At 43.2% G+C, this 107,040-nt stretch overlaps 3 protein-coding genes across 4 annotated transcripts; all 3 read right to left on the bottom strand.

Moving 5' to 3' along the window:
• Window positions 1-5,611: 5,611 nt before the first annotated feature.
• Window positions 5,612-15,577, bottom strand: MRAP2 (melanocortin 2 receptor accessory protein 2). The gene is made up of 3 exons (XM_074150915.1): window positions 15,451-15,577; window positions 9,534-9,633; window positions 5,612-6,005 (listed from the first exon to the last, which is right to left on the bottom strand). The coding sequence occupies exons 1-3, from the start codon at window positions 15,575-15,577 to the stop codon at window positions 5,612-5,614; spliced, it is 621 nt and encodes a 206-aa protein (XP_074007016.1).
• Window positions 15,578-53,182: 37,605 nt separating this feature from the next.
• CYB5R4 (cytochrome b5 reductase 4) lies at window positions 53,183-86,501 on the bottom strand. Of its 2 annotated transcripts, none has more exons than XM_074150375.1 (16): window positions 86,346-86,501; window positions 84,509-84,662; window positions 80,724-80,824; window positions 78,566-78,650; window positions 73,774-73,815; window positions 69,097-69,151; window positions 68,021-68,078; window positions 67,823-67,916; window positions 67,222-67,254; window positions 66,419-66,541; window positions 62,444-62,584; window positions 61,085-61,237; window positions 59,755-59,905; window positions 56,507-56,593; window positions 54,351-54,515; window positions 53,183-53,753 (listed from the first exon to the last, which is right to left on the bottom strand). In XM_074150375.1, the coding sequence occupies exons 1-16, from the start codon at window positions 86,418-86,420 to the stop codon at window positions 53,699-53,701; spliced, it is 1,572 nt and encodes a 523-aa protein (XP_074006476.1). In that variant the 5' UTR covers window positions 86,421-86,501; the 3' UTR covers window positions 53,183-53,698. The 2 variants fall into 2 exon arrangements, with proteins under 2 accessions (XP_074006476.1, XP_074006477.1); XM_074150376.1 differs by having other exon boundaries at window positions 73,774-73,813; window positions 78,579-78,650; window positions 86,346-86,451.
• Window positions 86,502-88,298: 1,797 nt separating this feature from the next.
• Window positions 88,299-91,348, bottom strand: RIPPLY2 (ripply transcriptional repressor 2). The gene is given in 5 exon segments (XM_074150973.1): window positions 88,299-88,464; window positions 90,811-90,857; window positions 90,982-91,260; window positions 91,263-91,307; window positions 91,310-91,348. Coding segments are annotated over 5 exon segments (576 nt in total).
• Between the last annotated feature and the right edge of the window lie 15,692 nt (window positions 91,349-107,040).

The raw sequence follows: 107,040 nt of genomic DNA, 5'->3' as shown, positions 1-107,040 counted from the left end.
CTCCATCAGCTACGCTTATTTAGGGCGAAACAAAGCTAAAACGTACTCCTCGGGTCCTGTGTTGTTGTGATTCTGTACGATCCGCGCTGTATTTGGTGGTGGTGCTGGTTGAAGCCAGTATTTAAGTCAAACGTGAAATATTTCAGCTCCGTGTATACGTAGTTACAGATTGTGCTTCTCTGGGGAGCCATGCGCTAAATATGCATTTTGGCTTATACTGCGCACCCGTAAAGAACAAAACAGGGTAACAAATCATACCGTATAAACACAGACTGTCAGCAACAGTGCGAGGAGTTTATTTTTTTTGGGGGGGGGGCATACACACACACAAAGCAAGAGAAATACAACATACATATAGATATTAGTAAAAAAAAAAAAAAAAGATGGTTAGTTGGCAAATAATACAGTAATCTTGGTTGTTTCACATTCAGGTATTTTCAGTATTTTTAGTACAGGTTGTTTTGTCCCCAGTAATGAAGTATTAGTCTGTATTTATAAAAAGTGTAAATTCAATAATGCATTGTATATAAAATATCAGGTCTGTGTAAATATGCTGTGTTTTCTTGATTTTAGGTGGTTTTGCAAATGAAAAGGATAAAATTGAATTATTTCAACTTACCATTTACTTCCTGTACATTTTGCTATACGTGTAACACTGTAGTAAAGTGTGTGACCCAAAGTGAGGGGTTTTTTTTTTTTTACATTGCAGCAACCCTTGTGTCCCCAGAGAGGCCGGGTCTCGGCTGCAGGGACAGGAGGGCACTGCCTGGGACAGGAGGGCCCAGGGGAAGCATTGCAGTTGCTGGAACCTCTCCCTCTCAAACATATAATCCTTAGGCCATCAAGAGGGGGCTGCCTCAGTGTTCAAACACCTTTTAAAATTCTTACATGATGGTTTCTCCCACTGTTTGAATGAAATTCAGCTTGAATTCTGTCTCTGAGCCTGTTTTACCGGGCAGGGACAGTACCGCTTACCCTTACTGTACGCCGTAAGGCGGTTTTATACCGTGTCCTCACATGTATTTTATGTAGTCGGGCATTCGCTGAGGCACGGGCTTTAGTTTTTAGGCATTTACCATGAAGCGGACACTCTGCACAGACTGGCTCCGGTGTAATGGTGGTGCTCTTGGAGAAGCGAGGGCCAAGGTTTAACTCCCCGGCTAAAGTTATTAGTTCTTGACTCTTCTCTCTTCCTCTTAATAGTAGAAGGGGAAACACCCTGGAAGAGAGCAAAGGCTGACAACACCCGTCATCGGCTTTTACTGGTTTCCACTGCGGGTTTCAGGGGGATCTTTCAGAGAGGAACAGAATTATCTACTCCTTGTGTATGTTTTTCCTTTTCTACCATATTATTTCATCGCGCATTTCGAGGAGACGTTATGGTGAACAGATTAAAAGAATCTTAAACATCATTTTTTTGAATCATTGCCTTATGTTTAGCTGGAATTAATTTGTTTACAGCAAACCAGCTGAGTATAATAATTTGAATTGTCACATTTGAAGCTTTTAGGAACTTAAGTGAGCAGCTGGCTGGTGACTCAGTGACCTGGATTAGAGAGAAGACATTTGCTGTGAGAGAGGAAAACAGGGACAGCAGATCTCATCTTTGAATCATGATGTTTAGCCTTCCATATGGGTCACGACACACCTCATGGCCAAAAATAAGAAAGCGCGGCCTCTCCCACTCTTGCTTTTGTTGGAGAAGGTGGGAAAAGGCTCCGGGGCTGTCCTTGCTACTTGTCACTGCCTGAGGCTACTGGGTAAGTTCAGTCCAGGTGATTTATTTAACATTGTCATCTTTCACTGCCAGGAGGACAGGAGAGAGGAGAAAGGGAAAAGCACACTTGAACTCCTCCTGTGTCAGTGGCTTATGAAGGGTTTGGTGGGGTTCTTTTAATGAGTGGCAAAAAAACATTATTAAAAGTATTCAAGAGCTACAGCTCGGGCGCATAAACACTAAATTGCATGACAAATACACATCACTTCACCTTTTAAGCCTCGGAGACTATAAATCACTGGATTTTAGTAGACAAGTCCATGGTTTTACATCTCCCTTTTCTCTCTGAGCAGGCATTTTCTGATTTTACCTGGTCGGGTCGTTCGTTGGTACACAGCTAAAACTCATTTACACAGAAGAACATTTCCCAGACATTCACCTTTGAGAACTGGAACACGTAACTTGAGCTCATGAGTTCTTACAGAATATAATACATGTTTACGCAAAGAAACAAACGTAATTATCTTAGGCCACCTCTCCGTGAAGTTAAACCTACCACAGGGGATGCGGTTTGAGAAAAGGCTCCGAAACAGCCCAAGCAGTACAAAAATTTGCAATAATTTCTTTTAGAAAAAAAAAAACAACACGCCAAATATTCGTTTTGAAGGATTACGCTGGTCAAAACTCTTTCTATTCCCTTCATAGTGAACCAACTCACGTTGCTTTTCTGGGAAAAAGATGTATTTTTTTTTTAAAACGTGTTACACAAAGCTGGTTATTTACATCAATCCCCTTTTCCCTGAGGCAAAAAATTGTGCCTATTAGTTCTTAAAGCAGTTCTTTCTTTCTCTTTTTTTTAATATGACTGCTTTTGAAGACTGCAGAAAAGTTTCTTTATTTGCCTTTGACTCCGCTCTAATGAAGAAAAATCGGAATGGGACTGTCGCTGCCACAGTGTTTCTGTGCGGCGGGGACGGGCAGGTTATTTTTCTGTAAAAAGCAGCGTGAAAGACTTTAAAGACAGAAGGGAGATAAGATGGAAAAATCAGAGCCATCAGGGAAGAGCAGAAGGAGGAACCAACCGCTTAAACACCTTCACAGGATTAAGACGTGCTTCAGAAGGACATTAAGAATCCAATTCAAATGTGTTGTAAGTTAAGTTGGTTTTATCCCTTGATCATTTTAGTAAATACCTTTCATGCAGACCTTACGTGTCACCAGCATCCGCACACACGAATACTTCTCCTTTCTCCCCAAAGCAGCAGTCGTGCACCTGAACAAAAGCCACAAAGCTCTAAGGTGGGAGAAGAAAAGCTTAGGTTAGTCCACTGGGAATAACAAGCTTTTCTTTTTCTGCGTTATTTTGAAACCTAGTTTTAAATGCTTTAAAAACAAGCTTCATCTCTCGATTGCAGAGGGGGTGGGTTCTACACAGATTTTCCTCTCATTTAAGAAGCATTTCTGTTTTCAAGCATGGCAAAGGGGGAAAAAAAAAAAATGAAAAAAAATAGATCAAACATCACTGAAGGCAGCTCACTTCTCCAGAAATAGGCTACAAAAGCCACATTTAGTAGAAATCCCAGAGCTTGTTAGCGAGAACAATATCGAGCTTCAGTTCAGCCAAAGCTTAACCATTAATTAGAGAGCTAAGAGCTGTTTGAGGTGCCTCAGCAGGAAGCAGTTGCCATGTTCAGAAGGCAGATTTCCCAAATTTCTTCATTTGGGAAGAGAAAAGGCAAGTCCAGAGCTACAGCTTTCATATACTCACTCATGGTCAAGTACTTCCTGTAAAAGGAGGCCTTTTCCGCGCCTGGAACACACACTGGAGACCTGCCCTGCAACCTGGGAAGCCACGCTCATTCCCAACTGGGTTCTCGGGAACTATTTTCAACAATAATCTGCCAGTTTTAACCGGTCTCTCCTTTGCTTTAGCTATAATCACTAGGAAATAGCACAAGAATTACATTTGAAAACAGGAAATTTAGGTACGAGTGGTTTATCGTAAGGGCACAGGAGATGGAAACAAAAAGAGGTCTCCCCTACTCCTTGTATTCTTTAAAGGCACAACCCATTCGCTGTTTTTAATATTTTTCTGGTGAAGGAAGAATTAATTCATCGTCATTTAAGCATCTGAGGAATGTATCAGTAGCCCGTTGCTACATTTTCACTCTGACACAAGCCTGTTGTATACAAAGCAGGCCAGTTTCAAGAAAAGCCGGTCAGACACAGTATCTTAGGGACTCTTGATCAGGGAGTGGAGCCATAGGACAAGGGGTGACGGTTTTAAACTGAAAGAGGGGAGATTTAGATGAGATCTCAGGAAGAAATTCTTTCCTGTGAGGGTGGTGAGACACTGGAACAGGTTGCCCAGAGAAGCTGTGGCTGCCCCATCCCTGGAGGGGTTCAAGGCCAGGCTGGATGGGGCTTTGAGCAACCTGGTCTGGTGGGAGGTGTCCCTGCCCAGGGCAGGGGGCTGGAACTCGATGATCTCTAAGGTCCCTTCCAACCCGAATCATTCTATGATTCTATGATCTTAAATCCACTGGTTTCATTTCAGTTAAGAACATCCCACAGCACATTCCTACTACCAGTCCAGCACAGGATTTGATCTTGGTTCCTCTGCATCCTCTGTGCTTGCCCTAAACCCATTTGGCCATTAGTTACCCATCTCTTGAGGAAGCTGAAACGTAATTTATGTACTGGCTGAGCCTCAGAACCTTATTCCTTCTCTAAATAAGCTTCACAGTTGAAATTACACCTATTCAACCCCTTAACAAACCTTCCCTGGGAGAACAGCTGTGGTTGCAACACCATCCCAATCGAATACAAAAAGACGACGGAGCAAGTGCAGCTCAGCTCTGCCTTTGGAGCTGGTCCCCTCAGCAAGTCAAAGCCCACTAGCCCTTCACTGGCCCACTAGTCAGGAAAGCGCTGCTCTAGAGCCAAAAAGCATAGGAGGGTTCAGCCTCGAAGCAAAGCATGAAACCAGCTTGACCTACCACCACCACCACGTGCGTGTAGTAACTCTACTGGCAAAAAGAGCAGATTTTATCTGAGTTTCCTGTGATTTAGCTACCAAATCCTGCACTTACCAAACTGGTATTTCGCTTCAGCCATTTAAAAAAAACCCACAAAACAAAACACCAAAGCAAAAGGAGATCAAATTACTGTTTGCGTAGAATACTAATTGCAGATCATCACTGGGCAGCTGTCAGAATATCACTCTGAAGTGCTATAATTACAGGCACCAATTTGCTTTTCCTCAGCAGCAGGTGGTGGTAGCATTTTGTAAACACCGCAACCCAACAATTTAATGGGAAAGGTATTCCCTCTATACGCTTTGTGAGTCGAGTTTAACCCGCACCGAAAAGCAGGTTGAAAAAGCAGGAATCAAAAGCTGAAGTTAATGCTAAGCAGATGTCCCTTGTGCTGCTCGGCTTCAGATGTCCTTTTGGGGAGCGGCAGAAGATGCAGAACCTCCCCAGGGGCTGCCCCGTTTTAAGTCTTTGCTTCAGTCTTAATTTGAGGTTGACAACTTTTCTTGGCCGAGGAGTTTTCATGCACCTCCCAACGCTAGGCTCCAGCCTTCACAGTCCCTGCAAGTTATTACGGTATCCTTCAGAAGCTGGATATAAGCAGTCATTTTAAAAAAAAAAAAAAAAAAATTAAATCAGAAAGCAAAAATAATGCCGGGCAAAAGGTTCAGACCACAGAGGGCATCAGAATAATGCACTCAAGTGTTTTACTTCCGTCTAAGCCGAATTCTGTCAGCACGGCCAGTCTTACGGACAATAAAAAGCAGAGGTCTGAAATAGCTTCCATCAAAATACCAGAAGGCCAAGAAAGGCTTTAAACCAGACAACAATGGGAGCGTTTCCCTTCAAGCCAAAGACTTCAGTCAAGGATGCGGTGGGAAGACTGTGCTACCGATTTGCTTTCTAAAATGATGGGTGGCTCGGAGATGAGGAGATCGTCCTCACCCAGTGAAGAGTTCTGTTCCGTGTTCACAAAGTTAGGGATGTTAAATTTGGTAAGACAACTGAGGTCCTCCTCAAACATTCCACTGCTCCTGGGAACTTCCTGAAAGAGGATATTACTCTCCAGACCTGAACCTTTCTGATTTTGTTTTTCTTTGTCCAAATGTTCCACTTCATTAATGCAGAAATGGAAAAGTGAGCGGGATTCTTCAGCTATTTGACGAGAAAAGACCCTCTCCGACTCCAGAGGTCTTCCAAAATCTGCCACAAAGCTATTCATGCGAAATCTTTTTTCGGAGGGCTCTGCGTTGCTGAGGAGGAAAAAGAAAAACACAGTAAGCACGAAAGTAGAACTATTTAGGATAAGACGAAATGGCCTCAAGTTGCACCAGGGGAGGTTCAGATTGGATGGCAGGAAAAATTTTGACACTGAAAGGGTTATTAAGCATTGGAATGGGCTGTTCCAGTGTCTCACCACCCTCACAGGAAAGAATTTCTTCCTAGTATCTAAATCTCCCCTCTTCCAGTTTAAAACCATTACCCCTCGTCCTATCAATCCACTCCCTGATAAAGAGTCCCTCCCCATCTCTCCTGTAGCCCCCTTTAGGTACTGGAATGAGGTACTGGATTTGCCAATGAACTCACCCAAGCTCCCTTTTCTGGCCATCTCCCAGTCTGCGATGCTGGGTTCTGGTCTGTCAGATTTACAATTAAACTCTGGGTTGGACGGGGTTTTGAGCAACCTGGTCTGGTGGGAGGTGTCCCTGCCCGTGGCAGGGGGTTGGAACTCGATGATCTTTAAGGTCCCTTCCAACCCAAACCATTCTGTGATTCTATGACTGCCCACTGGACTTGAGTGCACTGTCAGGGTACAGACCATTTTGCCCAGTATACCCTTCTAACAGGGACTTACTGGTTTGGTTTTGACACTTGAGATTCCTCTATAGCTTAAACACCCCTCTCTCAACACTCCCTGAAACGACCTGGAGTATCTGGCAAATCAGGAAAAGGAATAAGTAGCCAATCCTCCAAAACAGCAGGATTTCGCATCCCAAAGGGAACCTGGAGCATCTAAACAGATCCTTGGTACCAAGCCAGAAGTGCTACCACGAACCTGAGAAACCTCCCTGGATGAGTTTTCGGAAAACACACACATATACCTGTAGAAGGAGGTTTTGTTTCAGTGGATCTGCCTGTCTCTGAGTGGATTTCACCCCAGAATCCTTAACTGAAACCAACCGATTTCTTAAATAAAAGTCTCAGTCATTGTACGTTTACCGCAACTAATCGTACAACCTGCCTCAATAGCTGCACGAAGCTTTGAGATTACATCAGCCAATATTTTGTGTGCAGGTAAGTCACATGAACGTATGAATTTGCTGCACAAATGCATTTTTAAGGACATTTTTACAAGCCGGAACAAACACAGTGTACTGCTTTCTCCTGAGTGATGAATGAGACTTACTTTGCAGGCCAAAATTCCGGAAGATTGTCAACACAATTTTTTGTCGCACAAGCTGATGTTCTACACATACTAATGTGGAAGCAAACAAAAGGAGAGCGCAACAGGCACCATTTCCACAACTAAATAAACTTCTACCTCTCCCCATCCATATCTTGACCCTTTTCTTTTCTGGTCCAAGAATGTACCCAATCTGAAGAGCTCGTACAATTTTCAAAAGTATGTGCTATCATACCCCTTTATATCAAGCCAAGAAAAGCACACTGCTAGAAAAATCAGAGTATTCTACTTTGGATCCATCCATCTGAACCCAGCTACACTTACCTCTCAAGCTAATGGCACTTTAAAGAACAGCCAAATTGACTTACCGAAGTCGGAGACATGTCCATCAATCAGCCTGGCTTTCTCCCAAGACCTAGGAACCCCATTAACATCTATTTCTAAAGGAGAGCTGCAAGACAGCCCGCTAATGAAACCATGAGTCACGAAGAATCCAGTCAGGTATAAAGAGAGAAGACACAGGCAAACTAAAACCATGATCTGCACTGGTTTTACAGGTAGCTACTTGCGTTCTCCAGTTTTTATATGCGTGTGTCAAAAATAAAGAGGAAATAACAGTATTCACTACCCATACTGTATTCCAGTATCATACACGTTGGGTTCCCAAATCTCGAAAAAACAGCGCTCAAATTTGTTCAGGGTGCCAAGTCAGTGTACATAATAATTGGGCAAGCTCCCAAAGCTGTAAAGGAAGCTTAAAATAAATACAGGAAGGAATAACTGGGCTCTGTGAGAAACTGGACCGGGATCTAACAGGCTGTCTCCAGCAGCTGAAGAAAAGTCCTATTAAGATTTAGATCGGAAGGGACTTCTGGAGGTCTCTAAGCCTAACGCCCTCATCACGGCAAGGCCAACCCTTAATTCAGATCAGGTTATCTGGGTGGGAAAGTTGACCAAAAAATGGAGGTTTCACAAACTCCCTCAGCAACCTGTTCCAAGAAAATTGATGAAGGAAGCAGAACCACAGCAGGAGGTTCCAAGAAGCCCTCTGCTACCTGAAAGTACATTTTTACAAGTATACAAGCTTTTGACAAATATCCATATTAAATTCTCTTTGTTGTACATTTGGCTTCATCACTTCTTCCTCTCTCTTATTATTCACATGGGGTACAGACTTAGATGCTCAGCTGAGAAACAAGATCTCCAGGGAAAAGGGGCAACACACCATTGCTTACAAGGACTTTAAATAGATTTGGAAGCAGGCTCTGGCTACTTTATGAAGTCTGTAAGGGAGGCAAAAATACCAGCCATTAAATTCAACAAGTCAGTTCTGGGAAGCTGAATTCTTCTGCCTTTCTATTTCCTTCTCACAGAAGCAAAAGCTTAGCAGAAGAGGTTCACGATAGACGTGCGTCCTCCCTGACACGACCCAGCCTCTGGAGATGTGCTATTACATGAAGTTTCAGACCCAGTCTACATCTGACTAAATAGCAAAGGGCCCTCGGTAGACAGAAACAGGCTGCTTTGGGAAGTGATAAGCACCAATTGCTTATCACAATCAGCTTCTCATCATTGCTACCTGCCCGCATGTGATCTCACTCTCCAGAGAGGCTCTTTATTTCTGCTTTATGGCATGCAAGCCTGAGAGGAGACGCGGGTTCAGACTTTCTCAGAGGAAGGGACACCGACAGCCCGCGTGCTGCACAGATGCAGATAAACGGCTGAGGCAGGGCAGGGTCTGCACATAATTATCAGCTGGAAAGAGCTGGGGACTCTGGTGTTAAATATGGGCTGATCTGTATTTCAGCATCGACTGCAACTTCTCCGCAGAAACTAAGACACTCTGGGGAGCCACAAGTTTAAGGGAAGATTTTGTATATACTACCAATATCTACCTTTTGGGCTTGGACACACAAACACGTGGAAATCATCCAACTTCTTTAATTTAACATCTGCACTGCATTTTATTTGTATATACTCTGTCAATATTCGCTCTGTTCCACTTCATCATAACATAAGCCTACCTAAAATGACCCGATTTATTCGCAGAACAGTAATCTAAAGCCACCTGTTTGGCAGCCTGTCTTCCTTTTCCCATGAAAATGCACATTCCCTTTTTCCTGCATGCCTACCGACTATTTGCTAAATAGGGACCACATTAATAACAACTCTATGGAACTGGTCTCCTAGAAATGCTTGGAATCAAGATTATTTGAAACAAAGACAGATGACACCCTTTCATGAGAACGGAGTAGGACGAGGTGGTTCTGGGCCAGTGCAATGTCAGCGCTGTCGCTGCTTGTTTGGGGGCTGCGAAAGAACAGACACCCCACTTCGCAAGCCGGATTTGTTTCCAAATTCCAATTTTTAGACTCACTCTTGATGTGGTGCTCCTGTCTTCGTCAGCAGGGTCAGGACAAAAAACATGAAGATGACAAAAACCGCAAGACCAACCCAAAATCCAATCACAATAGAATCTGGTGGGAAAAAAAAAAAAAAGAGAGAAAACAAGATGATCAGTATTTCACACCTGCACTTGCAGAAAGCTCCCTTCCACATATAGCACAGCTGCAAATCCCAAAAGATTTTGCATCTTATTCCTGGATTGCAAAGAGGAAGAACAATCAGATTTATCTTTATACAGAAAGCTGCCATTGAAGCTCTCATTTCTAGCCCCAGTTTCACAGATGCCTGGACAAACCAGAAACAAAATAAAATAGGGAAGGCACTGAATTCTCTTGGTTAGTAAAATAAAGAGCAGCTCCCTTTGTGACGCCCAGCCCACGTCCAAGCATTGTTTTGGAAGCAACTTCAAGTGCTAGAACTCAGAAGAGAGAATTACTTGATTTTGAGCAATAACCTCTGTCCCTGTAGAACTGAACTGCTATTTTAAACGATTTCAGGCTGAGACCATTAGGTTTCTAGGTTTTGATGGATTTCTTTGACACCACAGGTTTAAGAAGATCTGGCTTTCTTTCAGTGGTAAGATACAGAGTTCTGAAATAAGTGGAACAGCAAATAGTTTTATCCGAGATCTCAACAAATACCAATAAGCAACATATACAATACATTTTGTCATACTTTTTGATTTGGGTTTCCAACTCACCTACACAAAACTGCAATACAATGTCAGGGGAACCAAATGCATTTGGAAAAAAAGAAGTCAAACCACCACTTAATTAAAAGGAAAACTTAAAAGGAAAACACCAATGTAATAGCCAAATATAGAAGCAATCGGCAAGACTGTGGGGTTTTGCCTGTGTGCATAAAATGTACCTACTGTTCTCGTTTATAGCAAATAGACCCATAGATAAATCGCCAGTCTACTTAAAACTACGTCCACTTATGCTTTCAAAGTTGATCCCCAGTTGCTCCTGAAGGAAGCTCAACAGTCAATTGATAAGCACGGCCCAAAGTTACAAAGCACCAACCCAAAATATGACCTGGTCCAGGACCCACAGCACACAGGTGCTTTTTACCTGTCATTTCAGTTAGTTATTTTTTGTTTATGCAAATATTCAAATCTTCCACTGTAAAAGTTCAAGAAAAAAATTAACATACTAACATGGAAGAGGGAAGTCTTGGTCAGAACAGGTATCCCATCTACTCTTAACCTCTCATTGCACGTCTACTACTGATCCTCAAAGATCCTCGCCAGCTGTAGAGCTACATCTCACCCAGTGCAGCAGGCACAGCACAGAGCTTTAGCCACTGTGCTGAATCTCCCACAGGACTAACTAAAGACACCAGAAAACAAGGAATCAGCTATCCTGCCTGGTGCTTGACCCCAACAGTTAATCATACTCCCGCTGTGAAATATCTTCCACCTTAAAAGGCAGATCTGGAAACTGGAAATCAATTCAAACCATTTGCTCTTTCTCTGTGAAGTCAAAGTGCCTGCTGCAACTTGAGATTTTCTCCCTGTGAAAATACTTTATCACAATCAAGTCACTCTTTAATCCCTTTTTCTGGTAAGCTAAGGAGGTTGTTTCAAGTCTCTCACTGCAATGTTTATTCCATCTCTCCTCTCCCACATCTCCCCCTCTCAACACCCTTTGAAAAATAACCAGAGGGTGGTATGAGTATAGGTTTCCGTGGCAGGGGGAGGGAGTCTGTAATACTCCTTTATGCTTAAAGCATATTGGTATGAGTTTATTTCCGTAATTCCTTGCATTATGAGCCCTTAATTATTTTCAGAATCATTCATTCTACTAGTATAGACTGTATTCAGTGGTTCAAGATATGTCTTGTGTTTGGCTAATACACAACAGCTCGTGATTGTCTACCATCCTACCAGATTTGTACTACCTGAATATTTAATCTAAAAAGAAATACTTCCATTAAAAAATTTACTGCTTAACCATTTATAGCTACTATTACCTACCAGTTATTCAAACGTGCTTCAATGATATGCAACTGAATTGATAAGCAGAATGTAAAGTCTGATCAAGTAAGATGTCTTAAGAAATATGCACCTACATTTTATTGATCAAGCTGCAAAACATCACTCATCAACTAAGGAAAAAAAATAAGAAAAATAAAAATAATAATAATAAAACAAAAAAATCAGGATTCTGATATACTCCTCCTCACAAAAATCACACCTCTGATTGGTGTTCCCCCCACCTCCAACAGAATTCCTAGGTGTACTGAGCCTAAAGCTGCATCTTCCTTGCTTCACTGTGGCCCCCGACACACTTCCAAACCTCTGCTGCCTCAATTACATCAAATCTTGGGATTTGTTTAAAATTAAATGGTGGTCCGAGTTCTTTTCAGTATTTAATTTAGGTCTCACTCACTTAAGTGCAAATTATTGAAACCTACTAACTTCTAAACATTTATTCAAAATAAGCAGTACGTAACATTTATTCAAAAAATATGGGATGTAGGACTGCATTTACAATACTGTCCCGAGTTACAAATATATTGGGAAAGTATCCCGCAACCTTCCCAAGTTGCAATATCATCCTTCCTTTCCTTCCTAAGACAGACTTTTTTGTTTATAAGAAATGCATTTTTGTGTATTAGACTGTTTTTTCGATATTTTTTTTCAAAGGTAACTTTGATAAATTTTACTTTGCTTTCAGAAAACAGGCTTCTGAGTATATACATTGAATTATTAGGAACTTCCACTTGCCTACAATTAATTAAATCAACATTGACCTGAAAGTGGCCTCCAACTTTCTCTTGTGGAATTCATCTTACCTTATGGTTCAAAACAGTGCCCTCATGTTGGGTGAAATATTTTGTGTACCATAAATAAATAAATAAAATAAAAATAAAAATCACACACCTCTAATTTTAAGAAGGGCCAGTGATGTTTTACAGCTGGCCAACTGTCACTCCCAGCCTGCATCACCCAAACTGGAGCCCGCTCTCCCTCCAACCTAAGTTACAGGCACTCATTAACACCCCTTTTTCTGTTTTGTCCTTTTCCTTTCTTTTAGTCTCTTTTTCTGGACACACCTCCCCACCAACCGGTCAGGCCATTTATCCCTTTGGCTTCATTACAGCTCCCAGTGCAAGTGTACAATATACAGCTGAGCCAACAGCACTATTTTAACCCCACACTGTCAGCCACCTCACCGAAGCAGCCTCTCTCATTGCTTTCACCTCAGTTTACGTTACTGGTTTGAATTCCACCCATACTACCAAAGTTGTAACAACACAGGAAGGAAACGGAGTATTTCCAAGTGGTAACATGTCTACAAAGCCCTAACCTCACCATTTGTGACACCTGCCTCTACAAAATTTATGTTTCTTAGCAGAGGCTAAGAAAATAAAATATAAAATATATAATAATAATAAATAATAATATAAAAATATAAAATATTTAAATATTAAATAATTATTATAAATTATATTGATAATTATTTATATATTACATATTATGATATATTTATATATTTTATATAAATTTATTATATAAATTATTATATTTATTTAAATAATAAAAATATAAAAATAAATAATAATAAAATATAAAATAATAAAATAAGCCCACTTGCAACTGTGCCAAAGGCCATAAGATTTAAGATTTCTTACATGGAAAAAACCCACCCAAACCAATAAATCAAAAAAAAAAAAAAAGAAGATTTGTCAGTATTCAAAGTCTTCCTCCTAATACAACCCCAGTATTGTATATAATATTATATATTATATATTGATATATAATCTCTTCTCCTTCCTCCCCAGGTTAGGATTTTAGTGAAGTTAAATGTCTGTCCACATTCCTTGACAGTCTCAACTCCACTGGAAATAGCGAGAACAAGAAACATATCTAGAACATACCATGTCAAGAAATATCACGACACCCACAACACAGGCATAGACTGTTCCTTTACTGGATTAAACTCAGCCCTCCGAGAATGCAAAAAATCCCAAAAATCTGAAAAAAGCCCATGCACTTAAGCATTCCCCAATCCAAAGGTAACTATCGTTTATATTTTCTTTCCTTCTCACGCTCTTTGACACACCGAGCTAAAAAGAAGGCACGTACATAACACCGCAGCTAATCTTTGTAATCAGTGATCTTTGTAATCAGGTTTGGCCTCTGATTAAGTGGGAGAATGGAATATAAATTAGAAACATAATAAAAGCTAACCTACATTTTTCAAGTACCTAACATTTGTAAAAATACAGACAGTAATCATCAGACTTTGGGGGAAAAAAAAAAAATAAGGTAAAGTACAATTCAGGCTAAAAAGCAACTTCTGCTCTAGTTCTTAAAAGAACTTCAACAAGTTTCTTCTGACCCTTACAGTCTCCCCCAAACCTCCTGACTGTGCAGAGCCAAGAGAGATCAGCCTTTCTGGATTACTGACTGCCCCTGCAAACATTCCTCTTTCCCGTTCAGAATCCTCATCATGATGAATGAGGCAGAAAGTAGGTATCCCACCCTGGACCAGTACTCCAGCACTGGATGGAGACCCTTCCCCAAGACTTTGAAGACCGGTGCTCAAACCCTCTTACAGCGTATCCAGCTCAGAAACAAAAAACCGGAATGCTTTCCTTCTCTTTGGCAAAGTGCTTGCAAAACACATCCAGTAAATCTGAGCTAGTCTCCGTTCATTTATTTATTTATTAATTTTACCCACCCCATATCCTCCCCGGCTCCCGCAAAAAAAGAAATTTCTTAAGAGTTCTGGGCTCCCCAGTTCAAGAAGGACAGGGAACTGCTGGAGAGGGTACAGCAGGGGACTACAAAGATGATGAGGGGCCTGGAGCATCTCTCTTGTGAGGAAAGGCTGAGGGACTTGGGTCTGTTTAGTCTGGAGAAGAGAAGACTGAGGGGGGATCTGATCAACGCCTATAAATACTTCAAGGGTGGGTGTCAGGAGGATGGGGCCAGTCTTTTTTCAGTGGTGCCCAGGGACAGGACAAGAGGGAACGGGCACAAATTTGAACATAGGAAGTTCCATCTAAACATGATGAGGAACTTCTTGACTTTGAGGGTGGCAGAGCCGTGTAACAGGCTGCCCAGAGAGGTGGTGGAGTCTCTGTCTCTGAAGACATTCCAAACCCACCTGGACACATTCCTGTGCAACCTGCTCTGGGTGACCCTGCTGTGGCAGGGGGGTTGGACTAGATGATCTCCTGAGGTCCTTTCCAACCCCGTATCATTCTGTGAAGAGTCAAAACCATTGCCTAGGCTTTAGATAAGTGTTGGTCCAGCTGTACTAGCCTGTCCCACCTAAATTTTCTCTCAGTTCCTACCCATAGTTTTCATCTCTCTGGTCCCTGTTCTCCACTTGTTACTTCTACTGTAAGTCAGCTCCAGCAGAATGCTCAATTTAGCGCACTCCTCCTGTGAAGTCCTAACAATAGAAGTTTCTTCAGAAAGAGAAATTTCTTGGTTTAAATCTTTTCTAGCCTTAAACTTATTTTCTATGAAGAAAAACAAAAGCAGTAAGGCTGCTCACCACTGCCCTTTTAGCACTAACGGGAAGAAGAACATAGCAAAACACATCATACCAAGCAGTTACCAGAAGTAGCAGTACCTGTATTAGCTGTTATAAATTGTTCCTCATCCTCTGATGCTCCTCAGTATTGACAAAATTTCTACCACAGACAAGAAATCCACAGTTCTCTCATGCACAAGAAAAGTAGTCAACAAAAAGACACAGAATCATAAACTATTATTATAATCTAATAAACAGAGTAGTAACTCCAACTGCTCAGAATCCAAAAAATTAGAAGATATATTTTTGTACAATAATCAGTTACAAATGAAGAGTAGGAACATGAAGATGGACAAGCTGAGCTGCGATAGAGTGTATCTCTACTGAACTTACATTTATGAGCCTTCAGGCCTTCAAACGACACTGGTCCATACTCATAGTACTCATACTCCCAGGTGTAATCGGAGTTAGACAAGGCCTGCTGGGAGGTTCTGTTCGAAATCAGCCTCAGGGCAGACATCTTGCACCTAAATAAATATACACCTGTGGATACGAAATGCGTTAATAGAGACTACACACTTCTAGCGCATCTTTTGATTTTATACAGAATCCTTTCTTATTCATGGGACCTGTTCCTCGCCACTGTTCCCAAGAAGAGCCACTCACGCTTACAAAGGCTCTCTCTCACCTGTGCCTTTAAAATCCAGTATCCCTGCCCCATCAGACATGGCTATTGCATTTCCTCCCATTCCTTCCCCAGTCTTTGCTGGCCAACTACTAGTCAACACCGAGCTTCTCTTCAATGGAAAGAAGAGAATCTACGTTCACTTCCACACACATGCCTGTAAGTGTACAAAGGTACAAACGCAGGCTCCTCAGACTGTATATAGCTTTTATAGCTCAAAAAATAGTAAATACCACAAACCACCAGCCTCAGAAGCTTAGGGTGAACGCTGCCATAAAAATTGGGATGGAGAAATGGCTGGACACCACCAGGCTCAAAGGGTTCTATGCGTTTCTTCTTCTCTACTCACCACCGGTAAGACTGTATCTGGGGTGCTCTATCTGGTTTAGGTATCCCCAATAACAGCCCCAATGCTGGGGCAAGTCCAGAGGAAGGCCACCAAGATGGTTAGGGTGCTGAAGCAGCAGATGCACAAGAGCCTAAGGGAACTGCGTTTGTTTAGCCTGGAGAAAAGAAGGCTCCCAGGAGACCTTAGTGTTGTCTACAGTTATAATTACAGTCAGAGAGTGCAGAAATGATGGAGCCAGACTCTCCTCAGAGATGCACAGTAAGAGGACAAGAAGCAATGGACACAATTTGCAAAATGGAAAATTTAAATTAGATACAAGGAAAAAATGTACCTGATCCGAGTTGAACATGCTTTGAGCAGGAGGTTGGACCAGATGACCACCAGAGGTCCTTTCCAACCTAAATTTCTGCGCTAATAAACAGCTTCAATGTGGAAGAAAAATAAAGCGGGAGTGATTTTTCCCTACAGATTAACCAAACTGCAATGCAACATTAAGCACCATTAAATCGTCTTGATTGATATTTCTGTCATTACCACAATACTGCACTAGGGATTTGCATTTTGCAGAGTAATTTTTTCCAGAATATTGAGACAGTTTTATGCACACCAACAGAGAGCACACCTCTGCGCAAAACATCTGCTGCAGCAGCTAGAGTCAGTATATCCAACTTGAAATGTATTACAAAATACTTTCTGTAAAAGCAAATTGAGCTGTGGGTAATTTTGCATTCAATAAAAACCCAGCAGGGTGAAGACTTCATGCAGTTCCTAAAACTATTGCAATTAGTTGTTCCGTGGATAATGAAACTTCTCAGATCACAAAGTCAAATCTAGATGAAATTTCTTGAAAAGAAGGGCCTTAAATACCCATGTCCCTCAAAATAACTGAACCTTCAGTCCTTCCTAAGAATAATTAGATTGATTAAAGGCTGTGCAAGTAAAGAGAAGGGCCATACATAAAAAACAGGAATCAGGCACAAAATGATGAATACAAATTCACCCAGGCAATATAAACAGCTTTTCAGATTTGTAAAGAAGTTCTTTCTGTAACTATTTTACCATGAGTAAATACTGGCAGGAATGTCTCAAAACAATTTTAAATAAACAATGAATATATGCCTGAAAAAGTAAGCTTCATACACAGTTACAACGTTCAAAACCTTGAGCATGTATCAAAACTTGACTAGCAAGTGATAAATCCTTTAAAACAAGAAATGGATCTATTTCTCAACTCAAACCCGTGTAGTTTTCACAATGATCAATCTGCCAACAGGAAGGGGGCAAGGGGGAGCAGAGAGAGAAGCAACCACCCCATTCATTTGCTTGGGTCAGGATAAGGAGCTTCACATTACCCTCGCTCTCTTTTAGCTACTCAGAAAGCTCCCACAAAGAATAAATAGTCTGAACATAGAGAAGGAAGAAAAAGAGATGGCTGTAATGGATAATCCAGTTCACGGCTGTGGATGTTTCCCATCTTCTACTTCCAACCCTTAAAAAACACAACCGAAAGTGGTAAGTGTAACTTCAAGTGACTGCGTTAACAGTAAAGTCCCTCTTTTGCTTTCCCAGTGGCTAGAAAACCTTCTTATATCCTGGAATCAAAGAAAGAATGTCTAATTAAGCTTTAGGCAGGCTTTTTCCTCTTGCTTTTAATAAACTAAGGTAACCGTTGCCTTCAGGGAGAAGCAAACAGCACAGAGAATAACCTAAGATTCTTGCCCCAGTTTGCTGCCACCTCAGCTCTGTCTGTTGTCTCTTTCAAGACCTTGCTTTTCATTTGAGCAACCCCTGCCCCCCCAGGGCAGGAGGCTGGAACTCGATGATTTTTAAGGTTCCTTCCAACTCTAACCATTCTATGACTCTATGATTCTATTTTGCAACTGAGCCCTAAGAGACTACCTGGTGCTGCACAGGGTTCCCACCATCTTTTTCCCCTCCTCAGTGTTTTGTCGATGATAGGGCTCTTGCCAAACTTTATTAGCACATTCCTGTTTAAGGACTGCTTTTATCTTTCATAGCCTTCTAGAGAAGTCTTTCATTTAAATATTTCTCTTATGGCATCATCAACGTTCACTCTCACCCCCTTGCTTTTACTGTTATAAAAAGAGCCGAACTGGAGCCTGCAAGCAGAAAACTTCAGAACAGCGTACACAAACAGCCCGAAAAATGTTTCTCCTTCCACCTTGGGACACATGCAGATCTCTCTCCCGATTTAGTCACTAGTGTCCATTTATGATTTATGGGAGAACAGGCACTTCCAGGACACAAAGAATCTGTCCTGTTTTAGTTATAGGTTAGGACCAGAAGCTCCAGTGTTTCACCACTGACTACAAGTGTTTCTAGACAAGAAATGTTGTAGACAAGCCACTATCGGAGGGAGAGGTGCTAACTGAAACCTGGGTCACCAGCTCCCAGGCTAAAGCTTTGCCTCAGGATTTGTGGGAAATATAAAAATATGCCTCTAAATGATCCAAGTTTAAACATTGTCCCAAACTAGCTCACAGCTCACTTGTAAGCTTTGTCTGTCCAAATGCCTCCAAAACCTCAGCCTGAAATATGTTAAAGCAAACCTTTTCTACTTAAAAAGCCAGCCTTGTGTGGTGGAACAAGGACCAGCACAACTAAAGTAGCGAACACCAAGACTTTGCTTCTCCCGAAGAAGAGCAAAGCAGGGTGAGCTGGCATGTTAGGGGCCTGTCACACGCATCTGTCGGGCTGCTGCAGCAGGTCAGGGAGGGAATGCGGGTGCCAGGTAAGGGCTTCTGGGAAGGAATTCCCCCAGGAGATGCACTCAAGAGCTCTTTCTGCCAGGAGTGGACAGCAGTGATTCATCCCACAGCTCCAAGGCATGACAGGGAGCTCATCTAATTGAACTTGCTGAGGGGTTTTTGAGGGGGCCCAGGAGTTGTTTAAGGCAAACATGAAAGCCCCTCTGTTGACTTTGATGTGTATGGATGCAGACAGCCTTTCCTCACCCTGGTTCATTTCTTCCAGGAGCAAGTAAGTGAGCAACAAAAAGCTTTGCCTTGATCACTCAAGAAACCCCAAAGCAGGGTTGTGGCCAGTGCTGCCAGCCAGTAGATTCAGGCAGGTCTGTCTCCTAGAAACTTAAAAGGGCAAGTGCTCATGGCCTTCTTCTGGAGCACTGGGTTGGTCTCTGCAGATAAAGGATGTTGACAGGTGCCCAGACACTCCCCATGGAGACACAACCACAGCTCCTGGAGTTGAATTATACCTTCATGAGAACTCATTTGTAACGTGTGTGAAAGTTTGTAAGGTCACAGCTTGCTTGCCAGTGGTACCTGAGCAAGTCAGTTTGACCAGCGGGCTAAATTTGCACAAAATCCACAGCTTTGAAGTGCAGCAGTGGGGCATCAAACACTACTGCAGTTAGACTATTTGCTTCAAGCTGGACATCATCAGCACACTGTGCAACGCTTACAGGCACTTACCTTCCAAACCGAATCACTGCAAATGCAAAACTGGACACACACTGTATCTGAAGTGCAACTTCATGGCTCACACCACCACTGGGGCCACAAAGGCAAATCTGCTTCTGTGTAGGTGTAGAACCAGCTTTGCATGTAACCAGCACCAACCACCTCCAAACCTGACCTGCACACACAAGAATAAATCCGTGTGGACTGGTCAACATAACTGTTCATTTCTGGAGCAAGAGAAAGTGCCAATAAGGTAGACTCAGGCAACTTAGTAAATTTTAAATCAAAAACGACATTTGCTTTCCACATATTTCCATAGAGTCTAAGCACTTTACAGTCTTCATAGACTGAACAAACAAACTGTTGGCCCCTTGCAAACTGTGAAGATCCCAAAAGCCAGACAGGAAATAAAAGGTTCAAAGTGTAAGAAGTCCTAGCCTGAGAAAGATTAGCATTATGCCCCACTTCATCAACTAGGCAGTACAATTCACCCAGAACCTGTTAGCTGTGAGAAGTTAACAACTCGGGCTGTTCCCATACCCCCTAAGTCCCCAAACCAGCAACAATATTCTGCATGGGGGAAGAATGGAATCACCCACCACCACCATGTTCCTTTTTACTCCATCCCAAGGAGTAAGAGGTGAGGCCAGAGGGAAAGAAGTCAACGAGGAAAGCAAACACAAACTTATTTACTCTGCACTGCATGAGCTGAAAGGTAATACAGACCCCATCTTTCTACAACCCTACTACACGGCTGTTGCTTCGAACAAGTTGTTCCACTCCCAACCGCTGATGAGAAAGGAATCTGCAGGAAATACTTAACCAATTGCGTCTTGCTAATTCTCAAGATTGTAGATACGCAGGATTTGAGATCAAACTTGTGGTCTTTTCAAGGGAATATCCAGTCTTCCTGCCTGCAATAAAAGAGAGGAAAGCAAGCTATACTAAACAAGTGAAATTTAGCAAGAAAAATAGAAAGATAACTGAAAACTGACTGTACAACTGAAAAAAATAAAAAAAACCCAATCATCCATGCTAACCATGAGTCCATAACACCTGGGTCCTTTCTTGGAGAGAAAAGAAAGTACCACTGTTAACATTGGTTATGTTTGTGATTGATGCTTACCAACAGCACCATATGCATAAGCCATTGCACTAAAATAGCAGGAATGATGCTGAATTCATTGCAAAAGGTCTTTATAACAATGGTGAGAAAAAATGCTGGTTTAGCCCCTGCTTATTCTGGGAAGTAAGGATGACAAATAACAAATTTAGACATCTGTGCCTCGTACCAGTCTATTACATGTCATGTAACATACGTTTTATTATCCTTGTAACTGTGCAATGTAAACTAGACTCCAACAATAAACTGCTTAATTACCAGGCATATAAATTCTCATGAAAAAAATCTTATTTTCCATGTACTAATGCTTAATGTCTTGCACTGCGTGTGCTGCAGTGTAAAAGGCGGTCTCCCCACAGTTATATACAATTTGCATGCTAACAGTACAGCTACTGTTTGTACTTAATTTAAAAGCAATGATTTTATAGTAAAATTTAACAAATAAAAGATCAAAACAGTTTGTCAAGTATTCTCCTAAGAGGTAATAATGATATAGGCAAGCACTAATGCCCGCCTAGTGGTACAACTCAGCAGGGGCCACCTGGAAGTTAAGCAGGGTATGAAATCCTACAGTACTATGAGTTCAGAGGCATGGATTTGAAAATAGACAGAGCAAACACTATATAAGCTCACTCATAAGCCTTGTCTGAATTATACCTAACGTGGCATCACAGAAGCTACGTATTGCTTTTGCTCTTAAAGTTTCAGTCCTGTACTAATAGTAACGGGACACGCAACAGGTAGGGACTTCCTCCCAAGACACACCGAAGCAAATAGCTCAGTTTAACTCCAGTACCAAAAGCCTTAAAAATTACAGCCAGAATACACAGTCTTAAGAGACAGTATTATCTACAAATAATAAAGAGGTGTTAGCCATAATTCCGTTTGTTTCCTGCAGCTAGGGCAGAATTACACAATCAATCCATCATCCGACTTCAGTGTAAGAATTTGAGCTTCAGTTGAGCTCAGAAAACATTTCATTTTGACATTCAAGATGGCAACAAATGTTGTTACAAGAATTCACCCTTCCACCCAAGTAATACATCTCTACACAAAAAAACAAACAACAGTTATTATAGTCACAGTAGAAAACAGGACTAAACCTTCCTTTTAAGCAAAGTTAAGTTTATCTTTCTAAAGAGAAAACAAATAGACAAAACCACAGCTGAATAACAGGTTTAAATTTCTGAGCAAGTTTTAAAGAAGAAAGATCATCCTTTCAACAGCTTTTCCAGACGTGCTCCAGCTGAACCTCCACTGAAGCCACTTCTGGAGGGCATAAGGCTAACAGACACGGCTGCAGACACAGCGAGGCTCTGCTCAGAGAGAGCTCTGGGTATTGCTGAGCCCATCTTCCTCTCCTCACTCAAAGTCGACCTCCTCTCAGATCTGCACGTACGGCAGTTTCAAAACACACCAGACTAGCAGAAGCCCTATCAGTAAGCACTAAGGTACTGAGACTGTTTAGTCCTGTAACATTATGAATGGTACATATAAGTATATTCCACACTTTCCAAAAGAAAGGCTCTCTTTCCCTCAGCTGTTTCTAATACTGCCAACTTCAACCTTTCACACTACAAATTCTTCAACCTTTAACCTTTCAGAGGTCCAAGTGTGATCTGTTATAGAAAACCCTCAAGTAAAACAGCTCCAGCATATCCACTAATGAAGTAAATCGTACAGCAAGTTTGCAACTGACCTACCCTGAATGCCTCTGCTTTTGGACTGCACTATCTTCCTGAATTTTCCCGGCTTGGCAACGCAGTCTTATTTTTTTATTAGATATCTCTTTTTATTACCTTTATTCCCACAGAAGGCTTAGCACTGAGACAGGGATGTTTTGGTTTCCTTACTAATCTTGAAGTCTGTCAATCCAATGCCTTATTCTAAGTAGAGAGAAAAGAAAGCTTTCCCCCCCCCTCTCCACACCGTTACCGATCAGCCCACTGCAGGTCAACTGGAATGGCTCCATCAGAAGATTAGTGAGCTATAAGAGTTGTTTTTAAAATACCTATTTGTGTTATCACTTAAGAATCTATTAATAACAATTAAAAAAAAGCAGCCTCAGTAGTAGGGATAGAAAAACCACTATTTTTTTTTGTAAATAAAAGATGATATAAATTTGAAAACAAAAAAAAAAAATAATCTCGCTGTGAATGTATATTAACGCATGTAACCCTATGCATAGGGTTTTGGGTAAGTGCATTCAGGCATCATTTCATAGCTCCATTTTGGCTTTACATCTGTGGAAAAACCACCAAAGTGCCAGGGCCGCCGAGCAGAGTGGAAGCTGAGTACATTTCTCCTCTCCCATTACAAAATAAGATTCTAATCTTCATGTAATGTCCATCTGCTCTGAAGTACAGCCACAGCACGCTTCTCAGAGCACCACTTCTCAGTGGCTCTCTGCACATAAATAGTTTTGTTGTTTTGTTATGCTGAAGCCAGTGGAAGACAAACTGACAGAGATGAAAAAAAACTCCAAAACCCTAAGTAAAATAGACCATTTGTTCAGAGCTGCTCCCACACTTGGGTATCTCACACCACGGTTTGACTGTGCCATGGTGGATAAATCTTTGGTTTATGCTCTCCCTCACACAGAGGTAATCTCTCAGACACAAAGTAACGCTTGAGCTTTTCAATTTGAAAAGTCGCTTATGTATTACGTTTCCTCAAGAACTAACAAAATAAAATAAGAAAATACAGCTTTTCTTGAAAACTTCCACACTTGAATGACACGCACTTTCTGAACTTTTGTAGTTAGCCTACAATACGATGTAAATTTTGCCTTAATCAGTTCAGAGAGAATTTCAGTTACTGAAACAGAGCTGCCTATTACAAGTCAAAGTGGTTTGGGACTTTTCCAAACCAGGACTGTTTTTTCCTGTCTTTAGATCTAATCCTTCCTTCCAGTGCTGAAGAAGCAAACGATTTATTGTAGTGCCTCAAAGACAAATTTCTTTTCAGGTAAATCAGACAGCAGCACAGGACTGACAAGCACACGTCTGAATTCTCCCATTTTTAATCCCTGCCACGTCTCTGTGCTACACCAGGTTATAAATAAGGCACTAGAGACCAAGGAAACATCATTAAAACAGTACAACCAAGGCCCACTGAGGCAAGTATGCAGAATAAAGCCTTAATTTATTTGTAGTAAAATTTGTACTAAAGTTTTGCCAGCATTATTTTTGTAAATATTGTACATTTGTACATTGCCTGGGCATGTTTAGTTTGGAGAAGAGGAGGCTGAGGGAGGACCTCGTTGCCCTCTACAACTACCTGAAAGGAGGGTGTAGAGAGGTGGGTGTTGGCCTCTTCTCCCAAGGGAATAATGGCAGGACCAGAGGAAATGGTCTGAAGTTGGGGCAGGGGAAGTTTAGATTAAATATGAGGAAGAATGACTTTACTGAGAGAGTGGTCAGGCACTGGAACAGCCTGCCCAGGGAGGTGGTGGAGTCGCCATCCCTGGAGGTATTTCAGAAACGTGTAGACATGGCACTTCAGGGCATGCTCTAGTGCCCGAGATTGTTGGGTTGTGTCTGTTTGTGGGTGGGTGTGGGGTGTGGTTGTGGGCGTTGTTTTGGTTTGGTTTTGGTGTTCTGGGATTTTTTTATTTTTTTGTTGGTTGGACTCGATGATCTCAAAGGTCCCATCCAACCAAAAATATTTTGCGATTCTGTGATTATTTGCTCGTATTATTGGTTTCAAAGACTGGAAATTTGATTTAACTGTTGAACAAGCTGCAGGAGTATCATCTGGGCTTCTCTTTAAAACCTCTTCCACCACAAAGTGTACATGGACAACCAGCAAAAGAATAGTCAGTAAATTACTTCGTCCAGTTCTTAATATTCTGTATATTTTTTCCCCCTCAAAAAAAAAAAAAGTATTCTCTTGCAATAGCTTGGTTTATTTATAAATTTTTGCTTGGGATTGATATACCCAGAATGTCTCATTATTTTTGGCAAGAACGGAGCCAGACTGTCCTCAGTCAATGGAGAGTTGTCATTCCCCTGGCATCTCTCCAGGTATTTACTCCCGTGGTAAAAAATTATCTTGACTCTCTGATTAGGAACATGAATAGGAAACCATAAATGGACAAGAAAAAACAAGCAGTATTTGAGACCATTACCTGATTATCTCCAAGCAGAAACCAAAACATCTATTTATTTCCACAGCGATTACGTAAATCTGTATCCCTGCATACACAGCCTTTGGGGAACTCAAATGAGAGTAATAGACAGGAGCCCGAGCCGCCGCTCCAAAACAGAGCGGTAGGCTGGGAAATACACCTGGAACAGAAGTGCCTCAATGTTCTCATAAACCAACCCCAACCAGCCTTGCTAAGGCAGTTTAAGACAGCATTGCCACCACTGTCCCATCCCTCTACCAGCTACACCTCTCACAGAAGTGGCAAACTGATGGTGTGCCTACGCTTCCAGTTACCATCCAGCGTTAAGTGCGGGACAAGGTTGATAGGCAAAGAGGAGCAAGGCAAACATCAGGGAACAGAGGCTGTTTGGAGGGAAGTTTGGCCGGTTTGTAATTGAGGTATTTTATTTCAACATCTCTGGCAAAAAGAAGGGCAGACAGCTAAGGAGAGGGACATGAACTGCCTACCATACCTGTCACTGTCAGCAGAGGCTGCTCACCAGAGGAAGACACTGTGAAGACGACACTGTTAAGGGAGAAGGGAGGGAGGGGAACAAAAAAAAAAGACTATGAGAATCAGCAGAAGACTAGGGAAGAGAACATGGGGGAAACGGAAGAGGGCAAGACTGAGAACGGGAAAAGTAATCTAAGGCTGCACGGAGGAGAGACATTCATCCCTTCGGTCTGAAAGCACAAAGGGAGATGTCATCTGGGAAAAAAAAAAAAAAGGAAAAAAAACCCACCACAACAAACACACCACAAACTTATCTGACTTTCCTTGCCTTTTTTTTCCCTTTAAATATTTTAGGTTAAATTTTTAAGGTCATCCAAACGCTCAGCAATCAGAGTAAAACCCAATATACAATTCGGGGGGACTGAAAATAATTTCCACGTATTACGAGCAAGCTACGTGCTTTCTAGCTGTTTTGCTTTTGAACACACAGACTTCAAGACATCAGAAGGAATCGCTCCCCTACAAATTCAGAAACATAACACACAAGCTTTCTACAGGTGGCATTTTCCACATCACCCAAACAAACAGTACCACCGCAAGCTTTTTTTAAATTATTTTAAACAAAATTGAAGCAGAGGAGCACTCCAGACCTTCAGGCTTGCCGAAAACCGACGGGTCTGGGTTTCGAAATCACCTTTTAAAGCCTAAACGACAGGCACCTGGGGCAGCGCTATCTCAGGCTGGGGCTTTCCACGCCGCCCAGCCGGGATCACCCACCCACCCACCCACCCACGACTGGGGGCCTTACCGTGGAGCGGGCGAGGCAGGGCCGGGCCGCCCCGTCCCTCCCGCTCTCGCCTCACTCACTCCCCTCTCCACAGCGCCGTCCCCTCACCGCTCTTACCCGCACCGGGCACGTCCGTGCGCGCCGCCAGCCCCCGAAGCACCGCTCCGTCGCGGGCAAAAAGCGCAGCCTCCCCCCCCCCATCCCCCAGGAATACCCTTCGCCGCCCCGGGACGAGGGGGAGCCGGGCGGGATGAAGCCGGTGGGGAGGGGGTGACGTCCGCTCACTCGCTCGCCCCCGCCATCCTACCTGACTAGGCGGCGGCAACGGCCGCACCGCGCGCTAGCCGAGCCCAGCCGAGAGAAGCCGAGCGCAGCCGGACCGAACCGCGCCCCACTACAGCCAATGAATCAGCAGCAGCCGCGGCGCCCCGGGCGGCATGGCAGGGCCATGTGACCCCTCCAGGGCCAATGGGCAGCGCCGGCGGGAGCGGCCCGCGTTCCCCGTCCTGAGGCGGGACGGACGGACCGACCTGAGGGTAGGTCCGAGGGTGAGGAGAGCCGAGAAGGATGGCTGGTCCCCGCCGGTTTACACACGGGTTGGTCCGAGGTCCCCCATGGGGAGCCATGGGAATGGGGCCCTGCTGGTACCAGGCCTGCCCCCAGTGTGGGGGAGCGAGGGGTGTGCGAGGTGCGGAGTCAGCTGCCAGGAGATGAAGGGCAATGCCTTAGAACTAGAGGGGTTGTATGGCTTCTCGCACCATTTCCATCCCTACGAACCGCAGCTTGGAAGAGACCTTGAAGAGTATGTGAAACCAGTACCGCATTCTGCTGCTTGCAGTTATCAAAGCACAGGAAATGATGGAATCATTGAGGTTTGGTAGGACCTCTGGACATCATCTAGGCCTGCTGAAGCAGGGTCAGCTAGAGCGTGTTGCTCAGGCCGTGGGTTGGGTCTTCATTATCTCCACAGGTGGAGTCCACAACCTCTCTGGGGAACCTGACCTGGTACTTCATCACCCTCACTGGAAAAAACCCAAACATTTTTCTCATGATTAATGTTAGTTCCTGTTACTTCAGTTTGTGCCCATTGCCTCTTGTCCTTGTTGTTGGACACCCCTGAGAAGAATCTCCCTCTACCTTCGTTACTCCCATCATCAGTTATTTATATGCATTGGTAAGAGCACCCTGAGCCTTCTCTAGGCTAAGCAATCAAAGCTCCCTTAGTCTCTTCTCATACGTCATGTGCTCCAATCCCTTCACCATCTTTATGGCATTTATGCCATCTTTGTGGCAATCAAGTGCTGTCATGAAAGACATGACTCAATTTTTCAAGCCAGTACCAGGAAACAAGTCTCACACACCTATCCAAAGTCATCAGCCTGCAATGCCCACCCTCATATGTTACAGTGGGTCCTTGCTAGTGCTCTGGCACTTAGTATTTAGCGTTACTCTCTCTGCGTGGTTCATATCCATTTGTCTTCTTGCACTGGAATGCAGGTCATGTGCAAGTAAGGGCATCTGTGAAACCACTGGTTTTCATCTATTGCTTTCCAGGCAGGACTGTGATCTTGGACAGTGCTGTCTCTCTCCAGCAATGGTCATAAAAGCTATCAATACTGTGATCTTCATCTCAAAAATATATAACTGATGCTTATGCATTGCCCTGATTATGATCAGAAAAGCAAATAACCACAATGGCAAGTCAGGAACGTCCTACCTCCTGCTCATTCTACTGTTGTTGAAAAGGCAGAATGACTCAGACTTTTGTTTGTTTTTCTTAACCTTAAAAAAAAAAAAAAAGCATTCAAATTCCCTCTAAAGGAAAGAATCCTCATGTAACCAGTACCCTACTTCCACCACATCTCCTGTGCTTTGTCCTTCAAGGGAAGATGTTAAAGCTTTTATACCAAATGCAGAAGAGGCTAAACAAACACAAACCTCAGCTGGACTAATGAAACAGAACTGTAGCATTCTCTCAAGTTTCTTAATTTCGTTTCTAACGCTTATTATTAGTGAAAATGCAGAATTCATGACTATTCAGTAATAGCAATGTGTCTGAGATTGCAGCAGAAGAAATGCAGTGTTCTTTCCTGATGAGATGTGGAACTGCATGTGCACAAACTCCAAGTGTAAATAAAGGTGCTGCACAATCTTTTTTCCATTCCTCCTGTCATTTCACTTTCTGTCTTCTCTTCACGCACATCATTAGTGTCTCTTCCACCTAATAAAGCCAGCAGTGGGAATTTTTAAAAGGCAAAGGAATTCAGCCGAGGGAAGAGGAGAGACAGCGCAGGCACTCACATTGTGGCTGACCAGAATGAGGATAGAGTTTGATCTGCAGCAGCTGCCTTCTTATGGCTCAGCAGCTGCGGCGTCCACCCAAGGTTTAATGACACACAGCTAGAGACTGCATTTACAATTAAAGCACAGATTCTGCAGTAATTCATTCCCCCAGTCCTCCTCACTTGCCGAATTTTTAGATTCACGTATAGTTAGTAGCTGCCTGGGGTTTAGTAGCCGTCTAGAAAGCAATAGCAAAGAAAAAAAAAACCCTCCTCACTGTAGCTTAGTTAGAATTGACACAGAGAAAAAGCAGTCTTGAAAAGGAACATTATTACAGAGTTAAGAGCCTTGATGTTCTTCCAGATCTGTGGTGGTTTAAATGGATGGCAGCAGAGGGACTTTTTCCTGCACCACTTATGACAAGTAGGACTATGTTACAAGAATAAAGTTGTTCTGTTGCATCTGTATGTTAATAAAGATAGTATAAAGAAACAAACTCTAACATATTTAGCATTTTTATGTACTACATTCTCAAAAAAAAACTTCGCGAGGTTGCAGATCTATGAACTGGCTAGTTGGCTTCCCAGTGCTGTTGATAGACAAATGGACTTAAAAATTCAGGGTTCAGGGTTGCCAAAAATTGATTTTGATTTTCTCTCAAACTATGTTGAGTTATGCTGTTTGTCATGTTTGGAAAGAAATAATTTTATAGAGGAAAATATGCTTTATGTACCTTACAACATGAAACTAAATTAAACTCTAGAACTGAAACATCCATGAATGGGGAGTGAAGTTTTAACAGAAGCCGCCTGTGCAGGTTAGATGCAAACCTACAGATATATGTAACAGTAATAAAAAGTGGGTGAGTAATGAACTACGTTCATATCTTGTAGCCGTATCACTTTCACAAGTGATAATTTTTAAGATGGAATTAATATTAAGTTGAGGTCGCAGAAAAACTATGGGGAAATTCCATGTTGTGCAAGTAGAATAGCTTCTGGAAAACTGTTCTTGCCCACAGTAGCAGTAGGAGAATCCACCTTCCTCCACTGGAGCATCTCTCAGTGCTCGTACGCTCAACTACTGAAAATGCCCTCTCCTTTCCAGTTGGAGTTCGAAACTCTTAGTACCATTTCTGTGTCAAAAAGCAAGTCGTTTCCTGGTATATTCTTATGGAAATTGTGTAATTATCATTAGAATTCTTTGGATAAGGTTCATAGTCTTGAACACTCCATCCCTAAAGTGATTTATTTTTTCCTTTTGGTAATCCATTTCAATTTTTCAACAAAGATAAAGGAGAACTTAGGCATTATCCCAGCATCAGCCACATGAGAGGGAAATATCACCTCTCTACTGATCCTGAGTATTCCCCTTTTTGAGTAAGGCGTAGAGCTACCGCGACTCCTTCGTAAGAGCACTTATGTCCTTTACTGACAGTTTTAGCCTTTAAAACTTCTTCAGAATTGCAAATTTCTAGCATATACCTTTCTTTCTTTATGTGTGACCTTCAGTCGGTGTTCCTCTCTCTACAGACTGAATGTTCTGAAGTATCTTTTGATAATAAAAAAAAATAAATACAAGTAAGCTCATTCCTATGCCACTGTTAGCTCTTTAAAACCCGAACCAGCAGTGACCCCATCTGATACGTCCTTATTGACATTTTAATGTGATTCATTTTCTTATCCGAATACAGTGCAGATATTTTTATATAACTTGCAGTTACTTTTATGAGCCAAACTTGTAATCTAATTTTAAAACTGTTAACTGATTGATTAACTAACTGATTGTTAGATATGCCCTAATTCCCTTAAAAATACTAAGTAATACTTAGGCTTCGAGAAAACCCGTGCTGCTTTTTACTGTCAGTGGTTAAAATAAACAGCTTGCTCTGACAGCCAGCAAATACCAGTAATCAGATTCTTGGACAATTGTCTCACACACACACACCCCCAACGCTTGCAGTTACCTCTCAGTCAATTGTAACTTCTGAAAAGAAAGAATAATTTGCCCACAAAACCTGTAGGCTGTGCTTCAATTTATTAGATTAATCCTGTGCCAGTCTTTATGCTCTTTTGCCCACCTGTGGCAAGGTATCTAGGGTTGCCTATACAGATCCTCTCGTCTAGTCCTTTTGTTAGCGCGTTAGCACGGCATCCCTTTTTCTTGGTATTTTGATCACAGAATAAAATCTTTTCAGCTATCCTTACAGTGTTTCACCCTAATTTATGTAGCGTGTTCTCTTGTTCCTGGAACCACCCCTGTTTCTGGGAGGAGCAGAGGGGAAAAGAAACCCTCAAAGGTTTCCAATTCGTTCTTGTATGCAAGGCAAGGAGAGAGGGAAAGGCAGACTTAATTTCAATAAATTCCAGGTATTGTTTTCTAAATATTATGTTGGATACGAAGCAGCTTTATTCCAGCAAAACTACTCATGAGTCACAGGCATTACGTCCTAGTTTATTTTGCAGATTACGATTCTGTCATACTTCAGCAAAATAATCTGCAGTGGCTGCCGAGCCCAGCGTCGGTAACTAACACCACAGAAATGTGCTCCGTGTCACTGGAATTTGATAAGCCACAGCATGTAGTTCAAAGACTTATCAGAATGCCGTGCTCGCCCTCCGTGTTTGATAAGCACGGCAACTGGTGGAAATCGCGAGTATGCCTGATTTAAGGCAATAGCTCTTCCATGTTACGTATACTTTACTTTACAGACTGAGAAACAGGTGAACCTAATTTGCTTTTACTGCAGGGTTTCTGCTGTGCTGTGCAGAGGAGCAGTTTCTGGGCATGTTTAGTTTGGAGAAGAGGAGGCTGAGGGGAGACCTCATTGCCCTCTACAACCACCTGAAAGGAAACTGTAGAGAGGTGGGTGTTGGCCTCTTCTCCCAAGGGAATAACGACGGGACCAGAGGAAATGGTATGAAGCTGCGGCAAGGGAGGTTTAGATTAGATATTAGGAAGAATGACTTTACTGAGAGAGTGGTCAGGCACTGGAACAGCCTGCCCAGGGAGGTGGTGGAGTCGCCATCCCTGGAGGCATTTAAGAAAAATGTAGACATGGCTCTTCAGGGCATGCTCTAGTGCCCGGGATTGTTGGTTTGTGGTGAGGTGTTGTGTGTGGGGTTGTGGGGTTTAGTTGGTGGGTGCTTTTTTTTTGTTTGTTTGTTTGCTTGTTTGTTTGTTTTTGTGTGTTGTGGGGTTTTTGTTTGTTTGTTTGTTTGTTTGTTTTTTAATGTGGTTGGACTCGATGATCTCAAAGGTTCCTTCCAACCACTAAGATTCTGTGATTCTGTGATTCTGCAGCGGAAGCTGAGGCAGTTGTGTCTTTCCACGGACTCTTTGGAAGTCCGGCACTTCAGGCTGTGCTCACAGACCCTTACACTGAAATTCAAGTATCCCTGAAGTTGTCTGTAAGGAACTGGCTGCTCTGAAGCTGGAGGAAAGGAAATCTTTCCACTGGAAGTACTGGAAGTGCCCTAGCAAGGGCAGCTCTCTCCCTGCGGCCCTTCTGTTCTCTTTTCATGGATCAATATCCTTCACTTCGATGGGAAAACTTGCCCAGCATATTAATATTGGCACGCCTGGCAGGTATTGATACAGAAGTTTAGATTGTCACAGGCTTTACTTCACCCACTGCCCTGCTCAGGCCATGTTCTCCCTCTTGTAGCTCTAGTCATAGCTCAGGTGGGCCTGAGAATGGTGTGTTCTCTCCTGGGTAGATACATGGGCATGTGCTCAGACAGGTGGAGACTGCGAAGGCAGAACATAGAGGAGTAGACATGGTGCTTAGGGACATGGTTTAGTGGTGGTTTTGGCAGTGTTAAGTTGATGGACTCGATGATCTTAAAGGTCCCTTCCAACCCAGACGACTCTATGGTTCTATGACATGAAAGTAATTCCTCGTTCCCTTAGACATAAGAGAGATGACGTTCAGATATTCATTCACTGATCCCACACAAAGGCTGTCATCTTATGCTCAACCCTTAGAGCAGGTTGTAAAGTTTCAGTTTTGCCTAGAATTTTTAGTATTTTCCTTCCTGCTGGCTCCTCCTTAGTAGAAGAAAGCACATAACCTGCAGCAGGTATCACTCCCTGCCAGAAATGTGTTTGCTCTTAGAAGATAAACAATCACTTGTTCGCTGCTGTAGAGAGGATATTGATCAACCAGCGCTGCATCTCTTGAGAAACGGTGTCATTGAACCACCACGCAACTCACCATAAAAAATTATTACAATACTTACTGTGAGGCATCATTTGCTGCAAGAGACAATTTCTTTTCTTAGCTAAACCAATGTGATCAGACAGGCAAACTACCCTCCACACAGCCCTTCTTCTGGTCTGAAGGAGAAGCTACGTCCTCAAAGCTAAGTAGAATTTGAATGATATTTTAATTTGATTTATGTTAATCTATTAAGTGGTTTGAAAGAAAAGGTGGCTGATACCTGCAAAGCAGAGATGGATACCAGAAAGACACAAGGCTGTAAGGTTGATAGCTCTAAAATAAGAGAGGGAAGTAGTTTATTCCTTACAGAGTAGAACTGTAAGGGGTAAACTAAAGGTGGGAAGTAGACAGAAGAACTATAAACCATAAAACCAGTTTTCTTTTCAGTCCGTGGTCTCCAGTATGCAGGACCGGTAATACTTGCCAGACTCTTCTAGTTAAGATAAATACCTTGACGGTCATGAGGGAGATGAAAGGAACACTTCTCTGAAAATGCTGACATTATGACCATAAGGAGTTTTTTATTCTGTGCTGATTGCACAGTGGCAATTTGGTTTCTTCAAAATTCATAGACCAATGTACCCGCTTCTACAAAACCAGCACCTGCCCAAAATAACCATTACAGATACTGAACAGTCAATGAATGACAACATTCATTTGAGAAGGATGTTCCTCTAGAGCAACACATCACATTTTTGGGAAGCCCCTTAAATACAGCTAACTATATCACAAAACCAAACCCTGTTATGATACATGTGCAGTTGTCACGTAGCACCAATACTGGTGGCTGTGTGGAAGAAATAATGCAGTCAAAAGTGAATCACCATCTATAGTGCGATAAAAGATCCTTGGTGGGAAGGAATTGCCTCCTTGCCTCAAGGTGATCAATAGAAACTCCTAAAATTTTAACAGTTTCCATCTCTGTTAGGCACTTAAAATACCAAACATGCCTTTAGAGCTCATGTCTGATTTAACCTCCAATGAGAATTTTGCTCTTTAACAGGTTTGCTGTCTTAAAAAATTCATTTTCGATCCTTAGTTGGTATAAAACCACAGCTCACTGAAGTCTGCAGGTAACATACTTGCTTTTAGCCACCTCCAGCTTTGGAAAGTTTCCTTTGATAAAACTGGATAGACTTCCACTACAATCTGTTTTTTTAGCCTCTAATCTTTGTGAGTCATGTTTCTTCAAAGAAATAATCTTTCTGCTTGGACTACGATAGGGCTCAGAAATAGCTATTAATATTTAAGTGAGTGCTATTTGAATAGCAAAGTACCTTTCATCTGGAGGCCTCAGACTTTTGGCCAGCTTCAAATCTGACTCTTGAGTTCAACAGAGTACGTTTAAGCTGCCTACTGTCTCAGAGGGAAGACCGCACGCTGTTTTATCTTCTGTGTGATGGGAACTAAAGTGCTCCGGAGACCAAACAATCTCAGCAGACGGAGAGCGCAGAGAACAAGGATGATCGATACAGGAATCCTGATGGCCAGCACCAGGACGGGAGGTCAGAACTTTTTACCGGTGAGGAGTATTCATTCCCGCTCCACTGAATGAGGCTGCTCCCATCGCAGAGGGCTTGCTAGTAAATGGAAAAGGCTGAACTTGCTCCTGCAGGTCTTTCTTCACTGAGGGCCTGGCTCTTGGATCATCCAACAGTTCAAAGATTATTTCACAGTATAGAAAAGTTTTGCTCTGCAGCATTGAAAACCTCAATAGGTAGCATTCAGCCTTCAGAGAAAGTCTCTTGGGTCAGAGGCTATGCAAGTATGGAATTTCTAAGTCTGTACTCAATAAAGAGGTTTTAGTCTTTCTTTTGTGGGGAAAAGGTGGGAAAAGTAAGGAATATCAGCTACATTTAAACTGTCAAATATTAAAAGGCCCTCCAATGACAATAGGCCCGATACACTGGTTCTCGTCCTAGGCTGGTCTTTGAGAAGGGAGCGAAGTTCAAACAGCTCAATAATATAAATAATCGGCAGCATTATGGAATCATACTGTGCGCCTTGTAACAAAACTAACAGACCTTATCTGCATTCATCAAAAGAAAATGAGATTTTAGTATTTAAAAGAACATAACGGTCATAAATTGGCATCAGCTTGACAGAGACATAGCTGTGAAACAATTCACAGTGCTGGTTTTATGATTAGTGTGGGTGGAAGCGATACGCCTGAAGTCTCCTCATGAGAGACATAATTAATGCCGAGGTGCTTCTTTCCAGCAAGAGCTGATTATTAACTTCTTGCCAGTTTTACATATCTTCAAGAAGAATAGTTTTTGGATTACATGTGAGGGAATGAAAACAAAACTGAGAACATCCCCACATCTTTCTTAGAACTCAAGTTCCTGGTAAGCAACTTATCATTTTTTAATAAGTCTATTATGATGATGAAGAAAGACTGATGTCCTCTGAGCTTGTAGAGTACAACATCCAGAAAAAAGGGCTTGACATAACAGAAAAGAGAGCTAAGGGACTCCAAATGAAGTTGAAGAACTTAAGTTCTTCATTTCCTTCTTTGTTTTTTTAACACAGGCCTTGGCAGTAGCTTCAGATATTGACGTTTCATTGTAGGAAACACGGTACAAGCCCATATAATGGAGCGGGCCCTCTCCTGAAGCATGTAGAGGTTAAATGGCAGAGGGGTGATGTTATACCAAGGTTGCCAAAGAGAGAATTGAGAAGCCCAAAGTAGAAAAATACAGTCACACTTTGTGTCCGGGGAAAGACACCCTGGATGTCAATCCCAAGGGGGCAGCATAAAAATGCACTAGAAAGTCTGTTCCCAAATCTTACCTTGTGAGTATGATTAAATCCTCCATCGTTAGCAGTGACAAAGCAAACTCTGGTGAGTTGCTGATGGATATATCCTGTCCCTGTGCTACACTGATTGGTTTCAGCTGGTATCAAATATTCCCGTGACTTTCCAGGAGAAAAATCAAACATAGGAATACAATATATTTAAACTTCATTTTCTTACCATAGAGTCATAGGATCATTCAGGTTGGAAAAGACCCTTGGGATCATCGAGTCCAACCATCTACCCTACTCTATGAAGTTCTTCCCTACGCCATATCCCCCAACACCACATCTAAATGACAAGGGCACAAAAGCAAGGTATGTTGGGAGAACATAAGCCTGACTGCCTCAAACCTGAGATCACCGGCATTTACCGAGCCTGAAGCATAGCCTCAAGCTTACTTTGGAGTCTCTTTGGACTATGAAAGCTTTGGTCAGCCTGTCAAATGCTCACTTGAAATTTCACTGCCAACATGTGGATTAGCCTTGGCAGACATCTAAGCACCACCCCACCACTTGCTCACTTCCCCGCAGTGGGATGGGGGAGACAACTGGAAGGGTAAATTTGAGAAAACTCCTGGGCTGAGATAAAGACAGTTTCATAGGGAAAGCAAAAGCTGCATGTGCGAGGTGAGGAAGATAAGGAATTAATTCACTACTTCCCATCAGCAGGCCGACGTTTAGCCTTTTCCTGGAAAGCGGGTCTCCATCGCATGCAACAGCTACTTGGGAAGACAGACACCATAACTCTGAATGTTTTCACCTTCGTCCTTCTTTCCTCAGCTTTTTGTTGTTGAGCATGACATCATATGAGATGGAACATTCCCTCTGGTCAGTTGGGGTCAGCTGGAACTATGTAGATATGGCTTAAGTAAGTAGATCCCATGTAGTCTGCAGGATAACGTGTCTATCAGCAAGAAGATACAGATGAAGCTCCATGTGTTGGTTTGCAAGAGCAGAGACTTTTCGCGGTTCTCAAGATGCCTCCAGACATCCTCTGTATTCAACAAGGGTTCAGCCGGTTACAGAATCCACCGAAATGCTCTTGCAGTGAGACCTGATTTGAACTTACTCCCGTTTTCCTTACTTGCGTCTTATATATACATATATATATTTGGAAACAGTCTTTTCAAACCTTGCATTTGGTGTCAGAAAAGAAACAAATGTGGTGGCTGAACTAGCCGGGACAGCACTAGCTAGTGCTGAAAACTTGGGGGGGTGGTGGTGGTGGTGGCACAAACTCTGTTTCTTGGCTGAGAAGCTGACTCGAAGGTTTCCAACGCTGATGGGTGACACCAGGAAGAATTTATGTCCTGAAAACTATTCATAAGCAAAAGGCTGGACAACAGCCAAGAAAGATGGAGGAAAGAATGCTAAAACTGGGAAGCAGGATGTGTACTAAGCATTAACTAGTAGGAGAGTGAAGAGAGTGAGTCAGACAGTAAACAAGCGATAGGTGGAGCCCTAAATAAATTTAATCAGACGGTAAAAATCATGACAAATTTTGAAGAAGAGAAGAGTGAAAGGAAAACACCGAGAGGCTGGAAATGAAATAAAGGCACAGAGGGAGCGCGATGGATTACAATTGCCTTAATTTAAAAATGAAACCGTAGGGGGGAAATTTATCTTTGGACTGGGGAAAAGAGATAAAGATCTCTCTGCCCTCCTTCATTCAGCACGCGATTTGGGCAAATCAGATTCAAAGCATAGGAGAAAACTATTTGCAGCCGCGATGAGTACGGATATTTGAGCCTGATGCTAAGCTTTTGTGTGGCACCCTCCCACTGCCACAGGGCTGGAGCAGATGGGGTGAAGCTGAGGCACAGATTTGAAGCGTCTTGCCCAAGCGCTCCGTGGCTAAGCCGGGACCCGAACCCAGGCAGTACCTGAGACCTCCTGCATGACTCTGGCCTACGTACTGGAATGACTAGACCAGTCACCCCAAAGCAGTTAGGACTAGCAGAAGACCAGGGATTTGTAAATCAATGTTTTCAGCTGCAGACAGGAGCCGGCCTCACATACGTGAGCCTAGGTGCTCATGCCCGGTTTTTTTTCAGAAGCTCTGTGATTTTCACCAAAGTCAGCTGCTTAATGTTTGCACTGGGAGGATCCATCCTACAAGAGTTGATTGGCTTCCTTGGCTTTGAAGATCTGCTGTATACATGCTAAGGATTACCATGCCATCCAGTGCTGTGAAGAACATCGTTAGGTGTGGAATGAGTTGCCTCTGGGAGATGAAAACATTGCAGCCATGCTGGTGTGGCTCTGTGTTAGCAGTAATGAGCCTTAGTAAGCGACGTGGCTAACGAGTTGGCTTCGGTGCCATGCAGACACAGCTTTGGGGATATAAACTAATGCTCTGTGTACTTCCCAGCTCAGCTGGTGCCAGCTGAAATATGCTCATTATGGGCAGCAGAGGCGTGGTGATGGAGGGCTTCTAACATTGTTAGCTGCTTTTTTCTTTCTACTTGTTTCAATTCTTGTAAAGGCGTGTACAACCAGGGCTTCAGAAACCCACCCAGCTTGAGTCGAAGGGCAAGCTGCCATTTCAATGCAGCAACGTTGTGTTGTGGGTTAAGCCTGGTAGGCAGCTAAGAACCACACGACTGCTCCACTTGCTTCCACCTCCACCCCCAGTGGGGCAGGGGAAGAGGAGAGGAGGAGTAAAAGCAAGAAAAGTTATGGGTCAAGATAAAAATTGTTTAATAAGCAAAGGAGAGGTGGAAGAAGAGAGAAAGAAAACAAAACAAAACGTGATGCAAAAGCAATCACTCGCCACCTCCCCCGGGTAGACCGATGCCCAGCCAGGAGCAAGAAAAAGATGCCTCATCTCCCTAAATGCCCTCCTGTCCATGTTATTGCTAAGCATGATGTTATATAGCATGGAATATCTCTTTGCTTAGTTCAGGTCATCTGCATGGTTGTGTCCCCTCCACATCCCCAATCTGGTGGGGGAGCAGAGGGAGAAACTGGGAAAGCCTTGATGCTGTGCAAACGCTGTTCAGCACTAGCTAAGACATCAGTGTGTCATCAACACTGTTTTGCCCAAAAGGCATGTTATGAGCTGTTCTGTAGAAAACTAAGTCCATTCCAGCCAGCCAGAGTACACCATGTGAGATGAATGTTACTTTGAGACGGCTGTGTCGGAAAGATGCTGTTTAACATAAGTCTTCCAGAAGAGCTTCCATGCCAGGTCTGTTCTGCTCACCGTGCTCCATACTCTGTCTCTGACCTCCTCTAAGAAGGCTAACAGCATCCTGGCCTGTATCAAGAACAGTGTGGCAAGTAGGGACCGAGAGGTGATCGTCCCCCTGTACTCGGCACTGGTGAGACCCCACCTCGAGTACTGTGTCCAGTTTTGGGCCCCCTACCACAAGAGGGACATTGAGGTACTGGAGCGGGTCCAGAGAAGGGCAACGAAGCTGGTGAGGGGTCTGGAGCACAAGTCTTACGAAGAGAGGCTGAGGGAGCTGGGGGTGTTCAGTCTGGGGAAGAGGAGACTGAGGGGAGACCTTATTGTTCTGTACAAGTACCTGAAAGGAGGCTGTAGAGAGACGGGGGTCGGTCTCTTCTCCCAAGTCACAGATGATAGGACAAGGGGTAATGGCTTCAAGTTACGCCAGGGGAAGTTCAGGTTGGATATTAGGAAACATTTCTTTACTGAAAGGGTTATCAGGCATTGGAATGGGCTGCCCAGGGAGGTGGTGGAGTCACCATCCCTGGAGGTATTTAAGAAACGTGTAGACATGGTTCTTCAGGGCATGCTCTAGTGTCCAAGATTGCTGGTTTGCGGTGGGGTGCTGTGTGGGTGGGTGATGGTTTTTGGTTTGGTTGTTGTTGTTGTGTGTTCAGGTGGTGGGTGGTGGTTTTGTTTGTGGTGGTTTTTTTTTTTTTTTTTTTTTTTTTTTTTTTTTTTTTACTGTTGGTTGGACTCGATGATCTCTGAGGTCCCTTCCAACCACTACGATTCTGATTCTGATTCTGATTCTGATTCTGTTCCCCATCGGGGAAGAATAGAAGACGACAACAAAATTCTGAAGTAAACGTAAATGTAAAACTTAGTTTTTGAAGCACAGAGTTATCTATGTTTCTGAAGCAGCAAGCACTAATAGTTCTGTATTCTGAAAGGGGTTTCATCTCAATCCTACACTTAAGCAAGTAGTTGAGCAGTTGACCTCGGTTTGCCCTAGAGGGAAAGAGGTGGGAAAGATGGGATTTACTGCCAGGTGGAAATGGGTCTGCCTGCAATTAGGTGAAACATGCTCTGTAGGCACCCTTTCCCATCCTTCTCCAGACTTGGCTTCTGGATAGTTAAGGAAGATGAATCATCCCTCTCACCTTTCTGTCACCCCCAGCTACAGAGAAAGATAGAACACCCCTCTGTTCGTTGATGGTGTTGTTTGGAAACAGTGCAACAATGGCAATTACTGACAGGACAGACGTGGAGGGTGGGAGAAATTGCATTTCCTACAACACGCTTAATGAGGAGGATTGTCCCGGTTTTGGGGCCCTCGTAATCAGAAGGTGAATGAAGAACTGAGGCTCCCACACCGTGTGATAGGGAGCAGATTACATTGCTATGCAACTGATGAAGTGTTTCGGTTCAAATCAAATCTCCCTGAAGGAGAGAGCAATATTAGATTTACTTCTAGGTGAGCCTTTTTTCTTCTTTTTCCTTTTTTCTTTTTTTTTTTTCCCTGCTGTTAGGGATGTCGTAACACTTAAAAAGGAAGGGGATAGGTTGTACAGCTTACAATTTTCCCATCCCAAAGGGAGGGAAAATTTTGCTTAAGTTGTGATGTAAAGACTAAGGAGCTGCGGTTCTGTTTAATTTTTGCTTTACTACAGCAAAAGCATCTTTTTTGCCTATCCATCAATGCCAAACTTAACTCACAAATATTTAAATCTGACAGTTTGGGATTTTCAGCTAGATTCGTACACAAAGATTTTCTATCCGATTTAACAGCAAATAGCATTTGTCCACTCGTCTGCTTGACGAATATGATCATTTATCAGCCAGGTTAACGGACAGCGTCTGGGCACTGCCTAATGTATAGCGATGGCAGACTCCCAGGTGTTAGCTGTTAGAAATAAACTACAGGATACAACTGATAATAAATAGGAAACGTGTGATGGAAAAAGCTTGTGTGTGTCCTGGCACTCAGTACGTTTTCACTACTTCAGCCTTTTCTTGCCCGCATCCCATCTCCTTGTCCAGGCTTGTCTGTTCTGTACTTACCCTTTTCACCCTGATAGAGGTTGTTAAGATTTCAGAAAGAGTGGTCGGGCATTGGAACAGGCTGCCCAGGGAGGTGGTTGAGTCACCATCCCTGGGTGTTTAAGAGATGTTTAGATGTGGTGTTGGGGGATATGGTATAGGGGAGAACTTTGTAGAGTAGGGTAGATGGTTGGACTCGATGATCCCAAGGGTCTCTTCCAACCTGGATGATTCTATGATTCTATGATTACAGCTGGGACGGGAACGTGGAAATCAGAAGGGACAGCAGTGAGCTCCAGGAAAACTCTGAGGATTGAGATCTACCCCAAACTAAGGTTCACGTTGTCCCTGAAGGCTCACTGGGAAACAGACCTCCAGAATATTTAGCTCCAGGTCAGCAAGACGCAATAAAGACATTTTCAGTAGCCCACGCTACAGGGCGATGATCACTTTGGAAAAAATATCTTGTCTTGAAAGAGGACAGAAAAAAAAAAAATTAGCTGAAATGAAACTTCCTGTAGAAGTCACTCTTCAGCAGCAACCAGCAGAGTCTGGTTTACAAGAGTATCACGCTGCATAGCAGATAAAATAACAGTTTAAATATAAATATCAAGCTGGTGTTTCTTGACCAGAGCTAACGGCGATACCAGCCAAGTAGTTTTAGTTACCGGATGATGCAGGAAGTGACTTGCAAGAACAGCGAGGACAGATGTACGGTGTCAGTGGTAATCCTTCAATGGCATGTTGTAGAAGCAAAGAGGGGCATAAACACAGCCTTGACACGTTTGTCCTTTCTGAGAGTGAGATGTAGGGTAGTTGGAATACTACTAAGGAGAGCCGGAGAGGGACTCTTTGTCAGGAGATGTAGTGACGGGACAAGGGGTAACGGTTTTAAATTGAAAGAGGGGAAATTTAGATTAGATCTTAGGAGGAAATTCCTTACTGTGAAGGTGGTGAAGCACTGGAACAGGTTGGCCAGGGAAGTTATGGATGCCCCATCCCTGGAAGTGTTTAAGGCCAGGCTGGATGGGGCTTTGAGCAACCTGCTCTAGTGGGAGGTGTCCCTGCCCAGGGCAGGGGGGTTGGAACTCGATGATGTTTAAGGTCCCTTCCAACTCTAACCATTCTATGATTCTATGATTCTAAATATAAGGCAGTTTTCTAGCAGGGGGAGCCACACAGCAGAATAAAGATGTTTTGGACCTTGCAGAAACACAGAGGCCAACGTCCAACGTTAGGCAGGTGGGACAGACAAGATGCTCACCTCAGATTTCCAGGCCCTTTGAACAGATTGGAGTTTCTTGACAACAGCAGCAGCAAAACAAAATACCCAAGAACAGGTTTGAAGGGAAGATGGAAGATATCGCAGAAACAAATCTTCCACCTCTCAGCCCAAACACGCCTTACCAGCTGCTGCGGCCCCAGACCGCCTGCTGCCACGGCTCCAGCAGAACCTGGTTTACTGTCATCTTGGAGCACCAGCAGAGAGACTCTGCTTTAGAAGATAACGTACACAGAGCCCGCTTTCCGCAAACACCATATATATATATATATATATTGAGATCCCTGCGCTTACTTGCAACAAAGGCTGGAACAAAGGCCCCGCACCCACCTCTCCCAGGGGTTCACACAAACTCCCTGCAACGCTCCTTGGGATGGGAGAAGTCACTCCCCACCAAAGAACTCAATTTGCTTTAAGAAACCTGCACTTCCTAAATAACGGCAACGCTTGTAATCGTTAGTTCCTTTTCTTCCACGAGATAAAGGACTTAAATTATCCCATCCCAGCAGTGTCTGCGGTAATTATACCTCTGCAATACACAGGAGGGTATTTTCACAGATGAGATTGTTTTTATTAAAAACCAGTTCTAAGGATGGTTTTCAACGGCGACCTAGACTTGAAAAAAACCCACCATTCTTACAAAAGAAGCAGGGGAGATCGGAAACAAATGAGCAATTTGATTAAATTCTGTCACGCCAAATATATTTTTGACCTCAGACTCGTTGAAACTGAAGGAAAAACGAAGGTAGGGTTTTACACCTCGGCATCCCTCCTTGATTTCTGCAGGCATTACAGAACTTCCTGCTGGCTTCATGTTCTTTTTCAAAAACTTCTCGCAGCATCACATTCCCATCTCTAAACACCCTTGTGAAGACCTCAGCAAAATAACACCCCACCGCTCAAAACATTTACATTTAGCTCAGCTTTTTTCTCTGGTTATTTAGTTTGACATTTTTTTCAAGCGGTGCTCTGAGGCACTCTCAAATTGAGGGTTGTGTCAAGTTCAGGTTTTTCTCAACACCTGTATCTCTCTATTACAGAATCACAGAATCTTCTTGGTTGGATGGGACCTTTGAGATCATCGAGTCCAATCAAAAAAAAAAGAAAACCAACCAAAAAAAAAACCAACCAAACACCAAAACCAAAACAAAACCCACACAAAACAAATGCCCACAACCGCACCCCACACCCACCCACAAACAGACACAACCCAACAATCTCGGGCACTAGAGCATGCCCTGAAGTGCCATGTCTACACGTTTCTGAAATACCTCCAGGGATGGCGACTCCACCACCTCCCTGGGCAGGCTGTTCCAGTGCCTGACCACTCTCTCAGTAAAGTCATTCTGCCTCATATCTAATCTAAACCTCCCCTGCCCCAACTTCAGACCATTTCCTCTGGTCCTGTCATTATTCCCCTGGGAGAAGAGGCCAACACCCACCTCTCTACACCCTCCTTTCAGGTAGTTGTAGAGGGCAATGAGGTCCCCCCTCAGCCTCCTCTTCTCCAAACTAAACATGCCCATTACGCTGCCATTCCTTCTCTGTGTATGTATTCTGCGCCCGAGAGACGGATTTATCCCGCACAAGGCGCATGCTCACCTGTCAAACAGCACGCATTAGGAGATAATCCCAGAGAACCCCACACATGAAGAGCTACTCCCAGAGAACCTCACACATGAAGAGCTACTCCCAGAGAACCTCACACATGAAGAGATACTCCCAGAGAACCCCACGCATGAAGAGCTACTCCCAGATCACCCCACGCATGAAGAGCTACTCCCAGAGAACCTCACGCATGAAGAGCTACTCCCAGATCACCCCACACATGAAGAGATAATCCCAGATCACCCCACGCATGAAGAGCTACTCCCAGAGAACCTCACGCATGAAGAGATACTCCCAGGTCACCCCACACATGAAGAGCTACTCCCAGAGAACCTCACGCATGAAGAGCTACTCCCAGAGAATCTCACGCATGAAGAGATACTCCCAGATCACCCCACGCATGAAGAGCTACTCCCAGAGAACCTCACGCATGAAGAGCTACTCCCAGATCACCCCACGCATGAAGAGATAATCCCAGATCACCCCACGCATGAAGAGATACTCCCAGAGAACCTCACACATGAAGAGCTACCCCCAGAGAACCCCACGCATGAAGAGATATTCCCAGAGAACCTCACGCATGAAGAGATACTCCCAGAGAACCCAACGCATGAAGAGATAATCCCAGATAACCCCACACATGAAGAGCTACTCCCAGAGAACCTCACCCATGAAGAGCTACTCCCAGAGAACCTCACGCATGAAGAGATACTCCCAGAGAACCCCACGCATGAAGAGATAATCCCAGATCACCCCACACATGAAGAGCTGCTCCCAGAGAACCTCACCCATGAAGAGATATTCCCAGAGAACCCCACGCATGAAGAGATACTCCCAGAGAACCTCACCCATGAAGAGCTACTCCCAGAGAACCCCACGCATGAAGAGCTACTCCATCACCCCACGCATGAAGAGCTACTCCCAGATAACCCCACGCATGAAGAGATATTCCCAGAGAACCTCACACATGAAGAGCTACTCCCAGAGAACCTCACACATGAAGAGATACTCCCAGAGAACCTCACGCATGAAGAGATAATCCCAGATAACCCCACGCATGAAGAGCTACTCCCAGATCACCCCACGCATGAAGAGCTACTCCCAGATCACCCCACGCATGAAGAGCTACTCCCAGATAACCCCACGCATGAAGAGATAATCCCAGAGAACCCCACGCATGAAGAGCTACTCCCAGATCACCCCACGCATGAAGAGCTACTCCATCATCCCACGCATGAAGAGCTACTCCCAGAGAACCTCACGCATGAAGAGATACTCCCAGAGAACCTCACGCATGAAGAGATATTCCCAAAGAACCCCACTTCTCTGGCTCTTGGTCTGTCCGCTCCTTTTTTTCTAGCGTTCAGGTTGTGTGAGCATCCGATACACAGTTCACGTGGCCGAGTTTGAATCAGATTAACTCTCAATGGCTTGACCAAGAGCGTATTCCACCGCATTACGAAACGTATATAATCATTATTTATTGAGTAAAAATTCAGCGTCTTTGGGCTTCGCTGCGGACACGTTGTGGATTTGCCCAACGCGCGCGGTCCCTTGAGCACATCAAATTTATTCGCAAACGCTGCCACGATACCGGTCTGTTTGAAAGAGGAAATAAAAGCAAAGACGATTTCGCTGAGGAAGCTGGCCGGGTTGCCGAAACCGCTCCGCGCCGTGGGTGATACAGCTGTGCCCGGAACACAGACACAAATTGCGTTCCGTGCCTCTTCGCGTAGGATTTTGCCCACCGGAGACGTGCTCTGGTCTCGTCAGTGTCCTGTTCTATTAAACGCGACGTTCTTTCCTTGGCTTTATTCCCAGGGAGGGGAAGCTGAATTACGTGTTGTTCCAAACTACCCGTGGCACGTTCCGGCTACTTTCTCCCTTACGCTGAAGGCCACTCTCATTGCCATGGTAACTATCCAGTTGCTACAGGATTAAGGTAGCAAATCACTTTTTGGCGATTATTTCTTAATTTTCTCAAATCTAAGGGAACTCTTGCTTACGCTGCTGTATCTACCGATGTTCTGGGGAGCGTAGATTCCCGCTAATTACTGAACCTCGGCATAGCCATGCTTCCAACGGGGAAAAAAAGCCCCCGCAGCTGGCAAGAAACCCGCATCCCGTGCTGTCAGAGGGATCTCTGCCATACACAGAGGCGAGGCCACATGGATTTTCCAGGTTCACGGCACAAACTTGGTTTCGGGGTCGGACTAGAGAAACTAAGGGAAGCCTTAGGCTCCCTGAAGGGAGCTACAGGAGAGCCGGAGAGGGACTCTTTGTCAGGAGATGTAGTGACAGGACAAGGAGTGATGGTTTAAACTGAAAAAGAGAAGATTTAGATTAGATCTTAGGAAGGAATTCTTTCCTGTGAGGGTGGTGAGACACTGGAACAGGTTGCCCAGAGAAGCTGTGGCTGCCCCATCCCTGGAGGGGTGCAAGGCCAGGCTGGATGGGGCTTTGAGCAACCTGGTCTGGTGGGAGGTGTCCCTGCCCAGGGCAGGGGGCTGGAACTGGATGATCTTTAAGGTCCCTTCGAACCCAAACCATTCTGTGATTCTATGATTCTAATACTGAGAATCAAAGCCAGACACCTTCAAAAAAAAAAGCTCTAGTCCGTTCAGCCTGCCTGGCAGATCAGGACACCCCACCATCTTGCTCTGATGGCCCACTTGGCTTTCTAATAGATTAAACTCCTTTCATGTAATCCAAGCTGGCCATCGGTCTCAGTTTACAGCTTCCAGTTCAACAACACTATGGTTGGACTCGATGATCTCAAAGGTCCCTTCCAACCATGAAGATTCTGTGACACCCCGAAACCAACCAGTGCAGCACAGACAAAAAGCAGGGGCATTAAATTGGCTGCCCGGTTTTGCTGGAGGCCACGTTGGGATATCAAAGTAGAGTTCACCGTCAGTTCTCACAGTGGTAACTGACGGAGAAGCTGAAATAGGTGTCTTCGTGGTACTAGTAGTCGTTAAAAGGTTAATAACTGATGAAAATGTATTTCAAGCAGTTCTGTTATTTTTAATCATCCTTAGCTTGCAGTATACAAGTCCCATTAATTTTTCTGCTACCTTGAAGGATGGACAAAATTAGAATTTCTAATTGAAAACTAAGCAATTATCACAGCATTTATGGGCTTTCTTTGCTTCTGACAAAGGAAGAAAAGGGAAAGGAGCCACCCTCGATTTCTCCTTCGCGTAACTTTGAAGTAGTCATAGTAATAATCAGACGGGACTACATAAAAGCACAGCCTCTACTTACAAGTTTTGTTGCCAGATCTTTGTTAGTTATGAATGTTTAAGAAATTCTTTTCCAAAGCAATTACGTTCTGGGCTGGGAAAAGCTCTTTAGTAGCCATAGATAACACTGACACATTTTATAACAAAAATATTCTTATTTTACTAAGAGACTGCAAGGGAACGCTACCTGGATTTATGTGTTCACCAAGCTAAGACCTTGTAATGAAGATGTAACTTACCAAGGGAGAGACTGGCAAATCTCTCCCCGACACGGGCAAAACACCATGTTCTTAGGTCCTCAACATGTGCTAAAGGCTACGATAGAGATTACAGAGTCACAGAATGATTTGGAGTTGGAAGGGATCTCTGGAGATCATCTAGTCCAACCCCCTGCCACAGCAGGGTCACCCAGAGCAGGTCCTACAGGAACGTGTCCAGGCGGGTTTGGAATGTCTCCAGAGAAGGAGACTCCACCACCTCTCTGGGCAGCCTCTTCCAGGGCTCTGCAACCCTCAAAGTCAAGAAGTTCCTCCTCATGTTTAGATGGAACTTCCTCTGTTCCAGTTTGTGCCCGTTCCTTCTTGTCCTGTCACTGGGCACCACTGAGAAGAGCCTGACCCCATCTTCTTGACACCCACCCCTTAGATATTGCTAAGCATTGATGAGATCCTTCTCAGTCTTCTCTTCTCCAGGCTAAACAGCCGCAGGTCTCTCAGCCTTTCCTCATCAGAGAGCCCTTTGCTGTACTTTCTCCAGCAGTTCCCTGTCCTTCTTGAACTGGGGGGCCCAGAACTGGACACAGCACTCCAGATGCGGCCTCACCAGGGCAGAGTAGAGGGGGAGGATGACACCCCTTGACCTGCTGGCCATGCTCTTTTTAATGCCCACCAGAATACCATTGGCGCCTCATGGGCAACCTGTTTTCCACCAGGACTCCCAGGTCCCTCTCTGCAGAGCTGTTCTCCAGTAGGTCGACCCCTAACCCGCACTAGTGCACAGGGTTATTCCTCCCCAGGTGCAGGAGCCCACACTTAGTGATTAGTCTCACTGGACAAAGTGATGTATAAACAACAAATCTGAAAAACAATTCATGAAAACAGCCTGAGCAGAAACGGGTATGTTATTCGATACAGAATTCCCTTCCTTCCTTGACCTTCTTCACTGCCCATTTGTGGTTCCTGCAGGACATCTTTGCAAAGACCTGATAAAAGGTCCCGGTGAGTGAAGGGGATTGATACAACTCCAAAACTACGGTGCACGGTGGGTGCACAGAGTCCATCTTCACTGCGTTGACAAAGTCCCAAGGCGGAGGAGGACCAGTCCCATGGTACCAGTATCTCTCACATGAAGAGCCCGAACAGAGTCAAAGCAGAATCCGCAGAGCTGATTGGTTTCCAGGATGCAACCTGGGGAGGGCTGGTCAAGTCCCTGGCTGGTTCTCAAGAAGAAGACACAGCAGTAATTCATCATGTAAACTCCGAAGCTTTGCTGGCAAGTTTTCTACAGTCTGTGAAGGGAAGATATTAAATTATTAAACTCGTTTCACTAGTTTCAAAATATGCAGAGGAATCTGCAGGTAAGTCCTACTACCCAGGCAATCTATTATTTACGATTCCAACAGTCAGTATTCTTTGCAGGAAAATAATCTCACAGGATTTTCCGCACTGAAAAAGAACATTGTCATAAAATCACAGAATCATCTAGGTTGGAAAAGACCCTTGGGATCATCGAGTCCAACCTTTGTCCATTTAGCAAATGTACTGAAGTCCTGATAATGGACATATTTTTCCTAGGAGGAACGGTGTAGAATCTTGAAGGGATCTACAGTAGGTGGATTTAAGATTAAACACTTTTTTTTTTTTTGGACTTAAACGTGCTGCCATATAGCACCTACTCTGCTTTTATTCGTTCATCTCGTTGGATGGCTAAAGGCAGAGGGTAGGTGAAGACCACCGTATGTAAAACTCTCAGTGACTGTGGCATTTAGGAGCGAACCCCACTGCTCCTGAACCCCAGCCTGAGCTACGGGTGGGATCGGATGCACGTTTGAATGGAGGTTCCACCTGCTGGGAGGTGAGAGATGGCTCTTCCTTAAGACACACATGGCGATTGCTCAAGCCCACGGACACAGAGGTGCTCAGCTGCTCTTTGTGCCTCTTGGAGTTGGCTTTCCCGTCCCTGCACTGAGGTACCTACCTTCAGGTTCCTAATTTTTAGAAGTCTTCCCCCCCTTCCAGTCCCTAAAGGGGCTACAGGAGAGATGAGGAGGAACTCCTGATTGGGGAGTGGAGTGATAGAACGAGGGGTAACGGTTTTAAACTGAAAGAGTGGAGATTTAGATGAGATCTCAGGAAGAAATTCTTTCCTGTGAGGGTGGTGAGACACTGGAACAGGTTGCCCAGGGAAGCTGTGGCTGCCCCATCCCTGGAGGGGTTCAAGGCCAGGCTGGATGGGGCTTGGAGCAACCTGGTCTGGTGGGAGGTGTCCCTGCCCAGGGCAGGGGGTGGGACTGGATGATCTTTAAAGTCCCTTCCAACCCAAACCATTCCATGATCTTATGATTCTAAAATTTAATGCAGTTACATTTTATGTACCCTTCTTTCTCTCTCCTCCCAGTGGTCTAAGAGCATCTGTGGAGCCCTTTCATCATTTAGAGCGTTAACAACCGTATGAAACGTTCAACACAGGAAAGGCTTTTTTTTTTCCATTTTGCAGCACAGGGAAACCCCAAAGTTATAACCTTCCTGGTCATCATTCCTTTCCTTTCATCTCCCAATCAGCTGAAGTTTGGAGCTGTCACTCTTACCTCCCGTATTGCCATCTTGGAGCACGCGTTGGAGGAGAACCACCTTGGCTTCTCCATGCTTTTCCTTGCAACCATCACCATTCGGGGTGTAGCGTTCACCACTTTTAACTGAAGCAGGTGACTCCGCTCTGAAGCGGTTTCGCTCCCTTTCACCTTTATTGGAGCTGATGCTCAAAATTTGGCTTTTGTGGCGCCGACCTCCGTTTGATGGAGAGGGACACAGTTCAAAGCAGAGATGCAGGAGGCCAGAAGGGGAAGCAGGAGGACCCCTTCTCCCCAGCCAGAGCCGATCAATCGGTTCAGCCATTTTTTTTGCATCTTTCCTGGGAATGAGCCGGGCACTTCTTCTGACTCAGAAGGCGGTTTGTATCATACTGTGTGCTTTAACAAACCTTCCTGGTTTTAAATATACATTGTCAGAAGCTCCTCTGGCACGACTAATGGTCTAGTCAATTTGAGCAGCATGAAGTTATTCCTCTGCCACATCATCTAGAGTTTCTTCCCCGCCCCCACGTTCCGCCAGGTGGATTTATACGTATCCGTGTATCTGCCGCAAGTGACTCAAACTTCTTGTTTTACTTGCTTTTAAATTCTAGATCTAGATCTTCCTCGCCTCACCTCGGTGCATTTTAAATGGATTCTTTATTTCAAACGGGAGAAAGTATTTCCAACAGGACCTTGTTTTCCACCCGCGGATAGCAGCACAGAAGGGATTGCCGGCGCACACGCATTTCACATTCGAAACATTTGCAAGCTGATGACAAAAACCAGACGTTCCTCTCTCTGACCTCTCCAAGCCCAATCATCAACAACAGGATCAATAAATCCCTCGGGAAGCTACAAGGCACACCGGGCGAGCGCGCTCCTCGGGGCTAACCGCAGAAGGATACGTAGGCAAGGAGGAATATCCTGCCGTTTTAAGGTTTAGTAGCATCATCTGCGTCCTCTCTGGGACTCAGCAGCCGGCACAGGCTCCACGCTTTTCCACACATACCAGAATTTCTCACCTGTGTCGCCACGGCAACCCAGCAAGCCCAGTCTGTTTGAAGACAGGCATCTGTTTCCATAGGAACGAAGAAAGCATCCAGGCCCAGCGCTGAAACTTCAGCCTGGGAAAACGTGAAACGCGGCCAATAAAAGGAAAAAATCAAAGAACCGAAGGCGGGTAGCTGACTAAGGGGAGAATCTGTATCGCATACGCACAGGGCCATACACAGAGACAGCCGGTAAATACGGGAATGTTTCCTCCGGCCCAGGACTAAGTACATTTGGACTCTGACTAGAACGGGAAGTCGCTCATCACACGCACTCAGACAGCTCTATAAGAATAGAGTTCCCCCCCCTCCCCGAGTTATTGACAAATCTAATATTTAAAATATCTGTTCGAGTAGTTGAAATGTGGGACTGGGGGTAAGGAGAGTTTTGTTTAGGTTTTTTTTTTTTAAATCCAAACTTCTCCAGATTAATACCGCCAGCCTAGGAAAAGCACAGAGCCCCTGCCCTAAGTAGACTGACATACCTGTAGAAAATGAAGCAAGATTACAAAATCATTAGCCAGAATAAACACAGGTATGTTAATAAAACCATTTAAAGTAAGATCAGGCAAATAAGAAAACTGTTAATCTTTTAGTAGCAAAACTGACTTTTTAAAACATAAAAACATACAGGAAAAACCTACCTTGAAGACAGATACAAAAAAAAAAAAAAAAAACAATCTAAAGAAGAAGAAAACCTAAACCTGATTTCACAGCACTTTGTAAATATTGGCACAGAAAGACTCCAGAGAGATACATATCCAGACTGCAGCTACGCTTGGAAACAATAACTAAACACCCACCCCCCCCCCATGACTGCTCACATTAGCCTAAAACCTGTGGAATTAAGGGTTAATTATCTCTGAGATGTGAGTAGCTCAGATTAGTAATCACAGTTACTCACAAATCCTTCGCCGCCACATGAGTGTAGTTGCCGGTCTCCGAAAACTGTTTGCAGAAAGGCTTTTATGTACGTTCAGAGGAAAACAAAGGCTTCCGAGGCAGCCAGCTGTGCTTCAGACAGGTAGAAAACGTTGCCTGACAGGCATGAACTGAAGAAAAAAGTGAAAAAAGACCTTGTATATAGATCTGAGTTGCCACCGTACATCTCTGATGGCACCGGGCAGCGCGAATCCCACCCCCAGCTCAGCTGAACCAGCTCTCACCCCTGCACAGGCTGCGCCGGTTTGAGCTCCAGGGATTCCCAAAGGAGCACAGGAATTCAGCTCAGCTGCCCGCACCTCATTTTCGGCATCTCGGTTTCAAGCTCAACCCTGCTCCGGAGAGATTCTCAAAATAGACATTTTCACTTGTTAATATAAATTAGCCTTGATTTTAGATATTCAGCCTGGTACCCATCGCTTCAGGAATTTGTCCTAAAAATCTATAATCTGCAACAAGTCTTTCAAGTGAAATTTAAAGTTAACGTTAAGTAAAACTTCACGTTACACTTCAGCCACTTTTAACAAATAGTATCCTATCTAGATTAGAAAGCTGAAATCATGTCAAGTGGCCATTTGTTGCTAAGCTACTTGCGCAGAGCAAGTTATGAGTAATAACAGAACTCTTCAAAACTTTAAAGGAAATCAGAGGCTTTTAGAAGCAAAGCAGTTCGTCCTAAATTACATCTTAAAACTCCTCAAAGTGCCTGAAGCTTTGAGAGCCTCTCGTGGGGGGAAACAAGCAACTCTGCTCTTCTCACCAGAAAGTCCACTTTGCGACTTGGAAATGAGCATCCCTCCGCTTAACTCCACTGCAGATGTCAAACGATGACTGGTCTCAATCACCCGCTTGGATGGGATCTGGATTTCAATCATTGCAAAAAGATGCTTAAATAGAAATAGGTATTTTCCCAATTAGAATCATAGAATGGTTAGAGTTGGAAGGCACCTTAAAGATCATCGAGTTCCAACCCCCTGCCCTGGGCAGGGACACCTCCCACCAGACCAGGTTGCTCAAAGCCCCATCCAGCCTGGCCTTGAACCCCTCCAGGGATGGGGCAGCCACAGCTTCTCTGGGCAACCTGTTCCAGGGACTTACCACCCTCACAGGAAAGAATTTCTTCCTAAGATCTAGTCTAAATCTCCCCTCTTCCAATTTAAAACCATTACCCCTTGTCCTGTCACTACATCTCCTGACAAAGAGTCCCTCTCCGGCTCTCCTGTAGGCTCCCTTCAGATATTGGAAGGCTGCTATGAGGTCTCCCCGGAGCCTTCTCTTCTCCAGGCTGAACCACCCCGGCTCTCTCAGCCTGTCCTCATAGGGGAGGTGCTCCAGCCCTCTGATTAGAAAGGTGTCTTCGTAGGGGAGGTGCTCCATCCCTCAATTAGAAATGTAGAATGCCAGGCGTAAAGAGGTCCCCCTGAAGTGGTTCAGAAGGGACCACCATAGGGATCTTGACAAGGTCAGAGCAACAAAAAAAGCAATCAAAGCACTTGGGGACTATTCTTTTCCCAAACAGAATCATAGAATCAGAGAATGAGATGGAGTCTGGGTCTCTGTTACGAGTTCTCAGACGGTGTCCTGAGCTCATACAAACCTTCCTGTATCACATTATAAACTGAAAATACAGAAAATGCACAAAAATGCAAAAAGTAATGTAAAATTATTCATTTTTATTATTGATGTGTTTTTTTTTTTTTTTCTGTTGTAACCAAAGGAACTTTTCTTCTTTGTTTACAAAGCCAAAAATGCATCCGGATCATTTGCAAGTCAAATAGAGATTTCCGACGGAAAGGAACATTTTTTTCAATGCCCGGTTACCTGAGTTACAGTGCAATATTTCATTTCAGACAGTATTGCTCTTAAGACTTTTTGCAGTAAGAAATAATAAGCTTTTCAAGTCAAAACTTAAATCAGTGCTCGTCAAATCTAAGAATTCTCATGAACCAACAACATGAAATATCTTACATAATGTGGACTATACATTTTTTTCTTGCCTCTACAATAAATTAATACCCTGGATTAGGAAAAATATTTACAAAAACCAAGATAAAACACAGTATAAAACTTTTTCAAAGATATATTTCTTCCAAGAAACAGTTTGGTACCAAGAGTGAAATTTCAAGTCTTAAAAAATTGCTTCTCACTTAATTAAGTTCATGTAGGTAAATAAATAAGATTGAATTATACAAACAAACACTGATCTCCTCATATGGGTTTATGCACTAAAAGCGTGTATCTCTTCTTGGGAGTATCCAAGATCCTTCAGGTCCCTGAAAATCAGAAATCCAGTAGGTAATATTAACATTTGTAACCAAAACACCATCACAGACAAAGCTGAAGCATCACCTCATATATATATGTGGCATATAAAATAAGGAAAGTATCAGGTAAAAACATAAATCTATGCATTAATAATATTTTTTTTTTTTTTAAAAAGGAGAAAAGTGCTTGTGATAAAACAACTGCTTTCGATTTTACTTTTAATAACTTAATTTGTCAAGCAAAGACCAACACAGAAAGCTTATTTCCTATTGCAACAACTTCTCTATGAACATCAAATTAAAAGCAGCATTTAAAACTTTGGGGAAAAAATGGTCATTGCTAAAGAGATGCTCTTAGAAAGCTTTGGACAATTTCCTAGAGCTCATGAAATTTACTTATTGCTGCTGCTTATTTATCTACACACTAAATATACGCCTAAAATATGATGCCAGGTGGGGTTTTTTTTTATTTTAACAAGTTTTCTTGCAAAGCAGAAAATACAAGGATGTTTATGAAAGAACTACCAACTCAGAAACACTAGGGGGTTAGGTGACTGAATTTTAAAATAACTCCTTGTTCTCTAGTTCATCATTTAAAATACTCACTGTACTCCTTGTTCTGTGAAAGGCGTTGGGCCACAGATGCAGATGAGCACTTTGGAGTCTTTTCTGCTTCTTTTCACAAACTCTGAGAGAAGAGATGAAGAAATCTTCCCTTCTTTACCCACCCAGTCCTTTGTTGGTTGTGAAAGAATGAACTGAACCTCAAACCTGGTAAGCAGAATCACAGAATGATACGGGGTTGGAAGGGACCTCTGGAGATCATCTAGTCCAACCCCCCTGCCAAAGCAGGTCCACCCAGAGCAGGTTGCACAGGAGCGTGTCCAGGTGGGTTTAGAATGTCTCCAGAGATGGAGACTCCACCACTTCTCTGGGCAGCCTCTCCCAGGGCTCTGCCACCCTCAAAGTCAAGAAATTCCTCCTCATGTTTAGATGGAACTTCTTATGTTCAAATTTGTGCCTGTTCCCTCTTGTCCTGTCCCTGGGCACCACTGAAAAAAGACTGGCCCCATCCTCCTGACACCCACCCTTTAAGTATTTATAGGCGTTGATCAGATCCCCCCTCAGTCTTCTTTTCTCCAGACTAAACAGACCGAAGTCCCTCAGCCTTTCTTCACAAGAGAGATGCTCCAGGCCCCTCATCATCTTTGTAGCCCTCTGCTGTACCCTCTCCAGCAGTTCCCTGTCCTTCTTGAACTGGGGAGCCCAGAACTGGACACAGGGCTCCAGCTGTGGCCTTCCCAGGGCAGAGCAGAGGGGCAGGATGACCTCCCTCCACCTGTTGGTCACACTCTTCCTGATGCACCCCAGGATGCCATTGGCCTTCTTGGCCACAAGGGCACATTGCCGGCTCATGGGCATCCAGAAGGTTATTTCAGAAATACTGTCTCCAATTAGACATCTGCTCCACGAAGCGCTACCGACCGAGACACTGATGTCTTCTACGATCACTCTCTTGTTCCGCTCAGCTCCCACCACGCAGCATCAGATCTCACCCACATTTAGTTGTTCCTACCCATCAAGTCAATCAAATCACCTCCATCCGCTATCGGGTATTTCATTCTTTAACCCAATGTTTCAATCGCAAAAATTTTAGCTGTATATTTTAACCTTACGAAGAAAAACAGCTGGTAACCATTTGAGACACCAAAGCACAGATTTTGTTGTTCCGTTCTTCATTTATACAAATGTTTGTAGAGCTCAATTCCAAATCAATGAAATAAGAATGTTCAGCCACACTTGGGAAAACGTCAGTACAATTTCATTAATGAGAAAATAGTTATTGAGTTAAAAAAACCCAAGAAAACAAACACTTGTGTATCCGAGGCTCCCAATGAAAGGGAGAAAGGGTTTTTACTTGAAATTTGCACAATGTCTAGACTATGGAGCTTGGAATGTGCCAGACATCGCCAGGTTATGAAACAATATTGATTTTTCACTTCAGTGTTGTGAAGGAACACGTGAAATTAACTTGCTCATACAAGTTCAATTAAGAACTAAGCATAAACAAAAGCTACTTCTATCATGTAAAATCTAGGCAGCGACGCTTTGTCTAGTGAGAAAAGCAAAGGTTCTGAAATTCTAATATTAAAATACTCCTATGTCTCCTGGCACAGCTATGGCTTGTTAAACTAAATTGACATTAGATGTGCCCTAGTGCATTTTAATCCGTAATTATTTTGTAATTGAGGGAAAAAATGCAACAATTAGTAAGTAAAAATGAAAGTTAATTTAAACTTCAAATTTCTAGATAAACATTTTCTCAACGAAGTGACCCCAAAGAGACTTTTCAGGAATGTTGCTCCCAGGGTACCCTCTCCTCGTCTATCACTTCTGTGCTTCTCCTCACAGAGCTGTATTTTCTACTGCTAATTTTCTTCAGCTTCGAAAAGCTTCTCAGACAGTCTCAACAATCACCTCGTCTAACGCATCATCTCCAACAAACCTCTATTAGTCAAAGCAAATCCCTGGCTTCCTACGGGACATACAGAACTTAATGACACCGCCTGCTGCTGTGCATCATCTGTGACCGATACAAGCACATCTCCTTCCACTCCCCAGCTCTCATTAAATTCTTAGCTAAGAGTTTCCAGAGTCAGGATCTGGTTTCGTGCCAAAGCTGTACATTATTCGAAGCCCCAAGTCTTGTTCTTCTGTACACTGGGATTGTGTAAGTTGTTCCCCGCAAGACTTTTACGTACCTTTCATCTTTAAGAGCTAATTGCTCTAGTTGGTCTCTCCAAAGTATGTCGTCTTCTGTTTTGTTGAAGAAGATCAGCTTCACTCTCCTGAAAAAAAAAAAAAAAAAAAGAACAAAACTGCAGATTGTTTCTGTATTTGAAACCCAGGTTAAAGAATCAGAACTTGCTGCATTATACAGAAGCTTTTACTTAACGTTTTGTTTGTTGGTTTGTTTTGCCACTCTGCAATCCTCAAATCTTTTTGCCACTAACTCAGTATAGTCTCTCTTGGGATACCTGAAAGTCTGTTGAACTTGTGACCTCTCTTTTAAATGTCGTAACCCTAATTGTCTGCAGTTGCAACCTCTACCTCAGGGACTGCTAATCATCTTTGTAGCCCTCTGCTGTACCCTCTCCAGTTCAAGAAGGACAGTTCCCTGTCCTTCTTGAACTGGGGAGCCCAGAACTGGACCCAGTGCTCCAGATGGGGCCTCTCCAGGGCAGAGCAGAGGGGCAGGATGACCTCCCTCGACCTGCTGGCCACGCTCTTCCCGATGCACCCCAGGATGCCATTGGCCTTCTTGGCCACAAGGGCACATTGCTGGCTCATGGTCATCCTATTGTCCACCGGGACTTCCAGGTCTTTTTCCTCAGAGCTGCTCTCCAGCAGGTCAGTCCCCAACCTGTCCTGGTGCGGGGGGTAAGTCAGAAACACCAAGCTTTAAGAGTCTGCATATAAACAGAGCCTGGACCAGATGAAGTCATTCCACCGCCTGACAAGCAAGAAGGAAAAATTAATTAACTTCGACTCGTAAGAAAACAGATGCTGCTGCACCCTAAGTGAACTGCGGGCATTGAGTTCCTATAAGAAATTGTGCTGAGGAGAATTAAAATAAGCCACTTGTGTCATCTTTCAAGGGCAGAGTAGATACAAGCGCTATCTGTGCAGCAGTCATCGTGCACACACATCCTCTACTCCCTTTATTCTGGTTATGGACAAAACGTCCAGATTTGCATCTTTCGCTATGCTCTCCTTAGTTTTGCTTTTATATTATCACAACTACCCGTACCCGATATATGAGTTTCCTCCTCAAGAGGAAAAAAAAAATAAAATTATTCCAAATTCACAAAAAAACACATTTATTCCAAATTCGTATGTCAGATGACAGATTTATCTTTAGGATTCACAAAGCCACCCTCGTGTTATTCGCTACGGACAACACACGACACTTTGGAAGAGCCAAACAGTACCCAGTCTCTCTGCTCGCAAAATAGGATTATACGTAATTGCTGGACAATAAACAACATAAGAATAATGTCTGGGTTTAGATACATTTCTTTTCTAGAAGCAGATTTCTGCAGTACATGTAATCCTTTTTAGCTTTACTCTGAAGACTAGCGTCCAATTAATCTTTCTACGCTGTTTCAAAACGTGCTTCATAAAGACATAACGAACCAAAACATCCTGTGTTTATATTGTTTATATTGAATAAAAAATTGTTTATATTGAATAAAATAAATAAAATAAAATAAAATAAAATAATAAACATAAAATTGTTTATATTGAATAAAAGCCAGTATAAGAAATTAATCTTCATTACAAGGGTCTGAATTCAAAGGTCGGGGAAAGCAGTAGCAAGCCTGTTGAACTGTCCTCTGCAAGAGCTTTAAAGAAAATACTCAGGTGTATTTTTCATTTTTATAGTCTCCCAGATTATAAAATGTTGTTCTCGTCAACAAAAATACAATCTGCTGAGAAATTCTGCAAGACATGATTCTAATGGCAAACTTCTGCTAGAAATAATAAAAACCCACCAACTCACCTCTATCCAAGGAGGCCCCTTCAGTAACTCTTTGCGTTTCCTTTTACAATTGAGCTATGGTGTACTCTCTTCAGCTGGGACGTTTTACACTCAATGTCGCAGTTTAATTTACATTTACAATTATAAATGGACAATCGCCTCAAGCAGAAGAACTAGTTCTGGGGTTTTGAAGGACATTGGCCAAGAAGGCCAATGGCATCCTGGGGGGCATCAGGAAGAGTGTGACCAGCAGGTCAAGGCAGGTCATCCTGCCCCTCTGCTCTGCCCTGGGGAGGCCACAGCTGGAGCACTGGGTCCAGTTCTGGGCTCCCCAGTTCAAGAAGGACAGGGAACTGCTGGAGAGGGTACAGCAGAGGGCTACAAACATGATGAGGGGCCTGGAGCATCTCTCTTATGAGGAAAGGCTGAGGGACTTGGGTCTGTTGAGTCTGGAGAAGGCTGAGGGGGGATCTGATCAACGCCTATAAATACTTAAAGGGTGGGTGTCAGGAGGATGGGGCCAGTCTTTTTTCAGTGGTGCCCAGGGACAGGACACGAGGGAATGGGCACAAACCTGAACATAAGAAGTTCCATCTAAACATGAGGAGGAACTTCTTGACTTTGAGGGTGGCAGAGCCCTGGAAGAGGCTCCCCAGAGAGGTGGTGGAGTCTCCTTCTCTGGAGACATTCTAAACCTGCCTGGACACGTTCCTGTGCACCTGTGCAACCTGCTCTGGGTGGACCTGCTTTGGCAGGGGGTTGGACTAGATGATCTCCAGAGGTCCCTTCCAACCCCGTATCATTCTGTCATTCTGTGATAAGGGGCCAAAACGTCCTGTTCACTCAAACAACGACAAGTAGTACTTCTTTTTGTAGATTTTTTTTTTTTTTTTTTTTTTTTTACGAGCAGAGTACAGAATGCATATGCAATGAAAAACTTTTTATGCATTTGAATATACTTAATGCTACGCTTACGTTAAGTCGCACTTTGTGAAAACCAGAACTCACCTGCTAAAAACGCGTCACTGTTGCTTAGCAGGTGAAAATAACATAAAATTATTAATAAAGAGAGGCCATAACTTAACAGTTGTAAACCTCCTCAGCCTGGAAAACAGTATCTACATTGAAATACTTCAATTCCAAAAAAAAGGCACTCAAATGCAAAGCTAGTTCTAAAAAAACCCTCAGATTTTCGACTTGGTGAACTCATTTGTATCACGAGTAAAATCCAAAATGGAAAAATCCATTTTTCTGAGGAAGCCAATAACCAATCTGTGTAAATTCCCTAAGACTTACAGACTCTTCCCTGAAGCGTGCCAGCTTTTGGCATAAGCCGATGAAAAATGCTTTCATACCATTTATAAATTTTTATTAAATTGTTTTATTAACACTACAGCTTGCCTATTACACATCCTCCTTCCTATGGATTATTCCAGTTTGGGATTAAATCATAAGAAATGCACGTACCGGAGGGAACTGACTTCAGCCAGAGCAAAATCCAGGAGTTTAACCATCGGTGTGAAGCCTGTGCCCGCTGCCAGTAAAAACAGATCTTCTAAACTTTGAACCTGTGACTTCTTGAAGTTACCTTCAGGATTGCTGACGGAAATAGAGTCTCCTTTATTAAAAAAATAATTAGAATGATAAATGTTAATGAGATGAAAACAAACTAAGTAGTATTCTGATTTTTAAAAGGCCCTTTCCTACTGCCTTCATCTTTGTAGTGTTAGAGTTTCTTTCAGAAGGGTACCACACATTGCACACACGGATCATTCTTAAAAGAACAGGTGGTCAACTAAAATGTCTTGTTTTGATGGATTTTACACTATGTGAGTAAACAAACATTTGCTAAACCAGTGTTAAAAAAAATATCTGACTCCTGGTTACAGTGAGGATAAGCCCATACATTTGGGGCATGAAGAATAAGGTTTAAAAAGTTCTAAGCACGACCCGATGTATAAGCAGATAAACTTATATCCAACTCAATACAGTTTGGGGGCTGACCTGCTGGAGAGCAGCTCTGAGGTAAAAGACCTGGGAGCCCTGGTGGACAACAAGATGACCATGAGCCAGCAATGTGCCCTTGCGGCCAAGAAGGCCAATGGCATCCTGGGGTGCATCAGGAAGAGTGTGACCAGCAGGTGAAGGCAGGTCATCCTGCCCCTCTGCTCTGCCCTGGGGAGGCCACAGCTGGAGGACTGGGTCCAGTTCTGGGCTCCCCAGTTCAAGAAGGACAGGGAACTGCTGGAGAGGGTACAGCAGAGGGCTACAAAGATGATGAGGGGCCTGGAGCATCTCTCTTATGAGGAAACGCTGAGGGACTTGGGTCTGTTTAGCCTGGAGAAGAGAAGACTGAGGGGGGATCTGATCAACGCCTATAAATACTTAAAGGGTGGGTGTCAGGAGGATGGGGCCAGTCTTTTCTCAGTGGTGCCCAGGGACAGGACAAGAGGGAACGGGCACAAACTTGAACATGGGAAGTTCCACCTAAACATGAGGAGGAACTTCTTGACTTTGAGGGTGGCAAAGCCCTGGAAGAGGCTGCCTAGAGAGGTGGTGGAGTCTCCGTCTCTGGAGACATTCCAAACCCGCCTGGACACATTCCTGTGCAACCTGCTCTGGGTTGACCTGCTCTGGCAGGGGGTTGGACTGGATGATCTCCAGAGGTCCCTTCCAACCCCATGTCATTCTGTGATTCTGTGAAATAATAAGAACCTCACAGTACCCAGACAGCGAATCTAAAAAGATACAGCAACTGCTGCAAAACCAAACACATACCCCCCTAAGTTATAATTACCAATTTGTAGGTGGTCAAGTGCCTGCGTGAACAGTCCATGGGAATAAATTTTAATCATTAAATATATACGTGCACCATCGTGGTGAGATGGCTCTTTGAAATCCCGCGGCAAAAAAGGCAATACAGGTGTGTATGGTTTTACCACCTCTGTCCCTAGACAGAAGACAAAAAACGTAGCTGAAGTAATACAGAAAGTACTCTACTGTCAACACATTTAATGCAAACAAATACCAAAATAAACAAATAATCTGCATATCCCATCAAAGTAACACCATTCAGTGCTTTTAAGCAAGCACGTTACTTTCCCCTGCACCAGTTCTTGTTCCAGTAGCCTTCCACTTCCCACCAACATCTTCAGGCCACTGGACAGTATATTATTGCTACACTACTCAGTTCAAAACACTGGAAGGAAAGATCTAGAGTCGTCGCCAATGAACATGAAAATCTGAACATTTACATTGAATTTCAAAGACTACAGCTTGATTTTTTTCTGAATTGAAATAGCAGATTTTTAGTACTGCATGGTTATATTTTCTTCCACTATCATTTCAAAAAGCTACAGTACAATTATAGAAAATAAAGGTTGAAGGAATTGGACACCAGCAAAGAATTAGGTAGGGAGGAGGAGGAGGACAAAACAGTTTGCAATTAAAAGATATTTTAAAATTCTTCTGAGATATCTCTACTTTGCACAGAGAAATGCAAGTACTGTGAGCAGCATAACTATTAATATGCAAATTTTAAAAAGTAGCCTTAAAAAAATAAAATGGATATTTCTTTGACCTCCCATTTTATTTTTTTAAGGCTGTCTTTTACAAAATTTTGAAGAATAGGGCTTAAACAACGCTTTTGAACATGCATCCCTCTAACAACCTCATGTTATCATTAGTATCGTGCAACTGGAGTGTAAAGCAGTGTTTCCACGAGGGCTGTACTTCCCTCAGATGAAGAAATATGGTTAAAAAAAAAAAAAAAGCAAAGTCACAACATTACCCTCCACGTGCCAAAAAAGGAGCAAACTAAAAGGAACTGACTAACATATATGTATATATGACACATGTAACACGAGCCTCTCCCCCTTCACAGATGAACAGCGCTACTTCAGTAGAGAAAATGATTTAAAGGGAGAGTTGAAAGAAGAGCCGAGAAGGTCAGCAGTAAATGCCAGCCTCCTCCACAGTCAGCTTTCCAGCAATATTAATCCAGTCAGCTCATTATTAAGCGCTAATTGCCATCCTGGAAGCAGAGACTTTCTAACTACAACCAGGACATTAGTGACCACGGACCTGGCACTCTCCCAGGACGATGAAAAGGGATTTATGTTAATGTCGCCATGGCTACAGTCTCCATTTTTCTTACCTGCAACGATTTGTTTGAGGTAAACGTGTTGTCCAGTGGGAACACGGAGATGTGTGCTCTCGGGCAACGTTAAGCAGAAGAGCTTGGTGTCGTGGGTAACTTCTGTCTTAGAAACCAACTTGCATTTTCTGTAGAAGAGTCCTAAAAACATGGTTTTACTTGTTACTTAAGTCTCAATTTGTTTTTCTATTCTTATATATCTTTTAATAAGAGATAAAGGTATGTATTTCACTATATACAGTTACAAAAGGACTATAAACAGATGCTTTTTGTATCATTACAAATTTTCTAATAATAATTTCTAATTTTCTAATTCATTACTACTTTTCTAATTTTGGACTAAGGACTCATTTATAGACTTACATAAAATCATAGAATTGTCTAGGTTGGAATGGACCTTTCAGATCATCTGGTCCAACCATCAACCTAACTGATAAAACCCATCACTAAACCATGTCACTAAGCACCTCATCTACCCGTCTTTTAAATACCTTTAAATACCTTAAATACCTGTAAATAAGTACAGAATTACAGCCTGTCAATCCAACGCCAACAGAAACAAAAGGACTTTAAACAGAGAAAAGCTTTCAAACAAGCAACATTTATCCACAAAACACTTAAAAATTAAAGGTTTAAAGTAGATGTTCCGGGTCAGCCATGCTTCTTTCTAACTGGCTTTATTTCAAAAGGGTATAAATAAACTCTGCTAGAAGGGTCAAGTATCTAAATACATGCAGTTACCCCTGGAAATACATTCAGGTTACTAAATCTCAGCTACACATGCAATTTGTGCACGGACTATATGAACATCAAATTCATGACATACTGCTATTGCCACAGGAGGTGGCCATGGCCTTTTTCTGCATACACTTCTTTTCTTTAATTATTCAAATACCAACCAGCGAGTTATCCATTATAAATGCCTGCAGAGACATGATGTAAAACCTCTGACATGGAATAAATCGTTCTTCATTAATATTTTCTTGTGTCTTTCATCTAACATCCTGCAAACTGCTTACTTTGAATGAGCACATTTCAGATGTACCAAAAGAAAGCCTACAGCCCTGAAAAATGAAAGGCAGTAATTCCATTTCGTACCACTCTTGAAGTAAAGCAAAACAGCAGCAGCTCTCCAGCAGCTACATAAGGGAAGTGTTATAAAAAAGTTTGTTGTCATTTGTTTTTCTACCAATCTTTTGAAAAACACCACGTACTGAGATTGCAAAGTGCAGTATACAAATAAGCATGCAAAGATCGTTGCAGTTCTGCAGACTTAAGAATTACTTGAAAGGGTACGGGAAGTTGGTAATCATACAATGGTTAGAGTTGAAAGGGTCCTTACAGATCATCCGGTTCCCACTCCCTGACACGGGCAGGGACACCTCCCACCAGACCAGGTTGCTCAAAGCCCCATCCAGCCTGGCCTTGAACACCTCCAGGGATGGGGCAGCCACAGCTTCTCTGGGCAACCTGTTCCAGTGTCTCACCACCCTCACAGGAAAGAATTACTTCATAATATCTAATCTAAATCACCCTTCTTTCAGTTTAAAACCATTCCCCCTTGTCCTATGGCTCCACTCCCTGAGAAAGAGTCCCTCCCCATCTCTCCTGTAGCCCCCTTTAGGGACTGGAAGGGGCTCTAAGGTCCCCCGGGAGCCTTCTCTTCTCCAGGCTGAACAACCCCAGCCTGTCCTCATAGCAGAGGTGCTCCAGCCCTCTGATCATTTTCGTGGCCCTCCGCTGAACCTGTTTCAACAGGTTCATGTCCTTCCTGTGTTGAGGACTCCAGAGTTGGACAAAGTACTCCAGGTGGGGTCTCACCAGAGCAGAGTACCGGGGTAGAATCATCTCCCTCACCCTGCTGGCCACACTTCTTTTGATGCGGCCGGCTTTCTGGGATGATCTATTAATAAGATCTATTTAACTTCATATATAAAATGCATCGATTCATTTATGAGGTCAGAATTCCTTATCAGGCTGGAAGTCTTGATTATTTTATTTCCAGAATGAAGTCATTTTGCTTCAGAAAAAGAACTTTTGCATGCAAACCCAACCGCACACCCAATAAAGGCAAGAAAATTATCTAGAGTTGTTAATTAATTACTATTTCTGTGCTCACACTACGCAAGGTGCGAGTTTCTTCACCCATAACATTATTTTGCTCCTACAGAAGGGGAAGCAAAATTGAAAACTCTGCAATGTAGAGCAAGGGAACACAATTCTAAGCAGAGAATGGCTACTTAAGACTAAACAGAAGCCTCCAAGACGTAGATTTTATGGCCGAGCTGAAAGCACAGGGTTGGAATAAAGGAAAGACATTTAGGCCTGAACATTCTTCCTCTATAAACCTTCTGGCATGTTCAGTGTTAAATTTGAGAGGTACAAAATTTAAAAAAAAAAAAAAAAAAAAAAAGGAGAATAAAAGTTTCTAGAGTAGGTATTAAGAAGCCATAGATATATTTGCTAGATTTGTCACCTTTATAATCAGGGAACTGAAGAAACTCAGGCTCAGCAAGCCCTTTAACTTAAACTTTCTGGAGATTCAATTTAAACTGATTTGAAGTCAGTCAGTGCTACGTAAGAACGTTATCCAATACCTATAACACTTCTCTGCATAACAGGACAAATGCTATGTTGGAGACTGACTTCTTAGAAAAAAGCTACAGAATAATCCTCTAGGAAGCATTGGTTACGAATTGCATTGAGCATTGGCTCAACTTGGATTTTTGTGAATTGCATCCAATCATCCTCACCTTCCTCGTTTGCACAGGATCTATAAAGCCACTATATTCTACACATCTCGTTCTTTCAGGCTATTTTCTCATTTTCTTTTCCATAATCATGAAAAGTGATAAGGAGGGAGAAAATGAGCAATGGGCACTGAACATATTAGTCCAAGCTGTATCCCCTTAAATAGAGGATTCTGTTGAAAAATCTAATATTAAAGTGGATGACTCAACAGCTTCTGAAACTCTAGAAGGAAAATTACATTCTACATAAGCTAAAGGTAGTTAAAGAGATGTGCTTTCATGTGGTTAGTCTTCCTTTTTGTACCATGGTAATCTCTCAGCTTTAAAAGGCCGAAGCAGCAAACCCGAGAGCCAGTGAGAGGTGCACAACAGGGTGATCAACATTTAATCAGCTCTTAAAAAATGTGCAATTTTGCTTTCACGCATAAGGCGGCAGATGAACATAAAACAGTCAACTCTGGAGCGTTATTAGACAGAGGGGCCAAGAGGAGCTGTTCAGAAACTGGACACTGCAGTAATATCAGGACCATGCTTATATTATATACTGTAATTGTGCAGAATTTTTAAATTTAGTTATAAATAAATAAAAAAAAGCACCACACTTATCAAGGTAATACACTTTGGTGCTGCATCAAGTTCATATTAGTCTGTTACCACAAAATGAACTGATTTATAACATCTACTGCTTCTTGCAGACACATCAGCTTATTCAGAGCTGGCTTCCATACCTACACGTGGCTTGAAGTCCCTTATTTAATCACAGCCCAAGTTACAAAGACACCGTGTGCTGGAAAACCATTGCAGCATTGAAAGATGTTATTACATCTATAGCAACAGCTGGAAGTGGAGGGTTTTGTTCCTTCACCTACAGTAATTGACACAAGCCCATGCACTATTTCCTCAGGGTCTACTGAGGTTTTCATATGGACAAAAAAGATATGAAGCACAAGGATAAGATGGAACAACATTCAAGAAGTCTTCACCTTGGCCTGTTAGGTTCTTCCAGTCTTTCCACAAGCCCGGAAGACCTCCAATTCCATTGTGGGACAAAACAAACCTAAGCAAAGCCAAAAAACCACCTCTAAGCTGAACCCTTTCAAGGAGAATTCCTGAAGGAAATGAGGGTATGAACACAGAAAAAGAAAATCCTAGGAGAAACCCAATATGACTAACAAGCTCCAAAAAGCCTTAAACCAGCTGGTAACACGGCCATGGAACTGCTTACCTCTGTCCGTGCGTTTGATAAACGTATTATGACTCTCCAAGGGCTGTCCCAGCTTTTCCCAATGAACGTTATCCTTTTTCTTTAAGATAATCTCCACTTTCCCAACTTTTTCAGTAATATTTACTAAAAGAGAAAAGGTTTCACACTGTTACTTTTTGTTACATTTTGCAACAAAAAGATATTTTACTCCTCCATTATAATGAAATTTTAGAACCAGTCATTTCTCAAGGCACACAGAATTAATCTGTTAAATTAAAATATCAAATGAAATGTACTTCCAGCTATCTCTTTATAATGTTTTACAGTGCATTTAAGACAACAAGCATTAACTTAATATGCATAATTAATATTTCATATTAACTAAATACATTGTGAAATGCTTCACAGCCCATCAGGTCAAAAAGAGTGCTCATTAATTCAGAGTCCTCATTTACTGGAAATTGGTAACTACCACTATATATTACTGCCTTTCTTTTCAAGACCATTTGAATGAATAATTAAATCCAAGAAAATCCCAATCTAAGCAAAGAACAGTTTACAAATACACAACAGAACTAACTTCTTTTAACACTTAGTCACACTCAGAGGGATGAGAGCACCATCAACTTATTACTTTCACAAGCCCAAATGCCACAATTTAAAAAAAAAAATAAAAATTATTCAGTGATACGGTTTGATTGGATTGTGTCAGAACCTAGTGGTAAGGAAAACTGTAAAGTATCTAATAAGTCAGAAAAATCAACTGAAGTTCCACATTCTGATATTAGAAGAGATACAGAAGTGCTGCAAGAGACAGAACTTACCAGCCGTGTCTTCTTGAACTGCATTATCCAAGTCTGAAATAAATTTGAGAAACAAACTCCACGTTAAGCAAAAACCAAAATTACATTCTACTCGTCATATACACACACAGTTTAAGGCTAGGAATACTGAGTGAACTAATGAACCTAGAACCCTATGTGTCTTTATCCGGCCCTGAAATTTCACTCGCGACTTCTGCGGGCTTAATCCATAACATTAAGAAAGACACAATTTTTCCCGTTGCTTTTAACAATGACTCATGTAAAACTACCAATCTACATTCAGATAAATCATTCCACTTGCCCTTTTTGATAATAACCATCAAAAACACATTTGAAGAAAAAATTTTACACAAATTTTACATCAATTTCTTACTACACTTTATTCCACTTGTTAAAAAATAAGTACATACTAAACAAATGAAGATACGTGTTGATAAGCAACGTAATTCCTTTACAGCAAGGTACTTTAAAGTAATCATCGCTAATGAGAGAGTAATAAAATATTAACTGGTATATGTAAAGTGCATTTGGTCTGATGAGAGGATTTTAATAAAGTAGAATGAAAGTTCAGTACTTGCAATTGCAAAATTACGGTACATACCAACGTTGACAAGGTATGAGTGGTCACCCACAACGATCTCTCCCCTTAATCGTTTGTCTTGACAGTCAACTATCACCAACTCTGCGTTCATGTCCTTTCATGGGCAAGGAAAAAGAATCATTTTAATAAAGTTCTCCCAGAATTCAAGCTGGATCACAACTGGATCTTGTAATCCTCCCTTTCATAAAAGACGCTTACCTTCTGCTTTGTATATATGACAACGGTGATCAAACTATCCGTTTGGAACCAGTCATAACTGTAAAACAAACAATACAGTAAAGAAAATATATATGTATATACTTCCTTTGGGCATATCAAAATATACTTAACTACCAGTTTTCAAGCAGAGCTTCTTTCATTAATTTACAAGCCAAATACATTATTTAGTATTTTTTGAAGAGATATGTCCAGAGACACTACTTTTGAAAAGAATAATAAAATAACAACAGTCTAATTATGCATGGTGTTGGCTTCACTTAAAAAGCACGGCGTACTCTTTGCAGTATATGAACATTCCTAATAAGATGATTAAAATCTTGACTCCAGACAAAAGTATTAAATAGCTGGAGGGCTTCTAAGGGTTAGAGGTTCCACACGCATACCACAAAACACAGTTCCCTTCACGCCCCCCAAATCAAGACTTTACATTCCTATGTTCCCAAGGTGCCCAAACCTTGCAATAAATCCAGGGTAAGGTAAGAAACAGAAAGGCTCCAAATGCTAATTGGTTGTACAGCCTTACGCCTGCAAAGAAGAAACCTTCCCATCCAGCCCTTTCCCTGCCCATTTTCCTGGGGACCATACATCTGACAATCTCATGCCTGGCTCTGCACCATAGAATGGTTTGGGTCGGAAGGGACCTTAAAGATCATCAAGTCCCAACCCCCCTGCCATGGGCAGGGACACCTCCCACTACACCAGGTTGCTCAAAGCCCCATCCAGCCTGACCTTGAACACCTCCAGGAATGGGGCATCCACAACTCTAGATAGACCTCTCTAGTTCTCACTCGACTGCTGGCTGGGTTGCAATTCCAGCCAGCAAAAGTCAACCCTGTCCCAACAACAAAGTTAACCCCTCGCATCTACATTGCTCCTGCCTTCTCCCTTCCCCAAAGTCCTAACCACTTCATCGGACTCCTGGACCACAAAAGAATTCAGAGAGGAAGGATGATCCCCCCAGTAGACACTCCTGACAGCCAACACATTCTAGGCTGCACACCTTCCACTCACGCACCAGAACACACCAGACACACACAAGAAAGATAATTTTTTACCTTGGAGTTAAATCTTTAACAGAAGCACCCAGCACTTTCTTCTCAGGAACCATACCTACAAAGAACAGAGACTCATTAAAATATTTGCTGGGATGCTCACTTAACAGAAATCATAATCAGAGATGGTTTGCTTTTTTTTTTTTTTTTTTTAATTGAATGTTCTAAATACCTCTCCACAATATTTAGTGGCTTTATTTTCACAGGCAGCCAGAAGTACCCACGTACTTCAAAAATTTAGCACTTTCTCTTGGAGAGCAGGCTCCTAGAACACAAAGTTCTAGTTGAGAAATTAAGATTCCCATATAGCACAGAACCTGTGTGTGCAACCCTTCTGCTACCTGTAGCTTGGTCACAGTTTCATCTTGTGCTTTCACACTTTGCGAGTGAGGCATGGAAAAAAAGGTTATTTGAATGAACTTCCTTTAATAAACTATTTGTTTATATAATTCGGATGAACAAAATTCAATTTGGGATGTGTGGTCTAACCTAATCCGCACGTAAAATTTCACGTCAGTCAGTTAAGCAAAGATATCAGCCTTAATCTCTCTAATTGGCACTTTGCTAGGAGTTTTCACAGAATTCAGCTACTCTCTTTAATTATTACACAACATGAAACAGTCCAAAAAAGCCTTTGCTGGGAGACAACCTTTGGTCAGTCCTTGAAAACATCAACTCTACTCATCTCTGGCCTAATGGAAACTGAACACATTTGGCAAAAACTTGAGCAGAGATGACAGATAAATGCAACTACAATCCTTCATCAATTTTAAACAAAGAAATTACACAGAATCACAAGGGAGGAAGCTGCACAGGCTGAAATATAGTATGATTTGTAACACCACACCAACAGCAGGAGCTTTTCTGGACAACGGTTAGACAGAGGTCTAAGATACCAGCTTAAGATAACAGTGCCGGTTTCAAGCCCGTTCAAAGACAAACCTTGAAAACCTGAAAAGGCTATGCATAAAATAATTAACATAGGAATCCTCAATTACCGAGATGATTATCTTCTAAATGCCAGTAACTTTTGTAGTTTGACTACAAGCTTAAACACAGTAATTGAGTGGCTCCACCATGTGGGAAGTAGATAGAAACAAGAAGAGCCACTCTGGCCTAATCCAATCTGTCAAAACTATTTGATCATCCAGATGGGGGAATTAACCCAAAGCAATTAAAACTGACTGGAATTACTTATTCTTTGATCCTTAATTACCCCTAAGTACACACCATCTGCAGCTGCCAAGGAAGCTAAATGGCAGAGCAGTCAGATCATTGCAAAGGAAAACCAACCACCTAATGATAGAAGCCATTTTAAGGGCTGAGCCTTTCTTGAGGACATACATCATATGCTTAGGTTGGCCTCCATGGATATTTGTGGTAATATACACTCCTGTTGGCTTTTGCAGGACAACAGAAATATATCAACAGCCACAATAAAAAAAAAAAAAAATAACATTCTGGTAAACCAAGTTATTTATGAACTATTCTGAAATACTGCAAGATGCTATGTGAAAACAAGAAGTCACATTGCAATAGAAAAGACAATGATTCAGGTGATCAATGAACCAATTAAGGCAAGTGCCCTACTGGTCATGATGGTCATTAATAAAGAAAAGCTGGTGGTGAAGCCAAAGGCTGTTGGCAGGCACGAAAGGAAGGAGTTTAAGGTGACCAGGATGAACGGCAGAATTATAACTCTGCATCTCACGAGAGCAAACTTCAACCTTGTGGTGATGAAGGCCAATTTTATCCTGGGCAAGAGCATTGTGAGCTCTTGGGAAGTGATTCTTCCTCTCTGGTCAGCCCAAGACAGACCACATCCAGAGTGCCGTGTCCAGCTTCGGCTCCCCAGCGCAGGAGAGACATGGATATACATTGCTCAGGAGCAATCTGATCTAGTAGGGAAGCTCACCCTGCTTTGAGGAGGAGACCGGACCAAACAAGCTCCAGACGTTCCTTCCAATTTAAACTATTTTAGGATGTTCTGAAAGCTTTCTCTACCTATTGGTTTCTTTGCTCTTAGAAGGCCCAGAACAAGCCTGACCCATATTTGTAAACTCCAGATATTACTAAGAAAAATAGGAACACTTACATTACTTACTAAATAAATTCTAAATTACTAAATAAATTACTAAAGAACTCCAGCTGGTTGAACCTCATGATTTAGTTTTCTGTACTTGAAACTCTAGCTCAGCCTCTCCTCCCATCACCCTTTTCCACAGCATAAGTTTTTTCCAGGTCTGATGTGCACATACTCACACACCAGCTTGTTTTCAGATGGCAGAATTGCCCAAAATAAGTTTTTTTGATGCTATATTACAAAAAACATCATCATAATAGTTTGGGTGAAAGAGAAATTCAGTGTAGCTCAACAGTTCAAGACTGAAAAGATCATTTTTAAAATATGTCTTTGATACGTATTTGCTCAAACAAATATGAAGTTTTCTGGCGTGCTTTGGTAATGGCAGCGTTTTGAAATTTGGATATCTTTTGTTTGAAACTCAAGTATGAACAGATGTTGAGGAGCACATTAGACTACACCCACGCTGACTGTTATCACTAGCAATATATTCTGAAAACTTCAGATTTAACTGCCCCTAACATTCCATATGATTGATGTTCACAAAAATCAAGGATGCATTTAAGTTGAATGATCTGAGCACACTCTAAATACAAATATTATTTATACATTTTAGATTGGTAAGACAAAAATGCCTTCACTAGTGCTAACAACTTCCAAAAACATCAGAGCCCATGCCACAGGCTTCTCTTTCCCACTTTCAGAGAGTGATGCTTATTTCTAGACTCATTCTGACATAAATTTATAAGAGCAGAAGGTAACCTCAGGAACTGAGCTCTCCTATTTTGGAAAAAGGCTTGCCAAACAGGTAAACTGAGTACAACAAGCAAACATCAGTATTTTGGAAACTTCATTGGAAAATACCATCAGAACCATTTCCTGTGTCTCCTGAGAAGTCACATAACCTGGACAACAAAAGTTATTGCTAGGAGCAGGAGGGGAAGCAAGTCAGAAGAGAGAATATCACTTATTTCTCTCTTTACCTGGATCCATTGTGAATATGAAAGATGCATAGAAAAGCCAGACGAGCACAAAAACTAAGCAATTCATAAGCCACAATAACCAAGAGGAGAAGAACACTGAAATAGATGGTAAAATTAGTCTTCTACTTAAATACAAAATACTTATCATGTGTTTAATGACTACTAGCTGCTAGTGTTGTCATTCTGATAGAGTAAAGCAGAGTTTGTTTTCTAAATCCCCCAGTCCCTCAAAACAAAATTAGCAGGTTCCAGCAACTTGTTCATTGCTGAAGAAAAAAACAGGCAAGTCGGGCAGCAGACCCTGTCAGCGTTTACCTGAACATCTTATAAGGATATAGAGCAAAACAGGAACAAATAAAATCAGTCTTGCCTGCTTTTATACAATGTATGTTTAACTTTTTGTGTAGCTCAATATTCGTGCATACTAAAAGGTAAACTGCCTTTTAGAAGTCAAATACAACGTTTACAGAACACAAAAGGGAGGGTAAGGAAGACAGTATGAGGAAAAAAAGAAAACAAATGGGAACTCAAATTCACCAGAAAAAGCATGATCAAGTTATCTTTCCCTCACTGTTGCCTGAACTTGCTGGGACACCACCTCGAGAAGTTCTCTGGCTTCATGTTAAGACACATCCAGGTTCCCACTCTTCTTGCCACTCCAAAATTTGACTGCTCTTGAGTCCTTTTCCAAAGTTTCAGCCTAAACCTTTCCATGACCAATTTGCACCTGTACCCTCTCATGGCAATAGTTCAGCCTTGTGTTAAAACCACATTATTTGCCTTCACAGGCGTTCATATTATTTGCTCCACCAACACACACCCATCATACCTCATTTGATGGGACTCCATAAGACATGTTCTTTTAGGAAGTCTTTTGCACTAATATGACTAATCAGTCTGAAACAATTCCCTAAAAGCATCAAAATGAAATGCATGGCTCCTGATCACTAGCAATCAAAGCCACCTCCAGTACTCAAGGAAGGGCTCAGTGAAGGCTTCAATGCTTCCCTATCTCAACAAGGGTCACTGTCAACCTCCTGATACGTTCCCAGGGCTGTACTTGCTTCTCTCTGACTGGGCTGACAATTGGGTGTAGTTCTTCTCACAGTTACATTTCAAGTAGTTCAGTCACGCTGTGATCAGCTAATTCACCTCCATTGCATCTCCTTTCCCAGTGATGACCTTCCAGCTTTTAGTAGAGACTAATTAACTCCAAGTGTTCCCCAAGGTTTTTTCTCGTCTCTGCTACTCCAGCCCCACGGCCACCGAGATTTTCTGATAGGGAGAAGGATCAAAAAGGCTAGCAATTTTGTAGTGGCAGATTTCATAGCACACAGTAATTTGGGACCTATCTTCTCCAACTCGAGCTGAAAGGTTGTCTATCTCATACCTCCCTTATCTATACCACTCTACTGCAGTCTTATGGTACTTTTAAACACTGAATTCACAATACCTGATTAGGACTTTGCCTTCTGTAATTTCCACAGATCACTACAGCCTCAACATCAGATTCAAATATAAATACAGAGAGAAGTCTGGATAAACACTGCTCATTCGATAATATTCAAACAAGTTTAAGATTCACTCCCCACCTCGCTCCAGGCGAATACTTACCATTAAGCCGTTTCTTCTCTTCAGACAGAGTAGGAGAAATCTCTACAAGCATTAAGAAAAAACGAGCACGACAGTAAGAAGTTGCAGCACAGCACTTGCACATATCATGCTAAAGAAAATAAGCCAAAGTAAGGATCTTCAAATAAACCTTCCATTAAAAGATTGACCAGGGCGCTTCTGGTATCAAGCCACAAATAAATGCAGCAGGGATTACCATTCCAAAAGATTATGTATAATTTAAAAAAATACTATGTTAAAAATGCCTAAAGTTGGACAGCACTAAAGGGTAGGAAATGCAAGAACTCTGGCACTTCAATCCAAACATCACAGATTATCTTGTGCAGTTATAAACTTCATAGCTAAGAAGCTCGCTAGATCTGGCAGACTTTCGATGACGCTCGTCTCATGACAACCCAGAGCAGACACTGAATATGACCAACCCAATCCTTGGCAGAAACCCAGGAAAAAGAAAAATCTTCCTGTAAGCTCCTTCTGTCAAATGGTTTTATTTGACAAGTTATTATCTGTGTTTTTCATTAAATCTACAGTATGCTGCAACTACTCCAAACAAACAAGGAAATACTAGCAGACAACAAGAAGATAACGACAAAGCAGGTTAATTACTTAGTGTTAATTCATCTATAAGGTGTTCAGCTCGAGGGGAAAGGCACTGCACCTCTCAGGCACATATCCTTCTGCTCAGAGCAAATCCATGAAAAAATGGTCCTCTGGATGTACCCAAGCCCCTTTCTGCCTTCTCTACACATCGCACATCTCAGAATGTCCCCATAGGAAGGTCCCTTTTATATTCTCTTTTATGGGAACCAGCTTTGGGGAAGTGAGAGAAACCAATGTGTTCTTCCTGCTCCCTTTCATGAAAACCAAAACGTGACTGTTTCTCTCCTGTTCTTCCGAATCCTCCCCAGTGCTCTGCATGACAGCTGCCAGCGTTAGAGGAAAAATGCCATTGTGGGAGAAGTGAAGGAAAGGCTCCTGGAACAAAGCACCAAGCAGAGAGTACCGCAAAATGACTTCAGAGCTGACCAAGAGCTGCCTTCATCAGAGGCTTTCTCGTTGTGGCACTATAAGGTAAAAGCAAAATACTCCACAAGATGAATGAGGCAGTTCACCCAAAATTTTTGGCTGAGGCTGTATTTGTGCATTCTGCTATACACCACTTGGAGCCTTCTGATGAGATAGGCGAGTCGTTCACAAAAACTCATTTCTGATTAAACATAATATTTTGTGTTCAAAAGTCTACTCTCATTTCGCTACATTTAAACACACTGCACCGAAATTGGCATTGCAATTTTAAGGACAGTTTGCGGAATTTCCAAGACACAGCCTTACCTTTCTTCCTGGGCTAACACCATAGCTCTGAGTCTAATCTCACTGAATTAACAATAATACAAGGTATTATTGAGGGAGATACTGAAATCATCTCTTACAGCCCTGGCACTGCTGTGGTTACTGCACTGGCCTTCTCAGCAAGTACAAACACTGCACGTTCCAGTGCACAGCTCCACCAAAGGGACACTTGAGAATTTCCTATTAGTCATTACCATACCATCAAGCGGCGTTCCCAAAAGACAAGGTGAAAATCATTCATTATCATCAGCATCTTCAAAAGACTCTTCTTTCTTAAACACCTTGGTGTATGCAAGGCCAAGCTTCAGCTTCCTTAAACAGTTCGGTGAACAAATAATTGTGCCCCCTTCCAAGATCCCACCAGAACACAGGAAATAAAAACTAAGCTAAACAACCACACAACTTCCAGCAACACCCCAACGAACCTACAGCTGCCTTACTTGCACTGTATTAAGACGGTACCAAACAACAAGTACCCATGCTTGCTCTACTGCCAAACACCAACCCTCTGCCACAAAAAGCAAGCAACGTATTCCATAGTTTGACGTCCTGTCTTTCTTCTATACTTACTCATTTAATCCTATATTCAAAAATATGCACCCTAACTTAGTATTTTAATCATCTATTTTCAAGCACAAACTTTGCTGAATATTATCGCTCTCTACAACTCCCTGAAAGGAGGGTGTAGAGAGGCAGGGGCCGATCTCTTCTCCCAAGTCACAGGCGATAGGACAAGAGGAAACGGCCTCAAGTTGGGCAAGGGGAGGTTCAGGTTGGATATTAGGAAAAATTTTGACACTGAAAGGGTTATTAAGCCTTGGAACGGGCTGCCCAGGGAAGTAGTTGAGGCACCATCCCTGGAGGTATTTACAAGAGGGGTTAAATTGCGCTTAGTGACATGGGGCAGTGATGGTTTTTATCAGAGTTAGGTTGATGGTTGGACTAGATGATCTTAAAGGTCTCTTCCAACCGAGACAATTCTATGACTCTAGGATACATAACCTAGCAGGAATCAAGGTAAACTTTGAGAATTTTACAGTGAAGAATTTTAGCAAATCCAGTCTAATCAGTTTGATTCTTAATTAATGAAATTATTTTTTTTTTTTTCAAGCCTGATATGGCTAAAAGAGACACAGGCAACAGAACTGGTTTGATAGAGTTGGCAACCTTTACCCTGCTAATTTTACTACAGCAAAAAATGGATAGAACAGTCCCATCACGGAGGAAAGCAGAAAAAGCGAAGAGCAGAAAAGGGACCGTCAGAGCTGGCAGGGGCAAAGACGTGTTTGTTTTTTACTGACTGGCCATCACAAGAATTCCTTCCAGTTGCAGAGAAGTTAGATTCATGGAATCGGCAAAAGTCAGGTTTGCTTTTAAATGTCTAACTCAGCTGACAAAGTGGCAGTAACTGAACTGTAACACCTCAACTCCCTGAAGCAGTTGTGCTGTCAAGGTTCCCCCACGCTTTGTAGCATTTACCCTAAATGCTCCACACCGGAATTAGCCACCTGGTAACAAGGAGATGTAAAACGCTACTCTCTTTCACCTAAAAACCAAACTCAATTTGCCAGGTGATGTGATCCAAGTGCTAAGCAAGGACGCGGTGCATCTTGTCAGAAGCTGAAGAGCTACAAGAGATAACCGAATTCCTGAACTAAAGGATGCCACAGAATTTGAGAAAAATAGTTGCAGATGTTAATTCTTTCGTATTTTCACTGTAGTTTTGCTAAAGGGCAATATTCAGTAATAGTGCCTGCTTCCTAGGCATAAGAAATTTTTGCTGTGGCCTACAAACCAGAATAAATACTGAAGATTAAAGTCTCTGGAAACCACCATCAGCATTTTAAAACAACGTACTACATCTATTAACTACATTAACTTAATAAACTTTATAAACCTAACTATAATGTTAGCTACATTAACATTATAACTACATTATCAACGACATAGAGGGATTGAGAGCACCATCACCAAGTCTGCAGATGACACCAAGCTGTGTGGTGTTGTCGATACACCAGAGGGACGGGATGTCATTCAGAGGGACCTGGACAGGCTGGAGAGGTGGGCCCAGATGAACCTCATGAGGTTCAACAAAAGCAAGTGCAGGGTTCTGCACCTGGGAAGAAACAATCCTCAGTATAAATACAGACTGGGGGATGAGGTATTAGAAAGCAGCCCTGAGGAAAGGGACTTGGGGGTGCTGATGGACGAGAAGCTGGACATGAGCAGGCAATGTGCTCTCGCAGCCCAGAAGGCCAATGACATCCTGGGCTGCATCAAGAGATGTGTTGCCAGCAGATCCAGAGAGGTGATTCTGCCACTTTGCTCTGGTGAGACCTCACCTGGAGCACTGTGTGCAGGTCTGGAGCCCTCAATATAGAAAGGACATGGACCTGATGGAGCGGGTCCAGAGGAGGGCCACCAAAATGATCAGGGGGCTGGAGCACCTCTGCTGTGAGGACAGACTGAGGGAGCTGGGGTTGTTCAGCCTGGAGAAAAGGAGGCTCCGGGGAGACCTCATAGCGGCCTTCCAGTACCTGAGGGGGGCTACAGGAAGGCTGGGGAGGGTCTGTTTACAAAGGCCTGCAGCGACAGGATGAGGGGCAATGGCTTTAAGGTGGAGAAGGGGAGATTTAGATTGGATATTAGGAAAAAATTCTTTACTATGTGGGTGGGGAACACTGGAACAGGTTGCCCAGGGAGGTGGTTGAGGCCCCTTCCCTTGAGATATTCAAGGTGAAGCTCGACGAGGCCCTGGGCAACCTGGTCTAGTTGGGGGTGTCCCTGCTGACTGCGGGGAGGTGGGACTAGATGACCTTTGGAGGTCCCTTCTGGCCCGGACCAATCCGTGAATTTATGAATCTCTTGCTGTCCTGGCTCAGAGGAGTCTGTTGTATCAGCAAAATTTTCTCCAAGTAAATTCAAACTAAAGGACTCAATAAAGTGTTCTGGAAAGGATAACTGTCCATAAAGTCTATTCAAATACCTCAATATCTACGCAACTTGCCAGATTTATGTCTGGTGCTGAAATCACCAGACTGAAAATACTGACTTCTATTTCAAGATGAGAGCGCTGCCTCTGACAGCTTGTCACCTGGGATCAGAAGAAAAGAGAGGGATCTTGTGGGGAGGTTTTTTTTTTTTTCCTATATACATACGCGCATAAAACATACGCGTCTGCTTTCTGATGCCTAAAAACAGAAGAAGAAATGTAGCAGTACATTATTTTTTTGCGTGGAGGCTTTTATAATTAGTTTCATCTTCAAGTGTCTGCTGTAAAAAGACTGAATACATGCAACAGCCTTCAGCTCTATGCAAGAATAGAAACTCTCCTCATAAATATGGTGATTTAGGATTTCTCATCGTTTCCAGATAACGTTGGAATAAAGCACAATAGGAATTATTTCATTCTTAAAAACCTCACCTTTTGGAGCAGCAATAGGCTTGACAGCCATTCTCCCAACAAGACATTCCTTCAGCATTGATTCATAATTGACCCAACGATGAACCTATAGTAACAAAATCGGTTTTCACAAAATTTGTAATTCTTACTGTGTTGTTCTATGCACTGAAATACAAAAATTCATTTTTGTACAGTGGCTAATGTAATTCATTTAGCAGATTTATTTTTAAAACAGACGCTCATTACTGTGTCATTCAGTACTTTTTTTTATTTCTATTACAGATAGCATGTAATTAAGTGAAAAAATAGGACCATGAAAAAGTGACAATAGTTTAATTTATTCATTTTATGCTTTGCAGTATCTGAACATCATACTCTTGAGCTACAGAAAATATTTCAGAAGAGTATTTTTATGATGTATGCAACGCAATTAACAGAATAAAGATCTTGTCTTGTTTAGATACAAGTAAAGGGAAAAGGGATGAAGGAAACAAAGATAAAAACCAGTGTTTTGGACACACAAATACAACATGCCAAGCCGGTGTATTTCTGTTTGTTTCATGTCACTTGGAAATTACCTATTTTAGAAAGGCAAATAGAGTGAAGAAAAAGCAGTAGCTTTACAGACCAGAACTGGAGAACTTGCAGAAGAAATGGATGACAGAAAAGCCAGTTCTGATAAGGCATCCAGGACAACATCACACGAAAAGGAAGGGAAGTGCTGTGTGAAAAATTTGAATGGTATGTAGAGATTTAAAAATAAAAGCTGTAAATGGGACAAGCCAAGGAGATGAGATAAAGAATCCCATCCACAAGTTGTAGTCTCCTTATACATGGATCACAGAAAGAAATGAAGGATTTTGAATGACAGTTAATTTTTCCAGAAACTTGAGAAATACTAGCAACCTACCAAACTCCTAGAGAGATCGATATCCGACAGACACAGAATGCTAAAGCAGAGTGGATAGTAACAGAAATTCTTCCAGAACAGGAAAGACATCAGCCAGAAACAAAAATGTGAACTGCATATTTTAAGGATCTGAACACTTGCTTTCCACTCCCATCACAAAACAAACTAAAAAAAATAAATAAAAAAAAAATGTAGCAAGTATGTATCTCAATTTAGTAATAGCTTGAGGGGCTTCCCCAAATACTCCTGAGGTCAGATTCCTGTTTCCAGGTACATCATTCAATAGTTGACAGTGACTCAGCTACAAAATTCCAGGCCACAACTTGATACTGGATGATTTTTAGGGGAAAAACTCCAAATTTCTTGAAACCTGAGAGTTATGTCCAAATCCAACACTTCATTTGTGAAAGGATTAGCCAAAGATAAACTTAACAAAGCTAAAACATCATCACATCTTTATTTACATTCATTTTAAAAAATATTTTGTATAACATATTGTCATGCAGGAACTATAAAGAGGTAACAGATTTCCTTTCAGAAACAGAGGTTTCCTTTCTGCTCCTTCCCAGTTTCTCAGCCAAACTTTGTGAGCTGAGAAGACTCAAAGAATGTCTGTTACTAAAAAAAAAAAAACCAACTCAGTGGGTGCTGGTACGGCACCAGGTTTGCAAACGACTCCTTACAGAAAGTACACCTGTTCTGCAGACCCTTTATTTTCCGAGTTTTTTTCAAAACATTTAAAGAAATGGTAAACAAAGAACAGACCAACTGTCACCTTGGGATTTGTTCACAATCAGTTAATAGCAGTCCCAGCATATTTTTCTTAGTACTTAGTTCACCGGCAATGCAACAGCCAAGTTAACAGATAAAAGAAAACAACAAGACAAGCGTTTTTTAAAAAGTGAAAGTTCTGAGAAGAAAACGCTTCTCAAACAATAGCGATTAGCCATTGTTGTAGTTTATTAAGAAGGTGCTATCTCAAGTTGTTGCTAGCTTTACTGCTATTTCTGCTAAAAAATTAATTTAATAAAACGGTCAGACTGAAGCCTCATTCCAACAACTTAAAGTGGCATTTTCATTATTGTCCTTTGATACAGAGGACACACCTCTTTCAGCACACATTCTGAGCGGTGACCGATTGACTTTCCATAGACCTGAAAAAGTTCAAATCACCATTTCCATTGGAACGCCCTAAAAACAACCACAAAACATGCGATTTTCCAAATACCTTTTGGTAAGCGCGTATCACTTGCTGCCAGTGGTTCTCACCTGATCGAAGAGATCCGTCCCATCAGTTCCTGCTGCTTTCATCAGTTCATCCTCACCACCAGGATGATATTCCATGTACGGTGTGACGTTATATACAAATCCTGCAGAAGATGGAATATAAAAACGTGAGCGGCATTTCTAGAACGGCTACAACCATCCCTACCTCCAAAACCAGTCGAAAGGTTAGTGCATATTAAACACTGAAATAGCAAACGTGACTGGAACAAACAGTAGGGCTTTCCAAAAGCAGAAACATAAGTTATACTGTCATATAGAGCACAAGAGGGGCCAGTCCTACAGTGCCACACCTCTTGTCTCTGGAGAAACCTGCAGGGTTAAGACTTTAACAAAATAAACCCTCGAAGTTGAACACGATGTATCTTAGCCAAGGGGTAAAAGAACCAGAGGCTGGTTTAAACAGAGGCATAAAATTGTGGCAGTTCTCACGGAGAATTGTTTTCAATCCCCCTTCCAATTAAGTTACTCCTGAAGTGCTGTCAGAGTTGTTTCCCCCACCACCCACCATAGAATCACCTACGGAATAAAATGCCTATGGGAATAAACTGCCTCCCATAAGGAAAAAACTGCCACCGTCAGCAACAAAACTTCCATTCTTCAGATCCAGCAATACAAAAATCTAAACACAGCCCATGCTCACTAAAGGCTCACAACTCTGGTACCAAACTTGCCCCAGTAAAAGGGCTCAGCGTTCTTTCTACATGAGTATTATTCTTAGTATTTCCAAGGAAATAAAACAATGCTTCTTCATAGGTCTGAAACGATGAAGTCTAATTACCGTTGCTATGCAACCAGAGTAATTAGAACCTGGATAACGCAGCTATAAATGGTTTTAACTACAGACATATTGCTGCTGTCAGGACTACCTAGCAGGCCTACCTAGCAGAGTATTTGAAGATACATAACATTATCAAAACAGGAAACTACCAGAAGCAGAACCGTGCCAGTGCTTTCATAAGAAGCTTTTAATACATTAAGAAACTTGGGACAATCCTAGTTGGTAAGAACAATCATCCCAGACAACAAAAGAAGGCTCTTGGGATATTTTACTGAGCAGAACTGATGGATGTCCCCACTATGCCATCTTGTGTGCAGCCCTGATTACTGCAGGCAATAAAATGTAAGTATCTACATAGCTGGGACCTCCTGAGTATTAGTCAAATGTTCAATTTACCATCAAACTTGCCGAAGCAAAAGAAATCTCATTTATATACCCTTCACGTGTTTTTTAAAACTCTCTTGACATCCCACTTTATATATACATTTGTAGCTTTTTTTGATGATCATCACACTGGGTTTTTTCAACAAAGTTCTCTTCTTCTTTTGCTTCACATTCCTCTCATCAATTTATCCTCTTTCTTATAGAGACACAGTTTAACTCCCAATTCAGAGACCTGGTGAGGGGTCTAGAGAACAAGTCATACGAGGAGAGGCTGAGGGAACTGGGCATGTTTAGTTTGGAGAAGAGGAGGCTGAGGGGGGACCTCATTGCCCTCTACAACCACCTGAAAGGAGGGTGTAGAGAGGTGGGTGTTGGCCTCTTCTCCCAAGGGAATAATGGCAGGACCAGAGGAAATGGTCTGAAGTTGGGGCAGGGGAGGTTTAGATTAGATATGAGGAAGAATGACTTTACCGAGAGAGTGGTCAGGCACTGGAACAGCCTGCCCAGGGAGGTGGTGGAGTCGCCATCCCTGGAGGTATTTCAGAAACGTGTAGACATGGCACTTCAGGGCATGCTCTAGTGCCCGAGATTGTTGGGTTGTGTCTGTTTGTGGGTGGGTGTGGGTTGCGGTTGTGGGCGTTTGTTTTGTGTGGGTTTTGTTTTGGTGTTTGGTTGGTTTTTTTTTTTTGGTTGGTTTTCTTTTTTTTTTTGATTGGACTCGATGATCTCAAAGGTCCCATCCAACCAAGATTATTCTGTGATTCTGTAATAGAGAGATACAGGTGTTGAGAAAAACCTGAACTTGACACAACCCTCAATTTGAGAGTGCCTCAGAGCACCGCTTGAAAAAAATGTCAAACTAAATAACCAGAGAAAAGAGCTGAGCTAAATGTAAATGTTTTGAGCGGTGGGGTGTTATTTTTGTTATTTGGTTTGTGTCTGTTTGTGGGTGGGGTGGTGTGTGGTTGTGGGTGTTTGTTTTGGTTTGGTTTTGGTGTTTGGTGTTCTGGGATTTTTTGGTTTGTTTGTTTGGGTTTTTTTTGTTTTGGTTTGGTTTTGGTGGGGTTTTTTGTTTTTTGTTTAGTCGGGTTTTTTTTATTGGTTGGACTCAATGATCTCAAAGGTCCCATTCAACCAAAAATATTCTGTGATTCTGTGTTATTTTACTACCTGTCCACATATCAGGTCTACAGATTATCTACCAGGATTCTCAATTATGCTGGGGTTTTTTTCATTAGTAGTCCTAAAACAAAAAAAAGCAGAGATGGAAAAATTTAAAGACAGATACAGAAGCAGCATGATGGAGTTCTTGTAAAAACCAGCCTCAGAGATGCAGTCAAGGAGGAGTAAGAGACTAAAAACAGAAGTGTTTTTCAGCAGTGATTCTGTCTGCAGTAGTAGGTGTCCCTTTATGAAAGAGGAAAAAAAAAAGAACAGATCTCCACAGTAAATAAGCTTTCTTCTCCTCCCACTATAGTTTTGCTAGCGTGTGCAAGAGCAGCACACAGAGCTTAACAACCCTATTATTTTGTCAAAAGCCAGTACTGAATGACATTTTACCCTTACTTTCACTCTCACCCCCTTTAACACTCAACAAAAATACAGTCACCCTCATAGAGAAATTCTTAACTTTCTTTTGCTGGAGGTCAGGGATGACTTTATATCAAATACCAACACTGTTCCTTACCACATCGAAGTTACCACTAAATAAACCGCTCTTCCTAGACAAATGTCACATTAGCTACTCTGTTCTTAATCTATCTTCATAGAAGTGCTGTTATCTCATAACAAATTTAAGGAGATATTTATGTATTTTAGCCTCTAAACAATTAAACTGGAGAGCAAACATTTTACTCCTTTCTGTAAGACAACTAGGAACTTCAGCACTGAAAATACTCTTCCAACTACAGCTATTGCTCCAAACCACCCTTAACATATTGTTAACTCATAACATACGATACTTTTAGCTTTTGGGCTACATTTTCATAAAAAAAAGTAACATAAATAGAATGGCTTGGTTACCACAGATATCCGTTATGCTAGATAGAGATTACAATAGCTCTGTGTGGCAACTGTCATTTGTCCTACTAAGTTTTATGAAGTAATATGTAAGTTTGCAGGTTTATTTCCCAAGGATCATGCTACAGGTTTAAGTAACATTTTTAATATTTATCTGTCTCTGAATGCTTTAAAGCAATCACTAAAAATAGTCAACTTCTAAGGATAATAAACTCTCCAAGACTGAGGACTGTAAATACAGGTCAGCATTTTCAGTGCCTTATTCTTGCTAAGCCCGTTATTTAAGGCATCACCTACAAACTTGTGTTTTATTATTTTCATGATATAAAATAGGTGTAAAATATGCCCACTTGGAAGACTTCTTCAGAAAGGCTCGAAAGCAAAGAAAATCTTTGTGACACAAAATCTCTAACTTGAGCAAAGTTGTGTCCAATTATATCAAGATTACACCTGGCCTAAACATAGAAGTCCCGTAGTTTGTTTTAGGGTTTGGCTTTTGTTGTTGTTCGGTTTTTGCTGCTGCTTCTTTAAGTACAGAAGAGAGAAATTAAACAAAAAACGTAGAAGCAACACCACAGCAACCGACCTCTTATACATATCCAGCAGTCCTCCTTTTTGTTGTGTTTGGCAAGCTCATCTTCCGTCACTTCAATCAGCCTCCCTTTTAAACCAGTCAAGTCCTTCCCACTTTTTGTTAGCCGAATCCAATCCATGAGACTCCTCCCTGGTTTTAAAGGTACCTGAAAAAATAACAATTGTACAAACATTATTAAACTCTAAAGGAAGAAAGAGCCACTCAATATACTTTTCTGAGCTCCCCAGGACTCAGACAAAACACGAAATAACACAACCCCTATTCTTCACTGATATTTGGGAGCCCTAGTCAGCAGTAAGGGTGATTAAGGAAGCATCCCTTCTAGTAACCCACACAAGGGAATTACTGAACATCAGCAAACATTTCACAGAATCACAGAATGCTATGGGGTTGGAAGGGACCTCTGGAGATCATCTAGTCCAACCCCCCTGCCACAGCAGGGTCACCCAGAGCAGGTTGCACAGGAACGTGTCCAGGCAGGTTCGGAATGTCTCCAGAGAAGGAGACTCCACCACCTCTCTGGGCAGCCTCTTCCAGGGCTCTGACACCCTCACAGGAAAGAAGTTCCTCCTCATGTTTAGATGGAACTTCTTATGTTCAAGTTCAAGTAAAATACAATACAACACAATAAATACTATCCTGACTAGCAGCTGACCTACTGTTACTTGTTAACCAAGAAACTTCTCCAGAACAAGTCAGATAGAGCAGGGTAAAAAGCACTGAAATGAGGCTGTGGGTTAGTAACAGAAGAGATGCCCAGGCATGGAAGGTGAACGGTCATTAGAGCATAAGTGGAGCTGTAAGTGGTTGTTTAGGAGCCCCAAGGATTTCTAGCTGTTGGTTGTCAGTGCTAAAAACATATGTTGGACGGGACATGCGGAGTCAGCTAATGCCTGGGCCAGTGCTCCAGCTGGAGGACAGATGAAGTCCTTCTGGCTTCCACTGGCTCGCTGATATTTTCCCCTCCTTCTACTTCTAACTTAATCTCTGTCCACAGAGTTGCTTCCTTTGCACGCTATCCTGTATTTATACACCTCTATAAATGGGATAATTATAGCCTCCTAAGTGGAATATCTGGTCCTTGGTCTCTCCGTCCATTTAGATGACTCTTCCCAAAGCAAACTGCAGGTACCAAGGGAAAGGCAGAGCAAGATCTTCAGGGTGTTTGGCACCTTCCTCTTCAACACCACCACAGAGCGGGAACCCCTTTGCTCCGAACTCTAACAGCAGGGAACAGGGCTAAAGGGTCGTGGGTCTTACAAAACCGCAGCAAAACCAGAAGCGAGAAAACTAAAGAGCAGGTCAGACCCACACCACTTGATGCTACTTCAGCCTAAGCACGAGTTTGCTTTCCCAGCGAGGTCTGCAGACACCAAGTGGCCTCCCCAAACCTCTCCAAAGATGAAGCCCAAGCTGCGCACAGTAATTTGGAGTGGAAAGTCTCCGTTTCTGCGCAGGAGGAACCCGGAGACAGCCGGGGAGGGACAGCAGGAAGCGTTAGGGCCACCCCCTTCTAAAACCAGAAGTACCAAGGGATTTGCAGCGACGCAGGCCCGGGGGCCCTGCCCCAGCCGCCGCCGCCTCCCCTCGCCGGTCGCTGCGGTACGAGACCTCTCCGGCGAAGCGGCCAGAGGCGACCCTGCCCAAGCCGCCACCGGGAACCCACCGGCAAACCACACCCGAGAGGGGCGGGGCCGGGCCAGGCAGCCGGCCGAAACGGCGCTGGGGCGCCGCTCGCCCCACCGGCCCCGAGCGACGGTCACCGGCGACCTCGCAGAGCCCCGGGGCAGGCCTCAACTCCCACCCCCGCGGCCGAGCTGTCCCCTACCTTGGCGCGGCCGCCGGCGGCCACCCGCTGCTGGGAGCCGGGAGCGGGGAAGGCCTGCGGGGGAACGTTGAGCATCCTGCCGGCCCGGGCCGCGGCCTGCGCCCCGGCGGGCGGGCGGGCGGGCGGAGCGCTGCGGCGCAGGGCGCATGCGCGGCGGCGGGCGGGGCTGAGGCGCGGTAGCGGCCTACGGGAACCGGCCCGGCCCAGCCGCCGAGGGCGGGACTCGCTGGAAGGCCCCTGGGGCTGGGCATCCCCGCTGCCATCGCCAGGTATGTACACAAGGTGTGCCGGGCAGAGGCAACGGCGTTGGAATTACAGTTTGGGATTTTTATTTTTTTTATTATTATTTTTATTTGTTTTTGTTGTTCCTTCAGGGGCTCGCGCCTGCACGGTGATTGCTACCAAGCTTCCACTTGGCTTATCAAAAAACGAACTCAGACAATCGAAACAACTCACGTTAGACCCTTTTTTTTTTCCGCATTGCTTGGTGTCCACTTTACAAACAAACCCGATCGTTTCCTACTGTGTTTGTGTATAACGGTACAGCTCGTCTGCGTAGAGTCGTCTGGGTTGGAAGGCACCTTTCAGATCATCGAGTCCAACCACCAACCTAACACAGACAAAAGCGCCACTGGACAATGTCCCTCAGCACCACATCTACAAGTCTTTTAAATACCTCCGGGGATGGTGACTCCACCACTTCTCTGGGCAGCCCATTCCAATGCTTGATAACCCTTTCTGTGAAGAAATTTTTCTGAATATCCATCCTAAACCTCCCCTGGCACAACTTGAGGCCATTTCCTCTTGTCCTATCACTTGTTACTTGAGAGAAGACACCCCTCAGGGGCTACCTTTCAGGGAGTTGTAGAGAGCGAGAAGGTCTCCCCTCAGCCTCCTTTTCTCCAGATTGAACACCCCCAGCTCCCCCAGCCTCTCCTCATAAGACTTGTTCTCCAGACCCCTCACCAGCTTCGTTGCCCTTCTCTGGACCCGCTCCAGCACGTCAATGTCTTTCCTGTAGTGAGGGGTCCAAAACTGGACACAGTATTCAAGGTGGGGCCTCACCAACATGAGAGAACATGAGTAACTTAAGGCAAACTCCTTCTTGAAGAGCAAAAACTAGAGCGGAATTTGGACCCTTCTCTCCATCTGGAAAACAGCTACATCATTTCTCTTTTCCATGTTTGAAACTGTTGCAACAGCAGGCACAACATTGGAATACTTCATCCAATGATTCCTTGATATGCTTCCGCATGGAACCTACAAAAATCAGAGTGAAAAAGCTTTACTGGTGTCCTCAAACTTTGAGGAAGTCACATAACCATACAGCCCTTTAAACCAAGGCATCCGTTCTTTGCTCCTAAAATTGATGTTCAAGCTGTGGTCTACAAAATATCACAGAATCATAGAATGGTTTGGGTTGGAAGGGACATTAAAGATCATCGAGTTCCAAAACTCCTGCCATGGGCAGGGACACCTCCCACCAGACCAGGTTGCTCAAAGCCCCATCCAGCCTGGCCTTGAACCCCTCCAGGGATGGGGCAGCCACAGCTTCTCTGGGCAACCTGTTCCAGTGTCTCACCAGCCTGTGAAAAAAAGTCTTCCTGATACCTAACATCTAAAAATGAAATATCTAAAAATTTCTTCCTGATATCTAATCTAAACCTACCCTCTTCCAGTTTGAAGCCATTACCCCTTGTCCTGTCACTATATGCCCTTGTAAAGAGTCCCTCTCCAATATAGGACCTCAGATGACAAATACTAATCAATACCTTCCCTGCCCAAAACAGGACAGGAATAGAACAGAGGAAAAAGGCTCAGATAAAATTACAAAACATTTCCGTTTTATTAAGAATAACTTACATACAAATAAATTATCTTTAAAAATACTATAATACATTTTTATATTAAGTTTAAATTAAGTCTTAGAAGTTGCGCTGGTCTTTCCTGCAATCAGCAATCCGACTCTGTTCTTGAATCTTGTTCCAGTTCATCTTCATCGTCTTCGCTATCCGAGTCTTCATAAAAGGAAATTGTAGCTTGAACTGGAAAGTTTTTCAGAAGTGCTTCAGCTTCCTGATACAAGTAATCATAGCACTTCGATTTGGGCCAAAATAGTCTGAAACAAGTATATAATAGGTTTGCTTATTGTTATTATATATTCCGCCTGGGGGCTGACAGACAAGAAACAGCAGTGAAATTCTGTTCAGCGTCCTGCAGAGTTTTTCCCTCACGTGCTCAATTGCTAAACTGCTTTCTACATTTATATTAAAAAAAAAAATAATTCTGTGGATTCTGTATTTTCATCTGAAGAGATAAAGATGCACTTAAAGTGATAGTTTTGCAGCAAAACTACTCTGAAGCCCAAGATCCACTGCATCTGAAACTTACCCCTCCAGTGCCTCATTAACAGTATTACCTGATCCAAGTAATACTGCCCTCGCTGGAACTACTCCTAGGGAATATAATGGGCATCAAAACAGGATCCCCAATATATTTGGATTAAATTAGTAGTTTTGTTACTGAAGGTCCCCAGCCTAAGTCATTGTTTACAATGGTCTGAGGTAAATCTCAAGGCGAAAGGAGTGTTAAAGGCCTAAGGGGTTCAGACCTTGATATTTCACCCCAAACTCCTGTCTTTTCAAGAAGAATCACCCAGCAGACTCCTTACAGAAGATGCCTCCTGGGTCTAGACTTTAAAGCAGTCCGTGTTGAATCCAGAAATTAACACAAAAATTGCTGATATCACAGTGTAGCAAGGGCTATCAGGTAGTGAGATAATATATTGCAATTAATATACTCCACAGTGCCTGTTCCTTTTCAGCTACCTTTTTTTTTTTTTTTTTTTTGCTTACAGTTTGGAAGTAGCTGAAAGAAACCAGACAACAGAAGTCCCATGAGGTAAGAGACCAGCGCATTGCAACATAATTAAATGCTGAGTACAGATTGTTTAGAAGAGAAATACATTAAGAAACAGCGCTAGATGGTTTTCTAGCAATTGCAGACGCGCTTTCTAGGCTACCCTTTAACAGAGCGCCGCTTCCTTTGCAGCACAAACTGACACTGGCTTTGTAACATCGTTCCGTTCCCAGTGTTCCCAGCAGCTTTCACTCATACCTGAGCATGGGCGCAGTGACAGCGAACTCAAGAGTCCCTGCAATGCCTTAGATAGTCTGTGCATCAGTATTTGAAAAATCGGAGCCTAGATTTGAGAGAAAGCTGCGTCTTACCTGGAAGAACTACCTGTGCAATTACTTTAAGCTCCTTGCAACACCTACTGGTGCTTCTGAATACAGACTCCTGCAGATTCAACTACAGTTAATTTCTTTACTTCCTTTTCAGAACTGACAGGGCAGGTACTATCATTACCATCATCATTAAAACAGTAGTTATTTGGGTGTTTTTCTTGACAGTGCTGGCTTAGTCAGTCCATACCCCCTCCTCCTGCCACTCTCCCATGCCTGCACCTGCAGGACAGTGGAGGTTTGGAGAGCAAGACAGCCTGGGAACTACACCCCATCTCCCTTTTTTAATCCTGAGCACAGGAATGAGTAGCAAGATGTTTCAGCCAACCCTGCCACCAAAACCAACCAACCACATAACTGTGTAACACCTCGAAGTCCCACACCACAGAAGCATGTCAGCATCTCATCTTAAAGATCTGGTAAATCCACAAGTGCTGGCAATCGTTTGTCCTGGGACCAGTCAGTTCAAAAGCACTGAGATGGCTAAATCGCTCTGAAGGCACCTTAATCATAGAATCATAGAATAGTTTGGGTTGGAAGGGACCTTTAAAGGTCATCTAGCAAGGTCATCTTGCAATAAGCATGGACATCTTCAAGTAGATCAGGCTGCTTAGAGCTCCGTCCAACCTGACCTTGAATGTTTCCAGGGATGGGGCATCTACCACTTCTCTGGGCAACCTGTTCCAGTGTCTCACCACCCTCGGCGTAAAACATTTCTTCCTTATCTCTAGTCTGAATCTACCCTCTTTTAGTTTAAAGCCATTATCCCTTGTCCTATCGCAACAGGCCCTGCTAAAAAGTCTGTCCCCATCTTTCTTATAAGCCCCCTTTAGGGACTGAAAGGGGCTCTAAGGTCTCCCCGGAACCTTCTCTTCTCCAGGCTGAACAACCCCAACTCTCTCAGCCTGTCCTCACAGCAGAGGGGCTCCAGCCCTCTGACCATCTTCGTGGCCCTCCCCTGGACCCGCTCCAAGTTCATGTCCTTCCTGTGCTGAGGGCTCCATTATCTACATAAATACACGGGTGGGATCAAAAGGGGCGGAGGAGCCGGTGCTTGGCCAAGCCCGAGCAAGGGACTCTTCCCTCCCTCCCTCCCTCCTTCCCGGCCGCGCAGCACCACGGGCCCCGGCAGCGAGCGGGGAACCCGGGGTTCCGGGAGCTTCCCCCCGCGGGAACCCGGTGCCCGCCCCCCCCACCCCCCCGGGGGGACATCCGCTTACCTGACGGGGTGCGTGTACTGCGCCAGCTTTCGGGAGGCTTCGTGGGGCTGGGGAGGAGAGAGCAAGAGATCAGCCCGCCGGTTGGGCAACCCAGCCCTGGGGAGTAGCGAGGGGTGGGGGGGATGGCCGCCCCCCGCCCCGTCTCCCTCGACGTTACCGCGCCCCACTCACCGCGGCGGGGCCGGGGCCGGTGCCGCTCCGCCGCTCCCCCTCTGCCGGCGCGGGCACCCAGGGCCTCCAGAAGGGCGTGGATCTGTGGGGCAAGGGCAAGAGCGCTATGGCCGGGCCGGGAAGGGGCCCGCACCGCGGGGAGGAGGAGGAGGAGGAGGAGGAAGAGGAGGAGGAGAGGGCCGAGTAGCCCTGGGGGGGCAGCGCCGCCGGGGGCGGGCGGGAGCATCCGCACCCCGTCCCTCCGCCCTCCATCCTCCGCCGGTCCGCGGCCGACTGGGCTGTTCGCCTTGCCCGCCCCGGGGCCCGCAGGTTTTTATAGCCGTCGGCGGGCGCTGCGGGGCCGGGGAGCCCACCTCCCCCGGCTCATTTGCCAGCCCCATCCACCAAACCGGCTCCCCGCGAAGGCGCCGCTGTGTAAACACGGGGCGCGGACGCGTGCGTGCCCCAAATGGCCCGGAGGGGGGGGGATTTGGCAAGTCGGTGTTAATCGCACTTGAGCAGACACATGGCTGCTGTCGCCGGGGGGGTGGGAGGGGAAAGATGCGGGGGGAGCCCCTGTGGGAACGGAGCGGGGGGCGAGGCGGCAGCGGGGACGTGCCCGGGCCGCCCTCCCGCCCCGGCGGGGGGGGGGGGGGTGAAGCCGCCGCAAAGCGCGGCCTTTTGTTTGTTAAAAAACCGTGTTTGTTTATCCCTAAAAACGGCCAGGCGAGGCGTGCGGGAAGGCAGGGCCAGGCTGGGCACCGGTGCGGTGCCGGTAGAGCCCGGCGGGGTTGCGGGGGGGGGGGGGACGCACCGGCGGTTCCCGAGGCGCCGGCGCAGGGTGCGCGGGCACAGACGGAGGAATTTCACCCTGGGGTGATGGAGAAAATGACTCTCCCCAGAGGGGTCCTTAATTCATAACGCCACACACACACCCCCAATACGCTGCGTGACACATCCCCCCCAATACGCTGCGTGACACATCCCCCCTGAGATAACATTGCTTTCTTGGTTGGCATAGAGGCTTTATTAGAGTATTTTTACCTAGGAATGGTCCCGATACTTCATTCCGCTGCCACCATCAGATGCTGTTGCTGCTGCACAAGGTTTTATGCTAAACTCGTACCATTTCCATATTTCCCGGTACCAAGGGAGCTTATTTTATTTTTATTTTTATTTCCTTTTTCTTTTTTTTTTTTTTCCTTTCCGAGACTGCAGTCACTGATGCATGTAAGGGGGACAGAAACAACAGAGTGATCGTATATAAGAGCTAGTAAACACTAATAGTGCCAGCCCTGGGGAAACTGGGAGGGTTGGTGGGATGGAGCTGCCCTAGATGCTGAAGGAGGGCTTCAAACCCAGGTAATTTATTGGCCCATTAAAGACTCGCATTACTGAGGCAGCACAAAGACTGAGGCACTGTGCTCTTTGGGAATAATATTTTGCCTTTTTGAGTGTAGCCATAAGGAGTGTGCCTGCCTTAGCACTGCCCAAGAATAGCTGCAGATAGAAGGTTATTTGTGTCTTTTCCACAATATCTTCAGCGCGATCCGTTTCACTAAATCATATCGGCAGTACCAGTTGTAAAAAACATTACCTATTAGAAGCGATGTGGGAAATGTAATCAGATTAATAGCACTAGATTAATAGCAATCAGATTCAGATCTTTAAGTCAAAGCCAGATCTAGACTGGATTGCCTTTCTGAAGAAAAGCAACTTCTTACTTTGAAAGGTAAATAGATGGGAGAGTGCATGCATTTAGGCTTGCTCACGCTGTCATACATTCCAGCTTTATCAGTGGATGTGTTCTCTCATTTCTCAGGTTTCTGCCATTTGACGGCTTGAAGAAATTGATAATGATTATTACTTTAGGAGTTATTAAAGGAAAATGTATTTCACAGTGAAAAGCCCAATTTAGTAGGACATTCAGGTTAAGCCAGATGTTTAAAAGAATAAGATTTCCAGAGTAATTTTGCTGTGCTGTGATGTTTGTAGCTGTTTGCATTTTTTCCCACCTCATTTTCACTGTGGCCTAGAGTCAGATTAATTAAAATCAGAGTGAACAAAAGGCTCAATCTCCCAGTAAAGATTCATCTGAAAGTTAAGAAATGCAGAATAGAGCAAAGTAGCTTGTGCAATGAGCTGAGTTTGATCATAAGCAATATTCTCTTTATTTTTCCTCTGCTTCCAAATGGCTGCGGTGAAACCTTGTCAGATGAGGTAAAGCGTAAAACAGATGTTAAAAGGCTGTCTGATGGTAGATTCTTCTTTTGCCTAAATGAAGTGAGAGCAATAATTTTTGTAGTTGGTATTTCTCTTCTGAGAAATACAACGCAGGCTGTGTAAGTTAAAAAAAAAAAAAAGAAAAGAAAGGTCTAGGTTCATTGTCTAAAGAAGAAAAGCAGAAACATCCTCCATCACGTTAATAGTGACAAAGGATTAAGAGAACACATCAGCTTTCTCTGTTTGATAAGGCATAAAAATGAGTTTCAACGTCTACAGTAAAGGCAACAAAAGAAGGAGTGTCTTCAGCCAATGACTCTTAATTATCTCAGGATTCTTTTTAGTACCTGCCCGAAATGAGAAGATGTCCTAGGGAGAAAGTGTGATTTACCCATTAGAGAGCAAACTGAAACAGAGGTGTTGAAAGGATAAGGAGAAAATAATGACTAACAGCTGTTGTTCCTCTGCATATTTTCACACTATATGTCTCTTCTTGGCTCTATAGTTTAGTAATGCAGTCCTGCTTATCCAGAGAAATACAGATGTATGTCTCTACAATAATCACTTGTTATTATCAACACCATAAAAAAACCCTAAAGAGACCCTAACATTTTACCATTTTCCCACTGACTTTGAAATATAGGCTAGAAATCATTAAATCTTTGTCATGGGTGTCTTTTCTTCTTCAGTTTGTGCACAGGGCAAGAGTAAGTGCCTCAGTAAGTTACTATCTGAGCCATCGTTTAATCCTGAGCTGAAGGTTGTTCTTGGCTGTGTGTACGTAACTAGACTGCCTTTAGTAAACCGGGGCTGGGAGTCAGGATCTAAGACACTGTGCTGTAAATATTATGGTATATATGTTTTATTTACTCTCTTACACAATAATAAAACAGTCTAGGCATTCCGTCAGTTCTCATCTTCTTGAAAATTTGTCTCAAGATCATAGATTTTTTTCTAATTTCCTTATATGATTTTCCAAGCAGGTCATAGTTGGCAATTTACGGGGATCAGGTCTGTTTAGCTACAGTTTGATTTTTATGGGGATTTTTGTGTAATTGCAGTTGAACAATTTCAAATGCAGTACAAATAACTCTCGTACAGTCAGTCCGGATTTACCGCAGTAGAGCTAAAAACTCAGTTGTGTTTTCTCAGAATGCATACCAGGCAGTATTTATCCAGAATGAAAGTAATTCACTTGGTTTGGTTTAAATTGATTATAAGTGCTTTTGTGGCTTTCTGCAGTATGACATCTTGAAATGTAATGTACTGTTAATAGGATACACAGAGGAGCAAACACAGAGGTCCGTGCAGATTTGAGCGTGCTACTATAAACAAAGAAGGTGTTCACAAATGGCTTAGAGCTAAATTTGACAAGACAGTGCTAATCACACTTGGACATGGGAATATCTGGACGGAGGACACTCAGCTGGCTTCATATGAGCCTCCCTGAAGGCAGTGAGTGATGGCTCTCACGTATTAGTGAAACAGGGATATTGTATGGAATTTATTGCATGAGTTTATATCGGGAGAGATTTGACTTGATCTTTGTTTTAGTGAGAAAGGCAAGGTCAAATGTGGAACTGCTCCTCTGCTTACTGAGACTCAATGGGGGAAACTGATTAACAGACAAAATTTGATCTTGAGTATTTTATAGCCTAGCTTCATCTTGATGCTTCCAATTTTGGCAATACTTTAGGACCAGGTTTCAGAAAGTGAGTGTATGCCAAGTATTTGCATGCAGATATTGACTGTACGTGCATGTGTCATTTATTTACATGTTTGTTCTGTAAGCTCATAAATGGGTCATTTTTTTGCCAGTAAATGCAAAGTTTGTGTATGAAATTTCTGTGCACGACTCTGATAGATGCTCATCTGTGTGCAGTTATAGTTACTGGAAATTAAATACTGGAAAATACTGGAAATGAAATACTGGGGAAAAAAATACTGCCTTGTTTTTCTTACAAGGCATCACAATTTTTTTTTACTTGCAGTGTGACATATATAGGGCATTTTTACTGCTATAATTTGAAAGTAAAGCATCAGTTTGTAAAGAACAAAGAACAACAGGATGGTGTAACCAATTTCTAGCCTCACCATTTTATTTTTTTTTTAATACAGGATTTTTGCTATCACTAATGTACCTGAATGTGGGCTTGGTTCAACATTTCCACAAAAATAAATTTTTTGTCAATAAATAATGTGAGATCCAAACTAGGTCCTAAAAAATAAAATAAATGCAAGTTAAGTTTCCTTAAAAAAAAAAAAGGGCTGAACTTAATCAGAAGGTCAGTCTATTCACATTACCAATGGCTATAAAACTATTGCTTGGTTAATAAAGACCATACTTGTCCTATTGCTGTTGTGTATTTTCTCTATCCTATTTATATATAAAAATGCAGCTTATATTCAAGCAACGTAATTCCACTTAAGCCCAAGCGCCTGTTTTTTCCTACAGAGAGGTATGTTTGGAAGCCTAAAGATGAAATGCTCTTTCATGGAGACATCCATCCTACTTCTTCCCATCTGTCTGCATTTTGACTAGGCTGTGAGTATTAAATGTCATTCTTTCTCTTGATGGAGAAAGTTATTCTTCTTCTTCCTCTATTCAGCTGGACATGAAGGGTTGCAGGAACGCTGGAAGGAAAACTTTGCGAATAGGAGGGGTGTATTTCCAGGAAAGTCTTTTCACCCTCTGTGCTACTGAGAGCCCAGTTCCTGGTGACCTGGGGAGCACCATCAGCTGTGGAGCACCATCACCACCACTGGGTTGGAGGATTCAGCAGGGAATGGCCTCACTGGAAGGGGCACAGCTCTAGAGTCTGCTCTGTCAACGAGACTGAAAACTTCCAACTTTCCCAGGTTTGTTCCAGCCTTGATGCCGATAGAAACGCGAGCACGTCGGGGTGGTCAGTGGTATTTGCCGTGGAATAAGCAATCCGTTTGTGTGTGTGGCACACGCAGACCCACCAGAGGCCCCCGCCTGTCCATGTGGCAAGGTGTGACCTCCACACAGCAGGTTGGGCTTCCTCATTTCCCTCCGCTCCCAGACCCAGGCTGGCAAATGGTAAAGGATAATGCATCCACATGGGAAAGCGACACGTTAAGGAACTGAGAATGTGTAATGGGATCAGCCACCGGTTACAGGGATCGTTTAAAAATTAGGAATATAATTTGCTGTTGAGTTATGGACGCTTTAAATTCCATGCAGATACGGAACGGGGACACCAGTGCTGAGCGCCAATCTTGTAACGTCTTTTAGTGGAACGGGAGTCAGTGAGACACTGATACGTCATTAATGCCGGGGCTCAGCAGAGGTGCCTGGCTCGCTCAGCACGATGCAGCACGGTGTCACAGCCTCTGCTGCAGTCGGTGCTGCAGTGTGGCACCGGCAGGATCTGCCCTCGCGCCTCTAAACAGAAGAGAGAGGCAGCCAAATGAAATGAAATCGCTCCAGCCCAACAGCTATTGGCAGAAGAGGTGAAGAAATTAGATAATCATTGGGATGTCCTGACCTGACTCCTCTGGTAATACAGTCCCTAGCAGCATCATCTCTCCTCTCACAATGCACCATTCAATTAACTGTTCTTTCAGATTTATTGCTTTCCTGGCTACAAAGATTGTTAGGTTATTTTTCGGTGGTTATTTTTCAGTTCCCCCCTTCCCCCCCGCCCAGTATCTCTAAGACATCAGCACTAAGAAAACAGTCAAAAGGCATGAGGCGGTGAAGGATATTGGGTCTTGATCCCAGAGACAGGTCTGGAGGGTAGGAGATCTGGGACTGGTTAATAAGAAGTGAGATGAAGAGCCAAAATTGGGAAGAGGCATGACTAAAACATTGGTACATTTGAGGGGAAGGAAGAGAGGAATCAAGTTTGAAAAAAATATTAGGTATAGGGGTTATGGGCCCAGTGTACACCTTTCTAAAGCCTGGCATGGACCTCAGGAGACCCTACCCCAGCAAAGCCTGAGAAACCTGCTGGCAAGGTCCCATCACCTTCTAGGCAGGCTCCAAGCTGGTATCACTAAGGGTTACTCTGTTGGCTCAAGTAACAAGAGATCACAGACCTGAAGCTTTCCTATCCAGGTGCTACTAGTGCATCATCTGATGATTCCCCTCTGCCCCGAGCTGTTCCATTTGGATTTGTACAAACACAGGAATTCACCTCCAGACTGTGACGGGCAACACTTTTAACACTGCAAAGTCAACCACTCAAAAATCCTGAAACTTTGGGGAAAAAAAAATTAAAAATAATTCTGTGAGGTTCATGTGTGGGTTTTATCTCATAAGTGTTTAATGGTTAGTCATCTAAGTCTAAGATAGTGAATTAGGTGAATTGAGGCTGCCGTTAGATAGGAACCTTCAGAGGACTACTAATTTCGTCCTGAGATGAGATGTCAAGGATGGCTGAAATGTACAGGGCAGGCAGGATGACAAGCTCTCACAGTCTATGTCTCTCTACTGACTAAAAGATGACTAGCTTAGAAATTAGACTTAGAAATGTTTAGTTTAGCTTGAAAATAGCTTTTAGATGTCTCAAGGTAGGAATCCCAATGACATGTTTCTGTGTTTGTGTGTCTGATACGAGAGATATAAGTTGTAGAAATGTTCAACTCCAGCTCTCCCCGGGTTTCTAAGTGCAAATTCCCTCTTGCATTTGTGTGTCCCAAATAGCTTGGACGCCACGGATCTGAGGCTCACGGCTGGAACTGAAGTTAATGAGAATCGTGCCTTAAATGCAGTACTATATAATTCAAGGCTATGGAAAAATTAGTTAATCATTATCTTAAGCTGGCCAGCCGGGCTGAAAGAGCTTTTTTAATATTCGTGCCTGTCCTTAGTTACCTCTGTATAAATTGGCAGCAGTAGTAAGGCATCCCCAATCCCTAAAGGCTCTGAATAGTCTGTCCACGGTTACCAGCACTGCAGAAGACTCATCAGAGCAGCATTTTGAAATCCTGTCCTACGCAAGAAAACCATCAGGGTGTGCAGGCTGAGCGGAGAACAAATGATATGTTGAATAGCAATTCAATCCACTGTCATCACCTACTCTGGGCCCCGGGAGAGGGAAGGGATTTGTGAAAACCAGAAGATAGTGATGCCGCTGACTGCCATAGCGTGTACACACACACACAGACTGGATTTAAGTTCTGTGGACAACCATGATTCTGGCATTTTTATAACTTTCTGGTGCTCGCTGTCACAATCTTAATAATGTTATGTTGACACAGGACTGTCCGGGAGTGTGAGACAGATGTGTATCTGGTTTATTCCATCTGGAGATTTTGCCTAAGATCCTTCCCTTTTTAACTTCCCTCAAAAGCTTCTGTGTATGTCTTTATATGCCCCAACTTAATATTCAAGGTATTAGAGTATTCACTATAAAATACACCAAAATATTCAATATCTTTTAGATCAGGTGATAAACTACAAGGTGCAATGTTTGGGTTTGATATGAATATTTATACTCAGGTTATTACAGGGAAAAATTTCAAAGTAGATGATAGCAAATTTTCTCCAATAGGGATATGCTTGTAATTTTTAAGGAATTTTAAGATCATTATCACAGTGTTTTTAAAGCTGCATCCTCAATTTTTTTGTCTGCTTCCTCTGCTCAACATTTTAGTGATTTCTTTCCTCTTTGACCTGCGTCTGCAGTCTCATTATCATACATTGCGTTCCTGTACATCCCAGCATTCACAATATGAAATACAGAACATCAAATCAGTGTGATATCACATTACTGAAAAGTTCCTTGTCTCATCTTTTAAATTTGCTCCTGATGGATTTTTTTCATCAGAACACTTTAAGAATTCCACAGATCCCACTTTCCAAGTCACTGATGTGGCTTTACCCTGTGGAACAGTAGTCTCCAAATAATTAGCATTTTGTTGCTCAGCCAAGCATCTCTCTGGCCTCCAGGCATTACTGCAGCATAAGTATAAAAAAAAGTCTGAAATTCTTCCATTACATTTACCTCCTGTCTTCTTAAACTAGTTCTTTTTCCAAAATAACAGTTTTAATCAGATCAATTTTTTTTGTTATTGAAATACCTTATGGCTGTACTAGACATTTTAAATTCTTGTCGTTTGTTTTTTTTCTCTTTCACAGAATTTATATATCTATATCTATATATGTCTATGTCTATCACAGAATGATATGAGGTTGGAAGGGACCTCTGGAGATCATCTAGTCCAACCCCCTGCCAGAGCAGGGTCACCCAGAGCAGGTTGCACAGGAACGTGTCCAGGCAGGTTTGGAATGTCTCCAGAGAAGGAGACTCCACCACCTCTCTGGGCAGCCTCTCCCAGGGCTCTGCCACCCTCAAAGTCAAGAAGTTCCTCCTCAAGTTTAGATAGAACTTCGTGTGTTCAAGTTTGTGCCTGTTCCCTCTTGTCCTGTCACTGGGCACCACTGAAAAAAGCCTGGCCCCATCCTCCTGACACCCACCCTTTAAGAATTTATAGGCGTTGATCAGATCCCCCCTCAGCCTTCTCCAGACTAAAAAGACCCAAGTCCCTCAGCCTAATCTATATCTATCCATCTATATCTATATCTATATCTATATCATCTATTTATGCTGTGAAAATATATTCTATATAAAATAAATATCATCTAGAAGAACATATATATTCTTACCATCCCAGAATATATATATTATATATAGAAATGCTGTGAAAATATATATGGTATGTTTATATATATGTATAAAATGCATATTAAATTAACTTTTACCTGAATATATATGACCTAGTGGGAAACTGACACATAAAAAATCTAAACCTTGTCAGTTATCTCTTCCTAACTACTTAAGTTTTGACAAATGTGTATTTTTTTTTTAAATGCTGTTGCTATTAAGAAGAAATCATTTAAAATGTGAAGAAAGTTCAGTGTTTTCCAGCTGAAATGCAGAGCTCGCCATGGAACTGATTACCTTTGTTCATGATCACAGGCTAGGGGATGAGGTATTAGAAAGCAGCCCTGAGGAAAGGGACTTGGGGTTGCTGATGGACGAGAAGCTGGACATGAGCAGGCAATGTGCTCTCGCAGCCCAGAAGGCCAATGACATCCTGGGCTGCATCAAAAGAAGTGTTGCCAGCAGATCCAGAGAGGGGATTCTGCCACTTTGCTCTGGTGAGACCTCACCTGGAGCACTGTGTGCAGGTCTGGAGCCCTCAATATAGAAAGGACATGGACCTGATGGAGCGGGTCCAGAGGAGGGCCACCAAAATGATCAGGGGGCTGGAGCACCTCTCCTATGAGGACAGACTGAGGGAGCTGGGGTTGTTCAGCCTGGAGAAAAGGAGGCTCCGGGGAGACCTCATAGCGGCCTTCCAGTACCTGAGGGGGGCTACAGGAAGGCTGGGGAGGGTCTGTTTACAAAGGCCTGCAGTGACAGAACAAGGGGTATTGGCTTTAAACTGGAAAAAAGCAGATTTAGATTAGACATTAGGAATAAGTTCTTTACCATGAGGGTGGTGGAGCACTGGAACAGGTGGGTTGGTGGTTGAGGCCCCTTCCCTGGAGACATTCAAGGTGAAGCTCGACGAGGCCCTGGGCAACCTGGTCTAGTTGGGGGTGTCCCCGCTGACTGCGGGGAGGTCGGACTAGATGACCTTTGGAGGTCCCTTCCGGCCCAGAGGATTCTATGATTCTATGATTCTATGATCTCAGCACTGCAAGAGATCACCCGTATTGTCCATGACATTAGCATTTGGCAAATGCTCCAAAATAAAATATTGTCTGACATGCGCAGCAAGTAGCTTTTTGTCCGAAATAGATATATGAAATACGTTGAAACATGTATATTTGGTGGGGGTTTTATTTATTTACTGATTTTCTTAGAGAGGATTCAGAGGACGTGAACAGAGAGTGCTAGGCCTAATTTGTGCAAATATTAAGTGAACGCTCTGATAAAGCAACTCTTATACTTTCTTAAGCACCTTGTTGAATCAAAGTATTTTTCTTTGAATTTGGCCCTATATTAGTAAGGGATGAAAACCAGGGCTGTGTAATAGCTGCAGAATAGGCGGGGGCTTTTTTTGCTGGTGCATTTTTTGCTTTTATCAGAAAAAACCCTCAATCTAGAAGGGATTCGATGGCCTCAAAAGGAAACACGGTTTTAAAGCCTGCCCTGCCTCCCTCTGAAACTTTGCTTTCAATGGCGAGGGAGTCGCGTCGGTTCTCAGCTGATGCCGCGGTCCCAAAAAACATGGTCCCAAAAAGAATGGTGTCCTGACACCTGCTCAACCAGACAAAGAGAAAACACCGGCTTCTGAGGAGCCATCCTTTCATTTCGGCTCTTCAAAGGACTGTAGAGCCGAGATGCCCTTCACAAGATTCCTTATATCCAGGAACAAGGAAACAGCAGAGGAGCTGTGCTTGTTTTGCCCCGCACTGAGGCCCCAAAAAAAAATTGTTTGAAGAAAAACTGATGGAGCTTTTCTAAAGAGGTTGCTGTTTTTTCTCTCTTTTCCTGCTGCAGCCTCTGTTCTCTCTCATCGCTCTCTTTCCATGGCAGGAGAGCAGGTGCAAGGCAGACGCTTTGGCAGATAAAGATGTTCCAGTACTATAATTATAATCAACATTTCTGTGTAAAATACCCAAGGGTTTCTGCATAAACAACACATACAGGAAGTTCCACGTGGAGTTTTCAGCTCCTTGCTCTCAGTCATCGTATCATGAATAGCTTTAATCTTCTGGAGAATTCCAATTTTTTGAGGAGGTAATATCCCTGGGAAGTACTGGCTTAATCCTCCATTGCATCCAGGATGCCCTGGGTGTAGTGGAATGAGAGAGGAAGCACCGGGAATACTCTGGGAAGGCTTGGATTTATGAATGGTGTCAGCCTTTTAGGTTTGTGGTGGAGAAAGAGCAGGCTAAGGCTTCGTTATTTTCATGGGCTTTACACGGATGCGGGATTCCCCGTCACGGGCCAAGCGGCAGGAGAAATCTGGATGGATCTCAAGGAGAGAAGGAGGAGGAGGCGGCGTAGGCTTTCTGGGAGCACTCCCTGGAGGAGGAGGACACGGGTTTCGTGTGTCCTCCTCTGTGCCGCACCTGCAAACCACAGCGACAGTTGGGGTAATGGCTTTCTGAGGCAGACACAAGAAATTAGCTCAGCTTAATTGCACGCCTCGGCGAACACTGGAACCAAGGATATAATTTTCAACAAATCATTTACTTCAAAAGATTCATCTCCGCGTGTGCGCATTTCTTTATTTTTGTAATATAACTGTGAACAGGCTGAGAAATGCTTGAATTTTGTTTGTTTATTTGAAAGCACGTATCTCTGTTTTTAATAAATTATGCACGAACCGATTTTGCAGTTCCTCCTAACCTAACTGAGCTGTGTCGAGGAAGCCTGCCAGCGAGACGGGCAGACTCACCACCTCTCTCTGCTCTCTTGTTGAATTGGACGGCTACGATTAAGTTTCCCGTGAGGATGCTGCACACATTCATATTTATCAGTTATGATTTCTATTCCCTGAACACCTCCTCTACTGTGGTTAAGAGTCCTTGTTGCCATGAACCAGCATTCCAGTAAAGAGAATAAAAGGCAAACGCGGAATGCATGAAAACCCCAGCTTTCAAGGTGGAGTGGAAGGAGTCTGCTTGCACTCGGAATTAAAAAAAAAGACCATAGGAGCATTTTTAAACAGAGAATTGAGGACAAGATGACAAGTGCAGGAGAGCACGCCAGTTGGAGTGACTCATTATTGACAGGGTAAAACCGAAAAACACTCTGCGTGCCTGAGAGAAAATGACAAAATCCAGATAGAAAGCAACAGAGATTGGTGCAAAGAAAATCCAAAGAAAATCAGGCATATAAAAAGGGATTTGATCAAGATTGCATGCTCTGTGTGAGTGCGAGGAGTCTAAGGATGGAGATTAGTGAACTGGAACATTTAATTTTAAATGTTTGTAATAGCAGGCATCTGCTAGAAGATCATCAGTGGGATACTGCAATACAGTAGAGTACAAATACATCTGAATAACAGAGGAGATGACACCATTAGAGGAGCAGCAGTCTTTGTTAAAAGAAAGCTAAGTTTCAAATTGGTGACAGAATGGAAATGTGCTGTAAAACCAATTTGGGGTGAAATTCCCTAGTCGAGAAGCATATCACAAAATCACAGAATGATACGGGGTTGGAAGGGACCTCTGGAGATCATCCAGTCCAACCCCCTGCCAGAGCAGGGTCACCCAGAGCAGGTCCCACAGGAATGTGTCCAGGCGGGTTTGGAATGTCTCCAGAGATGGAGACCCCACCACCTCTCTGGACAGCCTCTTCCAGGGCTCTCTGCTCTGCCACCCTCAAAGTGAAGATGTTCCTCCTCATGTTTAGGTGGAACTTCCTATGTTCAAGTTTGTGCCCGTACCCTTTTGTCCTGTCCCTGGGCACCACTGAGAAAAGACTGGCCCCATCCTCCTGACACCCACCCTTTAAGTATTTATAGGCATGATGATAGTCAAAAACCAGTTGTTCTCTATGGGGAGGTCGGACAAGCCTGTCTGGAAGAGAGCCTACTCCACCCCAAGGCAGGATGCTGAGCAAGTGGAACCAGCAAGTGCCTGTCCCTCTCTGCTAAGGACAAGCTCAGGGACCTGCCTGGCAGAATGCTCTGACACAATTCTTACCTGTTCGATGGGGAAGGTTAAGCATGATAAATCTACCTGGTGATCGAGGCAGTTCTGCTTGTGACTTGACCAGGTGGCGACAACAGTTGCAAAACACCCTTAGATTAAAGCCTTAGGAAAAGTTCATAGCACAGTTTTATTCAGAGATGAATGAATGAAAATGAGATGATGGAATGGAGATTATTCAGCCTGGAGAAAAGAAGGCCTCAGGGAGACCTTAGAGCCCCTTCCAGTACCTAAAGGGGGCTACAGGAGAGATGGGGAGGGACTCTTTCTCAGGGAGTGGAGCCATAGGACGAGGGGGAATGGTTTTAAACTGAAAGAGGGGACATTTAGATTAGGTATCAGGAAGAAATTCTTTCCTGTGAGGGTGGTGAGACACTGGAAGAGGTTGCCCAGAGAAGCTGTGGCTGCCCCATCCCTGGAGGGGTTCAAGGCCAGGCTGGATGGGGCTTTGAGCAACCTGGTCTGGTGGGAGGTGTCCCTGCCCATGGCAGGGGGTTGGAACTGGATGATCTTTAAGGTCCCTTCCAACTCTAACCATTCTATGGTTCTATGATTCTATGAAATGCAGACATGAAAATGAAACAAACCCCATGATTATACCACCCCGTGAGCCATTGATGAAACCGTCTCTTGAGTATTGCATGGACTTTTGCTCCACTGATACTATTTTACTAGAAAAGGTGCAGAAAGGCAGCAATTGGGATCAGAGACTGGAAACAGCATCTAGGCAAGAGGAGGAAACATTACGGGACTCTTCAGCTTAGACAAAAAGTGGCAAAGAATTTTATTGGATATCTGTAAATCATTAATGATATAATGATAATATAATGATAACCAGCTGTTACTCATAAGATTTAGAAGCATAATACGAAATTGCCATGTAGCAGGCTTTAAATTAACAGACGATGCTTTTCCATATAATGTGTAATTAAACTGCGAAACTCCGTGCCACAGGGTGCCACAGAGAAGTTTTAAAGAGTATCAGGCATAGATAAGGCAGATACATCTGAGCCTTCTCAGCATCCAGTGTCAGGGACCGAACCGGGCGGGCGCCCTGCCTAGCCAGCAGTAGCTGCTCTTATGTTCTCACCAAAGTCCCTTAAAAGTTGGAGGAAAAACCAGGTTAGCATTTTCTCCACTTCTAGCCATCAGATAAGAACCTTTGATTATTGCAAACTGGGCTGGATTCCAAGTGGAAATTTCAAGATGAACGGTTCTGGCTAAGTTACCACATCCCAGGGATCTCATTTGTAAATGGAAAATAAACACGAATACAAAGTCTTTCTTAACTGAATGAAGCACAGCAGCCCCCCGTCTGCTGATGAAGATAAACATCTTTAACTCATATGAAATATATCCCTTTCAATGCGCACTTCAGTTATTTCCACTTCCACATTCTTCTGTTACAGTGAGAATTTGGTAAGAAAAAACGTTAAGAGTAAGAGGGTTATTTTAAGACTGATGCTTCCCCTTGTCACAGTTGGTTACTCAGAAAACAGGGAAAATAACGTTGTGCTTATCTGCCTTTTTCTGGTGGCACTGTGCATTCTGTGACTTGTCTTGAGACACCATGAGCCAAGAACGATAGATTTAATTAAGCTGCTTAAGCAAGAGTGTTCTGACTCGGTAAACATTGACGCTTCCCCGTATGCCTGAGCAAACGCAAAGGTCTGGTCTCGGCTTGGGAACAGTTCGGAGTGTTAATACAAACAACACAACTTCAGCTATTTTTACAAATGGTCCCTGAAAGGTTTTCTAGCAGGTGTTGATCACACTTCTCCCTTAGGAATGTAATTTTACTCTGTTGTTCTGTATCTTATGAGTGGAATCACTTGTGTGAATACATGAGATGATTTCTGGTGAGGGGTCTGGAGAACGAGTCTAATGAGGAGCAGCTGATGGAGCTGGGGGTGTTCAGCCTGGAGAAAAGGAGGCAGAGGGGAGACCTTCTCGCTCTCCACAACTCCCTGAAAGGAGGGTGTAGAGAGGCGGGGGTCAGTCTCTTCTCCCAAGTCACAGGCTATAGGACAAGAGGAAATGGCCTCAAGTTGCACCAGGGGAGGTTCAGATTGGATATTCCAAAAAATTTTTACATGGAAAGGGTTATTAAGCCTTGGAATGGGCTGCCCAGGGAAGTGGTTGAGGCACCATCCCTGGAGGTATTTAAAAGACGGGTTGACATAGTGCTTAGAGACATGGTTTAATGATGGTTTTTTATCAGAGTTAGGTTGATGGTTGGACTAGATGATCTTAAAGGTCCCTTCCAACCTAGACAATTCTATGATTCTATGATTCTTTGGGATAAGGAGGGAGGGTGAATCTGTGCTGAGAAGCTTCTGATTGGTCCTACCATAGCTAAAAAACCCCACAACATTACCCAATACCCCAAGTAACTAGAACACAAATCTGCAGATATTGCCCAGTGACATGGAATAGGTGGGATTTTTTACAGCCCCCTCACCGTGGTCTGGAGAGGCTAGAGTTACTTTTGTCCAAGTTTATATCCAGCCAATCTACTTTTTAGACAGATATGTAAAAGGCATATGCACACAGGCATGTGCATGGCTACATGTGAGTTCATATATAGATCAATAAGGGCCAGTGTTGGCACATCAGCATTTCCTAGAGATTTCAGGTGGCCATATCAGCACAGGGATTGCATCTCTGTACCAGAGCAACTGCTTGCTCACGCTGCCCCAGCAGACCTTCCTCCCTATCCGAGGGGCTTTGTAACGCTCCACTCTTCAGAATTACAGAATCACGCAGAATCACAGAATGATATGGGGTTGGAAGGGACCTCTGGAGATCATCTAGTCCAACCCCCTGCCAGAGCAGGGTCACCCAGAGCAGGTTGCACAGGAACGTGTCCAGGCGGGTTTGGAATGTCTCCAGAGACAGAGACTCCACCACCTCTCTGGGCAGCCTCTCCCAGGGCTCTGCCACCCTCAAAGTCAAGAAGTTCCTCCTCAAGTTTAGATGGAACTTTGTGTGTTCCAGTTTGTGCCCGTTCCCTCTTGTCCTGTCACTGGGCACCACTGAGAAAAGACTGGCCCCATCCTCCTGACACCCACCCTTTAGTATTTATAGACGTATAAATAATAAAGACCCTAAGTATTTATAGACATATAAAGATAAATTCACTTTATTTGTCTTGCTTTTTAACCACTTACTGGTGTTTGAGATGGGCAGGTGGGGATGCAGAGGTACCGTAC

Source organism: Numenius arquata, chromosome 7 (genome assembly GCF_964106895.1).
Source record: "Numenius arquata chromosome 7, bNumArq3.hap1.1, whole genome shotgun sequence".
Taxonomy (NCBI): Eukaryota; Metazoa; Chordata; class Aves; order Charadriiformes; family Scolopacidae; genus Numenius; species Numenius arquata.
Note: the sequence above shows the minus strand (reverse complement) of the source record. Positions and strands in the feature narration are given on the sequence as shown.

Bases quoted from the DNA above. Each gene is read 5' to 3' on its own strand.
- MRAP2 (XM_074150915.1), bottom strand. From the start codon at position 15,577: ATGTCTGCCCTGAGGCTGATTTCGAACAGAACCTCCCAGCAGGCCTTG. The intron at 9,634-15,450 runs GTAAGTTCAGTA...TTTTCCCACCAG, and splicing joins AGGCCTGAAGGCTCATAAAT to ATTCTATTGTGATTGGATTT. The intron at 6,006-9,533 runs GTGAGTCTAAAA...TTTCCTCCTCAG, and splicing joins ACAGGAGCACCACATCAAGA to CAACGCAGAGCCCTCCGAAA.
- CYB5R4 (XM_074150375.1), bottom strand. From the start codon at position 86,420: ATGCTCAACGTTCCCCCGCAGGCCTTCCCCGCTCCCGGCTCCCAGCAG. The intron at 67,917-68,020 runs GTAAGCGTCTTT...TGCCCATGAAAG, and splicing joins TCATATATACAAAGCAGAAG to GACATGAACGCAGAGTTGGT. The intron at 54,516-56,506 runs GTACGTAAAAGT...TCTGCTTACCAG, and splicing joins TTAGCTCTTAAAGATGAAAG to GTTTGAGGTTCAGTTCATTC.